This window comes from Tasmannia lanceolata, unplaced genomic scaffold (genome assembly GCF_043159265.1).
Source record: "Tasmannia lanceolata isolate RefF3 unplaced genomic scaffold, GAP_Taslan_0.1 ptg000013l, whole genome shotgun sequence".
Lineage (NCBI taxonomy): Eukaryota > Viridiplantae > Streptophyta > Magnoliopsida > Canellales > Winteraceae > Tasmannia > Tasmannia lanceolata.
In genome coordinates, this window is record NW_027518690.1 from 49,000,742 (window position 1) to 49,142,052 (window position 141,311).

At 38.7% G+C, this 141,311-nt stretch overlaps 11 protein-coding genes across 24 annotated transcripts; 3 read left to right on the top strand and 8 right to left on the bottom strand.

Annotated features, from left to right (window-relative positions):
• Positions 1 to 15,688: 15,688 nt before the first annotated feature.
• On the bottom strand, positions 15,689 to 18,551 carry LOC143890424 (CMP-sialic acid transporter 1-like). The gene is made up of 5 exons (XM_077395094.1): positions 18,356 to 18,551; positions 17,986 to 18,172; positions 17,476 to 17,553; positions 17,203 to 17,337; positions 15,689 to 16,154 (listed from the first exon to the last, which is right to left on the bottom strand). Exons 1-5 carry the CDS (start codon positions 18,529 to 18,531, stop codon positions 16,104 to 16,106), a joined length of 627 nt encoding a protein of 208 aa, XP_077251209.1. The 5' UTR covers positions 18,532 to 18,551; the 3' UTR covers positions 15,689 to 16,103.
• A 941-nt stretch (positions 18,552 to 19,492) lies between these two features.
• Positions 19,493 to 23,485, top strand: LOC143889313 (mitochondrial carrier protein MTM1-like). 2 transcript variants are annotated; one of them, XM_077393487.1, is made up of 6 exons: positions 19,493 to 20,721; positions 20,977 to 21,076; positions 22,016 to 22,107; positions 22,254 to 22,403; positions 22,636 to 22,694; positions 23,000 to 23,485. In XM_077393487.1, the coding sequence occupies exons 1-6, from the start codon at positions 20,455 to 20,457 to the stop codon at positions 23,130 to 23,132; spliced, it is 801 nt and encodes a 266-aa protein (XP_077249602.1). In that variant the 5' UTR covers positions 19,493 to 20,454; the 3' UTR covers positions 23,133 to 23,485. The 2 variants fall into 2 exon arrangements, with proteins under 2 accessions (XP_077249602.1, XP_077249603.1); XM_077393488.1 differs by lacking the exon at positions 19,493 to 20,721 and adding an exon at positions 20,860 to 20,878.
• A 3,005-nt stretch (positions 23,486 to 26,490) lies between these two features.
• Positions 26,491 to 27,713, bottom strand: LOC143890425 (arabinogalactan protein 41-like). The gene is made up of 2 exons (XM_077395095.1): positions 27,314 to 27,713; positions 26,491 to 26,784 (listed from the first exon to the last, which is right to left on the bottom strand). The coding sequence occupies exons 1-2, from the start codon at positions 27,429 to 27,431 to the stop codon at positions 26,678 to 26,680; spliced, it is 225 nt and encodes a 74-aa protein (XP_077251210.1). The 5' UTR covers positions 27,432 to 27,713; the 3' UTR covers positions 26,491 to 26,677.
• Positions 27,714 to 47,536: 19,823 nt separating this feature from the next.
• LOC143890426 (Nucleotide-sugar transporter family protein) lies at positions 47,537 to 60,923 on the bottom strand. Of its 5 annotated transcripts, XM_077395096.1 has the most exons (11): positions 60,419 to 60,923; positions 60,081 to 60,195; positions 55,937 to 56,048; positions 55,339 to 55,422; positions 54,992 to 55,206; positions 54,760 to 54,838; positions 50,204 to 50,373; positions 49,834 to 50,020; positions 49,324 to 49,401; positions 49,051 to 49,185; positions 47,537 to 48,002 (listed from the first exon to the last, which is right to left on the bottom strand). In XM_077395096.1, exons 3-11 carry the CDS (start codon positions 55,985 to 55,987, stop codon positions 47,952 to 47,954), a joined length of 1,050 nt encoding a protein of 349 aa, XP_077251211.1. In that variant the 5' UTR covers positions 55,988 to 56,048; positions 60,081 to 60,195; positions 60,419 to 60,923; the 3' UTR covers positions 47,537 to 47,951. The 5 variants fall into 5 exon arrangements, with proteins under 5 accessions (XP_077251211.1, XP_077251212.1, XP_077251214.1 ...); XM_077395097.1 differs by having other exon boundaries at positions 47,537 to 47,996; positions 60,081 to 60,923; XM_077395099.1 differs by lacking the exon at positions 55,937 to 56,048 and having other exon boundaries at positions 60,081 to 60,923.
• Positions 60,924 to 63,192: 2,269 nt separating this feature from the next.
• LOC143890428 (uncharacterized) lies at positions 63,193 to 67,502 on the top strand. 3 transcript variants are annotated; one of them, XM_077395103.1, is made up of 4 exons: positions 63,194 to 63,553; positions 63,702 to 65,591; positions 66,131 to 66,281; positions 67,158 to 67,502. In XM_077395103.1, exons 2-4 carry the CDS (start codon positions 63,704 to 63,706, stop codon positions 67,276 to 67,278), a joined length of 2,160 nt encoding a protein of 719 aa, XP_077251218.1. In that variant the 5' UTR covers positions 63,194 to 63,553; positions 63,702 to 63,703; the 3' UTR covers positions 67,279 to 67,502. The 3 variants fall into 3 exon arrangements, with proteins under 3 accessions (XP_077251219.1, XP_077251218.1, XP_077251216.1); XM_077395104.1 differs by having other exon boundaries at positions 63,193 to 65,591; positions 67,161 to 67,502; XM_077395101.1 differs by having other exon boundaries at positions 63,194 to 65,591.
• Positions 67,503 to 69,742: 2,240 nt separating this feature from the next.
• On the bottom strand, positions 69,743 to 75,014 carry LOC143890429 (uncharacterized). Its single transcript, XM_077395105.1, has 3 exons — positions 73,993 to 75,014; positions 71,439 to 72,594; positions 69,743 to 70,272 (listed from the first exon to the last, which is right to left on the bottom strand). Exons 1-3 carry the CDS (start codon positions 74,804 to 74,806, stop codon positions 70,086 to 70,088), a joined length of 2,157 nt encoding a protein of 718 aa, XP_077251220.1. The 5' UTR covers positions 74,807 to 75,014; the 3' UTR covers positions 69,743 to 70,085.
• Positions 75,015 to 80,389: 5,375 nt separating this feature from the next.
• PDV1 (plastid division1) lies at positions 80,390 to 85,543 on the bottom strand. The gene is made up of 2 exons (XM_077393490.1): positions 84,927 to 85,543; positions 80,390 to 81,344 (listed from the first exon to the last, which is right to left on the bottom strand). The coding sequence occupies exons 1-2, from the start codon at positions 85,146 to 85,148 to the stop codon at positions 80,850 to 80,852; spliced, it is 717 nt and encodes a 238-aa protein (XP_077249605.1). The 5' UTR covers positions 85,149 to 85,543; the 3' UTR covers positions 80,390 to 80,849.
• Positions 85,544 to 86,903: 1,360 nt separating this feature from the next.
• LOC143890430 (ubiquitin-conjugating enzyme E2-17 kDa-like) lies at positions 86,904 to 97,453 on the bottom strand. Of its 3 annotated transcripts, none has more exons than XM_077395106.1 (5): positions 97,298 to 97,453; positions 97,112 to 97,190; positions 91,577 to 91,704; positions 88,786 to 88,890; positions 86,904 to 87,323 (listed from the first exon to the last, which is right to left on the bottom strand). In XM_077395106.1, the coding sequence occupies exons 2-5, from the start codon at positions 97,179 to 97,181 to the stop codon at positions 87,180 to 87,182; spliced, it is 447 nt and encodes a 148-aa protein (XP_077251221.1). In that variant the 5' UTR covers positions 97,182 to 97,190; positions 97,298 to 97,453; the 3' UTR covers positions 86,904 to 87,179. The 3 variants fall into 3 exon arrangements, with proteins under 3 accessions (XP_077251221.1, XP_077251222.1, XP_077251223.1); XM_077395107.1 differs by having other exon boundaries at positions 97,294 to 97,412; XM_077395108.1 differs by lacking the exons at positions 97,112 to 97,190; positions 97,298 to 97,453 and adding an exon at positions 95,412 to 95,985.
• Positions 97,454 to 101,456: 4,003 nt separating this feature from the next.
• Positions 101,457 to 108,440, top strand: LOC143890431 (myosin heavy chain-like protein). Its single transcript, XM_077395109.1, has 6 exons — positions 101,457 to 101,601; positions 101,701 to 101,808; positions 102,255 to 102,511; positions 106,359 to 106,674; positions 107,674 to 107,732; positions 108,161 to 108,440. Exons 3-6 carry the CDS (start codon positions 102,280 to 102,282, stop codon positions 108,190 to 108,192), a joined length of 639 nt encoding a protein of 212 aa, XP_077251224.1. The 5' UTR covers positions 101,457 to 101,601; positions 101,701 to 101,808; positions 102,255 to 102,279; the 3' UTR covers positions 108,193 to 108,440.
• A 1,353-nt stretch (positions 108,441 to 109,793) lies between these two features.
• On the bottom strand, positions 109,794 to 115,344 carry LOC143890432 (Leucine-rich repeat protein kinase family protein). 3 transcript variants are annotated; one of them, XM_077395111.1, is made up of 3 exons: positions 113,430 to 115,344; positions 110,525 to 111,174; positions 109,794 to 110,143 (listed from the first exon to the last, which is right to left on the bottom strand). In XM_077395111.1, exons 1-2 carry the CDS (start codon positions 114,667 to 114,669, stop codon positions 110,540 to 110,542), a joined length of 1,875 nt encoding a protein of 624 aa, XP_077251226.1. In that variant the 5' UTR covers positions 114,670 to 115,344; the 3' UTR covers positions 109,794 to 110,143; positions 110,525 to 110,539. The 3 variants fall into 3 exon arrangements, 2 of the variants coding, with proteins under 2 accessions (XP_077251226.1, XP_077251225.1); XR_013255186.1 differs by lacking the exon at positions 109,794 to 110,143 and adding an exon at positions 110,166 to 110,354 and having other exon boundaries at positions 110,440 to 111,174; positions 113,430 to 115,342; XM_077395110.1 differs by lacking the exon at positions 109,794 to 110,143 and having other exon boundaries at positions 110,393 to 111,174; positions 113,430 to 115,342.
• A 2,626-nt stretch (positions 115,345 to 117,970) lies between these two features.
• Positions 117,971 to 127,786, bottom strand: LOC143890434 (putative proteasome inhibitor). Of its 3 annotated transcripts, none has more exons than XM_077395113.1 (10): positions 127,573 to 127,786; positions 126,768 to 126,954; positions 126,505 to 126,657; positions 123,232 to 123,324; positions 121,005 to 121,082; positions 120,871 to 120,914; positions 120,717 to 120,783; positions 120,515 to 120,592; positions 118,188 to 118,260; positions 117,971 to 118,080 (listed from the first exon to the last, which is right to left on the bottom strand). In XM_077395113.1, the coding sequence occupies exons 1-9, from the start codon at positions 127,739 to 127,741 to the stop codon at positions 118,191 to 118,193; spliced, it is 939 nt and encodes a 312-aa protein (XP_077251228.1). In that variant the 5' UTR covers positions 127,742 to 127,786; the 3' UTR covers positions 117,971 to 118,080; positions 118,188 to 118,190. The 3 variants fall into 3 exon arrangements, with proteins under 3 accessions (XP_077251228.1, XP_077251229.1, XP_077251227.1); XM_077395114.1 differs by having other exon boundaries at positions 117,971 to 118,123; XM_077395112.1 differs by having other exon boundaries at positions 117,971 to 118,260.
• Positions 127,787 to 141,311: the final 13,525 nt, after the last annotated feature.

Genomic DNA, 141,311 nt, shown 5'->3' on the forward strand with positions numbered 1-141,311 from the left:
TACACGTGGCCCGGATTTGGTGGGAGAATTGGTTCGGTACCGATAGTTCCCTTATATGAGTCTATTTTGAGCGGGTTTTGTACTTGGGGTTGGTGCGAGGGCCGGTACCGGGTATACCGATTTTATCCCTAACATACTGCCCTCTCCTTATCCCGTTATGCGGGTCGAGGAAGTAGTTAAGTCTATTAAGAGGTTATCCGGTACCGAACTAGTTGTCTGGTGATAATGAAGATGAAACACTTTTGGCGGGAATTTGGAGTTTAAATGTGTAATTGAAGTGTCCCATCGTTTGATGGGTCCCATGTTTCCAGGTTTTAGAAATCGCAGGATGTGGGAGAGATTTCTAAAACCTGGTTTTCTTACTTAAAATCCAAGAATGCTGCCAGGACAACATACCAACAGTTTGATCATGACCCTCTTTTACATTGTTTTCAAACTAAAAACCCGGATTCTAAAATCCGCATATCCAAGCGGCCCCTTTGGATACGCGGATTTTAGAATCCAGGTTTTTAATTTGAAAACAGTGTAAAAGTTTGGATACGCGAATTTTAGAATCCAGGTTTTTAATTTGAAAACAGTGTAAAAGAGGGTTAGAGACAAGAGAAGAAGAGGACCAGCCGCTGTTTTTGACTCATTTTTTACTTCTCTCCCTTCTTCCCATCAGCAAGAGAGTAGCAGATCCTCCCATATTTCCAGGTTTTAGAAATCATAAGATGTAGGAGAGATTTTTAAAACCTGATTTTCTTGCTTAAAATCCAAGAAACTTTGCCAGGACAGCATCGAGCAGCTTGATTCATACCCTCTTTTACACTGTTTTCAAACTAAAAACATGGATTCAAAAATCCACGTGTCCGGTTCTAGGTCATCTAACCTCCCCGGTTTTGTTTTCCAGTAGCACTAACGTGTCCGACCCACTCCGTGGAGCCCGCCTTTTGGAGATGCTGAAAACACGTCTACATAGGGAGAGGAGAAATCCACATATATAGCACAGTAACTATTCCTCCATTTCCGATGTAGGATCTTTCAATCCACCCCCCTTAGGGCCCAGCGTCCTCGCTGGCACATCGTACTAGATGGAAGGTCCCTAGTGTTTAAAGAGGGGAGATGATTTTTTCACCCTCGGTGGATCGTTACGATAGTACACCACAGTGTTTTACGTGAATTGTGAGCAGACTCTAATGCTTCTTGACCTAAAATCACGTTAAAGGAGTGTGTATCCATCCTACGGGGGGATGAAAAAATCATCTACCGTATAGAACTGTCTTAAGGTTATTAGTTACATCTCCTAAAATGCAGTCACCAGCCAATTAAAAAAGAAAAGACAGCAGGGTTTGTGAAAATATCAAAATAAAGTTGTGCTGATAACATTTCCCTAACCAAAATCTCCTTGAAACTTCTCTAGTTGGATATTTGGACAGAGGTTTGGTCGGCTGAAAATTCATTTTCTATTAAAAGATCTTTCGGAAACTTCTCCTTCTCGTCATGTGTTTCTTTTTTTATTATCTTTTGCACATGGAAGTCACATTTGTGTGACCCAACAGCTATAGATAGGGTCTTCATATGGATAAATTGGTCTTCATGAATTTAATTATTATGGTGCAGGCCACTTCCACATGGCAATGTAAACACTTGGATGATGATCTAGCCGTCCATTTTGAGATCCTTCATCATTGGTCACATTAAAAAAGGTCTTCTGCATGTGCGCGCACACTCATTTGTGGCCTAGATGGGACCGCGATGCTACAACGGACTATTTGAAAATATTTCGAATCCTAACTGCCACCCCGTGGTCTCAACGTTCTCTTTTAGGGCTAGCAACGGGGCAGGTCGGGGCCAGATGTTGGGTCCCCTACCCCTCCCCCTCTGCGGGGAATTTCCCCCCTCCCCTTCCCCTCCCCTCCCCGCGGGGAATGTCTAATCCCCTTCCCCTCCCCGCATCCTTCGGGGACAAAATCCTAGCCCCGCCCCGCCCCAACATCACCCCCTCTTTAGTCATTGATACACTAATGCTGGGTGTCCCTAATCAACTTGATGCAATTTCAATATATAAAAATGTTATAAACTAACAATCGATAGGCTAGCTATTAATTAAATTAGCAAGAGATTGGTATAAGGAGTTTGTCTTCTCTTCTTTATATATTGATTGAAATGCTGGGCAGCAACGAACGTTCAGATTTCACTTGTTTGCAGTGTTTTTTTACTTGAAAATTTAATAAGAGAGGGCAAATCCATATTCGGTATTTGTGTGTGGACGATGGATGGATGGACCCATTGGACCGACAATAGCTGTTGTTGGATGATGGGATTTCCGCACATTGCTAATTGGATTCGATCCAACTTCAATTTTAGATCAAGTGTTATCATAGCGTGCCACTTAGAGTACCCAACATCCAAACCCCATTTTGGATCATTAATTTTGGGAAATGTTATGAGCACTATTGTATTCTGATGATCGCACTCCTGACTTTATTAAAAGTAAGGTATGGCCCGCACCATAGGATGATCCAAACCGTCCATTAGATGGTGCACACCCTAAATAGGTTGCGCCCAAAAAATCATTTCCTTAGGTTGATCCTAACCCTCCGATCTGTAGAGGTACTGAATGATCCTATTCCTCTATAGATCGGAGGGTTAGGATCAACCTATGGAAATGATTTTTGGGGCACAACCTATTTAGGGTGTGCCCCATCTAATGGATGGTTTGGATCATTGTATGGTGCGGGCCATACCATACTTTTAATAATAAAATGCAATTTATTTTGGCTACCGATGTTGGCACTACGATTTTTTGATAATTGCATACACTCACTCACTCAGCTTGTCTTTATTATTTCAACATCTGTCAAAATGTTATTATAATTCCCAAAATGCTCTCAGAAGCTAATTAAAAGGAAAAGACAAGCTAAGTCTATGTTTGGGGGAATCTTGTAGCCGATCCACAGAGTTTCTAGCAGTTTTCCTAAAAAAAAACACTTTAAAATATACAAAAAAATGGCATTGATTAACAGGGCGAGGCGGGGCAGGTCGGAGAGGGGACAACTCCATCCCCTTCCCCTTCCCCTCCCCGCACCGGGGAATTTTTAAAATCCCCTTCCCCTCTCAAATCGGGGAATCCCCGCCCCAAACGGGGCGGGGCGGGGCGGATCCCCGCTTTTTCGGGTGAAATTGCCAGCCCTATTCTCTTTCAACGGTCTTCTATCATTAATACCACCCTCGTTTCCCTCTTCACCTCAAATTTAATTTCATTTCTCAGCACTGACTTATATTGCATGTCTGTCCTAATCACCCTACACGTGCCATTAATCTTGTGGGCCACAGCAAAACCTATGAGATTAAAAGACAAATGTGATGGGGTCCCACCCATGGGTTAAAATTTCGACCGAAATCAGAAATTTCGGATTTCAGCCAACCCCGAAACTGAAATCGGGTATACCCAAAACGTGATATCTGTAGGTTAATCTTGTATGTATGGGTAGTTATTATCTAGTTATTATGTAGAGGCTATGCGCTTTAGAGTTACGGGTTTAGTTATTGGTGATGTGTCTTGTAAGTGGGCAGATAGACTTGTGATGTGACATTCTCTCTTATTTGTATTTATGTGGTTGTAATTGAATGAAAGGAGGGGAAGAAAAGAATTCTGCAGCAAAGGAAACTTTGTAGGAGAGTCATGGTTCCTCTCAATTTGAGCTACTAGGAGGTCCGGTTGCCTCGAATCAACCTCTCTCCCCCATTTTTCAATCTTTACTTTTGTTGATTTGCGTTATGGCCGATTAGGCATGTAACAAAACGTTACACAATTTCGACCAAAATTTTGTCTGAAATGTCAGGAATTACATCATATTTCTGCTAAAATTACTGAAATTTTGGTAATTTTAGCCGAAATTTGGTATAAGATAAAATATTATATCTAATGGTTTCGTCAAATTTCTGCCGAAATTTCGGTTTCGGTGGAGATCAGAACCGAAATTTGAAACCATGGTCCCACCTGCTTCATCAATGGATTCAACTATCAAGGGCCAAAAAAATTTCTTTGAAAAGTGCCAATAAAAGTACTTTGTTAACATTCGCATAGCATCCCAATGCTGCCCACAACGGTGTCAACAGTCCAAACTTGGATCGGATTCAGCCATCTCCAAGTGACAATCCACAAATTCTGAAATTTGGACTCACAATTTCTAAACCATGGATTTTAAATGTGTTCGAGATTCATTTTAATTGGATCGGATCCCCAGGACCAAAGGTCCATCAACATCCTATCCTGGCGATGCACCTAAACTATTCACACATAATTAGAGGACTTTACTCCCAAGTGTGAATTGAATTGTTGGATATTTTCCTTTTGGGGTTGTTCTCCAGAAGCCATACAGGGGAAATTGAATGGGCTGGTTTCGGGCGATGCACCTATTCACGACGGAGGTGAAACCCACTCCTAAAATAGCCTGAATTGATAAGTTTAGTTTACAAATGCTTAGACTTTTTATTAGCATACTTGTGAAAGAACAAGCAGCATATTTATGCTAAGGCCTTGTCCGTTTTAGGCCCTATTTGTTTAGGGGACTCCACAATAGGTTGTCATAATCTAAAACAAACAGGACCTTAAGATTATGACAACCGATTGTGACTCAAAAACAAATTATAAAATGAACCAAGATTCATCAAGTATACGTGCTTCGTTGACGAAGGTTGATGGTCGTTAGACTTTTTTTTAGAAAATTGAAGGTTATAGTATCCCAAAAAACACGTGAAGCCCAAAAAACACAGCGGGGCCTACATTATTTGGGTGATCCAAACCAGTGGATGCAACCAACACAGACCAGTCTATCCTCCCGGCTAATATGGCATCACAAGAGTCTGGAAGTTTAAAGGTAGTCCAATGGGCGCGTACACACACACACCCAAAAAAAAAAAAAACTGATAAGAAATCTAATGAATAATTAAAATTGATTTTCCAGGGACCTATTGAACAACATACTTCCCTATAGTGCAGTAATAACAGGCCGCGGGTGATGGAGCTCTGTTTTTTTTTATGGGTAAGCTGGGGTTAGGCAAGACCCCTACCAGATTTATTAAATAGAAGAAAGATTACACATGAAGCTCGAAAGCAAACCCTCTACATGCAGAGCAAGAGATCCCAAAGAAGGGACCTAAACACCAACAAGAAACAAGCAAACCAGGGAGAAAAGAAAATGCCAACTAGCTACAAAAAGCTAGCACAAAAAACATCAGAACAACATTCTCCAGGGAGAAAAGTGCCAAAACCCAGAGGACAATAGCAGCCAAACAAAAGGCTCTCCATGAAACCAAATTTGGAGAAAGCAAGAGGACAGCAGCTCCAAACAGCCTCCCAAGTGGCCCAAGCAGCAGATGACAGCCACAAAACAAGCACCTCGAGACCCCCTGGAGGATTTACAAACTCCTCCCAAGGGAAACACAACAGATGGAGCTCTGTTATCTAAGATCACTTCCGGATCTAGGTCTTTTCCTAGTGAGTCCCGGTAAAGCCCCTAGACGGCGTATATTTTTGAAACGAGGCCCTCGGTAACGAGACATAAAGACTCCTTATTTTATTGAAATTTCATTTTACAGTCCACCAAGAACGTTTTATTAAACTCTTTGACCCCCGAATTTGGAGTATCCGACTTTCACGTGATTCACAGGGTTCAACAAGCAATCGATAGTTCACGATCAAAGGTGTAGTACTGCTTGTAGTAGCGGTCCTTATATATCGTATTAACAATCGAAATATAGTCGAAAGAAAAAATCTCTATTTGATGGGCGTTGTTCTTCAAAACTAATGGTTTCATTTTTGAAATTTTCTAATCGTTCCAAATTATTATAAGTAGCATTAATCAAATTCTCTTTTTCTCGTTCTATCTCAGAGTATCCATTCACTCTAAACTCATCTGCTTCCATTTCCAGTTTCCGTAAGCGAGCCCGGGCTTTTTCGAGCTGCTAGAGAAAACCGCTCCTCCCTTGATTTTTGATAGTCTTTTCCTATTTAGAAAATGGAGGGTTGGAGACATCTTCTAAAGTACATAACGTGTATCGTAGACGTGCATACTACAATAGGATTGCCAATGACCCTTGACGATTCAATGTATCAGAATGATCCGAAGATTAGAGGACAGGATTTGGACGTAGCAGCTGGATTCAACCGTGACCATTGGATCCATATCCCCAATGATTCGAAATTATTTCGTGACCCAGCCGTAGCCAAAAATTCTGATGGAACGTCCTAGATTCGAATGGTGTACCAATGAAGGAAAACGCCATTCATATTTTGTTCATTTGTCTATTGCCTATTCAATAGGGGCATTTTTGTAATATTCAAAATGCCCATTGTGTCCATGACATGCTCCTAATCTCTCTCCAGATTCTTCCCTCCCCTAATCCTAAGCACTAATTGCGTCCAAGACACTCCCATCGATGGTCCTAAATGGATCGTGACCCTGACTTAGATTTGGGTCTTTTTCCCTATTCCACGGAATATTTTTTTTTTCCATGGTTGCCAAACATGCCCTTGTAAACAAAGGCTGTGTTTAGAGATTCTCTGATTTTTCTTTGAGTTGCTGGGCTTTTGTTCAGAAGCTCCAAAGGGCTTTTGATTTTGTACATCCAAACGGTGGGATATCCATACTGTGGAAAGTAAATTTTTTAAGAAATATTTATTCCGGAAAAACAAAATAACTACATCCAAACATGCCCATAGTGATACCTAAACTTAGGGTTGAGAAGCCTTGATGGGTGATAGAAAGGAGATGCCCATTAGGTAGTTTAACCTTGTTTCCACAACTACTACCTTTCTGGCTTTCTTATTTCAATTAGGATTATGTTGGTTGTGGTGGGAAACTAAAACAAGAAAGGGTTAGTTCGGGTTGAGGAGCTTTGATGGGTGATAGAAAAGAGATCGATGTCCATTAGGTAGTTTAACCTTGTTTTCACAACCACTACCTTCCTTATTTTAATTAGGATTGTGTGGGTTGTTGTGGGAAACTAAAACGAGAAAGGGTCTTGTGTTTATGTTTTGGAAAACATTGGTATAGAGGTTCATTCACACCTACGACCTAGGTTTTAAATTTCAGTTTCGGAGGTAATTTCGGTCCTATCCAAAACTGAAATCGAACTCCTGAGATTTCGGCCGAAATTCAGTAACGGGTGCTCAAAATGTTGTTTTTTGGGCTGAAATTTCAGTCATTTCGGCTGAAAATCTGTAAAGGAATAAAAAATTAATATTTTATCTTAAATTTGGGCTGACATTTCTATAATTTCTACCGAAATTTGGTACGTTTCAGGAATTTCAGTTTCGGAACATTTTGGATTTCGGTCGAAATTTAAAACCTTGCCTACAATCAAGGGTGTGGACGGTGCAAGAACAAGGTGAGGAGAAAAAAAGAAAGGGAGAGAGAGAGGTAGAGCGTTATCTTGAGTTTCTCTTGGGTTGCTTCTCAATTATTTTGGGTTCTCACTGTACTGTCTTGGTTGAGAGGACAAAGGGAAAATTGTTGAGGTTTGCGAGTTCGCAAGTCTGAAGGTTAATCTCTTTTAAATATTTGTAATCTGTTTTCTCATAGTGGAAGATCGTGTTTTCGCTCGTAGATTTAATTGTGAAACAACCACTTTGGGAGTAATTGGTTGTTTTCACATGGTATAAAAGCAGTTGCCCTTGGTTCAAAACTCCTTGATTTTAAAATTCTACATGTAAAGGTCAACCCAAAAAAGATGAGCCACATGTGCCACGTGTAGGCCAACCTTAAAAAGAGGGGCCATGCGTGAGGGGGAGTGTTAAAAGTATAAAAGATTAAACAACACCATCCCCAGAGGCTTAAAGCTTTTGGAGTAAATGGTTGTTTCACATGGTAACAAAGCAGTTGCCATGGGTTCAATACTCCTTGATATTAAAAATTTACACGTAATTGCCAACCCAAAAGAGCGCTCACATGTGCCTCGTGTATGCCAACCCTAAAAAGAGGGGCCACATGAAGGGGTGTGTTAAAAGTATAGATGATTAAATAACACCAATGGGTGCGCCCTTTCACCCCTTTTTCTACAAGGGTGCCCGTGACTATAGAATTCCTCAGATTTTGACATAGCCGCATAAAATCTCGGTGTTTATCTTGTGGCATCAGATTTTGCTCCATGTGTTCTACAAGATCATTAGTCTTTGATCTCACATGCATGCTAATTGCATAACCCAAATTAAAAATGAAATTTACAAAATGGAAATGATATTCCCCCACCTCCAATTGTATAAAATCCCCCCTTTTAATGGTTTCTGTGAGAATGGTTCACTGCTTGAGGATAAACTCACCCCCTTAATTAACGTTTTAGTTTTCCTTTAAAACCTAACGTTAAGGGGGGGATTTTATCCGTCAGACGGGGGGGAATATCACTTCCCAATAGATTTTCTCTTATATGAATAAAATCAAAGTTACCTATCTTGTACAAGCTCCAAGGTGAGGTGACGTGACTGTGCACTTGCATGATGTCATAGAGGTGGGAGACAAAACAGTTGGCTGCTATAAATAGATAATAACCCCGGGATCCACTAGTATAGTTTTTGTGGGTCCCAGATTGTAGCAGCTAATGGATATGGAAGCTGAAATGCCCTATCTATCAGCTCTGCAGGCCACTAAATGGAGCTACCTCTTTATTCCTTTATTTAGAGGATAGATTTGGTCTAACCTCGGTCACCAGACTCACCACGGAGTTGATTGCACCAAGAAAAATAGAAAGCTTACAGTGGTCACTAAAACATCAGGCTTCTTTTCCTTTTGTTTTAATCTCAGCAATTCTCAATATTTAATTTGATATGGGCACCACTCACTTTGTTTTGAAAAATACGTTTGCAATTGGCTTGTTCTCAGCAGTTCTCAATAATATTTAAAGAGGACTGATGAGGAAATTATTCCCCTATTTAAATGGCCAAAATGTTTGTAAAAGAGATTTGCTAGGAAAACGGGAATCCGTTTAAGGCATCAACAATGGAGCCACATCCACTAAAAGACAAAAAGGAAGGATGTTCAAATCCCCATAATGGTCATGTCTATCCCCTTTTTATTTTCCAAACGGAATCCCGTTTTCAAAGTGTTTTGCTTTGTTAAAATGATTCTCCGGTGCAACTGAGGTTACGTCACCTCAAGCAGTAAGCCAACAAGCAGAGGCGGAGGCAGATATAGCATGAGGGGGGCCATGCCCCCACCCCATGACCAATGCTTAGCAAGTGTAAATTAGTCCGGCCCCCAAGTGTAAATTCCTGGCTCCGCCCCTGCCAACAAGAACGAGGTTGTTGGCCGTTCATTTTGCCGTGAAGAGTACGCAAATGTTTAACTTGTCCAAATTCATTTTGCCGTGAGGAGCAAGCCAATGTTTAAGTTGTCCAAATTACTATTAGGATGCTGACACATGAGCTCCTTCTCTTGATATCGGTACCCACCACCTACTTTTCTAGTTTAATTTCCTAATTGGGGATTTGCTAGCGTCCATAGCAGAAGGCCTTTCGCCGAGCATCTGTAGCATGAGAGAGCAGCCACGTATGCTCAGATTTTGTCTCATTCATTTAATGCATCTGAGGTGGCTGCTCTCTCATGCAACAGACGCTCCTCGAATTGCCTTCTGCGAAGGACGCTAGCAAAATCCTTTCCTAATTAGGCTACTAACAGCTTTTTTTATAATTATAACTACTAATGAGATAATAAGTTGAACGGAGATGACATGATCAGAGAATAGCAAATTGTGGCATCAATTACTTGAATGGCAAGAAAACAAAAAAGGAGCTTCTCGTAGATGATTAAACCCTCCAAGTCCTATGTTTAAAGAAGTGATTTCATATGTTGCGTCATTTACAAGATGGACCGAGGACTTTAGATCATGCTGAATCACGTAGCTTCTAATGTTAATTATCTTCTTTTGTCAAGAACTTGTTGAGCAGGTGTTTGCACCCCTTATTTTGGTATTTGCACCCTTCTGTTTGATATTAGCTTCCTCAGTCATAGCTCCCACTATTTAGAAAAAGAAAGAACAGAAGCAAAGACATATGATAAAAACAATATGCACTACCCAATACCCATTTACATTACTCATAAACTTTTACATAACAACCCAGACCATAGAACACAAGACAAAGAACAATGAAAATTTAAAACACAAATCATAATAAAAACACCCTACACCCTCACAGAAAAACACGACTTTTTTTAGCTCCTACAACACAAACATACATACATCTCTCAACCTAGCTAGAACAACTAAAATACTTATTGCATCTCTAGAAACAACATAAATACCTATTGAATTACAAAGCTTTCTAGTTTAACAGGAAGACCAGAGGAAAGCACCCATGGCGAATTTCCTCTTCTGTTCAACATCTCCAGTCACAGGTAGTCCATACTCGGTCAAAAGGCAATCGAGTTTCCATTCTGGCATGTTCTCGTAGTCTGATTTTGTGTATCTTGGGTAGTGTAAGGGCATCTGAAAGTACCCACACTTCTCCCTCATTCCATGATTTGGTAGAGTAGTGCCAGAGACTGAATCCATACTCTCTCTCTCTTTCTCTTTGTATCTGTTTTTTTGGTATTTAGAAGCAGATCTCTTGGGGTATTTATAGAGGGTTTTCTTGGGGGGCAAGGAGGAGAATAGTAGAAGAAAAGGTGGAGAATGTACTGGAAGTTTTGAACAGAGCATGGTCGAGAAAGGAATTTATTATTGGGAAAACGTCATGAGGTAAACGAATGGTCTCGAAAATATTATTAAATGACTTTTAATAGAAGAAGAACTGTTCATGGGATTATAAAAAGACTTTAGTGCCCTTCTTCCTATTTTTGTAGTAATCATTGGGAAATGATATTTGCACCCCCTTTGTTTTTGAGTTTGTTATTAGGAAAAAAAATAGGGGATTTTTTAAAAAGACAAAAAAAAAAAAAAAAAAAGGAAATTCAGTTGCACTTAATGAGATGTGGAACCAATCACGGGCCCTTTTACGGCTCTGTTTGCAAGGGCTCCCTTGCATCTATCATTGCTCCATTTGCAAATGTAATATTATAAATTTGAAAAAAAAAATATAGGTCTTTTATAGGTAATTTATCTGTAGTCAATACTCAACTAAATGAATTGACAGGGCATCTCGCAGATGGGCAGTGTTAAGGATTTGCTAAGGACTTTCGCAAAAAGGCATTTTCACTTCTGGTTGTTGCATGAGAGAGCAGCCACCATGGTTTTAAATTTCGACTGAAATCCGAAATTTCGGGTTTCGGTCAAGACCGAAACTGTAATTGGGTATACCCGAAACGTTACAAAATTTCGACCGAAATATTGTCCGAAATTAAGGTATTTCACCCAAACATCTCGATTTTTTCATTATTTAATATTTTCCTGAAATTTCGGCCGAAATTACCGAAATTTTGTATAAGAGAAAATACTATTTTAATTGATTTTGTCGGATTTCAGCCGAAATTTCAGTTTCGGTGAGAACCGAAACGCATTCTGAAACTAAAATTTGAAACCATGGCAGCCACACACACTCTCATGCAACAGCTAGCCCCGAAATGCCTTTCTGCATAAGTAAATAGCAAATCCCTATATGTTAAAAATCTAATAAATATTAATGGAATAATTTTACTTAGAACGGATGGTGTTAGAAGACGGTTGAGAGGGCATTTAGGTCATTTCATAAGCCCGAGCCCTTCGTCAGGTTTAAAAACCGGGGTAATTTCAATTTTTGGGATATTATCTTGAAGGCAAAAGATAATTAAAAGAAATTGAAATAGCAAAACCCGCCCGCCTGCAGTTGCGTTGGTTCATACACCGACTTTGTCTTTTAGTTACTTCCCTCTATTCTATTGTAGCCTTATTTCCTAACTTTTAATACTAGAGGTCCCACCATCCACCCACTTGGCAAGAGTTTCAAATGGTTTTAAAATAAGTAGTATAGTAACTAGACAAACATAGTAAAAAAACAAATGATTTTATCAATAGAAAGCCAGAGAAAAGAGCTTTCCACGAACGTGCTTTTCTTTGTGGGCTAAGATCTAGAGGTGCAACTTGGGTCGGACCCAACCTGAACCTGATGGGTTTAACCCGATTGTAGCTTGGGTTGTTTGGCCTTCCCTCGAGCCGGGTTGGGTTGGGTTAGAGTGGGAAAAGCTAACCCGATTGTAGCTTGGGTTGTTTTGGCCTTCCCTCTAACCAAACCTGACTCAACCCGAACCCAATATCCATTGTTTTTGTTGTTGCCCGAGGCCAACCCGACCCGATTTGAGAAATCAGTCTGGATGGGTGGGGTTAGGGTTGCAAGATTTAAAGGTGGTTTGGTTAGAGTTGACTCTTTTCAACCCAAGGTTCAGGTTGAGTCAGGTTAGGGTTGAGGTCTCAACCCAACCTAGGTCGGCATGAGTTACAGCCCTACTAAAATCTAGGGTTCTTTGGATGTCACCAAACTTGGTCCTTATTTACAAGTAATAAATTGATCTTATTTTCAAATAGGACACTAAGTCTATTTACGAGTAATAGTTCTTTGGATGTCACCAAACTTGGTCAGCCATTAACAATATCATTTCTAGAAATATTGTAACTGTTATATGCAAATGGTCATATTTAACTATGAAAGCATTTGCATATAACGTTATATTCAATTAGGGGTGATTATTTGGTTTTTGGTTACCAAATTTCGGTAACCGAAACCGAACCGAAATTATCCAAAACCGAACCGAATTGTGGGAGAAGAAGAGGGAAAAAAAATTAAAATCTCGGTTTGGATCGGAGGGCTAGGATCATCCGATCGAAACGATTTTTTGACTACAAGCTAATTAAGTTGTGATCAATCAAATGAACGGTTTCGATCATCCTACGAAGTGCACATATATCACACTTTTTTTGGAAAAAATGGTTTTCATTCATAATTTTGGTTATTTCGGTTATTCCGTTAACCGATTTTATTTTTTTTTAGAAAACCGACACCGAATAACTGAATTTCCAAAAAAAAAAAAAAAAAAAACTGAAACCGAACTGAAAAGAAAAAAACCGAACCGAACCGACCAATTCAGTTCGGTTCGGTTCGGTTCGGTTATTCGGTTTTAACCGAATAATGCTCACCCCTATATTCAATGGGAAATGATATGCCCACCCCCTTTTCTTCCCCAGGGCACCCCCTTTAGTTTATTTACGACTATCGTTTTGGCCTTTTTACATTAGAAGGGGGTGTCGCAGGGACGAAAATGGGGCGAATATATTCCCCAAGGCACCACCTTTAGTTTATTTACGACTACCCTTTTGGGTTTTTTACTAGGGGTGCAACTCAGGTTGGGTTTTGAAGAACCCTACCCTAGGGTTTTTTTTTTTTTTTTTTTTCTTTTCAGAAAGCCCACGATTCCCAAACCCGGCCCTAAGCGTGATAATTCTCGGGTCGAGTCGGGTTTTTTCACATTGACGCGTTGTTGAAAAAAAAAAAAAAAAAAATCTTCACACCAAAAATCTCTAAATTTATGTAATCAAGTGTATAAATTTAAGAAGGAAACTATATTTCCGCATCACAAACATGATTACCTCAATGAAAACAATTATATCAATATATTGAAAAATAATTTGCTATGTTAATCAAGATATAATTAAAAATGTCATAGTACACCTAAATAAGTCGGGTCGGGTTTTGGGTTGTTTTTCTTTAAACCTGACCCTACCCAAGATTGAGTCGGGTTTTTAAACTAAAACCCGACCCGACCCTACCTAATACCCATGATTTCTAAACCCGACACATGCTATTTTCGACTAAATAACATGCTTTTGTAAGATTAATTTATCATTATTTTTTTTTGGGTGAGATGTTTTTGGGGGCATGTATAAGAGTCGCCAATAAATTCGGTATCTAACGATCAGGTCTCGCATTAATCATTTACTTATATATGGTCAGAAATACATATGAAGCACTAGGCTAAGAAAACACAAATTATTATTCGTCACTCTCTTGCCTCTCACCCACTCGTTTCTCTATACTATGAATGACACGTGGCTCGCTACAAGTGACGGAGTGCACATATGATATATCCCTCTCATACGGTTGATCAGGATTTAATTTGATAAGGAATACTACCTATATCTGCGACCATGGTTTGATAATGGGGCGAACTTACGTTGTTTTACATTTTTCTAATCGGCAGCTAAAGAGCTTTTTTGGAATTGTAATAGCCATTGATAGCCTGTTAAGATGAGCTCGACCCATTATTAAAACATGGTCGTGGGGATATCAATCAAACAGAAAATGATGGCTTTATTACGGTTGGTGGGCCAGACTCACGTGAGGGATGAGATATTTTGTTTGTTCGTCTCCTTATCTTATCCACAATTTCTCTTGATAGAGAACTGCACGCCTAGCATATTGTGTTCGGGACCCTTGATCTTGTTGGCCACTGTGTGATCGGATGGTGCTCGTGAGCCCCAAGTCGAGTAGATCTTCCATCAATGTCCTAGAATTCTAATCGAACGGTTAGGATCATCAGTTCACAATGGCCCACCATATCAAGAAAGGAACTCTTCTATTCGCCACTTGTTGCAGTCGGTGGTTATCATTTTCTAAGGTAGTTGGTGACATAATTCTTTTTAGAGATATCCCTGAAGCCACAATAACTACACAACTAATCTCATATCCTAATCCTAACCCTAACCCTAGTTTATGTCCTTGTTCATAAATCTCTTCTTTATCTTGAAATTATCTTGTCCTTGGATAAGTTGTTCACCAATTCATGCAGTGCTTTTTTATGTGGTGAAAATAGAGATCATAAGAATCAAGAGCTTAAATTAATTAGTTTGGGACCATGTGGGCCCACATAGCATCCTAAATTGAGGGTTTATGTTAGGACCTTGGGCCCACATAACCCCGTGATTTGGTGGAGGCCTATGATTGTTAGAATATATCCGATGTAGTAAGATCTTGCGATTAGCCCCGACAAGTGTTTATATAGAACACTCGAAAGGGATAGACATAGAAAGAGATTACGATAATCATAAAAGGCCGTCAAGGACTTAATCTAACACAACTACCCCATTTATTGTAGTTCCCAAATATAACACCCTAATTATCCAAATTCTAACAATGAGGAAACCTATATAATCCTAGTCCTATCTATTATCTCGGCCTTATGCGGAAAACCGAGATTAAGATCTTTGGCGTTAGAAATCAAAGAGAAATTAACTTAGTTCTATTCTAACTTGGATAAACAGTAGAAGAGCATACCGGATGCCATAGCCTTAAAGTGGATGGATTCCAACCGATGCTCTCTCCAATCTTAGAATTCTCCTTGCTCCACGGTAGAACGGCGATGGGAGCCGGCCTCTCTCTCTCTCTCTCTCTCTCTCAACCAAATACTAGAAGCTTTTTAAAAGCTTTTGTTACCATTAGTACAATATTACACATTTAAGCCACATTGTATTTGGAGGCTGATATCCGCACTACCATATTTTGATAATGGCACTACTCACTTTGTTTTACACCAGTGTTTAAACAGTAAAAACAGAGATGTGGTGTAGAATGCGGCCGAAGAATACGTAGAACATGGCGGCAAAACACAAAACGCAGCCGGAGGAAAGGGGAGTCCACGATGACGCCGGGGAGTTTTAAAATTGTGTTTTACACCTCAATTATCTTTTCATGGCTTTACAACACCCAAGAATCCAAGATGCTATCAATATCCAATCAAAAACGTGACAAACAAATTTAGTGCTATTATTAAAAAGAGTTTTGATCAGCTTGGTAACGCAAACTTTAAAAAAAAGAAGAAGATGAGATTGTCCATTAACACAGAAGTTTTTAAAGTGATCATATACATTGGGAAATTAAGATTTATAAGGTTTTAAATAACCTGGGGCGCAAGGTCAATTATTAAAGTTAGTATGGCAGCTTGCCTCATGCTAGTCTTTGGAGAGATTTTTCTCTATGATAGCATCCTGCTCTTTGTAAGTACATAAGTTGACTACTCAGCTGAAGATGGACACCAGAAACCTAAATAAACCTCAAAGAGTTCATAAAATGCAGAGGATGTTCAAGTAAAGCAGTCAATCAACTACGGAATAGTTATACTTATCTTTCCTGTAACAACAATTAGGTTTGAGTAATGCTTTTACTGGTTCTGTATCTTCTCATTAAATACCATGTTTGTCCTTCTCTGTATCTATCCATTAAATGAGAAAAAATTATTAGTGTCATTTATTTTTGACCCAATCAAAGAAAGATTCACATCATTAAGGCAACACTGGATCCCAAATATAAACCCTAATCTCTAACTTATCAGCAACATGTATGGCTGCCAGATGAAAATGAGAACACTAAAATCCAAAGCAACGTTTTCACCACAACTTAGTCATCAACATATGCTCTCTCTTCCCTTTTTTCCTTACCCATTGAGACAAGGTGAGTACATCTAGCCCTCCCCTGACCCCGCAATGACAGGAGCCTCGTGCACTAGGATGCCCTTTATTGAGACAAGGTGAGTGCTCAGTGAAGAGGCATGGTATAAGAGTGGACATTCCAGAGCTTCCACTTTACAAGGCCATGCTCTCTTCACATTTTTTATTTTTCCTCACGCATTGAGACAATGTTTTTCCTTATTCATTGAGACAGGATGAGTGCTCAGTGAAGACACATGATATAAGAGTGGGTATTCAAGGGCTTCCACTTTACAAGGCCATGAACTCAAGGTGATGATGGCAAGGTTGGATGTGTAAAATCAATGAGACTCTATGATTGATTAGTAAAAACATGATCAAGTACTGAGAAAATTTAAACTAATGTTACAAAGTAGTTCAAGATGGTCAGTTTTCATCATGCATCTGTTCATGTTCAAAGGTTGTTAATTCAGACATTGAGAGTTTATAAGCATTTGAGCTAATCTTCCCCAATCAAGTTAAATAATAACATAAAGAGATAGTCGACTATGATAAGTATAAGAGAGATTTGAAGGGGAAAAGGAAAATTGAAATAATGTGTTAGCATTTCTACAAGCATTCTAATACGTAACAGTAGTCAGGAAACATACAAGATTGAGAAATCATGGTCATTTGGCATAACTCAAAAATGCAAGGGGAGTTAGCATCAAGCCCAGAAATATCAAGGACTTTTCCATAATTTCTCAAGTACTACATTTTACTCAGAAACTGAAATATTGTGAATGAACAAAAAAAATTGGCAAGACAACTTCAATTAGCAAAGTACTATCTCACATCAGGTCGTTCAACAGAAACTTCATTCAATGTCTGAGGGGCTGCTTTTAGTGTCAATGGCACATCTACAAGCATGCTAGCAGGGGCAAAGTACATGTGTAGGGACATCATGCAGATAATAATACCCAAGAAAAGCTGCGTGAACATACGAACAAAAAATATTACTAACCACCAAGTAAAAGAAGAGGTAAGCCATTAACTTTATAAAAGAGTGGGCAAAACTAGAGGCAACTAAGCTTATTGGAATATTCTAATTAAAGAGCAAAAAATTACCTGAACTGTAGGCTTGAAAGTGAAAAGGTAGACTGATAAAACCATTGTTAGCAGCATTGCCATTGATGTTGAATAAACCTGAAGAAAGCAATATTACTTACGATGAAAGGCTCTACCTAAATCCTATCATACACTAAAGACATCAGCAATAAATGATACCATGGAGTAACTCTGACGCCGCAATAAATGATAAGATTATGTTTTTACATTCTACAGTGCATCTTATTAATTAAATTTTAATTGATTTATTAGAACATAAGACTGGCAAGTTTAGAGGATCATTTCAATATATTTACACGCGGATATGAAGCTGATGCAAATTTTTACTACGTGAATGTAAGATGTAATAATGAACAACGGTATAACATATTTATAAGCATAGATATTTAGAGATCATTAGGTACTACTATGATTACGAGTAACACAGATAATAAACATGTTACAGACAAATACAGAGGCTACAAAAGTATAGTATAATCAAATATTACAATGAAGAGTTAAAGGATATACTTTCACAATATTGTCTGCATATTTAATCAACCATGACACCAACAACCCAGTAGATCCCAAGTTTAATACAGCCATCCATGTTGTGATACTGTAACCATCAAAAAGGCGTTGCCACCATGGTCCCTTTACAAACTCACTCCTAAAGTCATCCAAAATAAGCCGTGCCATGTTGAATATTGCACCAAACCTGCAAGCAAATTTATCAGAGAAAGAGACTAACAAATCTTAGTTAAAAACTCTTGATCAGCTCAATAAATGCTTAATAATATGAATCAAGGACAAGTTGCTTGTCATGCATAAGGAAAGAGAAAGTGTCCATCATATTCTAATTCAGTAATATTGGATTCTGTGGGCATTTAAGGAAACCTACGTGTACAATTGTAAATTCTGCCAATACAGAGTGTCATTATTCTTCTTCATAAGAAATTCTGTATAAACACCGGCAAGTGCTGACAAGCATGCGGAAAGGATTCCCAGCATATATCCTTGAATTGGTGCTGAGAAAAGGGAGTCACATGAAGCCTCCCCACAACCTTTCACCTGCATCAACAAAAAAATACAAGAGAAGCATTCTTATTATGATATACAGGGAGAATATTTTTGCTCGAGTATTTGAAGTAATAAGATAGTAGTCAGAGAAAATAGTTTTTTACTACTGAAAGAAATGTATTGAAAAAGGGGGCGAAACCACAATGACCGAGGTCAAAAACAGGAACAACACACGCGAAACCAAAAACAGAGAATAAGAGCTACAACTGCTACAACAAGATGTAAAGGTGGAAGAAAATCAAACAAGTCTAAATGATCCCGCTTAACTTCCTCAAGGGCCAGCCTATCAACATCACTATTGGATGCTCTCCTAGCATGCTGAAAAGTAATCTTGCGCCCTTTCACCTGCTCCCACACTTCTTCAATAGCGTTGGCAAATCTCTGAGGATGTGGCTGCCTATGATCCATCCATCTGATAACATTCAAGGAGTCACCTTCCACAATCAACCGGTCTAAGTCAACTCTCCTTGTAAAATGGCATTGACCTCTGCCTCATTTGAGTCCTTAATCCCATTTGGACCAAAAAACAACCACTTTGTTTGACCAAACTCATCTCTAAGGATCCCTCATATTCCTGTTGGATGCGGGTTACCTAAACTTGATCTGTCAAAGTTGAGTTTCAGCTTGCCTGAGTCTGGAGACATTCACTTTGTAGTAGAGACGTCAAGCCTCTCTGAACTCATACAAACCTCCCTCAAAAAATGACCCAAGGCAAAGCTAGAAACATACATAAAGCACCGAAGCGCATGCACCCATCTATAGTTCAAGTACGACACCTTTGAATATATGAATCAGGCCATGGAAGAGAAATAGAAGAAGAGAAGAAGAAGAATAGGAGAAGAAGAGAAGAGAAAGAGTGCATTTCTTACCTATTGACAAATGTATCACAATGGCCTAAGAGCTGGGGCTTGTATTGAGTATTCACCTTCTAGTGGCCAGTTTCATGAATCAATATTCTTTTTATCTCGACAAAATACATCTTATATTTTCTAGATAAGGTAACATCCGCGTTATAGTTGCACTAGTTGTTATAGGCATGGTTTTAAATTTCGGCCGAAATCCGAAATTTCAGATTTCAGTCAAGTCCGAAACCGAAATGCACCGAAAGCGAAATTTACCAAATTTCGGGAGTTTCGGCCGGAATTTCGAAAAAATGCCATTTTTAGTTTTTTACAGAATTTCCGCCGAAATTTTGGCCCAAAAAATCGAAATTTCGGTACTTTCTACTGAATTTCTGCCGACATTTTGGTTTCAGCGAGGACCGAAATTTGACCGAAATCGAAATTTAAAACCATGGTTATACGAGGCATATATCAGTTCCCAACTGTGCACTTGCAAAACATACCCTTTTGAAAATTCATTAATGACAATTTTCTGTAATTGATGGAAGGGAATATGCTTTTTTTTAATAACTGGAAATTAAGTAAAAATAGGAAGTGAATAACTTATGAAGAAAATGGCACAACAACCCAGGGAACAAGGAGCTTGTCAATTTACTGAAAATACCCTCTTTTGCAAAGGATTGGCCTAACCATTAGCGTACCTATTGATGTGATGGAAAAAGAGATCTAAATCTACACTAATATTTGGAACCTCTCTGAGTGGCTCTGCTAATCTCCATGGAGAGGACCCTTGCTCACCCATATAACAATGTTATGTGAATTCTCTTTGATGACCACCACTGGCATAGAATGGAATATACAAATACAGTTAGAGAAGCATGAACGTCCTCACCTCGTTCAAGTCTCTATTAGCAATAGGACCACAGAAAAGCATGCCCAAACCAAACCACCATTATGATCACAAAGAAGGCGCATGATCCCTGAACCCCTGGATTGTTAAGAGCACTCCCTGCTGGATTGTTTTCCTATCTAATATTCTACCGCCTTTTGCTCCGCCAGGCATACAATCCTTCAACTCATGGCAAAACATAAGTGTTTGGGAGGTAAAATCAAAGAAATAGTAAATCCCATATGTCCTCGCACTGATGGCATCCTTATCTTAGAAAATCCTATTCTTTCACTCCTTTTAGTCAACCCCCACGTGCTGGCGATAAGCGCTCATAGCAATCAACATATAGCCAAGAATACTCCACAGGACCATCTCCACATCGAATCCAAAACCAACGAAAGTACAACGTATTCTATACTGATCAGATCAAAGGGGAAACATCCTGCAACTGAACAAGTAGGTTCCTCCTTTGTACATTCATGTTAACGACTCAATTTCTTTGTAAAATCATGCTAATGTTAAGTTTTTATTTTCTCCCTAAATTTTCTCCAGTTTCGTTGCCTAGTTGACTTGGGCAATTGCCTACAGTCTCCTAAGCTAAATTACAACTATGGTATCTTGTTTTCTTCCCGTTATAATTTGTGCTATTTGGTTTCCAAATCAATGGCTAGTAATAGACCCTTAATTTATTGCATGTCTTGTCGAGAACAGGCATATAGAGAGTTTCAAATTGGAGCAAAGCCTCCAGGATTGTGGAAGACTCTACTTGGTGTCCTCTCATCTGTCAAGAGTACAAATGCTACTCAGAGCTGTATGTTATTTTCTAGTCATTTTTTTATAACTCATACGGTGCTCAAAAGTTTTATTCAGTTTCAGTTGCTTATTTCTGTTTGATTCTATGTTGCACCAATACGGGTACGAGTGTCGGAATCCGACACTTATTCCAACACGGGTAGTATCTAGTGTCGAATTCGGCGAACTTCAAAAAGAAAGATTTGTGGATTCGCCAAAATGTTTTAATTAATTCTGAAATTTTAATTATTGTAAATACTATATTAAAATTTTTAGTAGGTTGAGTTAATATATTTTTTATTTTCATATAAAAATATAAAAAACTTACTATTAGGGTGGATAAAAGTTAAAACATGCAGTACTTGTAAGGTTGTGGCGGCAGTATTCAGAGAAAAAAAAAACAATTAAAAGAGACCTAGAAGTGTCTCCATGAATCCCAAGGTATTGGAATTTGAGACGCGTCCGACACGGATACTTCACCCATTCAGAAGAATCCATGTAACATAGGGACTTTGATTCAATATCAGATGCTTAATTTCTGTCTACATAGTGTGGAAGCACACCCTTTCTCTAAACAAACTCTCTTCCGTACACACATAGATAGACTCACATCCATGTGTTGGGTGTGCATGCGCATCCATTAAATGGAGCATGTGATATGATAAGCATCCCGTCGTTACCCCAATTTGAATGACAGAACTAACTTGCATTATAATTGAATTCAGACACTATATTTCACTAGCTCTGTCTCTCTCTCTCTCCATTATTTTTTGTCATCAACTTGGCCTAGTTGATGAATTTATGCCCAATTCCTTTATAAACTTTGATACACCTATTTAAATGTGCTTTTGGCATTGAGAAAAGGACACCTGGTTTTGACCTTCAACAGATCAGTATAAACTTTCAGGCGAGCTTATGTGAAACATGTCATGACTTGCTTCTCTTTCACTGGAAACAGTACATTGCTATCGAATCCTATGGACGGGTGTTGGGGCACAACTTGCCCGTGATGTTCCTTTCTCTGCAATTTGCTGGTCAACCCTTGAGCCTGTGAGTTTTACTTCTCAATTTGCAGTGTAGCAACCAACTTCTACGCAAATGGCATGCACATGAATTGATTTTGTAATATGCACATTTCTGCAGCTTTTGCTAATTTATCATGTGTTATGACTTTTATACTTGCTGTTTTTATACAGATGAGGAGAAGATTACTTGGATGGGTTGGCGAGGAGGCGAATGCACCAAGTGTTCTTGGGGCAAATTTCTCCGCTGGTTTTGTTGCAGGAACCCTTGCTGCTGCAGCTACATGTCCTCTAGACGTGGCCAAAACTCGAAGACAAATAGAGGTTGGTTCTTAAATTTGACCATGCCAACCTAACCTTGGGCCGTGTAGGTTTTGCAATTTGTTTCATTGTCGAATTTTTACAAACAGATTCCTCTGTTACCAAGTCCAAATAACAAACATTGCTGTCTGAGAATTTGACCTTGTCTGTGAATCTGCTAATGGGCTAATGCTGAAACAAATGTTCAACTCTCTACCCTGTTCACTAATTGGGGAATCTGGCTATCGTTTTTCAGAAGGATCCAGTAAGGGCAGCCACAATGACGACTAGACAAACACTAACTGAAGTCTGGAGGTATTTTCCATCTTTATTTCTATGCCCATTTTTCATATGAAGATGTTGATGTTAGTAACCAGGACAAATTGGTGCACCACATCTGTGTTATACATGTATACATCTAATGTGTTACATAGTACATGCATATGTTCATGTTCATGTTCATGCTGCTTGTATAATCATTTCTGTTGGTGTCATCCTCTACCTATAGTAGCTCAAAAACCAATTTATTTATCTAATTATTGGGAGCAAGTAGAGGTCATCCATTAGTTGGAACTTGTTAGCTTTCATTGATTTGATGTCATATATAAATCTTGCAACAGGGATGGGGGGATGAAGGGGCTCTTTATGGGTGTTGGCCCGAGGGTTTGGCGTGCTGGCCCTTCAGTTGGTATTGTTGTTTCCTTTTATGAAGTTGTTAAATATGTTCTAAATCAAAGAGACACAAATCCATGAGGAGAGAACTTGTATTTTGGCTGTCCCATCACCCAATTATCTCCTTAGAGCTACACAGTGATGCCGTAAGCAAAAGACGCTCATTTTCTATGAACTCTACCTGGCATGAAGAAGGCGGCACAGATTTTGACTTGAATGCAACAAAGTGATATTAGATATTGGTCAGCCCCATTGTAAGGGCTGCTTTCGTGATCATTATTTGCAGCATAATTTTGGAGTAGTCTTTAGAGAAAAAATGGTTATTTATTTGTGTTGTATGTCAATCATAAAAGCCGTTTTGAAGGCCTAACATTTCTTTGGGCTCTCCGGGAGGTTTTGGGGCTTCATGGCTGAATTCAATCTCCCTTTTTGCACTCTTGTGTTTTGAGTCTCAATGTAAATGGAGGATGAACATTATGTTCTATCATTCACAAGGTTCTGGTACATCTAGCCTAGTAATTTGAAGTTTGAAATTACTGGAAGAGTAATGGTAATTTCTGTTGAAAGGAACCTTAATACATTGATAAGAAGAAATGGGGTTTGGGTTTTGATGAGTAGGATGTATGATACATTGATAGTGGGCAGGCAACTGTCCTGTGATGAGAGGTTTGATCTGTGTGTTGATCCAAGAGAGAAAACATTTCATGATAGCTAAAACGGGTGATGGCAATAGAGATAATAGAGAAGTGTTGGGTATTGAATGCAAGAAACTAGCATGGCTTTTGTAGTAATCCCAACCTGATTAAATGCCCCAAATGATGATGGAAATGGTGTTTTGATTCGCTTGACATCAATTAAAAATCCCAGCCTTCTAAGAGTAAGCACTTGAACCCTCACCAATATTCAACCTTTCAAGTAAATTTACCTTGCATACTGTATCAAAGGTATTTAATCAATAACGCAGTACGGGTAAATCTACCCAAAAATGTGTTAGAGCTAAAGGAATTGGTCCCTATAACCTGGGATTTGCTAGGGACGATCACGGAAGGCATTTGGCAGGTGGGCTGTTGCATGAGTAGCCACATAGGCTCAGATTTTGTCTTATTAATTAAATTCATCCTATGTGGCTGCTCTCTCATGCATTCTTATTAATTTAATTCATCCTATGTGCTGCATGACCTTCTGCGATGGTCCCTAGCAAATCCCTAGAAGTAAATATTCATGAAGGAAATAGAAACTGTTACAAAGCCTGTACGTTTATCTTGTAGAAATTGGTTCTCTCTACGGCATATCATTAGAGCATGTAGAAGAATACATTGAACAGCTATATTAGACAAAGACCCAATTTGTTGAAATCAATGGGGCCCACATCATTTCACGAGTGGGGCCGGGAGACCTCAATGTCTTAGACCTTCAACAGGAGTTGGTGGATTTCAAATTCCAAGACCGGGAGGAGAGCATGCCATTTCAACGCGTTTTTAACAGGGGCATTGGAAGCATCTGTACCTCAGATAAGCCGAAGCATTTGTACATTTAAAAAAAAAGGACTTTGAATTCAAGAAATGTGGACTTCCAAGAAAGAGAACAACGCCTTCTCTGTATTTGCGTATAAATATTGGTCCGTAGACAAATCAACAAATTAGGGTCAGAATATTCTACTTATTCTATGAAAATTCTGGCCACTCAGCTTTCTTAGAAATGTGGTGGTTGTGGAATTCTCCTAGCCGACAACGTACAAGAAAAATTGCACCCACTCCTAGGGGTGCCAACTTGGGTGGGTTCAACTCGATTTTGGCTTGGGTTGGGTTGGTATTTTCTTGGATTAGGTTGGGTTAGGGTTGAGGCCTTGGCAACCAACTAGACCCAACCTCCATCCTCTAATTTTTCATGATTTTCTTAGCTCTGTTCACTTGCGTTCCCAGGAAAGCAAATCCCTAGAAAACAGCTTATTTTTTTCCTGACAAGACCTTGATAAGAAAGAATTCTGGTGTTCACTTGCTTTCCAGGGAAAATATAATTACACATGTGGAATATTTGCAATAAAGCAAAAAATGACATGGTAAAGCCCATTTTCCCACCCTTTAGGGATTTCATTTCCTAATAAAAACACACGCAGATTTCGTTTCCCTGGAAAACTAGTGCAAAACGAAGGGCAAGCAGTTTCCCTGGAAACCTTTTCCAACGCAAGTGAATAGTCTAGGGAAACTTTTTCCTGCACAAATTCCCTGGATTTCTTTCCTAATGCCATGTCAAATTCCCGGGAAACATTTTCTTTTCCTTTCCCGGGAAAACGAACAGAGCTTAACATTATGTTTTTTTTTCCTTGTATTTACTGTTTGGCCCTAGATGAACCCGACTCAACCCAAACCCAACTGGACTCAACCTGAACCCGACCCGACCTATTTGGAGGCATGTTGAGTTAGGGTTGATCATCCTCAACCCAAGGCTCGGGTTGGGTTGGGTTGGGTTGGTGAAATCTATCTCGGGTTGAGGTAACACCAGCAACACATTTAAGAGGGAAAGGAGGGCTTTCCGTCTATCATGTTTGTGAGTGCGCGAGTCCATTTTCACATTTGGAAGTTAATCAAAACCCGAAAATGCAATACACTTAGTCTCAAATTCTAGGCGTGGGCGTATCAGTACTACCAATATGTCTTTCCCTCCTCTCTCCTCCCTCTCTAGATTGTCCACCTCAACTATTCCGAAAAGGGAAGTGATACACCCCCGACGTATAGAATCCCTCCTAATGTTAGTCGTTAAGTTTTAAAGGCAAAGAAAAACATTAAAGGCCGTGAATTATCCTGAAGCAGTGAACCATTATAACAGAAACCGTCACGGGGGGTTGATTTTATCCGTTTCAGTTGAGGAAATATCATTTCCCTTCCGACAAATAGGAGAAAATTTTCAAGTCTCAATGGTGCAAAGGGATTTAGGGTAAGGGCTGAACAAGAGAGGCAAAAGTTCTGTTCAAAAGGAAAAGCAGGGTGTAGCAGAAACATCATGATGTCCTTCCAACTTTATCAGAGGCCCAGAGGGTCCTTACATTATATCACGTCACCCACCATCCCCATGAAAAGAACGAAAAAAGATCCTCCCCAACACAGTAGTAGGCATTTGGGGAGGCAATACATTTTCCAAGGATGACCCGACACCCCCTTAATTCCCAAATTTTAAGCTAGTTTCTGCGTGCTATCTGTTTGGAAAAATCCAACTGGATTGAGATTTCACAAACAAATTGCGCCGAATCCTGTTGGATTGCACACAGACTAAGTACCCTGCTGTTCATTTAAGATTATGGCAACCGATGGTGAGCCCAAACCTGTCATTCGACTCAAAATCAAGATTAATTTTAGTCCAATAATAGGTTATGGACTTAACCAGTTGTCATAATCTTAAACGAACAGGGCTTAAGAGAGAGAAGAATAATAAGAGACAAATAAGGAAAAAGAAAAGAATCTGTAACCTCTCACAAAGCAAGCAAGTAGAACAGGTAAACTGAATCCCTGAGAACAGAAATTAGAGAAGGAAAGAAGAAATGAAAAAGAGAGAACCCCAAATCCCAAACCATCATCAGCAACCAAATCTCCCTACAGCCGAAAGTCCCCCCCACATGCCACTCAACCAAATCAAAAGAGCTTGTAAGAGGAGGAGGCATCCATGGGGTGGATGAGATATGTGAGAACCAGTGCTACCAGCATCAGCACGTAGGCAATTCCTTGGTCAATGGACGTTCCTGATAAATGCAAACAACAAATCAAGAAATAACCGTTATATAATCGCAAAAAACCCTGACATATAGACAAAGCAAGAAATAACCAAGGAAAACCAGCAAGCAATGTTGGATATAACGAAGAAAACTCGAAAAAACCTACGAACGAGGGAGTAAACGCAAATGCAGAATAAAAGAAAAAGAGACGGATTATCACATCAGGAATCTCACCGTCAAATCTTCAATACCACAACAAATTCCAATCGTAAATAAAAAAAAAGGAAAAAAAATCAGAGCAAATAGAGAGAAAGGAAAAGAAAACGAAATGAGAGATTAAAAGAGGGTCTATTCTCGGAAAAGTAAGCCTAAAGACGAAGATATGAAGAGAAAACTAGAAAAAAATGCAGATCTAACGGAGAGAACACAAAAACACACATCCACACAAAATTAAAAAGGAAAAAGAAAGAAAAACGCTACATCATCGGAAAACAAAAAAAACTGACAAATGCAGAACAAAAGAAAGAGAGGCAGATTATAAGATCAGGAAACTCACCGTCACTTGTCGGAGCCGGTGCAGGAGCATGAGTATTTGCCTGAACTTCCGGCAAGACGATGCTGAAAATGAGAGAAAGGATCGCGATCGCACCAAAAGAAACCCTAGAAACGGCCATTTTCTAATCGAAACCCTAACAGAGACACGAGATCAAAGACGTAAAAAATCCTGAATCTGAAAATCTTTGTATTTCTCTCTCCCTCTTCCCCGCCTCCTCTCTCTCTCTCTCTCTCTCTCTCTCTCTCTCTCTGTGATGAATCTGAAGAAAACACAGAGCATATGAAAATGGGGTCTCGCAGAGGTGCAGAAGAGAAAAAGAAGAAAAAAAAGCTCTCTCAATCAGAAACCCTAACAATCTCTCCACAGGACTAGTTCGATTAGGAACTCGGTTTTTATACGTGAGGATGATAAAACTGGAAAATAAATGGGCATCCGGTTATGTGGGACCCGCCCGTATTTTTCGCACCCATGTGACCGCCCGTTTCAGAGCCAGTCTGGCTTGTCAGGTTTTTCCAGCTGTTGCAACGCAGATTCTTACACGTGGCAATCATCCAATGGGCTATATAAATCATCCGTTTTTCATATATTTCTAGATTACTGAATTAGCCTTAGAATATTATGAAACTCCCGATGCTACCCTTCTTGTTCGTCGTTGGGAGAAATTTATGAAATTTTACATGGTGTAAGACCTTAAAGACCCTTATTTTTCAAAAGGTACTGTACGGGCCAATTTATTGAATGATCCAAACCGTCCATGTGATGGGCCAAAACGTAAATAGGTTTGTGACCAAAAAATCATTTCTATAGGATGATCCTAGCCTCCGATCTATAGAGGTTGCAGTTCCTCTATAGATCGAAGGCTAGGATCATCCAATGGTAATGATTTTTGGAGTCAAACCTATTTACATTGTGTTCTACCACATGGACGGTTTGGATCATCCTATGATGTGGTTCGTACATTACTCTTTTGAAAAAAGAAGGGACTACATAAAAACTCGGGAAATGATATTTCCCCTAACCCATCTTGTCTTTTAGTGTTTAAAGAGTTGAAAAAAAGGTTATTGCATTTCCCAATATGCACTCACTGAGCCAATTAAAGAATAAAAGACAGCAGGGTTTGTGAGAATATAAAAAAAACGTCGTGCTGATAACATTTCTCAAAGGGTCTTGAAACAAAGCACCGAGTAGATTGAGGGGCAAGACGATGATTTAAACGTAGAAGGGCATTTTCGGACTTCAGAATTTAGTACCCTTCTTCTTTTCCTTTTTGAGACTCTTCCATCATCGGTCACATTCAAAATGTCTTCTGCATGTGCGCGCACGCTCATTTGCGGCCTTAGATGGGACCACGATGCTACAACGGACTATTTGAAATATTTCGAATCCTAACCGCCACCCCGAGGTCTCAACGTTCTCTTTTAACGGTCTTCTATCATTAATACCACCCTCGTTTCCCTCGTCACCTCAAATTTAAGGGATTTTTACTGGTTAGTCCTGGTAAAATAATTGCTTATTAATCTCTAAGAAAAGCATATTATCTTTCTATCTTACTAATCCTGCTTTTAAAAAAGGAAAATGATATGGAGACCTAGAGTAAAACCTAAAACAGGACCCGCAATGAGAATATGCCATGTGTTCAAGAAAAAATTTACTTTTTTATGATTTCCCTAAACTCAAGGGATTGCTCACGTCACTAGTGATGTTGTGGCATGGAACAATCTATTCGGTCCCCATTTAGGTCCTACTCTCGGTTTCCCTAGCATTACTCTTTACCCCCAACCTATTGGATCGGTTTTGGTGTTTTTTTATTTCCCTTCCATTATTCAAGGAAAAAAACTAGGAAATAAGTAAAATATTATCTCTTCTAATATTCTCTTCGAAAATCTTGTGAAAGTTTTTAAAGTTGTTACTGTTTTAGAAGATAAGACATAAAAAAGGGAAATGTTATCAGCACTATCATATTTTGATGATCGCACTCCTTACTTTATTAAAAAGTACAGTATGGCCCACATCATAGGATGATCCAAACCGTCCATGAGATGGGCCACAGCCTAAACGGGTTGTGCCCCAAAAATCATTTCCATAGGTTTATTCTAACCCTCCAATCTATAGAAGGTTAGGATCAACCCTCTAAGATTTAGTCCCTCAATAGATCCGAGGGTAAGGATCAACCTATGGAAATGATTTTTGGGGCACAACTTATTTAGGCTGTGACCAGGGGCGATGCCAGAAATTTTGCACAAGGGGGGCAAAATTATAGTAATTTTTTATCTATCTTAAAATTAAGATAGAAAAAAATTTCTATCTTGCATAAGGGGGCAAAAATTATAGTAAATTTTGCACAAAAAAGGGAGATAAAAATGGCAAAATTTAAATTTTAAACTTATTTTCTATCTTAGGGACTATTGGAAAGGGGGGCGTAATTTTTAAAAAAGGGGGTAAGTAAAAAAAATATTAAAAAATAAAGGAATATTTTTTTTTTCCAAAAAATTAAGAGGGGCAATTGTCCCCCTTTCCTCTCATGTGCATCGCCCCTGGCTGTGACCCATCTAATTGACGGTTTGGATCATCCTATGGTGCGGCCATACCTTACTTTTTGATAAATTGAGGAGTTCGATCATCAAAATATGGTAGTGCTGATAACATTAACAAGAAAATAATCAAAATATTATCTCTTCCATCAGAGTTATTTTCTTGCAATCCAACCAAGACGAGAATTTGTTGGAAAAGTTAGAAATGAAAAATATTCCTAAAATTTCTTACTTTATTCTTACCATGTTTAATTTATTTTAGAGATATTTTTAATTTATTTAATTCCTAAAATAATTTTTTGTTGAAGGATTTTCGAAGGGAATATTGGAAGAGATAATATTTTGCTTATTTCCTAGTTTTTTTCCGAAAATAATGGAATGTAAATCAAAAGACGGTATAACAGATTAAATGGGTTGGGGGTTAATTTGCCATATTAGAATTCTTAATGGAGAAAATTGACGTAGTTGAGTTTTAGGGACCTTTTAGCAAATATTTTCTAAATGTAAGACTACTAAGATAATATGCTTTTCTGAGGGACTAATAAGCAATTATTTTGCCATCTAGGGGCTAATCAGCAAAAATCCCCAAATTTAATTACATTTCTCAGCACTAACTCATATTGCATGTCTGTCCCAATCACCCTACACGTGCCAATGATCCGAGCCATTAATCTTGTGAGCCAGAGCAAAACCTATGAGATTTAAAGACAAATGTGATGGGGTCCCACCCATGGTTTTAAATTTCGACCGAAATCCAAGCTTCGACTGAAATTTCAGGAAAATCATCCAAAAATCTCGATATTTAAATTATATAATATTTTCCTGAAATTTTGGTAATTTTGGCATAAGATAAAATATTATATTTAATGGTTTTATCAAATTTGGGCCGAAATTTCGGTTTAAGTGGGAATCAAAATGCATTCCGAAACCAAAATTTGAAACCATGGTCCCACCTGCTTCATCAATGGATACAACTATCAAGGGCCAAAAAAATTTCCTTGAAAAGTGCCGATAAAAGTACTTTGTTGCCATTCGCATAGCATCCCTATGCTGCCCCCAAAGGTGTCAACGGTCCAAACTTGGATCTGATTCAGCCATCTCCAAGTGACAATCCACATATTCTGAAATTTGTCTCATAATTTGCAGACCTTGGATTCTAAATGTGTTCGAGATTCATTTTAATTGGATCGGATCCCTAGGAGCCTAGGGTCCATTAACATCCTATCCTTTATTTTAATTGGACCTAAACTATCTCTAGTACAATAACAATGTCATTTATTTAAAAATTTAGGGTGTGTTCGGTAACCATTGTAGAAATTCTTTCACATAAGAAGCATAAATGGGATTATGAGAATCTTCCGAAGTGATATCCCACATCCTATGGAGACAAATAAATAGGAATTTAAAGAAACGGGCGTAGCTGCATGAATGTAGGCTCTAGGATTTCTCATTCACCGCAACTAATAATAAAGGCGGAGAATTGTTGCCGAACACAACTTTAATTCTTAAAGAAGGACATTTAATCATTTACACCTGCATTTTTATTTTCGAAATTTAGCTCTGTTTTGAAAGTTGTTGGTGCCCAAGATCCGATTGCACTTCGACACTCAAGTCAGAGATGGGCAACACAAATAATGGACAATGAGTAGGGGGAGGGCCAATCCAAGGTACCAGACAGATGAAGAGAAATTGGGTTCAATCCTTTGCTTGAGTGCGTAGATGCCCTTTTATAGGGGATGAGACCCACGACGTCCACAACATTAGTCGTGCCCTTGATTTTGGTCCACGTGGGACGTAATGGGCGGCGGTTACAATCGTGGGGCGCGATTTCCTAAAATCTTGGGCGGAGATGGAGGGTGGTAGCCTTGGTGTAAATCTTTGAATTCGTACAGGGCGTATTTGGCGTAACGGTCACCTGGACTAGTCGCTTGACGGCGGGATTTCCTCGATCGTGTCTGGTTTCTTGAGAGTCGATGCCGATGTTAGGGAGAGCAGCCTCGGTGATACACGTGGCCCGGATTTGGTGGGAGAATTGGTTCGGTACCGATAGTTCCCTTATATGAGTCTATTTTGAGCGGGTTTTGTACTTGGGGTTGGTGCGAGGGCCGGTACCGGGTATACCGATTTTATCCCTAACATACTGCCCTCTCCTTATCCCGTTATGCGGGTCGAGGAAGTAGTTAAGTCTATTAAGAGGTTATCCGGTACCGAACTAGTTGTCTGGTGATAATGAAGATGAAACACTTTTGGCGGGAATTTGGAGTTTAAATGTGTAATTGAAGTGTCCCATCGTTTGATGGGTCCCATGTTTCCAGGTTTTAGAAATCGCAGGATGTGGGAGAGATTTCTAAAACCTGGTTTTCTTACTTAAAATCCAAGAATGCTGCCAGGACAACATACCAACAGTTTGATCATGACCCTCTTTTACATTGTTTTCAAACTAAAAACCCGGATTCTAAAATCCGCATATCCAAGCGGCCCCTTTGGATACGCGGATTTTAGAATCCAGGTTTTTAATTTGAAAACAGTGTAAAAGTTTGGATACGCGAATTTTAGAATCCAGGTTTTTAATTTGAAAACAGTGTAAAAGAGGGTTAGAGACAAGAGAAGAAGAGGACCAGCCGCTGTTTTTGACTCATTTTTTACTTCTCTCCCTTCTTCCCATCAGCAAGAGAGTAGCAGATCCTCCCATATTTCCAGGTTTTAGAAATCATAAGATGTAGGAGAGATTTTTAAAACCTGATTTTCTTGCTTAAAATCCAAGAAACTTTGCCAGGACAGCATCGAGCAGCTTGATTCATACCCTCTTTTACACTGTTTTCAAACTAAAAACATGGATTCAAAAATCCACGTGTCCGGTTCTAGGTCATCTAACCTCCCCGGTTTTGTTTTCCAGTAGCACTAACGTGTCCGACCCACTCCGTGGAGCCCGCCTTTTGGAGATGCTGAAAACACGTCTACATAGGGAGAGGAGAAATCCACATATATAGCACAGTAACTATTCCTCCATTTCCGATGTAGGATCTTTCAATCCACCCCCCTTAGGGCCCAGCGTCCTCGCTGGCACATCGTACTAGATGGAAGGTCCCTAGTGTTTAAAGAGGGGAGATGATTTTTTCACCCTCGGTGGATCGTTACGATAGTACACCACAGTGTTTTACGTGAATTGTGAGCAGACTCTAATGCTTCTTGACCTAAAATCACGTTAAAGGAGTGTGTATCCATCCTACGGGGGGATGAAAAAATCATCTACCGTATAGAACTGTCTTAAGGTTATTAGTTACATCTCCTAAAATGCAGTCACCAGCCAATTAAAAAAGAAAAGACAGCAGGGTTTGTGAAAATATCAAAATAAAGTTGTGCTGATAACATTTCCCTAACCAAAATCTCCTTGAAACTTCTCTAGTTGGATATTTGGACAGAGGTTTGGTCGGCTGAAAATTCATTTTCTATTAAAAGATCTTTCGGAAACTTCTCCTTCTCGTCATGTGTTTCTTTTTTTATTATCTTTTGCACATGGAAGTCACATTTGTGTGACCCAACAGCTATAGATAGGGTCTTCATATGGATAAATTGGTCTTCATGAATTTAATTATTATGGTGCAGGCCACTTCCACATGGCAATGTAAACACTTGGATGATGATCTAGCCGTCCATTTTGAGATCCTTCATCATTGGTCACATTAAAAAAGGTCTTCTGCATGTGCGCGCACACTCATTTGTGGCCTAGATGGGACCGCGATGCTACAACGGACTATTTGAAAATATTTCGAATCCTAACTGCCACCCCGTGGTCTCAACGTTCTCTTTTAGGGCTAGCAACGGGGCAGGTCGGGGCCAGATGTTGGGTCCCCTACCCCTCCCCCTCTGCGGGGAATTTCCCCCCTCCCCTTCCCCTCCCCTCCCCGCGGGGAATGTCTAATCCCCTTCCCCTCCCCGCATCCTTCGGGGACAAAATCCTAGCCCCGCCCCGCCCCAACATCACCCCCTCTTTAGTCATTGATACACTAATGCTGGGTGTCCCTAATCAACTTGATGCAATTTCAATATATAAAAATGTTATAAACTAACAATCGATAGGCTAGCTATTAATTAAATTAGCAAGAGATTGGTATAAGGAGTTTGTCTTCTCTTCTTTATATATTGATTGAAATGCTGGGCAGCAACGAACGTTCAGATTTCACTTGTTTGCAGTGTTTTTTTACTTGAAAATTTAATAAGAGAGGGCAAATCCATATTCGGTATTTGTGTGTGGACGATGGATGGATGGACCCATTGGACCGACAATAGCTGTTGTTGGATGATGGGATTTCCGCACATTGCTAATTGGATTCGATCCAACTTCAATTTTAGATCAAGTGTTATCATAGCGTGCCACTTAGAGTACCCAACATCCAAACCCCATTTTGGATCATTAATTTTGGGAAATGTTATGAGCACTATTGTATTCTGATGATCGCACTCCTGACTTTATTAAAAGTAAGGTATGGCCCGCACCATAGGATGATCCAAACCGTCCATTAGATGGTGCACACCCTAAATAGGTTGCGCCCAAAAAATCATTTCCTTAGGTTGATCCTAACCCTCCGATCTGTAGAGGTACTGAATGATCCTATTCCTCTATAGATCGGAGGGTTAGGATCAACCTATGGAAATGATTTTTGGGGCACAACCTATTTAGGGTGTGCCCCATCTAATGGATGGTTTGGATCATTGTATGGTGCGGGCCATACCATACTTTTAATAATAAAATGCAATTTATTTTGGCTACCGATGTTGGCACTACGATTTTTTGATAATTGCATACACTCACTCACTCAGCTTGTCTTTATTATTTCAACATCTGTCAAAATGTTATTATAATTCCCAAAATGCTCTCAGAAGCTAATTAAAAGGAAAAGACAAGCTAAGTCTATGTTTGGGGGAATCTTGTAGCCGATCCACAGAGTTTCTAGCAGTTTTCCTAAAAAAAAACACTTTAAAATATACAAAAAAATGGCATTGATTAACAGGGCGAGGCGGGGCAGGTCGGAGAGGGGACAACTCCATCCCCTTCCCCTTCCCCTCCCCGCACCGGGGAATTTTTAAAATCCCCTTCCCCTCTCAAATCGGGGAATCCCCGCCCCAAACGGGGCGGGGCGGGGCGGATCCCCGCTTTTTCGGGTGAAATTGCCAGCCCTATTCTCTTTCAACGGTCTTCTATCATTAATACCACCCTCGTTTCCCTCTTCACCTCAAATTTAATTTCATTTCTCAGCACTGACTTATATTGCATGTCTGTCCTAATCACCCTACACGTGCCATTAATCTTGTGGGCCACAGCAAAACCTATGAGATTAAAAGACAAATGTGATGGGGTCCCACCCATGGGTTAAAATTTCGACCGAAATCAGAAATTTCGGATTTCAGCCAACCCCGAAACTGAAATCGGGTATACCCAAAACGTGATATCTGTAGGTTAATCTTGTATGTATGGGTAGTTATTATCTAGTTATTATGTAGAGGCTATGCGCTTTAGAGTTACGGGTTTAGTTATTGGTGATGTGTCTTGTAAGTGGGCAGATAGACTTGTGATGTGACATTCTCTCTTATTTGTATTTATGTGGTTGTAATTGAATGAAAGGAGGGGAAGAAAAGAATTCTGCAGCAAAGGAAACTTTGTAGGAGAGTCATGGTTCCTCTCAATTTGAGCTACTAGGAGGTCCGGTTGCCTCGAATCAACCTCTCTCCCCCATTTTTCAATCTTTACTTTTGTTGATTTGCGTTATGGCCGATTAGGCATGTAACAAAACGTTACACAATTTCGACCAAAATTTTGTCTGAAATGTCAGGAATTACATCATATTTCTGCTAAAATTACTGAAATTTTGGTAATTTTAGCCGAAATTTGGTATAAGATAAAATATTATATCTAATGGTTTCGTCAAATTTCTGCCGAAATTTCGGTTTCGGTGGAGATCAGAACCGAAATTTGAAACCATGGTCCCACCTGCTTCATCAATGGATTCAACTATCAAGGGCCAAAAAAATTTCTTTGAAAAGTGCCAATAAAAGTACTTTGTTAACATTCGCATAGCATCCCAATGCTGCCCACAACGGTGTCAACAGTCCAAACTTGGATCGGATTCAGCCATCTCCAAGTGACAATCCACAAATTCTGAAATTTGGACTCACAATTTCTAAACCATGGATTTTAAATGTGTTCGAGATTCATTTTAATTGGATCGGATCCCCAGGACCAAAGGTCCATCAACATCCTATCCTGGCGATGCACCTAAACTATTCACACATAATTAGAGGACTTTACTCCCAAGTGTGAATTGAATTGTTGGATATTTTCCTTTTGGGGTTGTTCTCCAGAAGCCATACAGGGGAAATTGAATGGGCTGGTTTCGGGCGATGCACCTATTCACGACGGAGGTGAAACCCACTCCTAAAATAGCCTGAATTGATAAGTTTAGTTTACAAATGCTTAGACTTTTTATTAGCATACTTGTGAAAGAACAAGCAGCATATTTATGCTAAGGCCTTGTCCGTTTTAGGCCCTATTTGTTTAGGGGACTCCACAATAGGTTGTCATAATCTAAAACAAACAGGACCTTAAGATTATGACAACCGATTGTGACTCAAAAACAAATTATAAAATGAACCAAGATTCATCAAGTATACGTGCTTCGTTGACGAAGGTTGATGGTCGTTAGACTTTTTTTTAGAAAATTGAAGGTTATAGTATCCCAAAAAACACGTGAAGCCCAAAAAACACAGCGGGGCCTACATTATTTGGGTGATCCAAACCAGTGGATGCAACCAACACAGACCAGTCTATCCTCCCGGCTAATATGGCATCACAAGAGTCTGGAAGTTTAAAGGTAGTCCAATGGGCGCGTACACACACACACCCAAAAAAAAAAAAAACTGATAAGAAATCTAATGAATAATTAAAATTGATTTTCCAGGGACCTATTGAACAACATACTTCCCTATAGTGCAGTAATAACAGGCCGCGGGTGATGGAGCTCTGTTTTTTTTTATGGGTAAGCTGGGGTTAGGCAAGACCCCTACCAGATTTATTAAATAGAAGAAAGATTACACATGAAGCTCGAAAGCAAACCCTCTACATGCAGAGCAAGAGATCCCAAAGAAGGGACCTAAACACCAACAAGAAACAAGCAAACCAGGGAGAAAAGAAAATGCCAACTAGCTACAAAAAGCTAGCACAAAAAACATCAGAACAACATTCTCCAGGGAGAAAAGTGCCAAAACCCAGAGGACAATAGCAGCCAAACAAAAGGCTCTCCATGAAACCAAATTTGGAGAAAGCAAGAGGACAGCAGCTCCAAACAGCCTCCCAAGTGGCCCAAGCAGCAGATGACAGCCACAAAACAAGCACCTCGAGACCCCCTGGAGGATTTACAAACTCCTCCCAAGGGAAACACAACAGATGGAGCTCTGTTATCTAAGATCACTTCCGGATCTAGGTCTTTTCCTAGTGAGTCCCGGTAAAGCCCCTAGACGGCGTATATTTTTGAAACGAGGCCCTCGGTAACGAGACATAAAGACTCCTTATTTTATTGAAATTTCATTTTACAGTCCACCAAGAACGTTTTATTAAACTCTTTGACCCCCGAATTTGGAGTATCCGACTTTCACGTGATTCACAGGGTTCAACAAGCAATCGATAGTTCACGATCAAAGGTGTAGTACTGCTTGTAGTAGCGGTCCTTATATATCGTATTAACAATCGAAATATAGTCGAAAGAAAAAATCTCTATTTGATGGGCGTTGTTCTTCAAAACTAATGGTTTCATTTTTGAAATTTTCTAATCGTTCCAAATTATTATAAGTAGCATTAATCAAATTCTCTTTTTCTCGTTCTATCTCAGAGTATCCATTCACTCTAAACTCATCTGCTTCCATTTCCAGTTTCCGTAAGCGAGCCCGGGCTTTTTCGAGCTGCTAGAGAAAACCGCTCCTCCCTTGATTTTTGATAGTCTTTTCCTATTTAGAAAATGGAGGGTTGGAGACATCTTCTAAAGTACATAACGTGTATCGTAGACGTGCATACTACAATAGGATTGCCAATGACCCTTGACGATTCAATGTATCAGAATGATCCGAAGATTAGAGGACAGGATTTGGACGTAGCAGCTGGATTCAACCGTGACCATTGGATCCATATCCCCAATGATTCGAAATTATTTCGTGACCCAGCCGTAGCCAAAAATTCTGATGGAACGTCCTAGATTCGAATGGTGTACCAATGAAGGAAAACGCCATTCATATTTTGTTCATTTGTCTATTGCCTATTCAATAGGGGCATTTTTGTAATATTCAAAATGCCCATTGTGTCCATGACATGCTCCTAATCTCTCTCCAGATTCTTCCCTCCCCTAATCCTAAGCACTAATTGCGTCCAAGACACTCCCATCGATGGTCCTAAATGGATCGTGACCCTGACTTAGATTTGGGTCTTTTTCCCTATTCCACGGAATATTTTTTTTTTCCATGGTTGCCAAACATGCCCTTGTAAACAAAGGCTGTGTTTAGAGATTCTCTGATTTTTCTTTGAGTTGCTGGGCTTTTGTTCAGAAGCTCCAAAGGGCTTTTGATTTTGTACATCCAAACGGTGGGATATCCATACTGTGGAAAGTAAATTTTTTAAGAAATATTTATTCCGGAAAAACAAAATAACTACATCCAAACATGCCCATAGTGATACCTAAACTTAGGGTTGAGAAGCCTTGATGGGTGATAGAAAGGAGATGCCCATTAGGTAGTTTAACCTTGTTTCCACAACTACTACCTTTCTGGCTTTCTTATTTCAATTAGGATTATGTTGGTTGTGGTGGGAAACTAAAACAAGAAAGGGTTAGTTCGGGTTGAGGAGCTTTGATGGGTGATAGAAAAGAGATCGATGTCCATTAGGTAGTTTAACCTTGTTTTCACAACCACTACCTTCCTTATTTTAATTAGGATTGTGTGGGTTGTTGTGGGAAACTAAAACGAGAAAGGGTCTTGTGTTTATGTTTTGGAAAACATTGGTATAGAGGTTCATTCACACCTACGACCTAGGTTTTAAATTTCAGTTTCGGAGGTAATTTCGGTCCTATCCAAAACTGAAATCGAACTCCTGAGATTTCGGCCGAAATTCAGTAACGGGTGCTCAAAATGTTGTTTTTTGGGCTGAAATTTCAGTCATTTCGGCTGAAAATCTGTAAAGGAATAAAAAATTAATATTTTATCTTAAATTTGGGCTGACATTTCTATAATTTCTACCGAAATTTGGTACGTTTCAGGAATTTCAGTTTCGGAACATTTTGGATTTCGGTCGAAATTTAAAACCTTGCCTACAATCAAGGGTGTGGACGGTGCAAGAACAAGGTGAGGAGAAAAAAAGAAAGGGAGAGAGAGAGGTAGAGCGTTATCTTGAGTTTCTCTTGGGTTGCTTCTCAATTATTTTGGGTTCTCACTGTACTGTCTTGGTTGAGAGGACAAAGGGAAAATTGTTGAGGTTTGCGAGTTCGCAAGTCTGAAGGTTAATCTCTTTTAAATATTTGTAATCTGTTTTCTCATAGTGGAAGATCGTGTTTTCGCTCGTAGATTTAATTGTGAAACAACCACTTTGGGAGTAATTGGTTGTTTTCACATGGTATAAAAGCAGTTGCCCTTGGTTCAAAACTCCTTGATTTTAAAATTCTACATGTAAAGGTCAACCCAAAAAAGATGAGCCACATGTGCCACGTGTAGGCCAACCTTAAAAAGAGGGGCCATGCGTGAGGGGGAGTGTTAAAAGTATAAAAGATTAAACAACACCATCCCCAGAGGCTTAAAGCTTTTGGAGTAAATGGTTGTTTCACATGGTAACAAAGCAGTTGCCATGGGTTCAATACTCCTTGATATTAAAAATTTACACGTAATTGCCAACCCAAAAGAGCGCTCACATGTGCCTCGTGTATGCCAACCCTAAAAAGAGGGGCCACATGAAGGGGTGTGTTAAAAGTATAGATGATTAAATAACACCAATGGGTGCGCCCTTTCACCCCTTTTTCTACAAGGGTGCCCGTGACTATAGAATTCCTCAGATTTTGACATAGCCGCATAAAATCTCGGTGTTTATCTTGTGGCATCAGATTTTGCTCCATGTGTTCTACAAGATCATTAGTCTTTGATCTCACATGCATGCTAATTGCATAACCCAAATTAAAAATGAAATTTACAAAATGGAAATGATATTCCCCCACCTCCAATTGTATAAAATCCCCCCTTTTAATGGTTTCTGTGAGAATGGTTCACTGCTTGAGGATAAACTCACCCCCTTAATTAACGTTTTAGTTTTCCTTTAAAACCTAACGTTAAGGGGGGGATTTTATCCGTCAGACGGGGGGGAATATCACTTCCCAATAGATTTTCTCTTATATGAATAAAATCAAAGTTACCTATCTTGTACAAGCTCCAAGGTGAGGTGACGTGACTGTGCACTTGCATGATGTCATAGAGGTGGGAGACAAAACAGTTGGCTGCTATAAATAGATAATAACCCCGGGATCCACTAGTATAGTTTTTGTGGGTCCCAGATTGTAGCAGCTAATGGATATGGAAGCTGAAATGCCCTATCTATCAGCTCTGCAGGCCACTAAATGGAGCTACCTCTTTATTCCTTTATTTAGAGGATAGATTTGGTCTAACCTCGGTCACCAGACTCACCACGGAGTTGATTGCACCAAGAAAAATAGAAAGCTTACAGTGGTCACTAAAACATCAGGCTTCTTTTCCTTTTGTTTTAATCTCAGCAATTCTCAATATTTAATTTGATATGGGCACCACTCACTTTGTTTTGAAAAATACGTTTGCAATTGGCTTGTTCTCAGCAGTTCTCAATAATATTTAAAGAGGACTGATGAGGAAATTATTCCCCTATTTAAATGGCCAAAATGTTTGTAAAAGAGATTTGCTAGGAAAACGGGAATCCGTTTAAGGCATCAACAATGGAGCCACATCCACTAAAAGACAAAAAGGAAGGATGTTCAAATCCCCATAATGGTCATGTCTATCCCCTTTTTATTTTCCAAACGGAATCCCGTTTTCAAAGTGTTTTGCTTTGTTAAAATGATTCTCCGGTGCAACTGAGGTTACGTCACCTCAAGCAGTAAGCCAACAAGCAGAGGCGGAGGCAGATATAGCATGAGGGGGGCCATGCCCCCACCCCATGACCAATGCTTAGCAAGTGTAAATTAGTCCGGCCCCCAAGTGTAAATTCCTGGCTCCGCCCCTGCCAACAAGAACGAGGTTGTTGGCCGTTCATTTTGCCGTGAAGAGTACGCAAATGTTTAACTTGTCCAAATTCATTTTGCCGTGAGGAGCAAGCCAATGTTTAAGTTGTCCAAATTACTATTAGGATGCTGACACATGAGCTCCTTCTCTTGATATCGGTACCCACCACCTACTTTTCTAGTTTAATTTCCTAATTGGGGATTTGCTAGCGTCCATAGCAGAAGGCCTTTCGCCGAGCATCTGTAGCATGAGAGAGCAGCCACGTATGCTCAGATTTTGTCTCATTCATTTAATGCATCTGAGGTGGCTGCTCTCTCATGCAACAGACGCTCCTCGAATTGCCTTCTGCGAAGGACGCTAGCAAAATCCTTTCCTAATTAGGCTACTAACAGCTTTTTTTATAATTATAACTACTAATGAGATAATAAGTTGAACGGAGATGACATGATCAGAGAATAGCAAATTGTGGCATCAATTACTTGAATGGCAAGAAAACAAAAAAGGAGCTTCTCGTAGATGATTAAACCCTCCAAGTCCTATGTTTAAAGAAGTGATTTCATATGTTGCGTCATTTACAAGATGGACCGAGGACTTTAGATCATGCTGAATCACGTAGCTTCTAATGTTAATTATCTTCTTTTGTCAAGAACTTGTTGAGCAGGTGTTTGCACCCCTTATTTTGGTATTTGCACCCTTCTGTTTGATATTAGCTTCCTCAGTCATAGCTCCCACTATTTAGAAAAAGAAAGAACAGAAGCAAAGACATATGATAAAAACAATATGCACTACCCAATACCCATTTACATTACTCATAAACTTTTACATAACAACCCAGACCATAGAACACAAGACAAAGAACAATGAAAATTTAAAACACAAATCATAATAAAAACACCCTACACCCTCACAGAAAAACACGACTTTTTTTAGCTCCTACAACACAAACATACATACATCTCTCAACCTAGCTAGAACAACTAAAATACTTATTGCATCTCTAGAAACAACATAAATACCTATTGAATTACAAAGCTTTCTAGTTTAACAGGAAGACCAGAGGAAAGCACCCATGGCGAATTTCCTCTTCTGTTCAACATCTCCAGTCACAGGTAGTCCATACTCGGTCAAAAGGCAATCGAGTTTCCATTCTGGCATGTTCTCGTAGTCTGATTTTGTGTATCTTGGGTAGTGTAAGGGCATCTGAAAGTACCCACACTTCTCCCTCATTCCATGATTTGGTAGAGTAGTGCCAGAGACTGAATCCATACTCTCTCTCTCTTTCTCTTTGTATCTGTTTTTTTGGTATTTAGAAGCAGATCTCTTGGGGTATTTATAGAGGGTTTTCTTGGGGGGCAAGGAGGAGAATAGTAGAAGAAAAGGTGGAGAATGTACTGGAAGTTTTGAACAGAGCATGGTCGAGAAAGGAATTTATTATTGGGAAAACGTCATGAGGTAAACGAATGGTCTCGAAAATATTATTAAATGACTTTTAATAGAAGAAGAACTGTTCATGGGATTATAAAAAGACTTTAGTGCCCTTCTTCCTATTTTTGTAGTAATCATTGGGAAATGATATTTGCACCCCCTTTGTTTTTGAGTTTGTTATTAGGAAAAAAAATAGGGGATTTTTTAAAAAGACAAAAAAAAAAAAAAAAAAAGGAAATTCAGTTGCACTTAATGAGATGTGGAACCAATCACGGGCCCTTTTACGGCTCTGTTTGCAAGGGCTCCCTTGCATCTATCATTGCTCCATTTGCAAATGTAATATTATAAATTTGAAAAAAAAAATATAGGTCTTTTATAGGTAATTTATCTGTAGTCAATACTCAACTAAATGAATTGACAGGGCATCTCGCAGATGGGCAGTGTTAAGGATTTGCTAAGGACTTTCGCAAAAAGGCATTTTCACTTCTGGTTGTTGCATGAGAGAGCAGCCACCATGGTTTTAAATTTCGACTGAAATCCGAAATTTCGGGTTTCGGTCAAGACCGAAACTGTAATTGGGTATACCCGAAACGTTACAAAATTTCGACCGAAATATTGTCCGAAATTAAGGTATTTCACCCAAACATCTCGATTTTTTCATTATTTAATATTTTCCTGAAATTTCGGCCGAAATTACCGAAATTTTGTATAAGAGAAAATACTATTTTAATTGATTTTGTCGGATTTCAGCCGAAATTTCAGTTTCGGTGAGAACCGAAACGCATTCTGAAACTAAAATTTGAAACCATGGCAGCCACACACACTCTCATGCAACAGCTAGCCCCGAAATGCCTTTCTGCATAAGTAAATAGCAAATCCCTATATGTTAAAAATCTAATAAATATTAATGGAATAATTTTACTTAGAACGGATGGTGTTAGAAGACGGTTGAGAGGGCATTTAGGTCATTTCATAAGCCCGAGCCCTTCGTCAGGTTTAAAAACCGGGGTAATTTCAATTTTTGGGATATTATCTTGAAGGCAAAAGATAATTAAAAGAAATTGAAATAGCAAAACCCGCCCGCCTGCAGTTGCGTTGGTTCATACACCGACTTTGTCTTTTAGTTACTTCCCTCTATTCTATTGTAGCCTTATTTCCTAACTTTTAATACTAGAGGTCCCACCATCCACCCACTTGGCAAGAGTTTCAAATGGTTTTAAAATAAGTAGTATAGTAACTAGACAAACATAGTAAAAAAACAAATGATTTTATCAATAGAAAGCCAGAGAAAAGAGCTTTCCACGAACGTGCTTTTCTTTGTGGGCTAAGATCTAGAGGTGCAACTTGGGTCGGACCCAACCTGAACCTGATGGGTTTAACCCGATTGTAGCTTGGGTTGTTTGGCCTTCCCTCGAGCCGGGTTGGGTTGGGTTAGAGTGGGAAAAGCTAACCCGATTGTAGCTTGGGTTGTTTTGGCCTTCCCTCTAACCAAACCTGACTCAACCCGAACCCAATATCCATTGTTTTTGTTGTTGCCCGAGGCCAACCCGACCCGATTTGAGAAATCAGTCTGGATGGGTGGGGTTAGGGTTGCAAGATTTAAAGGTGGTTTGGTTAGAGTTGACTCTTTTCAACCCAAGGTTCAGGTTGAGTCAGGTTAGGGTTGAGGTCTCAACCCAACCTAGGTCGGCATGAGTTACAGCCCTACTAAAATCTAGGGTTCTTTGGATGTCACCAAACTTGGTCCTTATTTACAAGTAATAAATTGATCTTATTTTCAAATAGGACACTAAGTCTATTTACGAGTAATAGTTCTTTGGATGTCACCAAACTTGGTCAGCCATTAACAATATCATTTCTAGAAATATTGTAACTGTTATATGCAAATGGTCATATTTAACTATGAAAGCATTTGCATATAACGTTATATTCAATTAGGGGTGATTATTTGGTTTTTGGTTACCAAATTTCGGTAACCGAAACCGAACCGAAATTATCCAAAACCGAACCGAATTGTGGGAGAAGAAGAGGGAAAAAAAATTAAAATCTCGGTTTGGATCGGAGGGCTAGGATCATCCGATCGAAACGATTTTTTGACTACAAGCTAATTAAGTTGTGATCAATCAAATGAACGGTTTCGATCATCCTACGAAGTGCACATATATCACACTTTTTTTGGAAAAAATGGTTTTCATTCATAATTTTGGTTATTTCGGTTATTCCGTTAACCGATTTTATTTTTTTTTAGAAAACCGACACCGAATAACTGAATTTCCAAAAAAAAAAAAAAAAAAAACTGAAACCGAACTGAAAAGAAAAAAACCGAACCGAACCGACCAATTCAGTTCGGTTCGGTTCGGTTCGGTTATTCGGTTTTAACCGAATAATGCTCACCCCTATATTCAATGGGAAATGATATGCCCACCCCCTTTTCTTCCCCAGGGCACCCCCTTTAGTTTATTTACGACTATCGTTTTGGCCTTTTTACATTAGAAGGGGGTGTCGCAGGGACGAAAATGGGGCGAATATATTCCCCAAGGCACCACCTTTAGTTTATTTACGACTACCCTTTTGGGTTTTTTACTAGGGGTGCAACTCAGGTTGGGTTTTGAAGAACCCTACCCTAGGGTTTTTTTTTTTTTTTTTTTTCTTTTCAGAAAGCCCACGATTCCCAAACCCGGCCCTAAGCGTGATAATTCTCGGGTCGAGTCGGGTTTTTTCACATTGACGCGTTGTTGAAAAAAAAAAAAAAAAAAATCTTCACACCAAAAATCTCTAAATTTATGTAATCAAGTGTATAAATTTAAGAAGGAAACTATATTTCCGCATCACAAACATGATTACCTCAATGAAAACAATTATATCAATATATTGAAAAATAATTTGCTATGTTAATCAAGATATAATTAAAAATGTCATAGTACACCTAAATAAGTCGGGTCGGGTTTTGGGTTGTTTTTCTTTAAACCTGACCCTACCCAAGATTGAGTCGGGTTTTTAAACTAAAACCCGACCCGACCCTACCTAATACCCATGATTTCTAAACCCGACACATGCTATTTTCGACTAAATAACATGCTTTTGTAAGATTAATTTATCATTATTTTTTTTTGGGTGAGATGTTTTTGGGGGCATGTATAAGAGTCGCCAATAAATTCGGTATCTAACGATCAGGTCTCGCATTAATCATTTACTTATATATGGTCAGAAATACATATGAAGCACTAGGCTAAGAAAACACAAATTATTATTCGTCACTCTCTTGCCTCTCACCCACTCGTTTCTCTATACTATGAATGACACGTGGCTCGCTACAAGTGACGGAGTGCACATATGATATATCCCTCTCATACGGTTGATCAGGATTTAATTTGATAAGGAATACTACCTATATCTGCGACCATGGTTTGATAATGGGGCGAACTTACGTTGTTTTACATTTTTCTAATCGGCAGCTAAAGAGCTTTTTTGGAATTGTAATAGCCATTGATAGCCTGTTAAGATGAGCTCGACCCATTATTAAAACATGGTCGTGGGGATATCAATCAAACAGAAAATGATGGCTTTATTACGGTTGGTGGGCCAGACTCACGTGAGGGATGAGATATTTTGTTTGTTCGTCTCCTTATCTTATCCACAATTTCTCTTGATAGAGAACTGCACGCCTAGCATATTGTGTTCGGGACCCTTGATCTTGTTGGCCACTGTGTGATCGGATGGTGCTCGTGAGCCCCAAGTCGAGTAGATCTTCCATCAATGTCCTAGAATTCTAATCGAACGGTTAGGATCATCAGTTCACAATGGCCCACCATATCAAGAAAGGAACTCTTCTATTCGCCACTTGTTGCAGTCGGTGGTTATCATTTTCTAAGGTAGTTGGTGACATAATTCTTTTTAGAGATATCCCTGAAGCCACAATAACTACACAACTAATCTCATATCCTAATCCTAACCCTAACCCTAGTTTATGTCCTTGTTCATAAATCTCTTCTTTATCTTGAAATTATCTTGTCCTTGGATAAGTTGTTCACCAATTCATGCAGTGCTTTTTTATGTGGTGAAAATAGAGATCATAAGAATCAAGAGCTTAAATTAATTAGTTTGGGACCATGTGGGCCCACATAGCATCCTAAATTGAGGGTTTATGTTAGGACCTTGGGCCCACATAACCCCGTGATTTGGTGGAGGCCTATGATTGTTAGAATATATCCGATGTAGTAAGATCTTGCGATTAGCCCCGACAAGTGTTTATATAGAACACTCGAAAGGGATAGACATAGAAAGAGATTACGATAATCATAAAAGGCCGTCAAGGACTTAATCTAACACAACTACCCCATTTATTGTAGTTCCCAAATATAACACCCTAATTATCCAAATTCTAACAATGAGGAAACCTATATAATCCTAGTCCTATCTATTATCTCGGCCTTATGCGGAAAACCGAGATTAAGATCTTTGGCGTTAGAAATCAAAGAGAAATTAACTTAGTTCTATTCTAACTTGGATAAACAGTAGAAGAGCATACCGGATGCCATAGCCTTAAAGTGGATGGATTCCAACCGATGCTCTCTCCAATCTTAGAATTCTCCTTGCTCCACGGTAGAACGGCGATGGGAGCCGGCCTCTCTCTCTCTCTCTCTCTCTCTCAACCAAATACTAGAAGCTTTTTAAAAGCTTTTGTTACCATTAGTACAATATTACACATTTAAGCCACATTGTATTTGGAGGCTGATATCCGCACTACCATATTTTGATAATGGCACTACTCACTTTGTTTTACACCAGTGTTTAAACAGTAAAAACAGAGATGTGGTGTAGAATGCGGCCGAAGAATACGTAGAACATGGCGGCAAAACACAAAACGCAGCCGGAGGAAAGGGGAGTCCACGATGACGCCGGGGAGTTTTAAAATTGTGTTTTACACCTCAATTATCTTTTCATGGCTTTACAACACCCAAGAATCCAAGATGCTATCAATATCCAATCAAAAACGTGACAAACAAATTTAGTGCTATTATTAAAAAGAGTTTTGATCAGCTTGGTAACGCAAACTTTAAAAAAAAGAAGAAGATGAGATTGTCCATTAACACAGAAGTTTTTAAAGTGATCATATACATTGGGAAATTAAGATTTATAAGGTTTTAAATAACCTGGGGCGCAAGGTCAATTATTAAAGTTAGTATGGCAGCTTGCCTCATGCTAGTCTTTGGAGAGATTTTTCTCTATGATAGCATCCTGCTCTTTGTAAGTACATAAGTTGACTACTCAGCTGAAGATGGACACCAGAAACCTAAATAAACCTCAAAGAGTTCATAAAATGCAGAGGATGTTCAAGTAAAGCAGTCAATCAACTACGGAATAGTTATACTTATCTTTCCTGTAACAACAATTAGGTTTGAGTAATGCTTTTACTGGTTCTGTATCTTCTCATTAAATACCATGTTTGTCCTTCTCTGTATCTATCCATTAAATGAGAAAAAATTATTAGTGTCATTTATTTTTGACCCAATCAAAGAAAGATTCACATCATTAAGGCAACACTGGATCCCAAATATAAACCCTAATCTCTAACTTATCAGCAACATGTATGGCTGCCAGATGAAAATGAGAACACTAAAATCCAAAGCAACGTTTTCACCACAACTTAGTCATCAACATATGCTCTCTCTTCCCTTTTTTCCTTACCCATTGAGACAAGGTGAGTACATCTAGCCCTCCCCTGACCCCGCAATGACAGGAGCCTCGTGCACTAGGATGCCCTTTATTGAGACAAGGTGAGTGCTCAGTGAAGAGGCATGGTATAAGAGTGGACATTCCAGAGCTTCCACTTTACAAGGCCATGCTCTCTTCACATTTTTTATTTTTCCTCACGCATTGAGACAATGTTTTTCCTTATTCATTGAGACAGGATGAGTGCTCAGTGAAGACACATGATATAAGAGTGGGTATTCAAGGGCTTCCACTTTACAAGGCCATGAACTCAAGGTGATGATGGCAAGGTTGGATGTGTAAAATCAATGAGACTCTATGATTGATTAGTAAAAACATGATCAAGTACTGAGAAAATTTAAACTAATGTTACAAAGTAGTTCAAGATGGTCAGTTTTCATCATGCATCTGTTCATGTTCAAAGGTTGTTAATTCAGACATTGAGAGTTTATAAGCATTTGAGCTAATCTTCCCCAATCAAGTTAAATAATAACATAAAGAGATAGTCGACTATGATAAGTATAAGAGAGATTTGAAGGGGAAAAGGAAAATTGAAATAATGTGTTAGCATTTCTACAAGCATTCTAATACGTAACAGTAGTCAGGAAACATACAAGATTGAGAAATCATGGTCATTTGGCATAACTCAAAAATGCAAGGGGAGTTAGCATCAAGCCCAGAAATATCAAGGACTTTTCCATAATTTCTCAAGTACTACATTTTACTCAGAAACTGAAATATTGTGAATGAACAAAAAAAATTGGCAAGACAACTTCAATTAGCAAAGTACTATCTCACATCAGGTCGTTCAACAGAAACTTCATTCAATGTCTGAGGGGCTGCTTTTAGTGTCAATGGCACATCTACAAGCATGCTAGCAGGGGCAAAGTACATGTGTAGGGACATCATGCAGATAATAATACCCAAGAAAAGCTGCGTGAACATACGAACAAAAAATATTACTAACCACCAAGTAAAAGAAGAGGTAAGCCATTAACTTTATAAAAGAGTGGGCAAAACTAGAGGCAACTAAGCTTATTGGAATATTCTAATTAAAGAGCAAAAAATTACCTGAACTGTAGGCTTGAAAGTGAAAAGGTAGACTGATAAAACCATTGTTAGCAGCATTGCCATTGATGTTGAATAAACCTGAAGAAAGCAATATTACTTACGATGAAAGGCTCTACCTAAATCCTATCATACACTAAAGACATCAGCAATAAATGATACCATGGAGTAACTCTGACGCCGCAATAAATGATAAGATTATGTTTTTACATTCTACAGTGCATCTTATTAATTAAATTTTAATTGATTTATTAGAACATAAGACTGGCAAGTTTAGAGGATCATTTCAATATATTTACACGCGGATATGAAGCTGATGCAAATTTTTACTACGTGAATGTAAGATGTAATAATGAACAACGGTATAACATATTTATAAGCATAGATATTTAGAGATCATTAGGTACTACTATGATTACGAGTAACACAGATAATAAACATGTTACAGACAAATACAGAGGCTACAAAAGTATAGTATAATCAAATATTACAATGAAGAGTTAAAGGATATACTTTCACAATATTGTCTGCATATTTAATCAACCATGACACCAACAACCCAGTAGATCCCAAGTTTAATACAGCCATCCATGTTGTGATACTGTAACCATCAAAAAGGCGTTGCCACCATGGTCCCTTTACAAACTCACTCCTAAAGTCATCCAAAATAAGCCGTGCCATGTTGAATATTGCACCAAACCTGCAAGCAAATTTATCAGAGAAAGAGACTAACAAATCTTAGTTAAAAACTCTTGATCAGCTCAATAAATGCTTAATAATATGAATCAAGGACAAGTTGCTTGTCATGCATAAGGAAAGAGAAAGTGTCCATCATATTCTAATTCAGTAATATTGGATTCTGTGGGCATTTAAGGAAACCTACGTGTACAATTGTAAATTCTGCCAATACAGAGTGTCATTATTCTTCTTCATAAGAAATTCTGTATAAACACCGGCAAGTGCTGACAAGCATGCGGAAAGGATTCCCAGCATATATCCTTGAATTGGTGCTGAGAAAAGGGAGTCACATGAAGCCTCCCCACAACCTTTCACCTGCATCAACAAAAAAATACAAGAGAAGCATTCTTATTATGATATACAGGGAGAATATTTTTGCTCGAGTATTTGAAGTAATAAGATAGTAGTCAGAGAAAATAGTTTTTTACTACTGAAAGAAATGTATTGAAAAAGGGGGCGAAACCACAATGACCGAGGTCAAAAACAGGAACAACACACGCGAAACCAAAAACAGAGAATAAGAGCTACAACTGCTACAACAAGATGTAAAGGTGGAAGAAAATCAAACAAGTCTAAATGATCCCGCTTAACTTCCTCAAGGGCCAGCCTATCAACATCACTATTGGATGCTCTCCTAGCATGCTGAAAAGTAATCTTGCGCCCTTTCACCTGCTCCCACACTTCTTCAATAGCGTTGGCAAATCTCTGAGGATGTGGCTGCCTATGATCCATCCATCTGATAACATTCAAGGAGTCACCTTCCACAATCAACCGGTCTAAGTCAACTCTCCTTGTAAAATGGCATTGACCTCTGCCTCATTTGAGTCCTTAATCCCATTTGGACCAAAAAACAACCACTTTGTTTGACCAAACTCATCTCTAAGGATCCCTCATATTCCTGTTGGATGCGGGTTACCTAAACTTGATCTGTCAAAGTTGAGTTTCAGCTTGCCTGAGTCTGGAGACATTCACTTTGTAGTAGAGACGTCAAGCCTCTCTGAACTCATACAAACCTCCCTCAAAAAATGACCCAAGGCAAAGCTAGAAACATACATAAAGCACCGAAGCGCATGCACCCATCTATAGTTCAAGTACGACACCTTTGAATATATGAATCAGGCCATGGAAGAGAAATAGAAGAAGAGAAGAAGAAGAATAGGAGAAGAAGAGAAGAGAAAGAGGAAGAAGAGATCTGGGGAAGAAATTCTCAATCAATCTTATTTCACCAAAAAGTATCAAAGTCCACTACAGCAGGCCTATATATAAGAGTGACAGATTATTTCAGGAAAAGTATTTGTTTAATACAAAATGGATCTGATCTATCAAGGAGTCGATAATCAGATAGTCCCTCGCTAAATCTGATTTCAATGGGTATTAGTTTCAAGACTTAATCTGCAAATGTGATATCATTGTATTGGGATGGGCACCTAAAACGAATGTGATGGCATCATGGAGAAAGCCAGTGGGTAGTGCATAAAAAGCCAGTGGGTAATGCTGTAAATCCCAATTTCAATGGGGGTTCCATTGGGAATTCGAGTAAAGCTGGAACTGGAGGGTGTTTAGGGATAAAAATGGCGAGGTTTAATACTCCTCTGACCTGGTTGATTTAGCGGATTCCAACCAAGCGGAAATCAGAGCACTTTTAACAGGGTTAAGAATTTTTTAGGATCGTTTCAGTGCCCCGCTTATCATTAAAGGTGATTCATCTAATGCAATCTCGTGGGCGGAGGATGGTAAGTGTCGGGCCTTCGCGTGTAGCATCTTGTATAGATGAGATTGTGGGCTGCAGTATGAATAGGGAGGTTTCTTTTTCTCGAATTCCTCGATCGACCAATAAGTTGGCCAATTTACTTGCTAAATCAGACCATACATATTGCCAACTTAGGGGCAACCTTTGTCCCCCTTGTAGTTTTCTTTCTTATCTAATATTGAAGAGAGTCAATACAAGGAGTATTGAAGCAACAATGTCGACATGTCACCAACAGTTTGGCCAGTGATGAGGTTTAGTATAAAATCTAAATTTAAATTAGTTAGTGCTAGAGGTGCTGGATTAGCTTGATAAGATTTAATTAAAATCAGTTTCTTTTTGGATTAGATGATGTCTTAGTTGTTAGAGAAGTTGATAGTGCAAATATCAATAGCTGCTAAAATTTATGCCGAGTTTAAGTGAAAAAACGGGCATAAAACAAATTATATGCCCAATTTAAGTGCAACGTCGAAAGAAATGGCGCCTTAATGAAAATGATGCTCGCATTAAAAGATATTTCCTTCTACCAATAGTTTCAGACATTGAGCTCATGCAATTAATTTTTATTTGCAAGAGCTTTCGTGGACTTGCTGCGATCAAACATAACCCTCACTATCGTTTATTAATATACAACTGAAAATTAATTATGCGATCAGAAGTAGCAAAGAATTGCTCATAAACATACTTATGGTTGGCGTAGAGAGAAAATGCAAATTTCAACACAAAGAATTGGATATTCATCTCTCACAGTTGGAAGCTTACTCGAACCATGCAGAAGGACCATATACTCACCATAACCACCATATTTATGTCAAGGACATCATCCAAAGTATTCCAGAGAAGATGATAGTTTACACCGCAATGGTAAAAGCAAGAGGCAGCACGGATGAGCTCCATGTGTGAGTCAGATGGATGGAGGGGAGATTTATATACAGGGAAGTGTCAGATATACAATATATGAACTGATTTTCAGCAAAATTATACACTAAATCATAAGATAGTTTGGTAGAAATAAAATATTTTAGATTAGATAAGACACTAAGTGACAAGATAGTTTGGTAGGATCAGACCTTTTTGCTTTGAGTAGAGATAGGGACCTGGGGCCAGATGGGTATTGCTTGGCCTTCTTCCAAAGTTGCTAGGATGCTGTAAAATCTGATGTCCAAAAAGTTCTTTAAGGCATTCTATGATGGCTTACAACTAGATATAGGCATGAAAACTACCTCAGTTTCTCTCATTTCTAAAGTTAAAGGGTAGTAAATATTGCGGACAATTCAGAAATCAGTTTGGTAGGGTGTCTTTACAAAGTTTTGGCTGAGGGGTTGAAGAAGGTTTTTGTTTTGATGGCTAGTGGTTGAAGAAGGTTCAACCTAAGATTATCTCAAGTAAATCAATCTGCCTTTATTCAGGATAGACAAATCCTTAACACTTTGATTGCCAATGAGACAGTGGACTACTCCTTCAAACAGTGGGCAGAGGCATTGTATACAAACTGGATATGGGACAAGTTTATGATCGAGTGGAATGGAAATATTTAGATTATCTAATGGGGCAAATGGGCTTTGGGGATAAGTGGCATGCTTAGATTAAGAGATGTGTATCCTCTGCTTGGTTATCCGTCCTACTTAACGGTTCGCCTAAGGGATTTTTTTAAATCCTCCGGAGGTTTGAGGCAGGGAGATCCCCTTCCCCCTTCTTATTCTTGATTATCGCAGGAACTCTCGGTAGAATGATTGATAAGGGGAGTAGTCATGGCTTAATTGAAGGTTTTAAGATAGGTCAACAAGGGTTGGAGATTTCCCACCTACAGTTTGCAGATGATACTTTGGTCTTCAATGTAGGTGAAGTTGATAAAATGTTGAAGCTAAAGGCCAATCTCTGATGTTATGAAGTGGTGACAGACTGAAGGACCAACTATCATAAGTCCAAACTCCTTGGTATTCACGTCACTCCTTGCTATTCACATCTCTGGTGATGAGATTAATGAGCTAGCGGGGTTGCTCAAGTGCTCAGAGGATCAGTACCCAACTTATCTAGGTCTACCGCTGTGAGTGAGAAGCCCTTGAAGAGGGGCTTGAGATCCAATTGTAGAAAAGGTGGAGAGACGATTGGACTCACGTAAACTAAACGGAATACGGTGTCGCTGGGAGGCAGAATGGAGAGACATCCTGAGACAAATAAAATTTCAACGAGGGGATCCGTTTCAAAATATATGCTGGAGACAAGATCAAGTATTGGTATGATAAGTGGCGTGAAGGAGCCTTTTTAACGGAGATGTTTCCCAAGAATTTCTTGGTTGGCTTGGATAAGGATATCTTAATAGTGGAGGGAGATAACCGTCAATGTCATCAGGTAGCTAGATGGGAGAAACCCCCACCCGTTGAGATTTGCACACTTGATTCATACGATCTACGATCGACTAGCGGGTTTTACCAATTCTTTTCAGCATGTTAGGAGATAAGCTAATAGTGATACCGACAGACTAGCTAGGATGGTAGTTGACAGAGAGAGATTGGAGATTTTTTATTTCCTCCCTTCTTGAGTGCCTTGTCACTCCAACTGACCACCTCAGACACGGTTTTTTCTACTTTTTATCTCTTAATAAAATCTTTTATCATTAAAAAAAACAAAAAAAGACTGTCAAGGTTTTTCTAAATTTTGGATGCGAGCATGTGTTTTGTATCCGTGGTTATATATTTTGTAAATTGAATTTATGAATTAATGAAGTGGAATTTTAAGAAATGAATGAGAGTTCAAGTCTTCAACATCTCTTCTTCTCTCCTTTGAGAAAATGATAAAAATCGATTACATACTACCTCCAAAAAGAATGAAATATGCATGGGATGAACTCAACTTTCATATTCAAATGCCCAAAAACTGTTTCATAATCACCTGGCTCATGGTTGTTCCAACAGCTAGAAGAACAATATGCCCTAAAAGTGTTTCATAATCACCTGGCTTGTGGTTGTTCCAACAGCTAGAAGAACAATTGCCATCCATTGCAGGTTCGACAGTTTCCTCCTCAAAAATAGCCTAAAACATCAAAAGGAAAATATCTGCTAATCGTGAACACCATGACTTCAGATTAGGATGGTTAAATCCATGAAAAAGCAAACAGCACAAACACTTAGTATTGAACTTAAAAATAAACTTAAATAGGACCATAAGCATTACATAAAGACGCACCTGAATAATATCGCTGTTGTGACAATCTTCAGATTACCCATTATCTGATACGTCGATGTATCAACATAAGTTAGGGTGGCGAATTGAACATTGTTGTGAATTAGGTATATGATGGAAGGAATGGGGAATAATCGCACGCTCTTCCAATCAGTAGTCATCCTTGGAGGAGATGAAGATTTCAACTCTCTCCAAAGAAGAATACAAGAAACCACAAGCTGTCGATTATACGCAAAAGAAGGAATATGAGAAGTCAGTTTACCAAAATTCCAAGCCATTTCTGATATTTGTTACATGTTATCTGTTTAAATTTCTAAGGCTGACAAAGAGAAACTCAGCATTCACAATACCTTAAAAAGTTCAGCAAGGAATGGAACAGTTGCATAGTCATATTTATATCCACCATTACTTTGTGACAGAGTAGTCAAAATTCCCTACCAATTAAAAGAAATGCATATGAATCAATGCGTGAATTACTGACATTAAGAAGGATTATCTGTAGCATTTCAAAATTCAAAATAAAAAACGCATATATCAGCATTTCAAAATTCAAGATCAAAAACTTTTTCGGCATCAAGTTGTTGGATCATTACAGAAGCAATCACAAGGAAAAGATCACTCAAGATCCTCGATAATTGCTTCACGGATAGGTAAAAATAGGTTTAATTCGAAGAAAGCGTTCCAAGGAGAGAAAGTCAACAGAAAACCAATCGAAAAGATACAAATATCATTTCACGCATTTCCATTTCCTCTCTCTCTCCATTTCAGCGAGCTTAAAACCCTAAAACCATAGGAAACGAAATGCAGGAGGCGAGAGCGATCTGAAGGGTGTTTGACAAAAGAAAAAAACAATTGCAGGAAATCAAATGGTAGGAATTAAAGATGGATGGTGAGATAGAAGATTTATTTACGAGAGAATTAGGGTTTTTTCGTGTTAGGAATTCTGACCTGGGAGCTGGTGAGAAGCGTGAGAAGCCCAGCTACGAAATACCACCGCATAGTCTCCTTAGTCCTAGCACGCAAACTCAGAGAGTTCAACACGAATGTATCTCCCTTTCATCTGTTCTATGCATACAAAGAGTCAAAGAGAATAATATGTTGCCGGCCACGGGAATTGATATCCCCGCTCCTCGACTCCACTTCATGAAATGAAATGTTTTTTTTTTTGTGTTTCGCAGGTTGCAACTCGGGTCGGGTTCAACCCGGGAAAAAAGTCAAGTCGGGTCGAAGTAGGGGTGTAAACGAGCCGAGCCGAGCCGAGCCGAGCCCGTTAATGTCAAAACTGGGCTCGGGCTCGAACTGGGCTCGAGCTCGAGCTCGGCTCGCGAGCTTAGGTTGATTTTAATTGAATTTTTAGCAAAAGCTCAATCTAATCCTTGAAAATTGATCCAACAGCAACTTGGGTTGAGCTTTTACCATTGTGGACCCCAATCCGGGAGAGAGGTGGGGGACGAGCCCTCAGCGGCCTCTTTGGATCATCCACGTGAAAGGAGAGCTCTACCGAGGAACTCTCGAAACGGATGCCACCCTCATAGCATAGCACGAGTGGCGATATAAAAGAGATACCTCTCGATTCGGGAACAAGTCCGGATTCGAAACGTACCTAAATAAACTCAGTCGCCATCCATGGTATACGGCCATGGATCCTCAAACAAAATATGCTCCGTATACCATGGATAACCAGAAATATATATGGGTTCGTGCCTGATTACGAATGGAGAAGGTCTGAGAGCACCCCCAATTCGTCCGAGTACAAGCACTTGGTCTCTTATGCCATTTATTATTAACCTCAAAGAGTTTCGGGCGAAAATCATATGAAATAGGAACAATTCTCAGGAATCATCTACCTAAGCATGCATTTCCTGAGGATAAAGAAATAAGCATACAAAATAAAATGAAAAATGTGTCACCTAAGCAAAGCTAGGTTATGAGTGACAAGCCTAATGGGTGTCTAAGTTCTGGTGGACATACACATGCAAGCTACAGCTAAAGGTATAGTATCAGTACAAGAAAGTAAGAAAACACATCAAAAGAAATACAATAACTACACAACAAATCCTAAAACTCTAAATTATTAGCCCGAGTCTTCGGATGGTCTGGTATTCATCCAAAGAAGCCTACGTATCCCCGCCTCCACGAGAATCAAGGCAACGTAGTTCTTCGCGCCTATTCTAAGCTAAGATGCCTAAGACACCTAGACCTCTATCCTAGACTCGATCTAAAAGACCGGACTAATTATTAAAGTTTATTGTACGATTATTTAAATTCCAGGACACCCTATATGCCCTAACTAAATGCAGATTAGCCCTAGGCTAATGCAAGTGGTTCCTACAACCTATGTGTAACTAGGCTGTGTTTCCTAAGGAAAACAAAGGGTGGACTAGCGTATCCTATTCTAGTCATCACTCGGCGATGTGGATCACCGACTGACCGGACGGAGGAGCTCCTATAACTCTAGGACAAACCCCTAACTCTAAAACAATCACAAATAAGCACACAACAAAACAAAGGTCAAACCCTAACTCTAAACTCTCTATCTAGGACAAAGTCCTAACTCTAAAGGAAGAGCTTTTCGAAATCAAATGCTGCTTATTCAAAAAGGTTTAAAACGCTATTTACAAAAGTTTGGCTGGACTTGGGATATAAATCCCAAGCTGCACTACGTACCTCGTGGAAGAGGATGCCAACGTAGTTCGAAATGCGAACTCTTCTAATTAAAACCTATCCAAAAGATTTAAGGTTTTTAATGTTTTCAAATGTTTTTGACATTTTTAAAGTTTTCCAATGTTTTTGAGTTTCGAATTTATGATGTTTTTGGATTTTTAAAATATTCCAATGCTTTTGGATTCTTAAATGCTTTCACCCTTCAAGGGAACACGCAAGCATAACCACAAACTAGGGCAAAGCCCTAAATCAAAAGGGGAAACCCCGAACAAAAACAAGCGTCTCAAAGAGATGAACCGCAACACGTAAAAAAGCGTCCCAAGAAGAGAGAAAACGATCCAAGATCCCAAGCAAGCAAAGCTCTAATAAGACTGAGTTAGTCTCTAATCAAAGTGAAGTAATCAAAAATTCTAAAGGAGAAACTCCTAACTAATAACACTAAAGAGGGGTACAAATGAGTCAATGACTCTCTAATAACGCTACCAAGACAAATACTCGCTCTAAAAGAGGAGGCCACTCTAACATGAGGCTAGGTAAGCCTCCTAAAGGGGAAACTCTCTATATGAGACAAGGCTTGTCTCTGAGACACAAATGACGTAAACATCTGATGAGACTGGGCAAGTCTCCTATATACAAAGGAGGGGTATGTTACTTGGACTGAGCAAGTCCCCTAAGGATGGGCTTGGGCTAGCGCCTTCATCGCCAACGCTTTGCAATGAAAGGAAAACTATATATCTATGGGTACTTGAAACAAGCAGGTTAATCTAAAAAAAAAAAAAAACTTTCTACTATAAGTAATATCATGAAGAAGAATTTCCTTTGAAGCAGAATTTTTTCATAAAAATGAAATATTAACACCTGAGCTATAAAGTAGAAGAGTGGATGTAATGCAATTTAAATAAAGGAGTAGAGAATGATATGAATAACTTCAAGTTTCTCTCACCCTACAGGTCTCATTTGACACTTTCAAAATATATAAACCTTAAAGAAGCATACATCTGTGAAGTGATTCTAATTATATTTTCCTCCATATTTTAAGGTGAATAGAACTGACTCTACAGCTAGATCAAATGCATGTTGGATGCTATATTATCTGATCCCAAGTAGTACCAATATTCAAAATCTAGGAGATACAATACATACCAACTATAATCATTGCCACACAAGTGAAATAAATCATTCAAAGCTAATAGTAGAACATGTACATGCTACTTTCTAGACCAAACGAAAAATAAATTCTATTCCCCCATACTAAAGCAATCCCTACCATGCCATGAATTCATCTTAATACATACCGGTAGGATAATAAGGAATAGTTCCGAAAATTAAAAATAAAATAAATAAAAAAACACACCAATTCCAAACATTGTAAATATTATTTATTCCAATGTCTACTCCAAGAATAACCTTAACTTCTAAAATTAAAGTAGCTATGAGTCAAAACCATATGAAACTTATCTTGTACAACATTTCGATACAAAAGCTCACATTATCAGAGAATTAGACCTTGCTTTTTCATTTAAATGGATGTTTACACATTCAAGACATTTATTTCTACTGATGTCAAGCTGCAACGATATGAGACTAATGATTGATTCTTTTAAGAAGTTCAAAGTCAGTTATTGAATCGACTACACTATTCATTCACTTATGAACTGCTCTCTTCTTATGACAATTCAAATCTTCCAAATTAGCACTTTCCAATTCCACAAATTATTTCAGACAATTATCACACCCCTTTCTTTTTCTAATTAGCTCTTTGGTTCACACCATCACATCCATTAAATTTATGCAATGTTTTCAATACCCAAAACGAATTACTTTCAATCATAATGATTTCACAGGAGGTCAATAATCCAAATCATCCAAGTGTCATGCTTTAATCGTCTACTGTACGATTTTAGATGACACAATTCACACCCATCTTCAATTGATCCTTAAGGGATGTTATCTATAACATAACTCATGGACAATATAACGCACATACACAGACATCCCTGATGGGAATTTTATCATATGCATTTAAACTTTTGTCACAAGACATTTAATGAGTATCTAGAGTATCATAAAAGAATCAACATGCAACCATGTCTGTGCTCTATTCGATTACAGAAGTATGGCACAACCAAAGACATTGCTTTGCCCTGTCACAAGTGCTCAACTTGTTTTATATCTCTCTAAAGAAAAAGATTTTCAGAACTCTCTTTATAAATTCCTGAAAGAGAGAAAAAAAAATCTAGGAACACTACACATCGATCTACAGTTGTAACATGCATCATGGAAATCACAGCAATATTTATGAGAAATAAGCCTTCAATCTACTCAAATACAAAAATTCACAACATAACCAAATTATTACCTGTCCACATCCAGTCTTTTAAATAAGCATCTCAAGAGTATAAATGAGTATTCGAGAGGAAGTACTTACCTAAACTTTGAATGAAGAAATTCTGAAAAGGCTTGTTCAATAACACCGAGAAACACACCAAATCTTCACAGATAAAAGATCAAACATGGAATTTCTAGAGTAACAAGATATCGATCTGCTAAATCCAAGATTCTTCAGGTTAGATCTGCAACATAGCCTTAATAAAAATGAGAAAATTCGGAATTTTCGAGCTTTGGAATTACGAATCTAGGATTTTAAGGTTTTGAATCAACAGATTTAAGGTATAGGTTCAAATGAAAGTGAAGAAAAGCAAGGATCTGATGTCTATTGAAAGAACGAATGATTTTCGAGAAGGATAATGGTGATCGGAGACCAACCGGAGCACCGATTGACTCGCCGGGGAAGAAGATAGCTTAGGGTTTGAGAAAAATCTCTCTCTCTGCAATTTCTCTTCCTCTGTTTCTCCCTCTTCGGTGTTAGGATTTCAACGGAGAATGAGGAAAATGGGCTCAACCAGCTTGATCTTGCAACCGGAGCTTGGATAAAGAAGAAAATCAACAGAAACTTGAGCTTGCCGGAAAACTAGTCGGATTTGGAATCGCAATGGCCGGAGCTAGGATTTCACAACTCAGATCTAAGATTTGGGGGTAGAAATAAAGCTTAGATGAAGTAGAAGATGATGAAGGAGATGATTGGAGGTAGGTATGGGTAAGATGTCCGACGGATTTGCCAGATTCCGACAAGAAATTCACCGGAAAAGACGATCGGTTGGATCTCTCCCTCTCTCTTTCTCTCTGTTTCAGCGAGAAATCTCAGATCCCCCTTCTTCTTCTTCTTTTCTCTTTTTCGTTGATTTTTGTTTATATATACTAAAAACTGGACTGCTGGGCACCCCCCAAATTAATGGGCGCACAATATGTACCAGGCGCGCGAAGTTGGCTCGGATTCGGACGGGCTAATTCACACTCTTGTTATGGCTTATGTGTAAAAATGATATTTTAACCCCCCTCCATTTCATCTGAACAGCCCTATCTACATACATATTTATGCATTATCTTTACTCACCGAGGGAGCGGCTCGGGCAAAGCAGATGGGATAGCATTCTATCTCTTCTTCATTGCACAATGGATTGATATTAATACACCCCTTGTTCATTTATATTACACTTCTTTCTCGACTCGTTGGCTTAACAAACTGGGTCGGGTTGATTACTTATTGAAAGGGGTGGAATAGAATCACTTCAAGTGAATCCATATTCAATTCAGCCCTCTACAACTACTCTGTTTTAAGAAAAAATACGTTATACTCTACAAGTAGGGTATCCAAGCTCAAGGGTGTATTCAAGAAAAAATTAAGCTACACTACTCTGTTTTAGATAAATCTGTTTTACAGTTCCCAAAAAGCTCCCAGAAGCCAATTAAAAAGGAAAAGACAAGATCAGTTTGTGCAATTATCAAACATGGCAGTGCCAATATCAGCAACCTAAAAATTATCCTAGGATAGAATAGCTTATCCAAGGATTGTATCTCCGTGAAGAAGTGCCACGTTTAATATGATAACTGTAATGCTGAGAGCCACGTCCTTGGAGCAGTCAATGTTTCAGGCGAGATGAGATTTGTCCGTGCCACGTGTCGGATGAATAATGCTCCGTACATTCACTAAAACCACTAACTTCGTGAAAACGTGGGGCCCTTGATATCTTAACTCGGACGTAAGTTGTCCGTTTTAACCGTTAAAAACCCCAAGTGATTATTAAAATATCAAATGTTGCCATTGTTGTGGGGAAATACCAAAGCATCCTTGAGCCTATTCAAATTTCATTTTACACCCTATCACAATAAGAATGTCTGTTATGTCCCCATACCATTTTGCAATGGGGTGAGGATTCCTCCGCAGCATGTTAGGCACCTTTTACCAATACCCGAAAAGCTCCAGAGCTGATGAAAAGTGTTAGGCAAGGCCCTTTAAACCTGTTCCATACCGGGCTGTGTCACACCCAGTCTCATATAGACCTGGCAAACGGGTGGGTCGGGCCGGGTCAACCCGCGGGTGGTGCGGCTGCGGGTCACACGGGTCAGAATTTTGGTGACCCGCATTTTTGCCGGTCAGAAATTTGGTGACCCGCGCGCCCGCGGGTGGGCTGGGTCAACCCGAGGGTCACCCGCAAATATAATATGGGATTGTAATTCCCTGATTTGACGTGATTTGACCGCACCCTAGTTTTTCCCGTAATTGTAGTAACTCTGCACACGTTTTCGTATTTTTCTCGTAATTTTATAACTTTATAACCATTTATCCGTAATTTTTCATTTAAAACTTTATAAACTCAGTTATTTTACTTTTCGTTTTGTAATGATTAGTTTTTTTTTACTTTTTTTACTTTTGCTAGAAACCTTCGCCTTTTTGCGCATCTTTGCACAGAGTATTACCACCTGTTAAAAAACAAAATAAACGAAATGTTATCAACACTACTGAGGGCACTCTTTTATTAAACGTATGGTATGGCCCACACCATCGGATGATCCAAACCGTCCATTAGATGGGCCATAGCCAAAATAGGTTATACTTCAATAAAGTGATTAGCACATTTAGCCCTGTTTGGATTGCCAAAAAAAAATCGTTAGAATTTTTTTCTTTCCACAATCTAGATGGAAATGATATAGTTACGGTTAACTTAGAGGGATATTATCATAAATCGAAGGCCCCTCTAAGTAAAAATTGAATAGGGTTGGTTAAACATATCTTTTTCATATGTTAAAAAAGTAAAAAAATTTAAAATTATTTTTTCTCCTCGAACTTTTCCATAAACAGGGAGGAGAAACCATTCCCTTTTTGTGAATTGGATTTCTATAAATCCTAAGATGGTATTTTAATAGTTTCTAAAGGCATCTCAGACATTTTAAAACTTTGGACGTTCTACTGACGTTGAGGGGCATTTGCGAAAATCTAACAAAAAACATGGGCAACTTCGCACGGAAATTCTCCCCCCACAAAAATAAGTTTGCCTTCAAGGACCCGTTCAACTATTTCCACGTGGCAAAGAAAAGCCGTTACACGTTCCCCACTCATTCTCTCTCTTCCTGTCGTGTTCCGTTATTTCTTCATCTTCCTCGTCAGCAATAACGGCGTTTGAAAACTCCGTTGAGAAGGGACGGTTAGCAGTTACATTTACCTGGAATTTAAAAAAAAAGGAATCTCCCGGAAGCTCTATTTCATGACCCCAAATAAAACGGACTTTTCAACGACCTCTCCTCACAACCAAACAAGCCTACAAGTGTTGGGTCAGATCCTCCAAATCGAGTTTTCCCAATCTGGGGTCCAACACAATCCCCTCGGAAACTCCGTTTCTGATCGGTTTCCCTGGTTTTTGGATTACTTTCAAGTCAGAATCATGGCCTTTTCTTCTTTGGTCGCTCTGTTAGATGATTTATGATGAATCCAAGCCTCTGAATTATCCATATCTGCAAGAATTTGGTGGTGATTTCTACTTTCTTTGATACTTAATTTCCAAGGTACTAATTGGTGAATTGGGTTTTCTTTGATACCCAATTTGGTGATGATTCATGCTTTATTGGATACTTGATTTCAAAAGTACTAATTGGGAATTAAGTTTTTTCTAATACCCAATTTGATTTGTGAATTCTGCGTTTTTCGGGGCAGTGATGGAACAATTCAGGCAAGTTGGAGAGGCTTTGGGGAGTTTGAAGGCTTTGATGGTGTTCAGAGACGAAATCCGAATCAATCCAAGGCAGTGCTCTTTGTTGGTAGAAGTATTCAATCTCGCATTCAAAGTGATCGCGGAGGAGATCAAACAGAATCTGAAATTTGATGAAAAGTTGACAAAATGGAAGGTTCTAGAACAGCCCCTGAAGGAACTCTACAGGATCTTCAGAGAAGGGGAGCAATACGTACAGCAGTGCTTAGAGACGAAAGATTGGTGGGTGAAAGCAATATCCCTTGCACAGAACACGGATTGTGTAGAACTCCATCTGCATAATCTGTTTTGGTGCATCCCGGTCGTGCTTGAGGCAATCGAGATTGCAGGAGAGATATCGGGGTGTGATCAAGATGAGATTCAGAAGAAAAGGCTCATGTTTTCGAAGAAATATGAGAAGGAATGGATGGATCCAAAGTTATTTCAACAAAAATTCGGGAAACAGTACTTGGTTTCTCAGGATATATGCAATAGAATTGAGACTGTTTGGAGGGAGGATAGATGGATGTTGTTAGAAATGATAAGCGAAAAGAGAAGCTTGGGATCCACGTTTCTGACAAAACAAGAACATCGGATCGCGGAGCTTTTGTTCAAGAATTTGGATGGATTGGAACCCTCAAAAGGGAAGTTGTTCTCGAGTTCAATTTTGGTGGGTTCAAATGATTATAAGGTGAGAAGACGAATAGGGAATGGAAGCCAATACAAGGAGATTCAATGGATGGGAGAGAGTTTTGCTCTCCGACATTTTTTCGGAGAGATTGAACCTCTGGTTCAAGAAATATCTCTTCTATCATCGCTCGCGCATCCTCATGTAATGAATTTCCAATGTGGGTTTTCGGACGAAGAGAAGAAAGAATGTTTCTTGGTTATGGAACTGATGAACAAGGATCTATGCAACTTCATTAAAGAAATCTGTTCGCCAAGGAAAAGGGTCCCCTTCTCTTTGCCTGTGGCAGTCGATATCATGCTCCAGATAGCGAGAGGAATGAGGTATTTGCATTCTCGCAAGATATATCATGGAGATTTGAACACTTCCAACATCCTTGTCAAAACAAGAAATTCCCCATATGGATACTTGTACGTAAAAGTTGCAGGTTTTGGTCTCTTGGACATCAAGAACTTCGCCCCACAAACCTCTACAAATCAAATGGCTATCTGGTATGCCCCAGAAGTGCTATCAGAGCAGGAACAGCAAGGGACTCCATCTAATTCAAAGTACACAGAGAAAGCAGATGTCTATAGCTTTGGAATGATTTGTTTTGAATTGTTGACGGGTAAAGTTCCCTTTGAAGAAGGTCATCTCCAGGGAGATATGATGAGCAGGAACATTAGGGCGGGCGAGAGGCCTCTGTTTCCATTTCCGACACCAAAGTACCTCACCAACTTAACAAAAAGATGCTGGCAAAATGACCCAGTTCAGCGCCCTAGTTTTTTATCTATCTGTAGGATCCTCCTTTACATGAAGCGATTTCTGGTTATAAACCCTGATCACAGCCAACCCCACCCACCAGTGCCGCTGATCGACTATTGTGATCTTGAAACAAGCCTTTCAAAGAAGTTCCCTGCATGGTCAGAAACTGTTTCGGCGGTGTCACAGATTCCATTTCAGATGTTTGCTTACAGAGTTATTGAGAAAAATAAAACTACTGTCAACCATAAGGAGAAGAGTTCTGAATCAGGGAGCGAGGGAGCATCAGTTTGTGGGGATGAGAATGCAGTTATACAAGATGATCCATTCCCTATAGCTCCTTCACGATCCCCGCCTCCAATTATTTCCGATTCTCACAAGAAGACATCAAAGAAGTCCACAGATGGAAAGGCCAACAAAAGTTCAGGTCACCTCCAATTCTCTATTAATTTTTATGCATTTTTTCTAGGATCTCTTCCCTGATCTGTTTCTTAAGCTCATGGGGTATATGGGTAGTTACTAGTCTGCGATAACAAGTCTATGAAATTTGTAATAGCTGCGACTGAAATATGATTCCAATTTCACAATACTACAAAACAAATTTCAGAACTTGGTTGAGAAATTGATAAAACTCGAGCAAAAAACTGATAACCTTGATGGAATAGTTGATAACCTTGATGGAATAGTCAACAACCCCAAGCACTTTCTCTATATATTCCAATGGCTCGCTATTAATTGTTTCTGCTGAATATTACACCAATAATTGGCATGAAATGTTGTCGATAATAACCTGTTTCAATGGTTCACAAATCATAAGAAACGTGATCTTTTAGATGACTATGCCAAAGTTGGATTTGATGACACCAACAATCTCCTTCAGCACTACAATTTGATAATAGATATAGAATCCTGCATATTTTTACCTACAAAGTAGTAACGTGATTCTCGTATGCATCTTTTTATCAGGAATCCAGAAGGGGAGAATTAGACCCCCTCAACTGACCGCATGCGGACGCAGTTTGCGGATGAGCTCCGAAAGCCACCTGCCACCTGCCATATTGAGTCCAGTTCCAAGCAGGAGGAAGGCATCTGGGCATGCCTCTGATTCTGAGATACCGTAATTCTTATCATTCCCCACATGTTTCTTGTTCTTCTACAGAAAATTCGATGCAATGTGGTTCTCAGATTTTGACCACGTATACTAAACATGTGTACCATGTATTTCTGAGAGAGTGACGTTTTTGTTGCTTAGTATAATCACTGTTGTATATCTCAAATTCCAATGAGGTAGGGAATACTGTAACTCACAAGTTTGGCTGCTTAAAACTCTGTTCTGTAATTGAAGCTTCTGTATGGATCTATGGATAGTAATTGGTGAGCCTAGACAAGTTTCTTTCCCAAGAACTCATGTGAGATAGCTTGGTTAGGAGCACAAATACCAACTTCATAGAATAATGTAGTTTCTAAGGCAGGGAAGAAGCCAGAATGTCAATATTCTATACTCACATCTCTTTATCTCTCAATTGGTATTGCCCAAGCCTAATACTGCAGAGGAAATTTAATATTGATATCTTCTTTAGACTCTTATTAAAAAGCATACATTAGTATGAAGAATCAATCTGAGCAACATTTGCAATGCCATGGTGTATTGGGTTTGTATCCAACTAGTCTCTGGTTTAGTTACTAATTAGTCTCTCCAGATTGCCTATAGTTTGTTGATATCTTCTTTGCATTTACTAGTAGAATTAGATTGTAGTAAGATGGTAACAACTAGATTGATATGTTCCAATTTCTGGGCATGCAAGTGGCACTAAAATGACTGACACAAAGGTGCATAGGGGTATCAGAATCAGTAACTATGAGTGACCTGACTAGCATCAAATAAGGAAAAATTTTCCACTGTTGTGCTAGCATAGAAATTAGCTTGTTATATGCATCGTTTTACTCTTTATTCTTAGAATAAGTACAATATCCTCTGAACTGTAATGTGCAGAAGAAAGGTGCAGCATAACCATCAATCAGTGTTTCAAAACGAAGATGCGGGTCAGAGCGCGGCCAAAGCAAATCATAGTCGACTCGGAACAACGCGGTTGAGACTTAGTTGGCGCTGCTGAGTACTCAGGTTGACGCGGTCATAACTAGGGAGAGTCAAATGAGTTTTGATTGACTTTGTAGGGCAAAATGTGGACTTGGACAAGAAAGCGGCCAAGGTAAAAGGGAGTCGACTCGGGAGAGTCCACGATGATGCAGAGTAGTTTTGAAACTATGCTATCAATTACCTTTCAGCAGGACCGTCGAAAGGCAAGATAATAAGATTACTGTACATATTGAAGGAATATATTATCAGGAGCATGCCAAATCTTCACTCATTTTTTAAAATTAGGTTACAGCAATCTGTTATTTGAGACTAAAACAACAAGACAGATTTCGAACAATAATATGCTACAATCCATGCACTACAGTCATCTTGACAACAGTAATAAGGACAAATAGGTCAGTTCCAACCAAGATATGATAAAATAGGAGTATAAAGAAAACTCATGCAATGTAAGATTGCCTAGCCAAAGATCAGGCCATCAACTAGCAAAATACCCAACTGCCAAAAAGACTCCCCCACATGCGATAGAAGAAATCCAAGACTGTAAATGTTTGACAAAAGCATACAAACTTTGTAACTTTAGCTCCTCTCGACTAGTATACCATTTCTCCTCCAACTGGATGCTTTCAAAGCTCATCTGCCTATGTTAGGGGTTAGACACATAAAGTAGGCTTCATTTTCTTGGTATATCAGTAGCTCCAATTTATTTTATTTTCTTGTTTGCCTTAGAAAAAAAATTGGTAGGTTTGATGAAACGTGCAGAATGCTTAGCTTCTGGAATTCAGAAAGAAAGAGGACGACTTTCCCTGCTCTTGAGGAGCATGAAAAGTTCGTCCTAATCAAAGAGGCATGTGAAAGAGATGAGATCTAACTATATGCAATTGGAGTCTTTCTCTTGATTGGATCCCACTTGAATGATTTTAAGTTAAGGGAAGCTAACAGTTCGAATTTGTGTTCAGATGAACTTATAGGAGTTGGCACTTCTCTCCTGAAAAAGAGGGTACTGCAAAATTGCTTTTGCTAAATTGCCTGGAGAAAACATCGATTTACTAGTGTTGTTATTCCTAATCACAGTGCCTGGTGTGGTTTAGTTTGGCAGCATCGTATGCCCCGCCATTTTATGCAAAAAAAAAAGGAGTAAATCATAGAGTTATGGATAAATAGTAGAGTTGAGGAAAATTGGCAAAAGTTTGGAGTAAGTGGAGGTAAAACAACAAAAGTTCAGGGTAAATCATATAGGGTTGGAGTGAATCTGAAACCGTGTTGGGGACTTGGGGTTTTGAGTGTAGATATTCAACTTTTTTTAATGGCGAGTTTAGATATTCAATTAAATTACAATAATGCTTAATCTAAGACCCCGTTACACAATACCCAGAGGAGGATTCCGCACTATGTCTTCTTTCCTTACTTTACTAAGTTGCTGTATTTAGTTTAGTAAAAAAAAAACTCAAGAAAAAAGGGCCACAATAAATTATTGCTTACGAAATGATAAAAGCACCCTTCATAGTAAATTCCTAAGGCCATGTCTGGGTGACAGGAAATTTTTTTCATAATAAATCGGCCTCAACAAGTAGAGATGAGGGCGAAATCGCTATAAATTAGGAAACAAAATCCAGGAAACTGTTTCCGGTGATGAGATGTGGCAAAAAATCAAGAAAATGTCTCATCACCGGAGACACTAGTTTTCTGGATTTTGTTTGAGACACCAATCATGAAAAAAAATTCATGGTAGCCAAACATGCCCTAAACCTCAACCGCCAATTAAGCAAGATGTCCACATTTAGGATCCTCACAAAGAAGCTAAGCCGTTGATTCTTGTAGGCCATTATCATATAGATGTCGTGCTCATTCAGCATGAGACCAAGATCACAATGGGTCACCTCATGTGGTCTACAAGATCAACAGTCTCAACTACAATTCATGTCCCCATGTCGAATCCAAAAATTAATAGATAGAATTGATCACGAGCTTTAGGATGGGACGCTTTTTCCTATTGGGTCAGTTTGGTTGCAGATAATTTCCTCGTAGAGTAGTGATAAATAGTGCTTGGTAGTCACATGAAGTATTTTCTTGGTGCAGTGGCATTACCAAAAATAAGGACGCAGGCAGAAGTAGTATCGCTACCAATAGAGAGAGAGAGAGGAGTGCCAAATCCCCAAGGCTCTACTAGCAAAAAAACATATCTTTTCTCAAGCAGTTTGGTGGGCAACAAAAGTCATGTCACATGGGCAAGAACGGGAGAGAAGGCTAGTAGTCTCCCAATAGTTTGAATCAAAACATGTAACCAAACACCACTAGTAGATGAGGTGGCATGACCTAAGTAACCAAAACACCTAGTAAACCCCAGAAATTGTGCGAGAGCATTTATGAAAAATCTTCACATTGCGGTGACAGAGAAATTTTTCACAACGGAGAGGGACACGTTCCTAATTATCTGCACCAGGCATGACTCAAAACTTCCAAAACCATCAAAACAAAAGAATCAGAAAGATATATCATATTATAAACACATCTGAGAAGCTAAGAAAGTTCAGCCTATATTGCATGTACACATTTACACAAAACACAAAAAGGAGACTGCAAACAAGTGCGGAAAAGAAAAAAGAGAACTTACCTAGTTTCAAAAAGCCACATGCTCACAAATGTTTCCCCTGCATCAGCCTAACTTATGCCTGCTTTTGATTCTATCTAGACTAGAAGCGAATGGCTCGTAAAGTAGTAGTATGATTGTATCAGCATGGGTGAAGGAAGGGAAGAAAGAGAACTTACAAAGTGTCAAAAAGCCACATGCTCACAAAGGATTCCCCTGCATCTCGTATTGTATCAACATGGGCGAAAGAAGGGATCTTCTTTGTTCTGATAAATCTCAAATAATTGCTTAGAGTAGCGAGTAGCCAGTTGATAGCAGTACTCTGGCCCGTTTGGTTCGTACTTCTCTAATTCTTGGACAGACTTCTTTAGCGGGCCCAATGGATCGTCGTCTGTAAGAAATTGTGCCACCCTAGAGCCCCTGAAACAAGAACAGATTCTCTGATTTATTGTCAAATTTGCATGAAAAGGAAACAGCAGAGAGAGAGAGAAGCATAATCACAAAAGGTCTGGATAATATGGTTAGGATAATATATAGTTAGGTGTATCATATGCATATATAATCATAAAGTTTATAAAGCATTAAGTAAAATGTTCAGAGCACTCTTGGAATGCCAGACTCTATCCTAACCAAGGTTTTAAATTTCAGTTTCGGAATGCGTTTCGGTCCTCACCGAAACCGAAATTTCAGCCGAAATTTCCTAAATTTCGCAGACGAAATCTTTCCAACGCCTATGTTATAGGGAACACATTTTCGACCAAAATTTCCGAAATTTTGGTAATTTCGGCTGAAATTTAGGGATAATATTAAATAATCATTTTTTTTTTGGAATTTTGGGTGAAACCCCTTAAATTTCGGAGGAAATTTCGGGATAAGCGAAATGAAATTTCGATCGAAATAAAATACAGTTTCGTATATAGTGCTTTACGATTTCACTCTCAACCGAAACCCGAAATTTCGGATTTCGGTCGAAATTTAAAACCTTGATCCTAACCCAGATCAGACAGTCTTCACAAAGCTTCATTAAATGGAAATCTCCCATTCCTGGGTGGAGAGTGGGGACTAATAGAGAGGAGGGTTATCATGCCAAAAGAAGCATCAATGAAGTGATCTAATCTTATGGCCTGATGGTTTTCAGTTTTCACCCTCATGATCACTGATGAGGAATGACACTGTATGAGATATAAAAGATTGTAATAACTGGATTTAAATAGCCTAACTGGATTTAATGATCTAAATAGCCTAACTAGATTTAATGATCTTCATTGGTTCGTAGATTATATCAAGACCTCTCAGGATGATAAAAGAAATGGAATTAACCATGATTGACCAGAGGGCTATCACAATCAATATAACCAAATGGATCACAATTCAGAAGGAAGCAAGAAGAATGGCACTGAACCAGAACTAAATAGGTATAGAATAAATGACAGGATAAAGGGGATTAGGCAACAATGAGACTTTATAGAGGAGTATGTCCGGTGTTTTTATGCCTCACAGATAATATAATCATTCAAAGACAATTTAATGTAAACCTATTTCTGCATGTAACAGCAAATGAAAGAGAAGAAGAGGGCAATTCATACTTGAGCGCATCAAACTTGTTAAATCCACGGTTGTTGATATGTAATGAACACTTGAATGATTTTTCCTCAGATGTCTGCTGCCGATAGAGAGCACAAACAGCCTTCATACAGAGCTCAGGATCCCTCGAAAATGAAGAAAGCAAGTCTGCCTCATATTCCCATTTTGAGGAATCTTTGTGCCCACGGATGCTTGCTAGAACTTGACCAAGATCAAAATCACCATCCAGTTCATTTTCAGAAGCATCAGCAGAACCACATTCACTTTTTGAACCACTAGACCCTTCTACAATAAATCCACCCAAACTTTCTCCTTCGCTCTCTGATTCAATGTCTTCTAGTTCATCCTCTGTACCATTTTCAATAGTAGTTTTTTCTTGAATATGATATGAAGTCCCAGTTGTCCCCAAAATCACACCCTCAGTCTTAGGCAACACATTTTCTCGTACTGAATGATCCAGAGGGGTTATTTTTGTCGCATACTTTAACGGTACCAATCGCCTCCTTGAAGGTGTTATGGATTCTTCAACATTGTCACCGATGGAAGCCACGGATGGAGAAACATGAGGCCAATTCAGTGGAGATTCTGCGGGTTGTAGAAATCTTTCAGTTAACCTCTCAAATTTCTTAAACTTGAGTTTTCCAATGGGGGTTTTAACATCATCATCATCATCATCCTCACTATCACTGGTAATTACTTTCGGGGCACTTAACCTCTCAAGTTTCTTAAACTTAAGTTTTCCAATGGGAGTTTTATCATCATCATCATCCTCCTCGCTATCACTGGTAATTACTTTCGAGGCACGTTTTCTTTTTGGTGTAGGATACAATGAGAAATTCTCCTCGCAGCTGCTAGAATTTTCATTCACTGCACCCGCAATTCTCTGGTCAGAATGATTTCTTTTTGAACTCTTCTTTGACGTAGGCATATTATTTTTTTCACCTTCATCGTCACTAATCATTATGACATCTCCACACATAGATTTTTCATCAATTATCATCGTTGGAGCCATTTTTCTGTTACAACTCCTTTCTTCATTGAACAACAACTGTTTTCTAACTTGCCTTTCATGGCCTTCATTGGTTACTAAAGAATCATCAATCTTCTCAGCTTTGGCATTTCCGAAAGATTTACACGGAGTGATGATACAAGGTGGGTCTGCCACGTAAGAAAAAAGAGATTAGTTAAAAAGCATTGATACTGAAAAAATTCCTTTCTTTCATGCAGAACATGGAATATGATATATTGATATTATGTATAATGGGAAAATTTGGGTTACCATGACTACGCGTCCATGTGTTATTTAAAATCTTATAAATGCAAATTTCCTTATATAGCTATTAAATACATTATAAGTGTAAATTTCTTGAGGAATGATAGACTGAAGGGCGCCCTTGCAAAAAAACAGTTACAAGGGCACTCCTATTGGTCATTGTCCAAAAATTGCATTTAATGATGTTATAATTTAGTATTGGTCAAGGTGATTTCCTGTTTTTCCATGCCCACTTTCTCGAGATGCACCAATGGGGGCGCCCTTGTAACTGGATGTTGCAAGGGCGCCCTTCAGTCTGTCACTGCCCAAATTTCTTTATACTTATTAAATTTTCTTTATAGCTACTAAACACCTTACACAAAAACAACTATATTGAAGGATTTCTACATTAGTATATACTATACACTACATTATAATGTGATTTAACTAGATGCAAATGCCATACATATGGCAATAAAATTTAGTAAAAAGAAGAAAATTTAGCTATAACCAAAAAAGAAAAGAAAAAGGGGCGGTCCAGTGCATGAGGCTCCCGCCATTGCGGGGTCTGGAAGAGCTAGATGTACGCAGCCTTACCCCTGCTTTGCAGAGAGGCCGTTTTCTTGGATTGACCAATGTCCTTGGATTTAGATTGTAGGATAGTGGGGTTTTGTATTTTTCTGTTATAGTTTAGCTTAGCTATAACAGAAAAATACAAAACCCAACTATCCTACAATCTAAATCCAAGGACATTGATCATACTTACACAAGAAACAAAAAAAAAAAGTGGTTACACGCATCAAGCATGCGATGTATATACCAAATTCATTTAATTGGTGAGCACATATAGCCCATTGCATTTGGTCCCACCATAATTGGATGATCCTAGAACCTTGGTCAATAAGCATATTTGGGAGATCGCCAAGCCAACCTAAATTGTTGATTTTTGTCAATGTTGATCTTTATGAACGAGGAGTGTATGGGGCATGGGACCATGAACATGTACGTCGCCTCATGGGGTCCCATCAAATCAATAGTCTCGATCATACACGTGTGAAATGTGGGACCTAAAGTTGATCATTACGAAAATACCTTAATAATGATTGTTTGGATAGTGAAAACTGTGAAATCATAAAGTTTTTTGTTCTTATTGTCTCAACTTTTACCCTACATAATTTTTGCATAAATCATGTTCACACATAGCAAGTGATGTTCTCTTGTCCCTATTTAAAAGGAACATTTCTCGACTGATGAAGGCATTGTAAGAAGAATAAAAAAAAAAGCACATGCAAGTTCTTTGATACCTTCTACATGCAGAACACCGCTTCCACTAACTGGAGAATGGCAAGCAGACCCAACATCAAAAGATACATGATTTATATCGTCACAATTCGAAATTTTCCCTTCTTTCCCCCTTACATCATTCGTTCCTTCTCGATTTTTACTTGTTTTACATGACCCCATCTTCCCTTTCTCTCCATAACAAACTTCATCCAACTGTTCCAACATCTCCTTGGGTTCCACTGCTATTTTTTCCCGTGACTCTACTCCTCTACCACGCAGAATCGAATTCTCTTCTTCCAATTGCAAAACCCGTGCTTCCAATTCTCCGCATCGCCTCTTGTAATCCTCAATCTCATTCACTACCCTTCTTTTGCTGCATTCCAAATCACTCTCCTTCTTAAGCTCCTCCTCCAAACCCTCTACCTTTTCTTGAGTAAGTTTCTCCCTATGATCTTCTTCCAAACAAGTAATATCCTCTTCCAACTTGCCACATCTTATCCTGTATTTCTCAACCTCTTCTTCTTCAACAGCAATCCTTTTCAAATCCCTAAAATCCTCTTCTGCTTTTCTTTTCCCCTCTTTCAATTCAACACACCTATTCCTATAAACTTCCAACTCTATTTCAAGATTTTCTCGTCCAGACAATTCTCTCCTCAACAATTCCTCCTTGATTTTGAGCTTTTCTTCTCGAAATCTCAAAATCTGTTCTGCCTTCTTAAAATCTTCAGGCCTGAAAGCGGATTTGAAGAAAGAAATCAGCTCTGAAATGCTGTAGTCTTTCTTCTCTTCCTCGGATAATCCATCACACATATCTGCTTGAAGATTGTCTTCCATCTCTCTCCTAAATTAGGGAAAAAACCCTAGTTATCTATGCATTTACGCCAAAACCTAGTACAGAAATGAAGAAGAAAGAGAAATGTTACGTCGGTACCAGAGGAAGTCGAAGCGACAGGACCCTAGCAAATTAGCAATTGCAAATCCCCTCTTCTCACCGGCAAGTTTGCAATGTAAGTTTCTTTACGAATGGAAATTACCAACCTTTCCCCATCATGATCTTGAATTCACCACATTATGTAGCGGCGGGTTATGTTACCGTCACACGCGATCATATGAGATGATAAGGGGGCACACTCACTTGGCATCAGGTTGGCATGGAGCGAGCGCTCAAACATGGACCCCACAGAAGTGATTTCATAAGGCTTTGTTCACTTGCATTCCCGGGAAAGCAAATCCCGGGAAAACAGCCTCTTTTTTCCTTGACAAGACGGAATTCTGGTGTTCACTTGCTTTCCTGAGAAAGTAACAAGCCGAGGTGGAAAATGTAAAATAATGACATGGAAATTGCCAAAAATAATGTGGAAATGTCTCTTTTCTCACAAGTGTGGGAAACCAAATCCCACTATTTTGGTCAGATTTGCTTTCCCGAGTAAACTAGTGAAAAAAGGTGGGCAAGCAGTTTCTCGGGAAACTTTTTCCTGCACAGTTCCTACGCACGTGAACGGGCGCGGGAAACCTTTTCCTACATAGTTTCCCTGGATTTCTTTTCCTAATGCCACGTCAGATTCTCAAGAAACCTTTTCTTTTCCTTTCCCGACCATGTCCTCTCCTCAAAGTCTAGTCTTATAAAAGTAGGCACGTTATAGTTAGGGGTGCAACTCAAGCCAGGTTGGGTAGGGTTGAGCATAACCCTAGCCATACCCGAAGACCCAAAACCACAATCCCAAAATATTATTTATTCCATTTAGTGGAATCCATTGTGGTTTTTGCAGCAGCTAATATGTGACAATGACAAATGGCACGAATGATTGATATAGGCATGCAACAGTACCATGCTCTTTCTAGGTATTAGCAATAGTATGTCCTTAGATTCCTTAGATTCTTTTCACAAAAGGCATTTCATGGCTGGTACATCGCATGTCTCCATTCAAGAGGTGGCTGGTCTGACATGCAATGGACCAGCCACGAAATGCCTTTTGTGATGGACGCTAGCAATTCCCTTCTTAAAAACAGGTAGGTACAAAACTTGGAGCACCAGAAACAATAAATTCGGGGCTTTGTCTTTCTTTTTTCTCTCAACTTTTCTTTTTGTGGATCCGTCCTTCAGTTTCACTAGATATCATAGTGGGAAAAAAAAAACCTAATAAAAGTCGCACTGACGGACAAAACAAAGCACAAACTGTTTATGTAAACCTTAATTGAAATTATCAAACAATTAGATGTGTCTATTTTTTCACTTCAATAGTAGCTGTGCTTTTTACACCATTGGTGACATGTGCTAACTTTCCTTATATTTTTCGCATAACAAATATAACCTAATATACTTATGCTTTGAAACATTATTCCTGTGTTTTTTTTTGGGTAATTTATGAACAAACCACGCTATATTTTTAAAATGATACATAAATGGCATTTTATTTGATTTCTCATTTGTCGCGGCCAAAATGCCCTCTTCTTCTCTCTTTTTATTTCCTTTTTTTTTTGGCTCCATCACGTCAAAGACTATCGATGCAACTTGAAAGAGGGAGAAGAAGAGGAGTATGAAAAAGAAGATAAGGAGGAGGAGGAGGAACAAAAAAGAAAAAAGAAAAACTAAAGTCAGAAAAATAGAAAAGATGAAGAAGGTAAAAAGAAGAATCGATGCCGAAAAAATGAAGGCGTTGAAAAATAAAAGGAAAAAAAAAAAAAGAGGAAGAAGAAGAAAAAGTTGGTGACGTGTTGGAAAAAGTCTAGGTCATGCCGGGGAAACTTTGGATCGACTATGAAAAGTTTAGGTCATTTCGACAAAAGTTCGAGGCATGTCAAAAAGATCAGGGCAAAGAACATTTGGGTCACGACTCGACACCAACTTTTCTCAACACAACCTCAATTGCCCTTCTTTTCCTATTTTTTTTCATATTTTCTCGTGTTTTACATTTTTTCCAATATCGATTCTTCTTTTTCCTTTTTCTCTGTCTTCATCTACCTATCTTCTTCTTCTCTCTTCCTCTCCCAAGTTGCAGCAATGGTTGTTGGTGGTGGCGGCAATGAAAAACCGAAAATATGAGAAGAAAAAGAGGAGAGCATTCTAGTCTCTTCATCGTACGACACAATTTTTCGGTGCAAACAATATACACTACCAACCCAACGATATTTCAGAGATATAAAGCAATTTCTATACAAATTTCCCTTTTTTATGATTATTATTTCATGCACAAGTATTGACCTCCGTGAGTAACCCTAACAAGCAAACAAACAAACTAAGTTGGTACCGCTGAGACAAGGCTCTATATTCCCTACATTTCAGTCTCTTAAAACCCGTCCTCTCCTCCCCTGTCTTCTCCTGAAATCTTCTCCAACGATCACCCCTTCGTCTCTATCACCAAAAACGTACAAAAAAACCGATCATGTTCGTAAACGCCGGCGTCATCATTGCCTTCTTGATCTGGCTTCCCTTCCCATGATCCAATGTATACCCCTGCCCCAAAAAAATCCTGATCATGGCCCCACGCTTACCAGCTGCCGCACTCAGAGCATGACACGTAGATAAACCTGGCAAACGGGTGGGCCGGGCTGGGTTTGACCCCACCCGTACGGTTCTGGTCAAACGGGACCTGGAAAAATTTACGGGTCACGAATCTTAGACCCGCACCCGGCTCGTACGGTCTGGGTCGACCCGCGGGTCACCCGTGTTTTCAGTAAATTTTTGTTTTTTCTGTTTTTTTGTTTTTGTTTTTATAGGTATTTGCTAGCCACCTTCTCCAAAGGCAACTTCTCGCCCATCCTTTGCAATTGTATGTGTTGAGAGATTTGTCGTATTAGATGTGGTGAAAAAAGCACGGAAATATTATTTCTTGAAAGGTGGCTAGCAGTAATAAGTACCGGAAGAAGCTAGCAATAATAATAATATAAGGTACCAAAGTTTTGAAGGAAAATTACGGAAAAAGTGCTGTAAAGTAGAAAAACTACGAAAAAAAGTACCGAAAGGTACCTTTATATGACAATTACGGAAAAAATTACGAAGAAGAGGTATAGAAATATGACAATTATGGAAAAACTACTTTGTTTCACCTCGCACCCGCGGGTCCACCCGGACCCGCTAGTTTTGACAGGCCGGGTTGACCCGCGGCTCAACTTAGAAACAGGTCACAAAATGTTGACCCGGGCCCGGAAATTACGGGCAGGCCAGGTCGACCTGCAGGTCCGGGTCAATTCTTGCCAGACCTCAACCTCGTCGGAAACAGCTCTGCCTGCAACACAGATGTCGTACTGTTGGACCCAAAATTTGCGAAGAAGAATGAGTCCTTACAACAACAAGAACAGGTGGTGGTTCTTGTTCTTCGAGTGATACTTGATCCCCAAGATAAGCATAAAGATACGAAGGACACAGAGATACAGATATTTATGTTAGTAGAAAATAAATGAGAGGATGGAGAGAGAGGGCTCTGACCTTATTCCAATAATAAAATCTATTTGTGTGAGAGTGGGACTTATTTTTAATGAATCAAATGAATCAACACACGTCTTTTGGCCTTCATGGCCTTTCACCTCATAGCCTTTCGTCATAGCTCTTCTCGTTCCTTTCACACCCCCTCACACCGTTGAATCTAACGGTCATATAACGGTTCATTCGGTTCCAAGATAGACGTCATGAGAAATCTGATTAGCTGGATTTTGAAAACCGTCCGATCTTCTCGATGAAGGTCACGGTGAAGAAGCCGATGCCGGATATTACAATGGCCTAGACGTGGTACCATTGGGTGTGAGCCGTGTCGAGGGCATTTAGCATGGTGAGGTTTTGGAGAAGAGGCCAATGTTGGTTGCTTGGATTTGGCTGGTCGGTAGATAAAGTTGGGCGTGTGTGGGGTGTTTTTGTAGTAGATTTTGGAGGGAAGTGAGGATAAATAAGAGGAGGTGTTTGTATCTAGGTGGGGATTGATGAGGAGGATAGTGGTATGTAGAAAGGGGATATTCGAGTTGAGGTCGAGTATTTTGAAGGTAATGAACTTTGGGTTGCTTTTCTTCAACATGACAGTTTCGATGGATGGCATGCAGGGCGATGCCAGAAATTTTGCACAAGGGGGGCAAAAATTATAGTAATTTTTTATCTATCTTAAAATTAAGATAGAAAAAATTTCTATCTGAAATTTCGAAAAGGGGGCAAAAATTATAGTAAATTTTGCACAAAAAAGGGAGAAAAAATGGTAAAATTAAAATTTTAAACTTATTTTCTATCTTAGGGATGATCGGAAAGGAGGGCATATTTTTTAAAAAAGGGGGTAAGTATAAAAAAATATTAAAAAATAAAGGTATATTTTTTTTTTCTAAAAACTTAAGGGGGGCAATTGTCCCCCTTTCCTCTCATGTGGCATCGCCCCTGATGGCATGTTGTCTTTGGATATTGGGTTTTGCTAACGAGTGACCTCTTTATGGATCATAATAGTCTTATATAATTATTACACTTGTGTTTTGGTGGAGCTCTACAGGGGCCCTTTGGCCGTGTATTTCCCAAGCTTCCTTGCCTTGCTCTTATGATCACTACACAGGCATTATTGATTTAGCCAAATGGGGGACAACACTAACGGTAGATCGAAAGTATGCCACCTTCGGTTGCACAATTTGAAGGGAACTGATATTGACACCTTTGTTTTGGTATAATCTATTGAAACATACACAAAATGATCTGATGAAACATACACAAAATGAATCATGAGCTATTTTTTGGTAATTGGCTGCAATTCGAAGGGAACTGATATTGACACTTCTGTATTGGCATAATCTATTGAAACATAAACAAAATGATCTAATGAAACATACACAGAATGAATCATGAGGTATCTTTTGGTAATTGGCCACACATTCTCAGTGAAGTATCAATGTATAAAACCACAACCATTCTCAATAGGAAGCGAGGATAGTAAGTTTAGCGGAACCATCCACAAAGTTTTTGTTGGGTATATGATATAACCCATGTATGTTCTAATATAAATGGACCGGTGTAGTGGGCCCACATGGGCTAGAGTCCATTAACCCGTCATTAACCCTAGTGTATCTCTATATATAGGGGCTGGGGGCAACAAACTTGGTATTCCAAATTAGATACCTTGGGTGTAATGCTTCAAGCAACCTCTTGCTTGACCTAATTACTCTAACAGTTTTTAGGGATTTGCTAGCGTCCATCGCAGAAGGCATTTCGTGGATGGTCTGTTGCATATGAGAGCAGCAATCTCGTGAATGGAGACAAAATCTGCTGAAAATTGAGCCTGTGTGGCTGCTCTCACATGCAACAGACCATCCGCGAAATGCCTTCTGCAAGGGACGCTAGCAAATCCCAAGTTTTTATATTCTGTTTAAATAATAAAGAACAAAACACAGTGCATGTTCCTAAAAGAATGTTGTTCCAGCTTACTTGAACATATATAGGAAATGTATCTCTCAAAGGGCTTCGAATACTTTTGAGTTATGTTTCCTGTGAATGAATCTCCTATCCTTGCTGCTTTAAACATTCCAAACTACTGAATTTCCACGTGGTTAGAACTTAGAAGAGAAGATAGGATATTCACAGCTACTTTCACATAAAAATACTTAGCAAAATCTTGATAATCATCCATTTCCTAAGCTCCAAACTGACACTTTTAAGTACCCATATCCAATGCAGTCACTGGTGTTGAAGCTTCAATCTAGAGCTCAAACCCTTGGCCCTTATCCGATCCAAACCCATCTTCAACAGGTTTAAATATGACCTATGATGGAGGAAAATTTGCAAAAAAAAGTTAAACACCATCCATTAACTGAAACTCTGTATCAATTTCTCACTACGTCCAATTCAAATATAGATCCAGAAGAGAGAGAAAAACCAACTGGGCAGACCAATATGCAGTCCAAGTAAGGCAGGTAAGTATCATCCCCTTCCATAGAAGACATCCAAAGGACTGTTTGATATGTGTTGGAGATAACCCATTTTCCCACCAGTGGAATTCAAAAGGGAATGATCTTTCCTTCCATGAGGAAGTCTAATTTGTCTAGACTGGTATAATTGAATAAAAGAAACCATGCTTGCTACAACCACAACAAATCTTGTCACTGTCCCAACAACATTCTGCAACTTCCAAGGATATGAGAAAATTTGAAGGCAGGAGTTGAGATAAGCCATAATCCCCCTTCTCTTTTTCTTTGTCGGAATGTTGCGTAGGGTACAATCAACCTTCTCTGGAAAATGATCATTTGCATCCTGATTCACGAGGTTGTTCTTGTTCCCAACAAATCTGAGCATATCTTGGATCACCTCCGGTGCTCTTCCAGGGTGTTCAGTCATCTTTTTTATGAGGAATAATCTACTTTCTTCCAGTTGAATAAGAGCTGCATGCTGTTCTGTTTGATGCCTTGACTGCAATCTCTGCACATAGTAAGCAGACACTCAAAATTGATATAACTAAACATCAGATTTGAGTGCATATCATATATACATACTGTGTGTATCTAAGGACTAGTTTGGGTGTTCAATCAAATTGGATAATGATTAAAATTCAATTCCAAGATTGAAATTACACACAAAATTTACCTAAAATTCTCTAAGATTGTACATCTAAACATGCCCTAGATGTATGAGTGCATTATATTAGGTGTAAATCATGTCTTAATCCTTACTGAAATTCACTTGTGCACAGAAGAAACGAATCAACAAACATGCATTCTTTTTTTGCATCTTTAGTTATAACTTTGCCACAGAAACTAGAAACAACAGATGTTCCTATTTTTGTTCTCTCCCTCTCTGCTATTTTCTGTTTATAGTACTGATAACCCAAAACACTAATCCCTCCCCCCTCCCCTCGGAAGGGGAGTTTGGTTATTTGGATATCCATGTAGGTGTGAGGCTACTTGCTTATCGCAGTCACAAGATTAGGACTACATAATCTGATGTCACCTTGTGATTGATTCAAAGTTTCAAACCAAGTATTAAACAAGAAAGGAAGCAAGTCAGCAAAATCAAGCTACATACCCTGATGCAATGTTCGATCTACTTGATCCTACTATTGTATTTTTTTATTTTTTTTTTGAATGATTCGAAAAGGAGACAAGTCATCAAAGTCAAGCTACATACCCTGACGCAATGTTCGATCTACTTGGTCTGATGAATGTTTTTTTTTTTTTTTGAATGATTCAATCCGATGATTGTTTAATGAGGTCCACCTGAAAAAATGCCTACAATGTGGTCTCGATTTCCAGATCCAGTCTTCTCAATAAAAGGAGATTGTTCTCGGGCCTTAATCAATAAATAGAGATAAAATACTTGCCTGAACATATTCAAGAAATGTGATAAAGAAATAATTCGGTGGACTACTACAGTCCACTTTCAGTTCCACCAACCACCTCTACTATAGCATTTTCACAGTAACTAAACCATGTTAGTATGGTACTACTTATTTATTTGAATGATAACTAAAACAAACTGGTGTTTTTCTTCACATTTCCATACTTTGCTAAGTTGAACTAAGTGGGATTTAGCATGTGTGTCGTCACTACTATTGCCTGTAATGCCCTATATTCAGAAGCTAAATTTATCAGTCTGCCTATCACACTGCACCTGCAATGAACCATAAACCGGTCCAAGAATGGGCACCCCAGGCGCCGGACTTTGTGAAATTTAACTTTGATGGTTCGAGTTTGGGTAACCCGGGCCCGGCCGGCATAGGAGGGGTCCTTAGGAATAGTGGAGGAGAGGTGTTGTGGTCTTTTGCAGACCCTATAGCCTTTGCCGATGCCACGGAGGCCGAAGTGAAAGCGGTCCATCAAGGGTCGAAGTTGTTAGTTAGAGACCGGGTGGATAAAGCAATTGTCAAAGGAGACTCTTCGAATGTCGTTAGGTGGCTCAAGAAAGCTCAAAACCCACCATGGCATTTTGATCACCTGTTCGATGAGATGTTTGATTGGATGGCACGATTCCCTTGGTCATTCCATCACATTCGGCGCTCTGCTAACCAAGTGGTTGACTGTCTTGCTGGGGAGGGAGTTTCAAAGGATGAGCTTGCACTCTTCGACTCTCTCCCCCCTTAGTCCTCTGATTTTCTATTGTCCTTTGCTTGATATTTGCCTTGTATCTTGACCATCTCGGTCTTCTTTTTCAATAAAATTGGCTATCATTTTTTTTTAAAAGTCCTTTATACAGCAGCTAAATTACTCACAGTGCTTGACCCAATAAAAGTAACCATGTTAATTAGGAGCTACCTAAGAACAGTCATGCAATCTGATGGCATCCACAAATTTATGGGAAGAATTAATTTTACACAGAATCGCGATCATTCAGAAACAACAAAAAAGTCTGTTCCTAGTAATTCGACTCAAAAATTTTCAAACTAAGAATAGTCATGCAATTTGATGGCATCCACAAATTTATGGGAAGAATTAATTTTACACTGAATCACGATCATTCAAAAACAACAAAAAAGGTCTGTTCCTTGTAATTCAAATCAAAATTATCATATTTGTTATGATTTGGTTCCTTGTAATTCTTCCCGGAGCTTAGTGTTACAAAGTGCTTACACTCCAAGAAAGGCCAAATGTATTTCTCGAGTAGTTGAACAGTATGTTGCTGTTCTGTCTTTTCATATAGAGAATCTCTAACCCATTGGCAGGGGAGCTGATTGGGATGCTACTTATAGATAATAATGAATAGGAAGGGTAAGGGGAACGCAAATCAGGCATGGAAGACACATTCCCCACTCAGTGTAAGTGGATGTTATGACATAAATGAAGAGATTTGGTTAACACTCACCTAAAAGGGTTGCCGTCATCACTCTTCAATTGTCTAAACAATCTGTAACCCTCTTTTCTATCAATAGAAACGAAATGGTGGGGATTTTTATTGAGGTCCCATCCAAGGTTTAAAATTTCGGTTTCGGTACCGGTTTTGGAGTTTGAAATTTTGAAATTTCGGTCGAAATCTGGTACAAAACCCGAAAGTAATATTTTATTCAATATTATATTTCGGTAATTTCGGCCGAAATTTCGGTGAAATATTAAAATAGTATTAAAAAAAAAGATTTTTTGGGTCAAATTTCGGGAAAACCAAAATTTCGACCGAAATTCAGAAATTTCAGTCGAAATAAATGACCGTTTCGGTTTTTATGGGTTTCAGTGTCGGTCTCCACCGAAATCCGAAATTTCGAAATCCGAAATTTCAGATTTCGGTCGAAATTTAAAACCATGGTCCCATCACACCATCATGATGTGTTTGGATGTACACCCAGATTACAATTTGGGTATACACCCAAAAATGTCTCTGTGAATCAACAGAAATGCATACTTACAGTTTCTCATTATACTCCTGGTCAATGATTCTTTTAGTTTTTTTGCTACGTACTGCCTATGTCAATGGTTCATGATTCTCAAATTTCAAACGTTTATTCAAATTCACTCAGATGAAACGCCAAAACATCAAGAAATGTTTCAGGAGTTAGGTTCAAAGTGCCCAACTTCGCATGAAATTCTACGGAGATCATCCTCAGTTATCTCTCCATCTAGATTTTGGACTCACAACAGAGCCAAAATATATATATATATATATATATATATATATATATATATATATATATATATATATATATATATATATATATTTGAGTCTTGGCAAAGACTGCATTGTGAATAAAATTGGTTACGTCTATTGTTCATAATCTAATGGAAAATTCATTGCCCATAATTAAAACCCTTTCTCCATAACTGCACTTCGATCAAAACAAGCATTAGAGTTGGACTAAATCAGCAGCAATAAGAAAGTTTTACAAACCCCATAAAAGCCCACAAATAAACAAGAAAAAGCAAGCCAGATCAACTTAAGTAGATATATAGCTTATAGAAGGACAAAGGAACAATTCACTATCCTTGGCAATATTGTGAGTGCTGAATGGAATTGCATTTTTCCAGAATAAAGTAATAAACCCATGAAAAAAAAATTTAAAAGTAAAAAAGAGAGACCAACCTGTAAGAAGAGGAGAAGGTTCTCTAGATCTTCCAGTCCATTACTAATGGCACTCAAGCTCCTCCTCTCAGCAAATGGGTCCTCTGCAAATCTACCATATTGATTATGTTGTGGGTAAAAACCCCCCAAACCAATGCACGTATGCTGGATTTCATCAGTAACTCTATCATGTAAGGCATATACCCTCTCAATGAGAATGTGTAGATTTTCCTCCATTTCCATCAGACAAATCTATCCATCAATAAAAACCCATTTAGAAATTATTCATCTCTTTTGACTGTTCCTTTACTAAGCAATGGCAATGGAGTGTGGAGGCCCTCTTGTTTACTAAGCTTTTCTCTGGCTGTGATACTAGTTGTAGAAATCATTAGGGTTTCTTCTCTTTTTGGTGAGATTGCTTGAAACGGAGGTTTTGTTTGGTGTACACGTTGTTAGCAAGTGAGGGATTTGCTTTTTTTCATGTCACGCGCACACCCAATTTCCAAACAAGCAGAAGCATCTCTCTTTTCTACCAATCTGAATCATCTGATAGATGTTATTGGGCCGTAACTGGGCCTCAAAGTCACGATGGATCAGCCTACGGCCCGGCCCACAGCTTATCTACAGGGGAGGCCTTAACTTGGATATCCAATGGCCTATGCAATTAAAATGTAGATTAGCGATTTTAGTTAAAATGTACATTAGCCATTGGATGTGGAGCATTGCTTGTATGGCATTCTTAACCTTACAATATCCTCGTGATTGAACAGCTAGGATCAACTGATCGTCATGTTTTTTTGGCAATTAAAGATCTAAGGTGAAGTCTCCAATTGATTAAAGCTGGGACCTCTCCAATTTCGAATCAGGGTATTAAATAGGGGTGCATCTCGGGTTGGGTTCAACCCGAAAAAAAAAGCCGGGTTGGGTTAAGTTCAGGTTCGGGTTGAGTTTTCCCAACGCGGATTTTAGAATCCAAGTTTTTAGTTTGAAAACAGTGTAAACGAGGGTTCATGATCAAGCTGCCGTATGTTGTCCTGACAGCGTTTATTGAATTTTGAGTGGGAAATTCAAGTTTTAAAAATTTCTCCTGTATCCTGAGATTTCTAAAACCTAGAAATATGGGAGGATCTGCTACTCTCTTGCTGACGGAAAGAAGGGCGAGAAGTAAAAAACGACAGTTGGTCTGCTTCTCTTGTCTCTTAGCTACAATTTTGAAGAAATCCCAGATTCCTAAATCCGCATATCCAAACAGCCCCTAAGTGTCTCCAAGTGGTGAGAGGTGTAGGGTGCGTGGGAGGAGGAGAGAGATTTGACAGGGAAGGACTAAAATTCCATGATAATGAGTCTCCAAGTGGTGTGAGGGTAGGGCGCGTGGGAGAAGGAGAGAGATTTGAGAGGAAAGACTGAGATGAGGGTAAAATGTGAATCTAGAGTTTTTTATTTCCTGATTTTTTAACCACTTTTCACCCATTTTATGTCCAAAACATAATTTACATCCAATTTCTAAACGAAAAACCACTGAAAAGCCATGGTTTGCTAATGCCTGTCTTTAAGGCAAGCAAGAATCCAATAAGATGGTTAACCATGTGGCAGATGGTCAATGGAGGGAGTTATCAGAAAAATATATAAATGAAACGGAACTTACTGAAAACATACATGAAAGCTTATTGTTGGCCACCACAATCTCACGCTTGCAGATAACAGATGGATTAGAACGTTGGAATAACAAAGGTTTTACGGCCTATAACTTTGGCTGTTGAGTATGAAGCATTGCCAATACATAGTTTTTTGGTGGGCCACATTCCACAAACAAAACTGCATCTTATATTGCCTGGTTTGCGAGATTTTTTTGGGCCATTGAAGATCATTAATAAGGTCAGATGGACCGTCAAGATCAAACACCTCGTAATGTTAAAATGAGATTGCACACCACTAAATCTTACAAGAGGGCTTCCGACAGAACTAGCCATTCAAGCTGAAAATACATTTTCCATCATGTAGTAGAAAGAATAAAAAGCAGTCATATCAGTAATAGCCAAAGTTTTTTCAGAGAGAGAGAAAAGTATAGCTTTTCCAACAGTCTAAAGATCAAATTTGCATACAAGCAATCAAATGCAACAATGAGTTTTTCTGGCGAGGGGGACACTTTAAGACCTTTTTCTCTTTGGTCTTCGTGGGCTGTGACTAATCACTTCTCATTCACACATATAATGGAAAGACCAAATCATAAAGAAAAAGGTGTTCTCCACGCACAAGCTAACACACATACAGTGGCTAACCCATAGCATACTTCTGGGTCCAGCTCCTCGCAGTTGTCTCGTACTTGCTCCGGTCCGTCTTGTACATGTGGGCAATCTCAGGCACCAAAGGATCATCCGGGTTTGGGTCCGTCAACAGAGAACAGATTGAGAGCAGTACCTGAAAATGCAAACAAAGCCCCTTCCAATAATCCGCTATTCATAAAAATAACCAGAATAAAGAAACACCCATTACCCAATTACAGGAAACAACAAACATAGCAGGAACTTTTAACCCTCCACATAGATATAAGGGTGGTGAAAATGACCCATAAAATCTAACGGACGAAGTGCAGCAGATATCCCAGACAAGATGGGAACCTTTCCCCACATTCAATTCTCCATTTAGTTGCCTCCCCTCGGTGGAAAGTTAAATGAGAAATGACAGATTGAATGGTCAAGATGAAACAGATGTCCTTCTTTTACCTTGCCACAGAGGGGAGTTGACCAAATGGAGCCTAATGGGCTGTTTGGATCTAAGGAGAATAATTCTCCTGGAAAGTGAATTTTCCAGAGTTCGGCAAACCAATTATCTTGGAATAGCTTTTCCAGAATCCAAAATTTTTAAAGTCACCATTCCTGCTGGACACTGGAATATTTTTTTTTTCAATGGATTTTTTCCCCCTTACATCCAAACAGGCCCTAAGAGAGCTGATAAGACACCGGCCATCTAAGGTAGGTCCCTAACACCTATCTCTATTAGACCATGTATCCAACACCACATTAATAACCACTTTGACAATAATATCCTCTGTTTCCTGGTAAAATGGCATACATGTACTTTAGTATACATGGCACTACTACAGTGGTTGTTGGGACTTGGGACAATCCAAAAACAAGTGCGTCTTCATATAATTTTCCATTCCTTGATAAAGGAAAAATGATGGCCAAGTTTGGAAAAAATATGAAGCTATGAAAGGCGTAGGAAGAGAACCCAAGAACTAGGAACCAACCAGTGTGACCTCGGAGCCACCCTAGGAATGGAGCGAGGAAACGGAGGGTAAGAAATTACTAAAAGACAAGGAAAAAATCAATCATATTTTGTGTGAAGTTTTTGTTTCCTTGCTTTTCAGGCTTTTCTTGCCCTCTCCTCACTCAGTACCTGTCGTGTCTAACCCTCTCCCACCCTTACTCACCATTGGGTAAAGCTAATATTCCAGGGGAAAAAATTCATGGTAGCCAAAAATGCCCTAAGAGTAAAAAGTGGGAGAAACCTGGGAGAATAAATGTACGAGTGTGAGCTTGGATCTAGTTGTTGCAAGAGCAAGTAAAAGAAGGTAGATTTGGGACAAGCGTAAAATATGGAGAGGATTGAGCTTTTCTTCTTTTTTCAAAAGAGGTAGGGTGATTTTAATGAATTTATCAGTACTGATACCGTTAATTGTAACAATCGGCTCCAAATTCATTCCATTTGCACCGATATCAAATTTTAACGAATTTATCAGTTTGATCCCATTAATTGTAACAGTCAGCCTCAAATTTGCTCCATTTTCACCAATACTTTAAATTGTTTCAACATGCTCCCCATACTTGGCAGATATAAACAGGATAATAGAGAACAGAGAAAGGCATAGAATGAGAACCTTGGAAATGGTTAACGCAGGGCTCCACTGCTCCTTTAAGATGTCAAGGCAAATGCTGCCATTGCTGTTGATGTTTGGATGGAAAACCTTTGTCCTGAATGCAACCTGCACGATCAATCAATAACACGCAAAGAATCAGATTACTGAGAAACTAAAGAACTGCATCATACATCACAGAATCAGAATAATGAGGAATAACTGAAGTGTCCTGCATTACATCACACATAACCACTATCTTCTCTCTTTTTTTTGAAAATACAAATAACGACAATCTTTAAAGGTTGGTTTTTAGTCCTAATGAATTCCGTGATCATGCTTAAGAAAATGACAGTTTTGAGACTGCAAATTCCCCATGCATTTTCATTAAATAAAAGAGTTAAGTCTATATTTGTAAAAGTTATCAACGACTTGCAATATCAAATACGCATCACTAGCATTGCCCAATTTTTTGTATTTTATGTTTTATGCAATGCATGCTCCTGTGGAAGGCACCAAACTTAGGCCAAACAGTTGAAAATGTGATTTCGAGGAGCTTTTCTTCTTGTCACATTTTCTTTTGATACATACCGCACACGGGATTCCTTTGCAAGCCTAACCAATATCAAAATTGAGAAACATAGGTACCCAATGAGCTGACTTCCACAGAAGTGAGCTCCATAGATGATAGAACTCAATGTTTCTAGGCAGGGTAGTCAGCATTGAAGGATAGAAAAGCTGAAAGAGCTGCTTAATCAAGAGAGTCAAACCAAGACTACATCACACCAACGCAACAGTTTTGCAACTGCAACTAAACTAGCATACTGGCAATTTTCTTCAAATCAAATGTAAAAGAAGAGTACATTAGTAAATAATCATGATGGCCGATTAAAAACTCATTTTCAGGGTATGGCTTGAGCGAGAACCAAAACTGGATTGTTGTGGGATATGATTCAGTCTTGAGTGAAAAATTCGGGACTCATTCCCCAATTATATATAGTCATGATAACCTTCATATACCATATATTTATAATTTTGTGATGAATATTTAGTATTATTAGCTGCCATTGACTAGTCGTATACAGTATTAAATGGAGGTAAGTGTTAATTATTTGGAGATACAACTTAAGTTTGTCAAGTCAAGAGCCAATGTAATTTCTCGGGTAATTTCAACTTTAAAAAAAATTATCAATAGCATACATCCATGGATTCAGTTCCAAATCCATGGTCGAAGATGTTCTCGTATTACTTAAAGAAATAAAACCAAGAAAAAAAAACACGTCAAACATAGTAGAGTAACAAAATACAAATCGTCTACTACTGGTCAACATCATGTATGCATCAAACTTGTGCAGATCAGCGCACCTATGGCTTTCTCACATATTATCAAAAACAGATGAAAAAACAGTAAAAAAATGTTAAAAAAAAGTAACAAATTAGTAGTCTATTACTAACAAACATTGTACAGGCATGAATCTTGTGGCAATGCACTAATGATTCTCTCACATATAATAAGAAAAATTAAAAAGAAACAAAAACATTAACGGTGGTGATAAGAACAACAAAAGCATTAAAAAAGAGTAGTCTACTACTAATGAACTCATGGATGCATGAATATTGTGCCTTAAGATTTTGGTGGCCCCATGGAACAGAGAGGGAATGATCCATTGAATAAAAGTGGAATAGGGATAGCAATCTAAGCCACTTCGAGGGATTTAGGTTCAATATAAAAGCCAAGCTAGAGAGGCCATCAGTTCAGTTGGTCAAAGATGGCACAACTTTTTTCACTATCAACCGTAGGCTGCTTGCAAAAGGAACAACTGCTCCTTTCATTTTCCACCAAAACAAAGAAAACCAATATTATAGGCAATCATAGATTCAAATTAATTGAAAGAGTCTTGACTGTGACTTGTTAACCCAAAAGCATTGAACAAATAAAAGAAAAGGCACGTCAGATAAAAGCATGGAATCGGTAAGCCACCAGTTTGTGCAATCATAGATTCAAATTAATTGAAAGAGTCTTGACTGTGACTTGTTAACCCAAAAGCAAGACTTTTGAACAAATAAAAGAAAAGGCACGTCAAATAAAAGAATGGAATCGGTAAGCCACCAATTTGTTCTGGTATTTTGTGATAGGAAAGCTGGGATTGAACCAAGAACCACATGGATACAACATAAAGCACCTTCAAACTGAGATACAAGCTTGAACTGGAATTGTTTTGCAATCATCATAGGTTGGTACCACCTTAGAATGAGGTTATGAGGTTGTACGAATCAACTATAAAGCTCAAATAAAAGAATGGAGGGGAGGGCACCAAAATAGATTGGTGGCAATGCCAGCTTCCCAAAAGGCTAAGAGAATATGCATTTACAAAGGTTGATACCTAGTAGCGCCATTGCCTTTATAAATTTTGAGCATTCATATGCAACACAACATCTACCAAGAACCTTTTTGTTCCGAGTAAAGTTCTGATGTTGACTTCTCCGCTGCCCTAGAAATTGGCATAGAATTTAACAAAACCAACTTATTAACTAAATCAGCAAAGGCTCAAGAATCAGCTAGATTTGTTCATTTACTACCGATTCTCTGCCATCATCTGCGGATGTTGAAGTCATCAATTTATAAGAGCAGAACAACACTACAGCCAATTAAACTAGGTTGTTTTTTTTTTCCTTGAATAACACAATTAAACTAGCTTCAAAGATGAAGGAAAAAACAAAAAATATTCAGAATTGCAGAGATATTCCAGCCTAATCAAATGAGACTAATATAGATTACTGAATTATACTAAAAGCGATTAGACCGATATGATACCTTAGGCGGTTTAAATGGGTAGTCTGGAGGGAAATGAATTGTGACTAGGAAGACACCCCCTGCATAAGGACTGTCTGGGGGACCCATAATAGTTGCTTGCCAGTGAAACATGTCTTCGGCTACAGGGCCTGTAAATTCAAAATAGTGCTGGATAAAGAAATGAAGGAAGAAAGGATCGAGAATAATGTAGGAAATTTTATTTCAAAGTTTTTAGTGTAAAACAAAAACGACTATTGAAAAGTTTGTGAAGCCTGGTATAACTATATAATTTTAAGCTTCCAATAAAGTAGTAAGAACATCTGAAAATAAACAGTACCAGGATAGAAAGGGTGATTGCGGTGAAACTAACTACAAGGTCATGAATGTGTTATTCACCACAAGAAAATGTCAATCAGCAATTCATACTTCAGCCCATATTCTTTAACAGGATAACAATGTCAAAATATCTTGCAGGAATATAAAGCCCTTAAATTCAATGGAAATAAAGGTCACAACAAACCAAAACTACTTCAATGATTCAACATATTGTATTGTTTGAAACTTGAAAGAAACAAATGCAGTCAACAAATAAAATAAGCCTCCAAACCCCACTACACCAAACATTTTGCTTAAAATTTACAAAATAAAAAGTCAGACTAATAAAAAAACATGAGAATGAAGACAGCTGCAGTGAAATTAAATAAACCATATTTTCAAGAAAGCACTAATGACAAATTAACTCAATCAAAGAAGTTGGGTCAATACAAGATATTGCCACATAAATTTGCAAACTCAGGGCAAGCTAATCTGACATGGGGGAAGACTTATGCGAACAAAGTAAAAACCCATAATCATAGTTGTCAACCCGTGACTCGACTTGCGACTCGACTTCTTAATTTTATGACTCATGACTCGTAAGAGTTTTTAAAAAGAGTAGAAATGTAGTTGAAAAAAATATCATTATATCTCAAAAGATGAAACACGTAAAAAAAAATATAACCCAATTGCACACAGATAAAGCACTAAGCCAAAAATATCCATCTATCTATCCATCCATATGTCATTCACCTTTTCCCCAGAGAGTATTTTCCCCTACATCATGTTTTGATCTTTTGATGGGGTGGGGTGGAGCCCATATTCTGTACCCAAGAATAGCATGGGTAGGGTCCACTATTTTACCTTTGATCCGATGAGCCCATCAACTCTATCCAAACCCATGCATACACCGTAGGACCAACTTTTTTTTTTTTTGAATGGTTTGGACTAATTATTTTACACCTCATGCTCTGATGGGGTGGGGTCCAATATTTAATGACCATGCCTAGGATTGGTGGGGCCCACTGTCTCTACCCAAACTAATGCAGAAAGTGGGGCCACCATTTTACCCCTAATGTTATTGACAAGGTGGTGTCCACAGTCCCTACCCAAACCTATGCATTTGACTGGAGTCTGCCATTTTACATCTCATGTTTTGATGGCGTGGGGCCCACCATTTTACTAGTAGATAACTACATGCTTGTAACTTACAAAAATAATTAAGTTTTAAGTTCCTACTTCCAAGTTTTCAACCATCAAAGCAAGAAAGCCCAGCCCAACGACTCGATTCGACTCGTAAGAGTCATAGTTTTTTTACTCGACTCGGAGCAACTCGTAAGAGTTTTCAACAGAGGCGACTCGCATGGGCGACTCGACTCGACTCAAGAGTTGACCCATACGACTCGTAAGAGTTTGACAACTATGCCCATAATCTAGCAAATATTATTTCAGAGAAGAAAAGGGATGATTAAAACTCAAAAGTGGAGACCCAAGGAGACTGAACATCATGTTAATGTCTATACTCTATAGTGACCCTTATAAGAACAAAACAGACAAAAAATTGGCAAATGGGTTGTTATTATTTATTAAGATCTTTTTGTTAGGGGTTTTATTTAATTTTAGGTAATTCTGAGTAGGTTTTAGTGGGCACTACGAAAGGAAAATATCAATAGTGGAGGATGAAACAATTTGGAATGTTAGCAAGGCTTGAAACAAATGTCTGTAGGTTTTATCAATAAATTAATATCACTTTAGAGTTTTGAAAGATCAGTGAGTTATTGTTTTAAATGTTAACTACGTGCTCTGTTAGAAATTAGAAAATCAAAGAGAAAACTAGACCAAACCGATCGAGATAACATACAACAAAGAAATCAGAAGCAACACGCAACCCTAATCCACAAAAGGAAGTGGGTCCGAACAACAAGAGAATCTCTGGTCAATAAATTAATATCACTTTAGAGTTTTGAAAGTTCAGTGAGTTATTGTTTTGAATGTTAACTACGCGCTCTATTAGAAATTAGAAAATCAAAGAGAAAACTAGACCGAACCGATCAAGATAACATACAACAAAGAAATCAGAAACAAAATACAACCCTAATCCACAAAAGGAAGTGGGCCCAAACAACCGCGGGCTCATGCATCTGCTTCCCCATTAAAAAATAATAGGCATGCTGGATACAAATCGTCTTCCCCTCTATGCGGTCCATCACTTCTTCGCATCAGCAAATATCCAAGGGATGCTTTTCCTCTCATGCAACCACCGAATAACACTAAGAGGACCCCACAACGATCAGCGAACTAAGGAAATCTTTCTCAATAAAAAGGGTGCGCAAGGACTTCTATCTCATTGGAGTCCTTCACACCAATATGGGACCTGAGTTTTCCCACCCAACTGCGCTATAGTGACCTCTGAGAATCATACCAATCCCAACAAAACTAGGATTCCCATGCCAGACCCATCAAATTCCAACTTAAGGAAGGCGACCACTGTGGTGAGGGATAATCAAGAGAGGACAAAATATCCTAAAATACACCCAGGCCGATCCAAAGCGCTGCCTTAGACACGCAACTGAACTCCTTAGCAGGGGTGATGCCAGAAATTTTGCACAAGGGGGCAAAAATTAAAGTAATTTTTTTTCTCCAAACAAATGAAAGCAATATTATAGTTTCTCCAAACAAATGAAAACAATATCGAGGGTAGTCCAAGACGCACCCTCGATAACGCAAGATTCCTTTCTCTTACATCCGACCGGACCCACTACGCCAGCCAATGGGAGGAGTCCTCTCTCTTCAAGCGCACCATACCATATGCGCTTCAAGCCTACAATCTTTACTTGGGAAGGGAAAAAGATGGTAGGAGCATTTAATTGGTTTTGGGATGGAGGAGGATTTACTTGGGAAGGGAAAAAGATATTTTTTAGAAGGAAGGGATATAAAAATGATAAAATTAAAATTTTAAACTTACTTTCTATCTTAGGGATGATTGAAAAGGGGGGCATATTTTTTTTTAAAACGGGTAAGTATAAAAAAATATTAAAAAATAAAGGAATATTTTTTTCCCAAAAAATTAAGGGGGGGCAATTGTCCCCCCTTCCTTTCAAGTGCCATCGCCCCTGCTCCTTAGTACCCATGTACCAATGCACAAAAGAAGAAATGATCTCCTGAAGAACCACATGCATCAGCCTTGAGACACCTATAAATACTCTATAATTTCTCTACTTCAATATTGACCACAGCGAAGCCATCAAGGAAATGATACCATAGATTTTTGCCTCACGGGGAACATTATGTGAATACCCAACTCTCAAATAAATCAATAAAGCCTAGGACACACCCAATTCACCTCAAATAAGGGCAAAATAAACCCCCATAATACTATCTACTATCCACACTCTAATACCAAATAATGCAGAACAAATCTATGATTGATGCTCTAATACTAGATAATTTAGAATCTACGATTGATGCAATGTTACCAAATAGTGTAGAGCAAATGATGGTCGTAACTCAGAGAAAGATGGCATGAAGAGTCGAGTGTTACCGAGGTTACAAACACCTTGGATTCCTCCCCGAGTCCACTGAGAATAAGCAGCACTTTATCAGGATCAGATATGGGCTTTTGTATAGCAGCCAGTTGATCGCATAGAGCCTTGAATCGATTGAGGTAGTCAGAACTGATGACGATCCAATCTTGCAGGCTTCCACTTCCAATCTTTCTGCATTTCTCGAGCTTGTTGAACGAAGAGTTATCATGAAGGGCATTCCAGATCTGATGTGCATGAGTCAGATCTATAACCTGAGCCAGAATTTTTTAGGCCATTGAAGGGACATGGTGGAGTTCATCCAACTGACCAGCAGCTGATCTTTGCAGAGCCACTCTTCATGTGCTATTGAAACCTTGACAAATCCATCGGCCTACTTTGACGGGAAATCGAAGCTGGAGCACTCTATTGCCTTTTTTGGAGCAGCAGTGGTTCCATCAAGAAAGCCAAGCAGTTGTTGCCCTTATAGTGGAGGGAACCAGAGGAAGCTGGACGTCCCAGAGAATGAAAGGTAACCTCATAGAAGGTCTTTGCATGGTATGCCTTCCTGGCTCGTATGATTGTGTTGCCTTCCTGGCTCCCGGTATTCCCATATCGGGAGCAGGGACCAAGACGAAGCGTAGTACCATATCCGAACCTACCTCTCGCTAGTCTTACTGATTTTTCCGACTTGGTGGTGGAAAGGGGAAGAAAGCATGATTGCAGACTACACTAAAGTTCAGATAAACTCATTAGCGGGAAGAACAACGACTAGCAATACGAGGAGGCGATTTAGCAAGAAAGGCAAACCTTCGCTATTGACCCGATCGACTTGTTTTCACTCGAAAAAACAATGACGTGATAGCAAACAATGATGAAATTTTTACTAAAACTATGAATCAAGAGTCCATGGGTAGCTCTCGATTTCAAATATCCACAATAGAACTAGAATCAAATATAAATAATAAATTAGTGATAGCAAAAGAAATCTAGATTGCACAACATAATTTTTCTGGAGTCCGTGTAAGAAATATGCTTTTACCATTCTTAAAGGAAAGGAATGATTCCTAAACCACAAGGAAGACACCCCTTTGAAGTTGCTCCATCAGAAATGCCATGTAAGCACTTAAAACAAACTAATAGGCAACCAAAAGCAGAAGATGCAAAAACCTTCCTCTCAAAAGGCCAACACACCACATGTCCATAACTAGGGCATACTTACATTCCTTTAAAATCCTTTTATCTTATCATCTTACATAGAAAAATTTTGAATATAATCATCAGCCATGTGAACTCGAAAAAAACGATAACAGAAATTCGCAAACCATCAACAATGATTGTGAATTTTACACTGCAGTTAGATCAATATAAAAGCAAGAAGAAAATTACAGATACATCATAATTACAAAAATAATTACACAGAAATACACAACATATTGAGAAAAAAATTACAGATCGAGGCTCCAAACAGACATAGAATCAAGAAAACCGTGAAATCGAGGGGAAATGGAGATGATTCACTGGCCGTTTGGGTGCATGGATTTTACAAGCTAAAACCTGGATTTTATAAGCTATAACGTAGATTTATAACCTGAAACCTAGACTTTACAATCCTGAACATGTACAATCCATGTTTTAGCTTATAAAATCCAAATTTTACGATCCTAGATTATAAAATCCTTGTATCCAAACGCAGTTTTAGGGTTCTGAAAAAAGATACCTGCGCTGCAAGAAGTGGGAGGATCTTTCTGGAGATCCTTGAGCTCTTTCAAGATCCTCTTGGAAGCCATGGCGAAACCCTATATCGTAAGGAGAAGGATAAAAAAAAAGTCTGAGAGGAAACCCTAACCCTAGCAGGAGAGAAATGAAAAGTAGGAGAAAGAGGAAAAATAAGAAACGCACTTACAATATTAGAAATTCGATTCTCCTCTCTGTCTCTCTCTCTCTGTCTCTCTGAATGGGATCGGCGAGAAACAGAGAAAAGGAACCAGGAAAAATGAGTTTTTATAGAAAGGGAATCGTATTCTAATTGCTGATAATAGATTATAACGTGAGGCAGGGTTCATGACTTTTTAATTGGGTGATGGTAGACCGTAGACCACTAGGTATGCCGTATGCGCATGTCGCACCTCGCGTACTTTAGATAAAGTTTTGAATCGTGATATCTGTGTTTTTGGCGTGTAGTGACGGGTGTTTGCTAAGATACGCCTAGTGCGTATTTTGAGGGAGAATAACGTGTGAGAAAGGTTGAGGGCCTTGACCCTTCTGCCCTTAGCTGGTGCACTTTTCACCGACAGACGCCGAATTTGAATTCCGCTACGTGTTTTTTAAGCACGAGGAATCGTGGAAGAGAAATTCCGGAGAATAGAAAACAGGCAATGAAGTATCCGTGTTACCGTGTATGAATGGCTTTTCTGCCAGATGCACGTATTTTCTTTTTCCAAGGAAAAAATATGGAGTTTTTATATGGTGTAAGGCCTTATGGTGCCGTATTTTCAAAAAGTACGGTAAGGACCGTTCTATAGGAAGATCTAAAGTCCTAAACTTTCCATGTGATGGGCCACAACGTAAATTGGTTGTGCCTAAAATATCATTTCCATAAGATGATCCCAACCATCTGATCTAGAAACTGCATATTATGGAAAACTCTATAGATCGGAGGGTTAGGATCAACCTATGGAAATGATTTTTGGGGCACAACCTATTTCCGTTATGTGCCATCACAAGGATAGTTTGGATCATCCTACGATGTGGTATGTAGAGTACTTTTTGAAAAATACGGGTCTATAAGGGCTAACACCATATAAAATCTCAAATATGAATATGTAAAAGGCCGAGTGGGGGCTACTTTCTCAATGATCCAAACCATTCATAGATTTTCCCAAGTCTTTCTATGGATGGATGGAGCGAAAATTACCTACGATTGAAGAATCGAACGCTCCAGAACAAGATTAGAAGAGTGATTCCGCTTCATTCCCAAAAACAACAGTGTGGAACCAAACGGGCAACCCTCGCCATTGTTGGTGCAAAAATCATATGCTCTACTTTTATGAGGAAATATCATTCGATCGATTGTTTTCTCATGCCTGTCCAAATTAATAAAAATGTGTCTCAAATTCAAGTAATGTTGGAACCGTGATCACATTATTGTTATTTCCAATGCCTCGTAAACAAGAACTTAATAATTTGTTTTAGGCCATGTTTGGCAGCTAGGATTTTTTTTTTCCCATGATAAACAGTGTCTCCAAGTGGTGAGGGAGGCGGGAGGGCAACGGGAGAAGGGGAGATATTTGAGAGGGCACGTTGCAGATGAGAATGAGAAGTGGCTAAAAATCAAGAAAAAGTTGATCTAATGCGGGTGGAGTTTTTTGTTTATTGGTACTTCTTAACACTCGGAGACACTAGTTTCCTGATTTTTAGCTACTTCACCTGCCCTACCCCTCATCCCATTTGGAGACACTGATTTATCATGGAAAAAAAAAATCCTCACTTCTAGACATGAAAAGAAATTCACTCAAAGGCATGATTAGAGAATCCCTTCTTGCCATGATTTGTGTACACGGAGTGTCGGACAAAGCAAACTTTCAAAGTTTATAAACAGGGACACGGCTAAAATAGAAAGTTAATATAATCATGATTTGTGGACACAAATTCATGTGTTGAGTTTCAACACGGATACGGAGGTAATCTGACATGGAAACCCCTAAAAATCTTGAAATAGTAGCACGATCATACACACACATACACAAAGTTATTCACACTTCTAGCAATATACTTAAAAGTGTCTAAAGGAGTGTTGACACTGTTGGACACGGGACACGACACCACACGTGCGTCAACAATAAATTTGAAGTGTCAGCCAAATCATAGCCTTCTTGGAAGGAAGGTCTATTGATATCTTGGGTTTGCATTCACTGTTCACAATTCGAATCACATGGAGATAATATAAATGGAAGAAGAGATTATGTTACAAAACTACTCCTATATAAAGAAAGGGTGACGATAAATTCTCACCCCTTTTAACATGAATTGTGGCAGACTTTAGCTCTTTTTGAGGTCAATTAACGTTAAAAGGGATGTGATTTATCCTTCAGCGGGTGCGAATTTATCATCGCCCTAAAAAATGATAGAAGTTATATGTTGATGTGTAGAGTCTGTTCTTCTGGATGCGGTCATCTATACAGACTTCTCCCACAAACTTTTTTATTACAGTTACTTCCAGCAATAATTTCCAATTTGAATTTGAATAAAACATGTCATAACTACTAGACACTTGCCATTTGAATTTTGAACAAAACCCATCACAATTGCTTCAACTTCTCCTTTGGATTCTGAATAAAACTTGACATAACTGTAACCTCTGATTTGAATAAGAATTTCTAAACCTCACCAGCTCTGAAAATAACCACAAGCATTAATATGCTACAGACCTTATGGATAACATTTATTCAGCTACATAAAGCTTTCTTAGCCGCATGAATTTCAAAAATGGGTGTAAAGTCGAAACAGCTACTATTCTTCACATTTTTTAAATCATCTGCAGACAAAAAACATAGAAGTGCTCTGGAAAAGGGTTAAAGAACACACCCTTCAACCCTTTAAAAAAGGGCTTAAAATTTGTTTTACGCCCATTTTATGTCAAAAGAAACAGAGCCCGATGTAATATGTGCTCCATCATATAAGAACCCGTGACTACATGGGTAAAGCAAAAACAACACATGGGTCATACTGAATGAATAAAATTGCATTAATTACGAAAGAGATGGAATTGTAGGATCATTTTTTTAGTGCCACTAGGGAATATGGGGCTGATGCTGGCCTAAGTGGGGGCCTGCTTAATGTATACACTAGGTGCAAGTGCAACCCGACCTGTTACGGGACATGTTCAAAGAGCCTATCCTAACAGGTTCCATTGCATACTACCAATTAATTTTTCATGGTTGCCAAACATGCCTTGAATGATCCAAACAATTAAATTGTTGTGTCCTGATTTATATAGGCCCATACGTAGGGCTACTGGGATGATTTTGGGGCATGTCCGACCTAGATTGGGGCCCAAGAGATTTTCGATGGTGTAAGCCCTTATAGTCTCGTATTTTTCAAAAAGTGCTGTACGAACCACATCATAGTATAATCCAAACCGTCCATTTGATGGAACACAACATAAATAGAATGTGCTCCAAAAATCATTTCCATAAGATGATCCTAGCCCTCCTCTCATTTCTTACTCTCCGTTAGGTTATTTAATCCTCTCACTTCCTTACCTTTCACCTGCTTGAAAAGTTTTCTGTCATTTACTAGTTTTTTCTTCCCTTTTTTTTTTTTTTTTTGGTAGGTGTTTTTTCTTCCTTGTTACAGCATTATCACACCACTTTAAAGTCTGCCACATAATTCTAGGGGTGTGCATTAATCGCTTAAAACCGAAATAACGGACTGAACCGAATTCGGTCGGTTATTTCTGTTCGGTTAGCAAGTGTAACGGTTCGGTTTCGGGTATGTTTCATTTCAAAGTTCGGATATCGGTTTCGGTTTCGGTTTTTAGCTAAAGATTATTCGGTTTGACCGAAAATCAAATAATGAGAATAGGCTGGGATTATTGGGAATAAGCAAAATACTCGAGACCCTAGGCACGCAGGCTTTTTTCTTATTGGGAAGAAGCAAAACACTCACGACCCTAGGCATTTTTAAATGTTGTCCTCCACTGACACACGCCTGATACATTTCTTCATAAAGTAGCTTAACTTGTTGAGAAAGGCGTAGCACACATCCTCATTAATTGCGATCTCACTCAGTTATGCCCCCCCCTATTTTTCTAAATCCACCCCATTTTGTATCAGAGATGACATGGCCCATTGATTGCTGTTGGGGAAGTGATAAATTCAGCACCTTTTTTATTGGGGATAAGGGAAATGACATACTCAATTTATTCACCCCCTTTTTTAAACTTGGGACATCTGTAAAGAGTAAAAGAAACGAAAGGGGGTTGTCCTGTGTAATAAAAAGGGGGTGATTAACTTAAAACTTAAAACTTAAAACTTAAGTTAAATCTTAGGGTTTTCTTTTCATTTTAATAAAGGGCAGAGAGAGAGAGAGAGAGAGAGAGCTAGGTTTTGCTCCTATCTCTGCCATTACTCGCTGCTCCTCCTCTGACCTCTCAATTCCGGCCAGCTGCTCCTCCTCTGACCTCTCAATTCCGGCCACCTCCTAGCGGTAAGAGAAAGACCTTTTTTCATGGCATATTAGGGTTCCTATATTTTGTAGCTAAACTTGATTTTTTTTCTTATTTGATCTTTCTTATTTCTTTTGTAGGTTGTGATTCCTGTTGTTGGTTTGTTCTTTCTCTCAACTCTAAAGCTTTAAAAGAAGGAGGGTCTGTTCATTATCCACAACCACCTCTCAACGCCTAAGCTTTTGCAGGTTGGTTCTGATTCCTGTAGTTGGTTCTTGCTTCTAGGTTTAATATAAAACTTATCTTGTTTTAAAAGAATGAACCATTATTCGGTTGTAGCCGAGCAACCCGAATCATTTTTCGGTTTTGGTTCGATTCGGTTATTGTATAATTTGGTTGCGGTTTCGGTTACGATATTTGGGTAACCGAAATTTTGCGGTTCGGTTAGTTTTGGTAAAATCGGTTCGGTTTTAATCGAATGAACAGCCCTACATAATTCACATTAAAGGGGTGCGAATTATCCTATAGGGAGTTCGAATTTATCGCCCACCTTTGCTTAATCTTCAATTTAGGCTGGATTTTTTGGGAATACACGAGAATGACTCACCATCTATTTGAGAAAATGGTTCTAGGGTTCGTCTTTTCAACAGTCTCGATAATCAGTATTAACACGCTCTCTTTTTCATCGGGATAGATTAGAAAACAAACCCTAGGGCGTGATGGATCGATTCAAGTCTGTGAGAAGGGTTCAAATCCAGAATCCGAGCAGAGAGGACGATGAAGACGAGAAAAGGATCCGATTAAAAGCTTCGAACAATAACGTGACGGATGATCAAGGGCCTTTCATGGGGGTGAAGGTCCGAAGAAGAGCTTCTCTTCACAGAGATTTCAAAGGGGATTATCTCAATGTTTCTTCCGATCCTTATCTCATTAAGATCTTGGAAAAGCAAGGTATTCCTTCCAAAAGTTAAATTCATATTTTTTTAAAAATTTAATTTGGGAATGAATTGATTTTTAAAAAAAAAATTAATTTACTTTTGTTCCCGCTCCTTCTAGTAAAGTTTTATCTTATGCAAAATTAGGCATCTAAACATGCCCAACTGCAAAAGGATGTTCATATGTTATGATTAAATCGCATAAATCAAATGCTTTGCTCTTACAATAGGTAATGTGTTACGACATTTGGATCATGTGTTACTCCTTAAATTGGCCAACTAGTAGATTCTTAATGTGGTTCTCATTATGAATGTGTGCCTTGATTTCTCATTTCTACCAAAAATGACTATAGAAGTGTGTTGTGCAAGGTCGATAAGGAAAAGAGTTTTTTTTTTTGGAATGGTAAAAGAAGCTTCATTGATAAAACCGAGACCGAGGACATGGAGGAGGTGAATTTAGTCTTGTGTATTTTCTTAATGGTTCTCAATATCGGTGAACGATACCCCAAAAGGCTTTTTCAAAATATTTAGGACCTTCACCAAGTTAATCCATTGTGGCCAATTTCTATTCACCATTATTGCTGGAGCTTTGAGCCAGATGATTGATAAAGCTCCTGGCGGTGGGCTTATTCAGGGTTTCGTATTGAGACCCCTCGGCTGTGGAAATCGCACATTTGCAGTACCTAGATTGAACTTTTCCATCTTGTAAGGCTAGTGAGGAGGTGATGAACCTAAAGGTTGTGATGTGAAATCACACATTTGCAGCACTCAGATGATACTCTTCTACTTTGCGAGGCTAGTGAAGAGAAGGTGATGAACCTTAAGGCGGTGCTGTGTGGTTATGAAGTGATAATTAGTCAAAGAGTCAACTTCTCCAAGTAATCTGTTATGGGGGTGTGGTTGGATAGGAGGGGGTTGGACGACTTTGCTCTCATCCTAGCTTGTAGGCATGCAGCTATTCCTAACTTGTACTTGGGCTTTCCATTGTGCATAGGGTGATCTCATAAGAGTGTGTGGGATCCAATGATCGAGCGAGTGGAGAGGAAGTGATCTCCTTGGAAAAAGTTGCACTTTTCTTTGGGGGTCATATCCCTCTTATTAAGTGTGTGGTTGCCGGTATGCAGTCTACTTTATGTCCCTCTTTCAATGACTTATTAGTGTGAGAGATTGGAGATTGGAAGGCTGCATAAGAATTTTCTATAGAATAATCAATAATGAGGAACCAGAAAATATCATTTAGTTAGCTGGGGTGGTCCGTAAGCCAAAGATGGTGAGCGACTTGGCATTTAGAAGCCTTAGAGTGATGAACTCAGCTATTCTGAGAAAGAGATTGTTGTGCTTTGGTGAGGAGCATTCTCATTTGTGGAAGGATGTGGTCGTGAAATATGTGATCGAGTGGAGAGCTTTTCCTTTTGGCCATCGTAACTCGGGAGTCACAAATTGGTTCATGGGCATATTCTTGTTGGCCTGGAGAGGTAGGTGTCTTTGGCATTTGGCCTTGGTTGCAATGTTTTGGCTGGCATGTAAGGAGAGGAATAGGAAGATCTTTAATGCTCCGTCTGGTTGCCGGAATTTTTTTGGTTCTTGGGACTTTTGTGGAATTTTCGCAGGAAACCCACGTTTGGTTGCTGGGCCCAAAATAATCCCAGGAACCAAAATAACCCCGCACGAAACCCTACCCTGGAAAAAAAAAATACTCCCAGGAACCAAAAATAAGCTTGCAAAAGAATTTTGTTCTTCCCAACAGTTCAAGCAACCAAACAAAGCATTTTTTTCCCACCATAGTCCGGTCAACCAAACATGGGATTTTTATTTTACCGGGATACTTCCAGGGAGTCTTTTTTTCCACCAATCTCCCAAGGAGTTTTTTGTTCCACAACAATCCCAAGAACCAAAAAAATTCCGGCAACCAAACGGAGTTTGGATCTTCGAGATCGGCTTGTGCCATTTGTCATGCTATCTTCTCTACGGCCAGATATCGGTGGGGTTAAGAGAGTGTAGTGGTGTATTAGAGTCTTCTCTCATGTTTGCTTGGTATGTTATTCTCGAGTTACACATTGTCGAATCATCCATCTCCTCGTCGGTCTTCGCCTCCCCTGGGGTTTCTTCCTGAGCATATTGATGAGATGATTGGTTCATGGGCCCTCTTGGCTCCGAGAGGTAGGTGTCTTTGGCAGCTGGTCTTGGTTGCAATGTTGTGGTGGGTATGGAATGAGAAGAATAGGAGGATCATTAAGGGATCTTTGAGATCGACACATGCTATTTGTCACATTATTTTCCTATGGTTAGATGGTGGTGAGGTTAGACGAATTTAGTGGTGTATCAGAGTCTTCTCTCATGTTTGATTGGGATAGTTGTGTGAGTTACACATCATCAGATAGTCCATCTTCTCCTCAATGATCATTTGCCATAGATGATCTCTCTCAACACCGAATCTCCAGATTTACTTACCAAGAAGGGTGTTATTTATCAATCTCAACCTCCTGATGCCAAGACCACCATGCTTAGGACAACACACCTTGTCCCAATTAATTGGGTGATATTTCCTGCAATCTACATATCGTTCCATTGGAAGTTTCTCTAAATAAGCTCACTTCTATCATCAACATTGCACGAACAAAAAAAATGGACATAAAATCAATTGTGAGATCGAATAGAACAACTTTCACGAGACTTATTTGCCCGCCTAGTGAGCGAAGTCATTTTTTTCCAATTGATCAATTTTCTCTGCACCCTCTCGAGTACAAAGTCCGACAAGCTTATAGGGGATCTCCCCACACACACCAGAAGCCCTAGATACGAAGTTATAATCGTTCCACTCCATTGTCCAATCATCCTAGCAAACTCGTAACTCCTCCCCATCCAAGCGAACACCCATCACAATTGATTTGGAAAAAAATTTATCCTTTGACCAAAAATGGCCTCATAGCATTCACAAAACCATTTCATCACTACTAAAGACTAGGGTGTCATCAACACACTACAGATGAGTAATTTCCACCTCCGATTGACCAATCTTAAAGCCTTCAATCAAACCACAATGACGATCCTTGTCGAACATCCTATTCATGGCCTCAACCATAATTGAAAAGAAAAAAGGGGTTAATTGGTCACCTCGGCAATGGTCTCTAGTCATCTTAAAGAAGTCACTTAAAGATCCATTAACCAAAACTGAGCACCAATTCGAAGAAACACAATTTCTTATCAAACCTCTCCATCTATTGCCAAAACCCATTTTTGCCCATCAAAAGGTCAATGCATTGTCATTCATCCATATCGTAAGCTTTTTCCATATCAACTTTACAAATGATTCCATGCCTCCTATTCATATAGTAGAAATCAATAAGGACTCCATCCAAAATTTGTCTTTCCCTGAGTAAACTCACTTCAAGTGTTGTTAATGATCTCTCCCATCAGACCATGCAATCTATCAGCTAGCACTTTTGCCAAGATCTTTTTAATGCTTCCCACCAAGCTAATAAGTCGAAAGTCAGGCAAACTTTCCACCCTATAATTTTTTGGAATGAGAAATGAAAGCAGTCCGAGTCTCCTTTTCTAATTTTGTCCTCTGAAGAAGTCATCAAAGACAGCCATTAAATCACCTTTAATACTATCATAGAATTAATGAAAAAAAAATGCGTTGGAAAAGCCATAATGTCTCGGAGCTTTGTCACCCTTCAAGGAAAAAGCAACCTTTGCACCTTATCTTTACTAAAAACACTCTCCAAGTTGTTCCTGTAAGTACAATCCAACTGACTGAATTCAAGATTCTTAAGAAGCGGGAAAAAGTACCTAAACATTGCATGTATAAAGAAGTACCTTCTTCTTTTGGGCTTATATACCTTCATCTTCTACTTCTACAGGTGACCGGCAAGTTCTGTTTGCGGATAAAATCCTGAAGTTCACTGGATCGGGGAAGATGAAGCGACGTACTCTCTTAATTACAGATTTTGCTATTTATATTATAGACCCAGAAACTAATGCACTTAAACGGAGAATAGCACTTGCCGCGGTTGATAAGTTGTGTTTGAGTGAACTGAGTGATAATTTCTTTGCAATTATTGTTCCGACTGAGTACGACTGCCTTATGGCCAGCACCAGGAAAACAGAGATTGTTACTGTACTAGCAGAAGCTACAAAGAGCGCATCTGGTGAACTCGAGGTTGCTTTCTCCAACAGGTACATGTCCCTGTTAATGTCACTATTTGCTTCATGTCTCTAAACTTATCGTAAATGATGTGTCATTTTGTGATAAATCTATAAAATATAAAAGGTTCATTAAATATAATTCTAAGTTATATTGTGTATAATTGATTTTCAGAGGAAAGGGTTTATCAAAGTCTTTCAAAAGAGAGCTAAATTTGGAGGCTAAGCAGCTGGGGGTGAATCTCTCCTTCCTCGGAAGCTTAAGAGATCTCGCTTAAAATAAGAAATGCCACCTTTCATGGCCAATAAATGATTTTCGGGACGCGTTCCTCCCCCAGCCGACTTAATTTTTTTCTTAGATTTGGAGATATAAATCTATATATAATATAAAAAGTTCATTAAATATAATTCTAAGTTATATTGTGTATAATTGAAGATAAGGTTTTAGCTATTACATCTGTCTATTTAGTGTCGAATGTGAAAAAATCATTAAGTATAAATCTAAGAATTCTAAAGTCTAAAGTGTGCAAATCCAAAACCCTTGGATTACAGACCCTTAAGTAATCATTCTTAAGATGCAATCGCCACAAATGCTGTTTTTTCCCGAAGCCTATCTTTTTATTTTCAAAATTAGCCCGTCTGTTATCTTTCAAAAAAAAAATAAAAATTCACCCGTCTTTTAGATTTCAAATTTCCAACCTTCTTTAAGTACTTAGATTGCAAATCAGGAATCTTGTTTTTACCATTTTCGTTTTTTTAATGGTACCATTTTGGTTCCATATGATCTTGTGCATCACAGATTTGATGCATGTCTTTTTTCTAGTTATACTAAAATAGAACGTAGCTGCATCCCTCTCGAGTGAGATAATTTCTTCTTTATTTCTCATTGTAGTTAAAATTAATGGATGACATATGAGCTAAATGTTTCATCAATAAAACCTCACCCTCTTCTACTGACTATCAGTGTCAAGTGTCTAGGATACTTTGATCTCCTTTTATTTATAAGGATCACAATTTTGCGAAATTATACAGGTTTGAATACAATGCTGCTGCTGCAATGGTCAAGGAAGTTCAGTTTGAGGAAGTTGAAGGTCCATTCATCTTACCTTTCTTTTACCATTCTTATTTCTCAAGAAATTTGTCGGCCATGGTTAAAAAAAACAGAACAAAAAAATTTGTGGAAATTTGTGGATGATTCATGGGTCCATTATGAATGGGCCATGGTAAAAAAAGAACAGAACAAAAAAATCACAGAATTGGATCATACACAGCATGTTCAAATGGAAGGGTAAAATTAAAATGGGCAACGGTACAACTTCAATGGGCGTAAAGATGAACAGTCAGATCAATTCAACTTTTATATCGCAGCCCATTGGATGAATTATCGGTCTTATCAGTCTAGGTGGAGATTGAGGCTGTATATTCATAATACAACACTGCAAGATGAAAAAGGGTCCTTTTTTTAAATTTCATTGATAAATATTTGTGAAGTTTAACATTTTAATATTATTGAACGCAGGAGGCGTTAAAACGAGGATCGTGAACAAGTGAATTCACAGCAGGGTTTGAGCTGGAGTTGTGATTTTGAGTTTTGCACCGTCTAATTTCTTTGTATGTTGATTGTTTGTGGTATATTCTTTCAGGGTCTCATTTCCCCAAAACGTAATCTTTCTTTTCAGTTCCTTTTTTCTCTTTCAAATGTACCAATTTACAAGACCTGGACACATTGCTGGAATGTTTTTCAAGGCCATGTACTTAACACTTGTCTTCTCTTTCAAATGTACCAATGGGTTTTACAAGACCTGGACGCATTGCTACTGATATGCACAATACAAGAAGCCCTCATTTACACTAGAATTTGAACAAGGGATCCTGATTGTGGGGTTTCAGTCTTCTTTTGGGGTTGGATATGTCTACCAATAGATAAGACACAGCATTTGGTATGTCTACTATTCATTGTGATCACATTTATACATTGATCTGTATATCACCCTTAACAATGAACCAAAAATAATCTGTTTGTCCCATCATATGTGAACAATGTAACAAAACTGGTGGTCTAACCTCCATCGCATCGGATCTCCCTATGGGTAAACATCAACCATTTAGGCCCTGTTTGTTTTGGATTTTGAGAACCGATTGTGAGTCCAAAACTGATTATTGGGCGCAAAATTAAACGTAAATTCGAGTTCAATAATCTTTTTTGGACTCACATGGTTTTCAAAATCCAAAAACAGATGGGGCCTAAACGTAAATTTGAGTCCAATAATCATTTTTGGACTCACATGGTTCTCTCAAAATCCAAAAACAGATGGACCTAAATGTAAATTTTAGTCCAATAATCATTTTTGGACTCACAATTTGTTATCAAAATCTAAAACAAACTGGGCCTTACTTCTGAGTCCAATAATCATTTTTGGACTCACGTGGTTCTCAAAATCCAAAAGCAAATGGGGCCTAAACGTAAATTTGAGCCAGATAATCATTTTTGGACTCACAATTCGTTATCAAAATCCAATTTGAGTCCTGAACGTAAATTTGAGTCAAATTATCATTTTTGGACTCACAATGCGTTATCAAAATCCAATTCGAGTCCAATAGCCTTGGTGCAACGGTAAAGTTGCTCCATTGTGACCTGCTGGTCACGGAATCAGCCCCCTCTGTACACTAGGGCGTACATCTAGCCCTCCCTCGGCCCTGCAATGGTGGGAGCCTCGGGCACTGGGCTGCCCTTTTTTTTAATTCGTTATCAAAATCCAAAATGAACAGGGCGTTACTGAGATTGTAAAAAAAAAAAAAACGGTTACATGGCAGAAGCCACCCACTAAAAGCCCAGTATTGTGGGGGTCTGATAGGGAGCTTTTTAGGGCCCTGGTCTATCCGTGGTGGGCCTAGCACATCCAAGCCTTGGTGCCATTGATCATTATGTCTTCAGCAAGTCCCAAACTCTGTGGCCATAATGATCAATGTTAAAACTATTGAGTCTCTTTAGGGCACATTTGTTTTCCTGGATTATTAGCTTACACAAAGGTGAGGAAGGGTGGAAGAGGGATTTGTTTTCTTGTAATATGAGAGGGACTAATGAGTAGAGGATAAGAAAAGGCTGAAGATCCAGGAAACAAAAAACTCTGCTTAAAATCCAGGAAATCCAAATATATTGAAAAAAAGGCTGTGAAAACTAAAGATGCAGTAAACCATACTTCCATTTCTTTCATGTATGGTAGATATGTTGTGAATAAAAACCACATCAGTTTTTTTACAAATTTGTTCTGAATTCTGACCTTTGTAACTATGCCCAAGAGTATCCCAACGGCCTGTTTTCTCTCTGGGTTGAACAATTTGTTTTTCCCAGAATTCTACTTCAAAGACGCATGTAGAGATCCCTCTCCAACATTCAACAGAAAACATAGGTTCAGAAGAGGCACAATTCTACTCTAGAGTGAATACGCGAGGATATTTCATTTTTTTTTCCCTCTTCCCAATCTTTCTTTCTTGTACCATCCTTGTAAACACAAGAGAGAGAATGAGAGAACATATCATTGCATTATTTCAAATCATTCACGGACAAATCGGTACATAGTAAAATCATACTCGCCGCAAAGAAAAAGAAAAGAAAAGATGAAAAGAACCCAAACACAGAAAACATACATATACACAAGAGTTTTTATATGATGGCAGACCGGGTAATCTACAAAGGCTAGGTGGCAAACCACCTAGCCCTTGATTTTTGATCGGGTCAAAACACCTTTTTTGAGTGTTTTGACCAGATCAAAAATCAAGGGCTAGGTGGTTTGCCGCCTAGCCCTTGCTATTTTGACGGCCGGGCATCATATAAATTCTCTACACACAACATATAAATCACACCAGAGTAATTGTGGCTTACTGTGGAAGTGGGGAATCAATCACTTGCCTGAACTGGAGGTGTTTGGCCACTTGATTCTGCTTCAGATGAAGTACGATTTCCAGTCTCAACCCGCCTCACTTCCTCAATCATCTTCACAACCTCTTCTATTTTCGGCCTCTGCTCCGGCATTCTCACAACACACGCCATCGCTATCTGCAGCATTTCGACCATCTCTTCCTCAATGTTGGGATATCTCATCAGCTCAATATCAAACACTTCTGCTGTCCACTCCTCACGGACTATGGACTGAACCCAACGGACCAAGTGCACCACTTCTTTGCCTCCCAATGCATCTAAGGGAGACTTTCCTGTGAGAAGCTCAAGAAGCAACACCCCAAAACTGTAGACATCTGATGGCTGTGATGATTTCCGTGTGTCGATCACCTCTGGAGCCCGGTATCCGTGTGTCCGAGACAGGGGTATTGTTGTGTTCATCAAGGTTGTTAGGCCGAGATCTGATACACAACCATAGTGTTGGGCATTGAGGAAGATGTTGGAAGATTTGATATTCCCGTGGATGAGTTTTCCTGCATTCTCTGTGTGGATGCGTGCAATGCCTCTTGCAGTTCCCACAGCGATCCTCAGCCTGGTGTCCCAATCTAGAGGAGTCCTATGCTCACCTCTTTTTCCTGCAAGATTAAGAATGTTAAGCAATGTATCAAGGTATGAAATAATCATTGAACACACACACATACATATACATATATAAACACGTGTGTGGGTGTATGATTGGATGTTGATAGTGTTGGAATATGAATATGTGAGATCTCACATAGATACTACCATTGGATTGATTAGGTGGTATATGAGGTAGGTAGGCTAGATTAGGCAACTACTTTAGATTAGGATTATCTTTTCACCATTCTTATTTCTCTAATTATCTCCTCTTTTTTTTTTGAGAAAGATACCATTGATTCATTCTCTAATTATCTCCTAACGGATCTATCTAAGCATTGATTATAGTTAATTGTATTCATCCAAGATTAATATTCCAACTCCTACTCAGATAGCATCTTGAGTATTGTAACAGGAGTTAAAAGCTAATTAAAAGTGTAAATCAGAGTAGTGCCATTATCATAATATTGCAGATATTAGCTGTTTTCAAAATATTACATATATTGGTGCGACCAATTTTTTATTATACGACAAACTCACCTTGTTTTACATTTCTTTGATTGACTGTTGTGAGCTTTTTTGGAATTGTAAGACACATGTAAGTTCGTCCCATTATCAAAACATGGTTGAGTAGGAAGAAGACTGATATCCTCTTCAGTACCATAAAAGAGGACTGATCTTGGACTTAACGCAGATAACCACATAGAAGATGTTAATTCTATACTGCATGTTTCATATTTATCAGCGATCCATGTGAATGAAATTAATGATATTTGTAACAATAGAAGGCCATACACCAGGGGCGGAGCCAGGAATTTACACTTGGGAGAGGTGGCGGGGCGGGGGGTAAACTAATTTACACTTGCCTGCATTGGTCATAGGGGGACTGTGGCCTCTAAACTAGCTATGCATGCATGTACGGCCATGCACCATAGAAAGGATTTTGCAAGTCATTTGGGGGAGGGGGGGCATGGCCCTCCTCATGCTACATGTGCCTCCGACCTTGCCATACACCAATTGAGATGAGTAATCCCGATGCTTCTTATTAGATATGATCAAGATATTAAGGTGTTAGTCATGATAATCCTCTTTGACCATTAATGATAAGTTTGGTCTTATAATCAATGATTGTCCAAGTGAAAAAATGTAAGACTAAAATGAGCTACCGTTGATTATGCGCCCATAAAGGTCTAGATTGAAGAAGAGGTTGAAATTACCATGGATAACAATGATCTGAAAGTGATTATAGAGCTAAACGGGTACTTAGTACACCTAATTAATTGGACATGGATGGATTAGTGTATGTCAACCACATTAGGTTACGGTGCTTATCTAATAAAGCTAACCTAATTTGATAAGGCTTAGAGAGCTCATCTGTCAACGACAGGCAGATTAACACGAGGCCTCTACTTATATGGCATTGTCCCTCCTATCATCGATCGACTAAGGAAGATCTAGCCCCATTGCAAGATCAATTCAATCAGAGAGATGTAATGGAAGATCCAAAGCCTTGATTTATCATCAAAACATACGATGACTGAAAGAGGTGAGTTTTTGTGAATCTGATTTTGGTTTTGTATTCTAGATTAACTATATAGTTTTGATAACAAAATAATGCGTAGATATATCTAATAAATAAACTGTGGTTATAGATGTGAGAATATAAAGTGCCAGACCATTAATCAGTTCAACATAAGATATTTGATCAAGTTCTTAGATGTTCAACAAACAACAAGATGCTTTTGGTCATTTCCTTGTAATTCAAGAACAGCTACCTTTCATTCAACAAGAACAACTATCAGGAAACTAAAAGCTTGTAACAAAAAAATATCAGTTAAAAGTTAAAAATTCAACAGTAAATGCAAGCACCAAAAAACCAAGGGATCAAGTAACAACACCTGAGAGCTATAGTATTAATACAGACATTCAAGGGTTAAAACCCAAGGCCTTGTTTGTTTTGGATTTTGAGTACCGATTGCGAGTACAAAAGTAACAAAACTGATTATGGGACTCAAAATTACATTGAGGCCCTCTTTGTTTTGGATTTCGAAGATCGATTGTGAGTCCAAAACTTATTCTTGGCCTCAAAATTAAACCCAAATTTGAGATTAAGCCCAAATTTGAGTGCAATAATCAGTTTTGGACACACAATGGATTCTCAAAATTCAACAAGAACAGCAAATTAGAGCAAAATCCTAACTTTTCATTTAAAAAAGAACAGAGCTACCAAAACAGTTAAGAAAACAGAACAACGTAAGGAGTATCATACCATGTAACAAGGAGAAGACGCTCCCCTGGCTGTAGTAATCATAGACCATGAGCTTCTCATCCTTGGAATAGTAATACGCTCTCATCTCAACCACATTCTCATGCCTAATTCTTCCCACCATCTCCATTTGCTGCTCAAACTCCCTCTTCCCCACACCCACCTCTTTCAATCTCTTCACCACTACTGTAGTCCCATCCTCCAGAACCGCCTTATACGCTGTCCCAAACGTCCCCTTCCCAAGCACCTCAGCTGAAGCCCTCAACAAATCCTCCAAATCAAATGCATATCGACACCCCTCAAAAAACACAATCCTATTATTCTCCTCATCCCTCCCCGCCCCCACTTTCTCCGGCGATCTCTCGCCCTTCTGCAACTTACCAGAAACCCCATTTTTATCTCTCCTTTTCGACCAACAAACAAGCAGCAGAATCGCGGAAATAACAAAAATTACAGCGCAACCTCCTACAATAATTCCCAATATCGCCGATTGGGCGAGCTTTCGAGTCTTTCTCGAGGTTGACAATGGCGAAGGTGAATTAGGGTTAACAGGGGAATGTGGTGGCGAAGAACCGTCTAAAAAGGAGAGATTTTGGTTACCGGAAAAAGATGAATTTGGAAACCTCCGGAGAGATTCCGGCACTGTTCCGGTGAGATTGTTGTTAGCTAGGTTAAGTTGCTTTAAATTAGGGAGTTTGAGATCGGGGATTTTGCCTGAAAAAGAGTTTTGAGCGAGATTCAAAGACGTGAGTTGAGTTAGATCTGAGATCGATGAAGGAATGTTGCCATTAAAGGCATTGAAAGATACATCAAGAACGGAGAGATTTTTCCATACAGAGAAATCTGAAGGCAAAGGACCGGAAAAGTTGTTGAATTGGAGATAGAGAAGAGTTAGGGTTTTGAGTTGAGAAAAGTCCCAAGGGAAAGGGCCAGTTAGACCGTTGGATCTGAGGCTCAAGATCTGAAGAGCAGATAGACGGCTGATAGTGTTTGGAGGGATCTGACCGTTCAATCTGACTCCAGGTAAACGAACGGCTATGATTCGAGTATGATCAGAGTTACAGGTCACTCCGGTCCAGTTTTGACAAACAGGAGAGTCCGAATTCCAGTTCAGATAGCGTCCGTGAGGGAGATTTTCTACAAAATCGAGCAAAGCTCGTTTATCTTGGACCGGATCCGAGATCGAAGGTGTGAAAAGAGATCCGAGCAAGAAAATGGCAGCGAAAAAGACTGAAATATCCATTTTTCTTTGGATCTGCTTATTTTCTCTGAAAATCACAGGGAAAATTGCGTTTTTTTTAATATTTCGTCGTTTCTGTGAGATCAAGATCCATTTTCTCTGAAAGATACTGTAAAAATTATCATTTTCTAGACAGCACTGGTTCAAAAACGAGGCATTGCTGAAATTATCTGCTAAATATCAATCCGTTTCGGTAAAGAAGAGTGATTTCTCGCTTTGAATTTGAAATGAGTAACATATCGAGAAATTTTCTTCTGTGTTTTTCTTCTTTTCTTTTACTTTTTCTGATTTCGGAATCTAACTATTTTTGAAGAACAGCAAAGCTCACCTGATTTTGTAGATTTCAAGAAATAAGCTATTTTTTTCTTCCAGCTTCGTCAAAGATCGAGCTCCAGTACTAAAAAAAAAAAGAAAGAAGAAAAAGAACAAGGATCGCAAATCCCGAAGCCTCTTCGAATTTTTTTTTCCCGATTCCAGATCGTTAAAGAATAATCAGAAAAACAGAATGCATTTCCTTTTAATTGGAATCGTAACGTATTTGATTATTTATCTGACAAGTTTTTGCTTGGAAGAAAAGGATTCGAATTCAGGAAAGACTCATTCATAAGATAATTTTAGATGAGAATTCAAAGGAAAATTAGTTTTCTGCAGAAGCAAAGTCTGCAGTTGCATGTGAGAAAGGAGTGAAAATATGGAAAGAAACCTGGAAGTGGAATCCCTGCATTTCCGCCATTAAAAGCTTTTCTTCAACTGCTACCAAACCACTCCCATATGGCCTTTTAACGACAGGTTAAAACGGTAGGCAGTGTCCAAAGGGCCCGAAATCTCTCTCCTAATTATATTAGGGCGATGATATTTTCACCCCTCCAGTACGCATTCGCCCCCCTTTTAACGTGATTTGACAAGTTAAAGTTGCCCACTGTTCACGTTACAAGGGGGCGAATGCGTACTGCAGAGGGGTGAAAATATCATCTCCCTTATATTGGACACAGAAGCATGTATTTTCTTGAACATAAAGTCGTTTATACTCGAAGACTAACAAAAGGGTGGAAATATAAAAATACCAAATGCTTGGAATTTTAAAATTTTTTCGGGAACCTAAGAGAGTTGATTTTTTTCGCCTCTCTGTAGGATAATGCGCTACCCTTGAAATGTGGGCAGACTTTAACGATTTCTGACGTCAAATCACGTTACAGGGGAGGGCATTATCTTACTTGGGGCGAAAAAATCATCGCCGATGCAACGAAGTAAAACAACACGAGCAAGCGTGGGGAGAGTCTGGGTGGTCGACCACTCCCAACGCGCCACGGATCCGGTCAAATTATTGATGACGAACGTGGGGTGTAGCCGTGTAGGGAGTGGGATATACCGGCAGATAGCAGTAGGGTCCACTTGATACAGGCAATTGATACCGTCGGTCGCGGATATTTAGCGAGAAATCTCCTGGATTTCGTTTGGACATATTTGTCTGTGGTTAAGCTACGGAATAATCCTGTGCGAGTCTTGTCGTCCGCCGGAAAATGTCAAATCAATAGGTTCCCCTCGTGGGCCCCATAATAATCGGGAAGTAAGTACTGTCTAAGTAGTGGCGGCAAAATGGACAATTAAAAGATCAAGAGTCCAAATGAACGGTGAAGATTTTCCAACTAAGCGGCTATAATAAAATGAAACTCCACCTTTTAATCTATAAAATCATGGATCATATAATAATGCATTTTTTCAACTATGAGAGTGGGCCAACCAACCAATTGATTTCAATGACAGGATTATCTGAGCAGCTGCTTCAAAAACTCATGTGGCCCACATTCTGGGGTGATCCAAAGCATTCATTTGAAAGGCCCTTCCATGGATAGGGTGTGTACCAAAAATCAGCCCTATAGAATCATCTTAACACAATCAAAGGTGGAGGGAAAAATGGACAGACACTGTTTCTCACAATTTTTTCCCTCCACAAATGACAGGGTTAGAATGATCCTAAAGGGTTGATTTTTGATACACGCCCTATCCATGAAAGGGCCTTCCAAATGAATGCTTTGGATCACCTCAAAAATGTAGGGCCACATGAGCTTTTAAAGGAGCTGCTATCTGAGCAGCTGCGTATGAACACTTCTCTCATAAATAAATATAATAGGTTGGGCCTTACAAATTCACAATGGCAAGGAGTTATTCGCATTGATTGATTTTAGATTGAACTCATTGTATTATTATTATTATTATACTTATTATTGATGGTTTTTAAAACGTGGACACATCATGGTCCGCCCTGGAAGGAGGACTTGGATCGATTGGTAGTATGTTGGTGGGCCCAAATCGGATTGGGGCTGTTGATTTGATGTGCCATCGTAGGACAGCCTAATGGGTCTAGGTGTGGTGCTGGAGATCTCATTTGTAAGATTGAGAAGTGCAAAAATAAACAGCTTAAATGCACATTAGAGATGTATTTCTCATTGTGTTTGATCCATGGTCTAAGATCATTCGATGAAGAGTGGGATCAAGGGCAATAGGCCGGAGTTATGATGGCCAATAATAATTATGCAACCGATCTCCTCAAAGATTAAAAATAGACTAACAACATACGGAAAATGCCGAGCAAAGACAGACCTAGGGGAGTGATAAATCGACTCCCCATGTGTCTTTCTCTCTCCTCTAGGTTAGAGAGAGAAAGAGGAGAGAGATAGACATATGGGGGGTCGATTTATCCAAATGGGGAGTCGATTTATCACTGCCCTAGAACTATTATTAAATCAAGAAAGTCCACATATCATTTAACATACTTACTGTCAATGTCAAGAGTGGTTATTTTTTTCTAGTTTTTGGTATTTGAGCTTGGTCCTCGGTTTCTTGTAACTCTCAAATTCCAAGTGCTGCGTTCAGGTGTGGAGAGGTCTTTTTCTCATGGTCAAAGGTTCCCGAGCTTGTTGTTCTGATTTAGGCAGAAGTAGGATTCTGTCACAATCATCTCTTGTATTACCTTGCACTTAGGGCCCAGAAAACTGTCCACATTCTTCATAAATTTTCAATTTGTTACCGATTTCGTGTAGCTTCCAATCCTTCTTGATATGGACCACCTGTGTTGAATGGAAGATAATATTTGTTTACGGGGATTTGCTAGGCAATTTCTGGGAAAGCCAAAAAGACAAAAACTGCTACAGAGTGAGTCTTTGCAGCTGTTCTCTCCTGCAAAAGTAAGCTGCATAATGGCTTTCGGCGAAATTGCCTAGCAAATCCCTTCTTTTGTTCTGTTTCTTTGGACTTGAAATTAAAATAAATGGGGGTCCCAGGCTTGCAATCATCTAAAACCACCTAAGCCAAAGAAGATCATACATACAAAAACAGTACCCACATGAGCTGGACCCATATTATGTTAAGCCCCCAAAAACACCAGCCAAGTTTACCACTTTTATGTTGTGATATCTACAAAACGAACTCTTATCAAACATTCGAGAGGGAAAAACAGCTGCAAAATAAAGAGTTTTAAGAGGAGAAATATCTACAGAGAAGACTCCTCAGAGATGGCATACTTGCTATATATAGTCCGGTTCCTGAAAGTGCTGGACATCAGGAGGGAAACCGCCACTGGGCCGTCGTGGATTCCTACAACATAATTTGAGAAAAAAAATAGATAAAAAATTAGAAGGTGTAGGAACAGCCACAACTGCATCAACAGAAAGAAGAAACGGTTGCTCTTAGCAATCGCAATCCAAGTAATGAAAATGCCATCAATACTGAAGCAATAGGCAATATTTTTAGAGGCCTGGTTTCAACTGAGGCAGAAAGGGTGGACATAGTTCTTTCTTGCCCAATACATCTTTTAAATAATTCAGATACTGGAAAGAGAAAAACCATAAAATACCAACTGATGCAATGAGTTTGCCAGATCATAGAATGAGTCCCAGTAACTAAGGGCGTGTTCGGCAAGGCTTCTCATTCTCGCCCAATTAAACAGGTGAGAAACGGATTGATGAGAATCTTAGAAACGACTATTAGTCGCTCCAAAGAATCCTTGCTTTAGCCAAAAAAGAAGGCAAAAGTTTACAAACGGGCTTAGTGGCCGGATTGCCGAACACGACTTTATGAGATACTTTTGCGCTTTCACATTCTCAACGCCTAAAAAAGAGGAGAATGCGGTTATTTAATGACACACCTTAAGCTTTTCAATAATTCGAGGAAAAAAAATATAACACCCAAACTATGCAAGGAATTCCTCTGATTGTAGCATGAGTTTTGATAAGATCCTGATGTTGACATTTATGAAACAAGCACCAGAGAGCTGAAACAAACTAAACCCAACAATAAAATTTGAAAAAGCCCAAGTACCACATGTGGATAAATAATAACCATTAAAGTATCATATAGGCAAATGATATAAGGAGGACCCAAAACCAGGAAACGCATCAGAGGCACCCTCTGGTGGTGCTGCTGTGCAGCAGAGTGCTGTCCATTCAAAAACCCAAAAAAAATAAAAATAAATGCGAACAGCCGACCAAAGAGTCCTCATATAGCATTCCCCTACCACACACTGATGGGTGTATAAAGAAGAATGATGTGTCCACTCTGACAAGCAAGACTTCTATTTAGAGAAAGTCCACAATCCCCATGGCAATAGGCAAAAAAAAAAAATATTTGGTAGAGGAATTATATGCGAGGACTTGATTAAGGTTAGGCTTTTGGTTGCTGAACCAGAGTAGAGGGAATGATTGGCAGTAATGGCCACTTGGGGCCTAATTACTTTAGGTGGAGCTTGGAATTTGTTTTGACTTTTGAGGAAAGTGGGTGAAGATGGCTTATTTCGGAAGAACCAATTTTTTGACTTGGTCGAAAGTTTTGCCATGTGCCTGTGGAAGGCATTTTGGGAAACTGATTGGTCTGAAAGCCGCCTGCCCAGATTGAGGGGACTGACTGGCCCCATCTGATTCTGAAGGGATGACTGAGAATAGAGAGTCAAGCTGTGGAACATGGGTCTGTGATTTCGGAAGGAGGGGAAGGGTGGGGGTTTTAACTTAAAAGCAGTTAATCCTTGTGAATTTGCTCTATCCAGCTGGGCCTGGCTATTTGGTCTCGATCCTGCTAAAGGAGGAGAGGATCAGTCGATTGTCGATCCAATAGCACCAGATGAGGGGCCACAGTTGGGAACGATGCTTGGTGGCAGAGTACCATGGAGCCACTGATAAAGTAACAGGCAGCGCAGCAATAGGCAAAAAGGGACAGCTGACAGAATATACTTCATATATCATTCTTCTACCACATAATTGGTTCATTTATAAAGAAGAATTCTATGTCCACTCTGACAAGTAAGACTCTCTTCTTGGTCACAGCCCACAATCCCAGGGGCATGTCTGGGGAGTGATTGGATCCACTGATCTGGTAAGCCACCACCAGACAGTATGGGAGAAGACCAATCCAATGCCATATAGGTGATCCTAATGCCTTGATTCCAAAGGGGCTCTTAATCTTGATACCCTAAAATATCTTTGCTTGTTGATATTATCACGCCCATGAACGTGGGTCATGAACGCGGACCATGAACAAGAAAAAAAATTGTTCGTAGAGCGAGCATAGAATTTCTCAGTTACAAAAAGAGACATTTCAATAAATTTTTTTTGGTGGGTAAGCTGGGATCGAACCTCCTCAAGGTTGAGATACAAAGCCTCAACTAGCAACAGGTCCAACCCAAGTGATATTTCAATAATTAGAAATACATTTTTTGATAGAAAAGCATCAAGAAAACAATGACCACATGAGCATAACTAATAACTACATAACTACAAGGGAACCTTAATGCTAATACAATATCTTCAATAAAGAGCAAAGCGGTTACAATTTTGTAGAATGTAGACCAGAGTCACACCTGACAATGCGGGTAGGCTCAAAACCAGGCACGCCAGGAGGGCCATATGGATCAAAGTGAGTGCCTGGAGGTACACCCCTGTTTTCACCAACCATTCCAAAATTAAAACCTGCAGTTGGTGATCACTTTGCAAATGGAACCAAACAAACAAAGTGGACCTCTTTCCTTTTTTTAGAGTGATAATGTACAACAGTTTACTCACGGAATTCTGCCAGGGAATCCAGGCTGTCCTCCACCCATCCCACCAAACCAGCGTGGATCATTAGGTCCTATGTCCACCAAAAGAAGAATTTAAGTAAAATGAGAATTTAAAGAACTTTTTCAACAGGTGGGTAAATAAAGTAAAGCATCCATACCTACAACCATGCTCCCATCATTGATGCCCCCGAAAGACGGGTGCCTATGGAAAGATGATAATGATTCAAATTAAAAGTTTTGGGAATCAAGGGGAGACCAGACGATAAAAACAGAATTAGAGATGAGGAAATACCTCGTAGGATAAAAACCAGCACCAGGCCCTGGGTAGAGGTCACCCATTCCAACAGGAGGAATAGGAGGATAGATGATACTGGAAAGCACACAAAACAGTAATAGAAGCATTCGCTATTCTATAAAGTCTAATTCAGCATATGATTGCAAAAATTAAAATGTCCAATTAAGTACAAATGCATAAGCTCCTAAACCTTTTAATTCCTTCTGATCTTATTGGCTGCCATGTTCTAATTGAGTATCATGCTCTAATTTCCAAAAGATTACAGACACAATAGATCCATGGAGAGAGGAGCAGTCTCTGGAAGGGGATGAGACGGGTTAGGCAAACAGACAGATGGAGAATGCTGGTCATTTGAAACCACAAATTCGAGGGTGGTGAGGAGAAGGGGTAAGAGAAGGAGAGGGGGTGGCTGCTCTTCTTCCCACGGTAAGCTAACTGTAGCAACAGGCGGTAGAGCGATGCCTGTGAGCTGGAAGATGAATGTTCTTTCAATAGCAAAGACAAACAGGAAAGATTTCAGTTGGTGAAAAGGCGTCGATGTGCCTTGAGCAAGGAAAGGGGTACATATGCTCCTACTGGGAAAGTTCTGCAAGAAGTGTCAGGGGGTGTACTTTTACTGAAAGCACTGAGGTCCAACCAGACAGAAAGATTTGTGGGCTGGGTTAGAGGATGTTAGAAGTTGATGGAATTACCTGTGTTGCCATAGCGGAGATGATAATATTGTCCTTCTCATCCATGACAGAAGTGAAGAATATCTTTTCAAGGAGAAAGATACACATGAAAGATTTCAGTCAGCAAAAAGGGGTCGGTGTGCCTTGAGCAAGGAGGGGGTTACAAATGCTCCTACTAGAAAGTTCAGCTAGAAGCGAAGAGGAAGACTTTTACTCAAAGTACAGACATCCAAGGAGACAGAAAGATTTGTGGGCTGAGTTAGAGGATGTTAGAAGTTGATGGAATTACCTGTGTTGCCTTGGCGGAGATTATAATATTGTCCTCTTTATCCAAGACAGCAGTTGACGATATAGAACCATAGCCGGAGATTTCCAAGTTCATCAACAGAAATGGGATGGTTGATCTCCCATTAGTAGGAGTTCTTTGTACATGGCTTACAATCATGCTGATCTGGATATTCAAAGACATGTCGTTGGTAAGTTGCAAACTTAACGAAGGTGTGTAATTGGTGGGTAGAGAAAGAAGCGATTGGTTGGAAAGGCTTCAAATTCATGAAAACGCTTGGGTAGCTTAAGAAACAGATCAAGGACCGGAAGATTAACTCTCTTGGCTCAGTGGGCAGTAGAAAGAAGGCTATTTTGCAAGACACTGAATTTCTATAGATAAGGCGGAATAAGTTAGAGCTCTTTCCACAGAAAAATGCTGGGAAAGATATCCTCCTAGTGCACAATAACTCACCCTAGTTGCTCGATCAGACAACTCAGTCTAGTTGATGGATCAGACAATTTACTAAGGGTGTAACTCGGGTCGGGTTGAGGCCAACCCGACCCGACCCAAGGAACCTTTTTTCCAACCCGACCCGACCTGAGGGGACCTTTTTTCCAACCCTAACCCGACCCAACCCGAGTTCAACCCGACCCAACCTGAGTTTTTAAGCTTAAAAAAATTGATTAAAATGTTGGGTTTCAATCGGGTCGGGTTGCCCAAACCCTGAACCCGACCCGACCCGATTTCCAACTCGGGTTGGGAAAACTCGACCCAAACTCAACCCGACCCGACCCGATTTTTTGGGGTTGAACCCGACCCGAGTTGCACCCCTACAATTTACCGAATCAACTGTGAGTAAACTGTTTCAAGAAAACTTGGTCAAGTCTTTCTCCAACAAACTAGTCGATTAAGTCAATGCAGCGGATTTGTTGGGTCTATAAGCTATGCACACATCAAGCAATTGGTGTAGAAACGCTTTCTTAAGATTATAGAAGTTGGAAAACAGAGCTCCACATAGTGTAGGAAAATTAAAAAAAAAACAAACATCATTCTCAAGTAATATGCAAAGTTTGAAACTCTAAATAGCCATTCTCAAGTAATATGCAAAGTCTGATACTCTAAATAGCGAAGAAAAGGCAGTTTGCATCATATAATCGATAATGGTAAATGATACAAATTATGCTTTTTTGCAAATAAAGAGACCCATAAGTAAGATATAGGTATCATGATGCTAAATAAGAATATAAAATATCAATGACACAAATTATATTTTTGCAAATAATACCCCGAAGAATATGGTTCAGGCTCAGTGTCAAAGCCCACAGCCAATTGCTCTTCAGTCAGTTCAGTCATCTCATCTCTTGGAATCGTTTCTGACCTGCCAAAATAGTATTAAGAGTAGAATTTAGGTGAGGTTGTTTAGAATGGAGGTAGGCAGATCAAGCAAATGAGAAGGCCAATTAGTGTAGACTTTGTAATGCCGACAATAACAAAAGCCGCACATCAAAGGTTTGCCTTCAACCTCAGATACAATCATACAAGAAGTCAACATGGAACCTCTAAAATCTATAGGAGACACCTAAGGCGGTAGGACGCCAAATAAGGGCTATATCCATTAAATATTCTGGTTCTTTCTTATCGATGCAAATCATGTTGTCCTTCAACCAACTATAAGATCAGTTTAGTTTGTTGAAGGCTCAATACAAAAGTTATCTTTCAACAAAACTTGCTACCTTTAAAAAACACCAGTTATCTTTCTATTTATCATCATAACCAACTAAAATATGCTTTGCCTCAATATCAAACTCGATGCACAGATATTAAAGAACATATGCACAGTGAACCCCCAGGTTAGATATCTAGCACATGACCAAAAACTTCTTTTTCTTGATTTGATCAATAAATATTTTTAGGTGGAAATAATACTAATAAACAAACATGAAGTTACACTGATGATATAATAGGCTTTAGCCATACAATTCTCCATACACTCCACCCAACATTTCGAATAGCATTTCTCCTTGTAACATCCTATTTCATGTGTGAATATCCATTTACCATATCATAGGTTTCTAACATACACTCTATCCACAATTGCATTTGGCATTCCCTTTTACACCATACCATTTTTTGTCTCTAAAAGATGCCAATTTTCAATATTGGATATTCCATCTTGTATTAAGTCTGTACGAAATAATACCTGCCTTTGATTTAAATCAGAATCTAGGAGGCCGTTAAACGCACGACACATTTTCCCTACAAGCAGACATCAAGATACTAGTCTTTCCATAGTTTTTGACATTGTAAAATCCGTTGAGATTCAGAACATAGTTAAAAAAAGGTCAACTGAAAACATGCCAAGATCCGCGATAGACAACTTGGAGAAGTTGAATAAGATAGTAAATTTAACAAGGACATAATAAAAAATAGGACATAATATATAAATTTCAGAAAAAAAAATGGAAAGGTAACGAGAAGAAATTATATAATGAGAATAAGAAAATTCTTTTCCTTTTTATTGATTGATAACAAAGGCGTCTAAAAAACCATTAAAAAATACAAAGGCGTCTAAAATAAAAGCAATTACGAGAGAGGGAAACCGTGCCCAATAGCCAAAGCCAACCTAGAAAGTTCAATCTAGCTATGAGTTGGCCAATACACAGGCTTCTACTAGAATATGGGAAAAAAGAAGTATGAAACTCATTATTCAAATCAAGGGTTTCGTCAATAAGATGAGAAAATCTCCACAAATCAAAGCACCAAACCCATTTGCCTTGTAAGGCAAAGATCATCACTTTATGGCTTTGGACGCCAAGCGCACCCACTTCGGTTTGGTCTTGATATTGGATTACAAGACCAAATATTTGAACATCGACTTTGGTCCAAACTTCGGTCCTCACGTAAGTGGAATAACTCCGTGAAAGTTTATGCAAGTCCATAAAAATCTTGTAAAAATCATGAAGTATATGGAAGTCCAAGAAAACAGTGAAAAATAAAGATAAGACTTTAGGAAATTCTAAAATAAGCACAGATACACACTTAGGAACCATCACATAAGCAAGACAATTATCTATAATGATTTAATAAGGTCAAATAACTAGTGACATATGTTTTCGCGCATGTATGGAACAACAAGGTTCATTCTAGACACATATATTCATATGTTTTGAAAACTGATTATCATGTTTTTTTAATAGTTATCATGTTAAGACATAACTGATTATCATGTTATTTCTTTTACTTTTCAACTTACTCGTCTTATTAATGGAGTGAGCAATAATATTTTCTAGATATATGGGGTTCTTTTGTTATGTGGGTGCACTAAGGAATCAAACCTCAGAATTCGATTCATACTTTGAACTTTGGTCCCCAACAAAACGAACACATGTCGGCCGAAATCATCACATGTCAATGAAGTTTAAGGAGAGAGTAGCTGATTTCCATGTCAGCTTCCAGCGTGTGAAAAGATCGGTGAATAGTGATGCGGATAGACTTGCTGAGCGGGTGTAGGCAAGGCTGCATTGGATATTTTTTATTATTTGCCACCTTGATAGCCATTGTTCTTTCTTTTCTGTTATCTTTTTTTCCTCTATAGCTCCAACCATCTCGGTCGTTGTCCTCCTCTCTTTTTCTCTAATAAAATTTTCTTTGCCATTAAAAGAAACGGATCCTTAACGTTTAATTCTCAGTCCAATAATTAGCTTTGAAAGTTGTTCATCTATTCGGCTCGATTGCGGATGGACCATGGCTGAAAAATTCTCCTTGTTAGACAATCCTAGCACCCAAACTTGTGGCATATAAATGGATGAAAATGAAGAGATTGTAACTTTAAAAAACAAGACAACCAACATCCTTGAGTTTTCTATTTTAGGGAGATATTTGAAAAATAAGAATAAAAAGCACCTTTAGCTTAAAAGCAAGATAAGCACCATCCTTAACTTTTCTATTTTAAGTAGATTTTTGAAAATAACGTATGGTAGGGATTATTATTGAGATTATTATTGAAAAATAAGAATAAGCAGCATACTTATCTTATTCAAGAAATGATGGGGATTTTTCTTAAAAAATTGAAATGTTGTCATTTACAAATCCTAATTATAAGAAATATAAGAGACTCTGTATCTACATAAGATAGAATAGATATTATAGGATAGAATGTGAAATGTCCATGAGTTTTCTCTGTACCATGAGCTTTATAATAAATGTGAATGATTTTTTAAATTAAAAGCAATTTGAATTTAAATTTGTGTAATCTTTTGACTTTAACCCCCCCCCTCCAAAATTAAATAAATCAATCCTGGAGCAAATTTCTGGCTCCGTCCTTGGCTCAAATCGTATCCACGTATTAAAACTCTGAATTGAGTAGCATAACTGTGCCTATAGATATCATTCAAAAAAAAAAAAAAAAAATTATGCCTATACTTGACAAGCAATATCTTGGGTACTCTTTCGGCATGGTTACTCACAAGTGAAATGGTCATTATTAGGTGAATATATCAGAAACACCAGTTACAACAATACCAACACTAATATCTAGAACAGTAATTTTTCACAGTACCTGGAAGTTGTATTAAGTTTCTCGACCTTTGGCGTACGCTCTAATTTGGCAAGAATTCCAAAATTCAAACAGTCGACAAGACCCTTAAAATTCTTATACATGTCCACATAATTAGTCGAGCTGCCACTGTCATTCGACACATAATCATTCACGCTGCAAGAAAGCATCCAATAATTTATTTATTTTAAAAAAAAAACCCACTAACATACGCTGAAGACTTAAAATTTTGAAATTTTCATATGAATTCAGAGCAAATCCATTACTTAATTTGCAGGTTAATTGGTTCCTTTTGCTCATCACCAGAAGGCAGCACATCGATAAGGATATCGTCTCCCATCACCAAACACTTCATTAAAACTGATTTCTTCAATCCATTATCTGTCTTTGTGTATACAAATCCATAACAGTCATCAAGGTCATTCCAGCCCTCAATACCAACTTCTTCTTGCCCTATAAAGGAAAAAAGAAATTGAAAAAAAATTCAAATTCTGAAACAAAAAGATAATAAAAGATGGGCAATGGTAAATTCACACCCCATGTAGGATAATTCACACCGGCAGACTTTAATGCTTTTTAACGTCAATTCACGTTAAAGGGGTGCGAATTTATCATTGCCCTAAAAGATTTCAAAAAATATAAATATGATATCAGAAAAGAAAAAGCTCCCAAAAAATCCAGAAGCAAAAAACAGACTCCTACAAAAATCTTAAAAAAAACATCGGAAAATCGACAGTGACAGACAAGTTAAAAAAAAAAGAAATTAAAAAAAGACTTTCTCTACAAAATCTTGTAAACCCTACGGCCCTGTTTGGATTGCAGGAATTTTCTGGTAAAGTTCGGAAAATAATTTTTTTTTCCAGAATTTCTTGATTTTTCATTGTTTGATTACATATGAACAGATGTAATTTAAACAACCACAGTTCAATGTTTATCTAGAGAGTCCTTCAATTTCTAATATGACATGACCATGTCATTTCGCTCAGACAAAAAATCCTAGGAAAAAATTTCCGCAGGGAATATTTTTCCTGCAATCCAAACATGGAAAAGATAAAATCAAGGAAAGGATACCTGAAGAAGATAAAGCGTTATCGGAAAAAGCCAGATTTCCGACTGCGGTGGGAATATAGCCGGCGGCAAGAAAAGAAGCGTGAGTGGCAAAAGCGATTTCGTCGTGAGGGTTTCGGAAAGAAGGGCGAGATGCCCTAATCACTGCCATTACTGAATTTTCTGTAGCCATAGGAGAGCATGTATGCGAGATAGCTCCTTCTGAGTTCTGAACCCTTAAATTAACCGACTCGGCGAGAATCACAGTGCGATGCCACGTGGACAAGAGTCATCGGAGAATCTCTCTCTTGTCTTGTGGTTGATATTACCGAAACTACCCATCAGATTTCCAAAATGACTGAAAGAGACCTTTCCCCCGCGGGTCAAAAGGGTGCAACTTGCTCAGGGCTCAACACGATTTTGGCTCGGTTTAGGTTGGGTTACGATTCGGAAAAGCCAACCCAATTTAATTTCACGCTGCGTTAGGGTTGAGGCCTTAGGGTTGAGGCCTTGGGCAACCCCCCCCCCCCCCCCCCCCCCCCAACCTCCACCTTCTATATGTGCTTCCGCCGCTGCCCAAGTCCTTATAAGCCCATCCACATCTAATCACTTTTCCGACAACTATTAGAACTTTTTGAGTGAATTTCACCATCGAAGTTACACCAGGGTTACTACTGAGATATTTCGTGAGGGATTTTTTTTCCATCCTTGAGGGCACACAGGTGTTATCATGCACAGGCTCTAATACCACTTGTTGGGACCCGGGTAGAACTCACCCTTAAAAGCTACATGTTAAGGATGGGGTGTCTAAGTCCTTACAAAGTTATAAGCCCATCCACATCTAGTCACTTTTCCAATGTGGGATCTTTGCTTTTGTGTGGAACCCTCAATAAATTTTTTGGCTGCACTTCATCACAACGGAGGAGGAAGATACTCTTTCTAGAAAAAAAACTATAGTAAAAATTTCTTATATCACTACCAAAATTGTGGAGGCAAAGAGGGCCACAAGAGAGAGGGAGAAAGGGAGAGAGAGTGCAGATTGTGGTTTATCTATTATAATCCAATGTATTATTTTCTTTCTCATAGTGAACATTGTGTACTCGCCTCTAGACCTAAGCATGTTGGCCTAAAATTCCGGTGTACATTTTTTTTTTTGATGGGTAAGTTGATGTTAGGCAAGACCCCTACTAGATAACATATATAATGAAAACAGATTACATCTAAGGGGGCTCAAAAGCCAACAAAGAGGGAACAAGCTCCCATTTACAGCTCAAACACCCAAAATAGGCAAAGTACGTTGGAAAAAAGAAAGAAAGAAAAGAAAACTACAGGCGAGGGTATAGAGTCCCATTAGAATCATCTACAATGATGGCCAACAAATCTATAGGGAGGTCAACAACAGGGAGGTCAACCACGGGGATATCCGCTCCCTCAATGCAGCAAGTGGGTTTAGAGAGAAAATCAGCAGCAGTGTTAGCTTCCCTCCACACATGGGATAACTTCCAATTCGTCAGACATAAAAGAGCATCCCGAATATCAGCAAGAACCGGTGTACATATTTTGGCTTGTCTGTTTCTACTATGCCATTTATTTGTGTACAATTGTATCATATTTTAGCCCGCAAATTTCTCAACAATAACAAATTCCAAGATTATAGCAACACATAACAAATTATGACGACAAAATTTACAAAATTCAACTTACAGATACCACCCTCAAATGAAGATTCCTCTTCAAATCTTCCATCAGTACTGTGCACACAAAGGACTTCTTTTTGAACCACATCACATCTGTTTAACCAGTATATAATGTAGCGGCGGTCAAACTACATAATCTTTACTAATTTTGAAAAATTATACGACGAACAGCCATATGAACACGTAAAGGTGGTACGATAAACGTACCACCCTTGATATTTGATCCAACAGTTTTGAGGAGCTGCTGTTGGATCAAATATCAAGGATGGGATGATGAGTCCGTGTCCATAGGCCCTTCATCATATAATTTCTTCTTATTTTCATAATAATTTAATTTTTTGAATGGTTAAATTACTTAAAATATATGAGATAGGCACCCCCTTCTTTTGATAATGCGACAATCTCTCCGAAACACTTTTAGTCTTTTATGACCAAGGTTTTAATTTTGGTTTTGGGGGTAATTCCGCTCCTCACAAAAACCAAAATTTTAGCCGAAATTCGGTAAAGGCGCTCTAAATGTTAGGTTTTTTTTGGGCTGAAATTTCGGTAATTTTGGCTGAAATTCTGTGAAGGAATAAAAACTTAATATTTTATCAAAAAATTCACCCAAATTTCGGCAATTTCAGTTTTGGAACGTTTCGGTTTAGGTCCTCATCGAAATCAATCTCGGATTTCGGCCGAAATTTAAAACCTTGTTTAGCTTTTTCAGATTGTTACACCCTTAAAGGCTTTCACATCTTACTAGAGAAGTGTTGTCCTGTTCAAGTTATGCTAAGGGCATTCACAACCTTAGAACGGCAAATTGCTAGTTAAAGCAAAAGGGACCCGTGGCTTCTAGTGTTTTTGGTTTTTGGTTTGGAGACAGTAGATCCGGGAATAGGGATCTCGTCTAACCTCGGACTCCGCTCATCCCATAAAAAGGGATGTGCCAAATAAGCACCTAGTTGGAGAGAGAGAGAGAGAGAGAGAGAGAGAGAGAGAGAGAGAGCATGGAACAGTAAGCCTAATCACTTGCATTTGGTAATGAACAATCTAAATATAATGTGACCTGCAACAATTTGTTTTGGCTTCTCACCTCTCTATACACAGACAAACTCCAAACTAGACCACTCTAGTCTCCACATTCGTTTTTCTGGTCACCCTTATATAGCAAAAGACCACTGCAAAAGTGGCAGTCGCCAACCCGCCGAGGATCACCCCTCCTCCGGCAATTGACTTATCAATTGAATGATGATGCCCGCCGAGTCTTCTGATCTCCGGCGCTTCTGCAATTTCCGACTCCCGATTAGTCCTCGCACTCGAAGTGGGCGGGTCAGAGACATCAAGCCCTATGGTCTTGACTGTGGTCTGAACCATCAATTTGGGTTGGTGAGCCATGGCTAGGGAGGTGAAAACATGAGCCAAAATCAAGCAAAAGAGAAGAAACCGAGCCATTAGGCTATATGGGTATTGAGGATGGTTTGGTTTTGATTTTGGGAGCTAGAGAGAATTGAAGACTGAAAACTAGAGAGAGTATCCTAGGATATCATATATATATATATATATATATATATATATATATATATATATATATAGGGGTCGGATAATTTGGAGTGTTGATTACTTTTGCAGTTTTGATTTGTAGCGTTTCTTTTATCATTAAAGCCTAATGACAAGGCCAGACACTCTGGTAGGTAGAAGCTTCCCTCTGTTTGGGGGAGTTGGTCTCAGGGACATGGTTTTAGTTTTTATGTTTTTTAATCAGGTGAAAAAAGAAATTAGATTATAAACTGACAAAATACCAACTGGGTTTTACCGATTTACTATTTCTTCTAATTTTACACTTCAAAATATTTTAACCAAGACAGTAATAAGGGCCACCTTATCTACGAGATCAAGATAAACGATTGCACTTACACATACATTTCTTTGTGTGGGGCACCAAAATTTATAATATAGGATATACTGGATACATGCTAAGAGTGAGTCCATCTTCTAATGAAGGACATATTAAAAGATGATCCTTTCTTGTAGTGAATCTTATTAGAATATATCAGACTCGATCTAGAAAGATCTGATGGTTGGATTATTAGGGTGGTAGATCAGGCAACTTAGAAGTTATTTTATAGTTATGTTCTGAATTTCAAATGTAGGTAGTTTTAAGAGTTTTGAATAGATAGTTTTGCACATGTATTTCATATCTTTTATGTAAAAGCCTATAAATCGACTGCAAAGGCATTGACGGATTCTCCTCAAAAGTTTCCTATTATAAACTCCTTTTTCATGTTGTCAGGTCAGGTCAATCGGACTGTGCAGTAGCACACAACAATCAACCTTGTGCGGACAACCGATCTAGTAGTCTGTCATCCCCCTGGCCTTGATCAATCCCCACTTACTTCATCTATTGATTTCTTCAAAAAAGTCTTGCCTCTTAATGAGACGATAATGGCATTCATACACAACCAACTTTGAACAAAGGTACAAAACTTGAATAATGAAGACTTAGCATATTTAGGAACTATAACATTTGTAAGGACCGGTTGACACGGTCATGACTCTGGAGAGTCAAAGGTGTTAATTAATTGATTGACATTGTAAGGACAGTGTCCTGGCCAAGAACCTTGACCAAGGTAAAAAGGAGTAGACTTGGGGAGTCATTGATGACACAGGGAGTTTTGAATCTATGCATCATACTCCCAAGGTATCAAGAGAAAGTTAGAAGCTTTCCTTCTCCATATAATACATTAACATGTACATTTGCAATGGTCTCCTGTGCATGAGAAGTTTAATGTAATAAGCATCACAGTTGCAAATAATAAAGCATATTTCATGACATACAAGGAAAAACACATTAAAATCTTCTACCTGCTTTTGAAATAGTAATATTCATAGCAGGTTCGCTTTTATAAATACATGTTTCAATTAAGACAAAAAACAGTTTAATTTAAAAGAGAGGTTTCAACCCAGCTTTAATTACTTTACACACACACAGAGAGAGAGAGAGAGAGAGAGAGAGAGAGAGAGAGAGAGAGAGAGAGAGAGAGAGAGAGAGAGAGAGAGAGAGAGAGAGAGAGAGAGAGACTTTATCTATGCTTAAAACTATGAATATATTCTAAGATATTCAGTATTCTAAAAGGAACAATATATTTTTTCATAAAATTTCTATTTTTTTTTCAAAATTAATTAGATTTTCTCTTTAAAATAAAAGTACTTAATTACTTTTAATTTCTGTTTGATTCTTAATTAGTAAGGATTTGTTTTTCTAAGTTGTGTTTCACCTAAACAAAAATGGTTTTAAACTGACATAACCAAAACTAAACACACACACGGTAAGCACCTTTTACAGTTTAGCCAACAGCAGAAAGCAGAACAAAAAATTATCTACATAATTGTCTGTTGATTTGCAATCCGCGATGTAACCATTCTAGACATCCAAACATCCACAAGGGCGCAGAGCTTGATCCCAATGTCAATTTACAAAAGAAAAGTCATTAAGGTAGATTGTTAATTAATGTTAAGTAGGTGAGGTGCATATTTGCCTATCTGTTCAATCATGCTGTATTTTGTTTAGAGTCATGGATAGAATGGGGTACCCAACTCATGGTCATTATTTATTAGGTTGATTATTCCTTAAGGAAAAATAATTATCGATTTTTGGAAGCATCTATCTGTGTCTTTCATTAAAACTAGAAAAGAAATCATGAATAAATGAGTACGAGACAGAAACATAATAAAAGAAAATAGGTGGTGCCCCAAATATCATTTTCATAGGTTGATCCTAACCCTCCGATCTATAGAGGGTTAGGATCAACCCTCTAATATTCAGTCCCTCTATTTAGGCTGTGGCCCGTCTAATGGACGGTTTGGATCATCCTATGGTGCGAGCCACATCGTACTTTTCAATAATGTGAGGAGTACGATCATCAAAATACAGTAGTGGTGATATCATTTCCCTAGTTATGTAACTTACACCAGCCATAAGACACGTTTAAGACAAAGATAACAATTAGTTATCTGCGTGAATGTTATTAAGTTCTTTCCAACTAAAGGGCAGGGAGACGAAAAAGATAAGGACACAATCTTTTCCTAGGTGGAAGAGATGGAAGAGAAATATAATAATTGAGGAATTCTAGACTGAAGGGAGCCCTTGCAAAAAAGAGGTAAAAGGGCTCACCTGTTGGCTACACGTCACCATTGTGCATTAATAACGGTTGAAAAGTCAAACATGACGGTGATGTGCAGCCAATGGGGGAGCCCTTTCACCTCTTTTTTGCAAGGGCTCCCTTCGTTTAGACTTACTCATAATAAAAAGATTAGAGACAATATAACTTCTATATAGTATTTTTTTTTGTAACTAAATTTTTTTAGCTACTCCTGAAAGTTGATGAATAATAGGAACCAAAACAAATAGAGGGATTTTTCCATCCTTGAGTGCACACAGGTGTTATCATGCCCCGGCTCTAATATCACTTGTTGGGATCCGGGTAGAACTCACCCTTAAAAGCTAGCTGTTAAAGGGTGCTTTTGCGTGGAACCCCAATAGAATTTTTGGCGGCACTTCGTCACAACGGAGGAGAATCAGACTCTTTCTAGAAAAAAGTATAGTAAAAACTCCTTATATCACAACCAAAATCATGGAGGCTAAGAGGGCCACATGAAAGGGGAAGAGAGAGGTAGCAGTTTGTGGTTTATCCCATTATAATCCATGTATTATTTCCTTTCCCATAGTAAACATCGTGTTCTTGCCCCTAGACTTAAGCATGTTGGCTGAACCACATAAAATTTCAGTGTACATCTTCTGGCTTGTCTTCTGGCTTGTCTATTTTCTACTATGCCACTTATTTGTGTATGATGGGATCATATTTTGCCCCGCAAATTTCTCAACAACAACAAATTCCAAGCATTTGTGAACACATAACAACTTATTACCACAAAATTTACAAAATTCAACTGACAAATACCTCCTTCAAATGACGATTCCTCTTCAAATCTTCGATCACAGTACTGTGCACACAAAGAACTTCTTTTTGAACTGATTCCTCTTCAAATCTTCAATCAGCATTGTGCACACAAAGGACTTCTTTTTGAAGCACATCGCGTCTGTTTAACTAGTATATGATGTAGCGTCAGTCAAACTACATAATCTCTACTTATTTTCGAGAAATTATATGATGAAGGGCCATATGAACACGAAAAGGTGGTACGATAAAGTTACCACCCTTAATATTTGATCCAACAGTTTGGAGGAGCTGCTGTTGGATCAAATATCAAGGATGGGATGATGAATCATAAGGCCCTTCATCATATAATTTCTTCTTATTTTAATGATTAAATTACTTAAAATATATGAGATAGGCACCCCCTTCTTTTGATAATGCCACTAATATCTCCGAAACACTTTTGTGACTCGATAATAGCTTTTTCAGATTGTTACATCCTTAGTAGTTAGTACTAGAGAAGTGTTATCCTGTTCAAGTTGTGCTAAGGCCTAAGGGCACTCACAAGTATGGTTTTAAATTTCGACCGAAATCCGAAATTTCAGAATTTTGGTTGAAATTTTGGTTTTTCCGAAATTTGACCCAAAATATCTGTTTTTTTTTAAAAAAATTAATTTAATATTTCACCGAAACTTCGGCCGAAATTTAATATTGAATAAAATATTGATTTCGACTTTTGTACCAGATTTCGACTGAAATTTTGAAATTTCAGGGTCCGAAACCGAAATTTTGAACCTTGCTCACAAGTCACAACCTTACAACGCCGAATTGGTAGTTAAAGCAAAACAGGGGACCCGTGGCTTCTTCTCATTGGCTGCCTCCAGAGGGCTTCCTGGTTATATGGTTTGGAGACGGTAGATCCGTAGGGATCTCGTCTAACCTCGGACTCCGCTCATCCAAAAAAAAGGGATGCGCCAAATCAAGCACTTAGTTGGAGAGAGAGAGAGAGAGAGAGAGAGAGAGAGAGAGAGAGAGAGACTAATCACTTGGATTTGGTAATGCACAACCCAAGAACAATTTAATTAATATAATGTGACCTGCAACACTTTATCTTTCACACTCTATACACAGACAAACTCCAAACTAGACCACCGTGGTCTCCACATTCCTTTTTCTGGTCACCCTTATATAGCAAAAGACCACTGCAAAAGTAGCGATCGCAAACCCGCCGAGGATCACCCCTCCGCCAGCAATTGACTTATCACTTGAGTGATGATGCCCGCCGAGTCGTCGGATCTCCGGCGCTTCCGCGATTTCCGACTCCTGATTGTTCCGCGCGCTCGAAGCATGTGGGTCTGTGACATTAAGCGCCATGGTCTCGACTGTGGTCTGAACCATCAATTTGGGTTGGTTAGCCATCGCTAGGGACGTGAAGATACCGGCCAAAATCAAGCAAAAGAGAAGAAACCGAGCCATTGTGCTATATGGGTATTGAGATGATTTGGTTTTGATTTGGAAGCTAGAGAGAATTCGAGGACAGAAAACTAGAGAGAATTGAAGAGAGAGTATCCTAGGATCTCATATATATATAGGGGTAGGATAAGTTGGAGTCTTTGCCCCTTTTGCAGTTTTGATTAATAGGGTTTCTTTTCTCATTAAAGCCTAAAGACAAGGAGGTAGATAGAAGCTTCCTTCTGCTTGGGACAGTGGGTCTCGCGTACACTGTTTTAGTTTTTCATTTTTTTTTAGGACCAATTACCAATGGGGGACAAATATTAGGCAGAATTATCAACTGGACCCAGGCTTTTCAGAAATTACCAATGGGGGACAAAATCTGTCTTGTCAGTAAAAGCTGGACGAAAATACCCTTTCGCATATAAAACATGTTTTGACTTTGAAAGGGGGTTTTCAAGTCTCTACGATTGGGGTTATTAGGTATCAAAATGGGGTTACCAATTTCAGAATGGGCTTATCAAGTCCCTTGAAAACCCCTTTCCAAAACTCTAGTGCCCTTTGCCAATTTTTAGGGACTTGATATGCCCATTCGGAAATTGGTAACCCCATTTTGATACTTGATAATCCCAATCCTAGAGATTTGAAAACCACATTCCAAAACTCCAGTACCCTCGGCCAATTTTCAAGGACTTGGTAAGCCCATTCAGAAATTGGTAACCCCATTTTTATACTAGATAACCCCAATCTCAGAGACTTGAAACCCCCTTCCAAAACTCTAGTATCCTTGGCCAATTTTCAAGGACTTGATCACCCCATTCGGAAATTAGTAACCCCATTTTTTATACTAGATAACCCCATTCCTAAAGACTTGAAAACTCTCTTCCAAAACTCCAGAACTCTCGGCCAATTTTCAGGGACTTGATAAGCCCATTCTGAAATTGGTAACCCCATTTTGATACCTAATAACCCCAATCGTAGAGACTTGAAAACCCCCTTTCAAAGTCAAAACGTGTTTTATATGCCAGAGGGTATTTTCGTCCAGCTTTTACTGACAAGACAGATTTTGTCCCACATTGGTAATTTCTGAAAAGCCTAGGTCCAGTTGATAATTCTGCCTAATGTTTGTCCCCCATTGGTAATTGGTACTTTTTTTAATCAGGTGATAAAGAAATTATATTATAAAATGATAAAATACCAACTGGGTTAGTTCTTCTGATTTTACCCTTTACAATAAGGAAAATTGCCAATGGGAGACACCAAAATACAAGAATTGTGAACGGGGGACACACTTTCGAAAAATTGTTAAAGAGGGTTGATAACTCCCTTTTGAGAGTTTGGTAACCCCATTTGGAGGGTTGATAACCCCCTTTTAGAGGGTTGATAACCCCCATTTCGTCACTCTCTAACAATTTTACAAAAGTGTGTCCTCCGTTCACAATTCTTGAATTTTGGTGTCCCCATTGGCAATTTTTCCTAACAATAATAAGGGCCGCCTCATTTACAAGATCAAAATAAACGATTGCATTTACACATACATGTCTTTGTGTGGGGCACCAAAATTTATCACCCAGGATAGATGCTAATAGTGAGTCTATCTTCAACGACATATTAATAGGTGATCCTTTCTTATAGTGAGTCCTATTAAAATATATCAAATCGGATCTAGAAAGATCTGACCGTTTGATTATTAGGGTGGTAGATTAGACAGCCTAGTTCTTATTTTAAAGTCAATTTTAGTTATGTTTTGAATTTCAAATATGAGAGAATTCCTACACACTTGTGTAGGTAAGTTACCTACACACTACCTTAAAATACAGTGGGGGCCCACCTTGTTTGGGTGATCCAAACCATTCATTTGAATGGTCCTCACATAGATAGGGCGTCCACAAAAAATCAGATCCATAGGATCATCCTAACCATTCAAACTATGGAGGCAAAAAATGGACTAATTTGTGAATGTTTATACACGTCCATTTTACCTCCGCAAATCGTAGGGTTGGGATGATCCTATGGATCTGATTTTTTTGTGGACACCCTATCTATGTGAGGACCATTCAAATGAATTGTTTGGATCACCCAAACAATGTGGGCCCCCACTGTATTTTAAGCTAGTGTGTAGGTAACTTACCTACACAAGTGTGTAGGAAATGTTCTCTCATATAGGTAGTTTTAGTAGTTTTGAATAGTTAGTTTTGCACTTGTATTTCATATATTTTATGTAAAAGCCTCTATATATAGACCACAAAGGCATTAACGGATTGTCCTCAAAATTTTCCTGTTTTTATGAACTTCTTTTTGTTAAGATTTGTCAGATCAGACCGTTGGATCATCTTGGAGGTAGATTGGGTAAGTTGGCTAAATGAGGAAACTAGATAAATTAGGCGAGTGGATAAGAACAAGCAAGAAACAAAAATTAGGAAAGTAGATTTGATTAGGGATTATTTCCTTCTAGAATTATCTTGATTCCATTCCATGTTTATCATGTAAGTTCTCTATATAAGCACACATTGATCCTCTTGTAAATGCATCCAAGTTTAGTGAAATCTCTAGAATTTATCACTTTTTCATGGTATCAGGCCGGGTTGATCAATTGGACTGTCCAGTAACACAACACAATCAACCTTGCGGACGACCGATCTAGTAGTCTGTCGTCTGCCTAGCCTTAATCAATCCCCAATTTCTTCATCTTTTGATTTCTTCAAAAAAGTATTGCCTCTTAATGAGACCATAATGGCATTTATTCACACCCAACTTTGAACTTAGGTACAAAACCTGAATACACTAGAAGACATAGCATATTTAGGAACTATAACACTTGTAAGGACCGGTTGACACGGCCATAACTCTGGAGAGTAAAAGGTGTTGATTAATTGGGTAAGAACTTGACCGAGGTAAAACCGAGGTAAAAAGGAGTCGACTTGGGCGAGTCATTGATGACACAGGAGTTTTGAATCTATGCATCTAACTTCCAAGAGAAAGTTAGAAGCTTCTCTTCTCCATATAATACATTAACATGTACATTTGCAATGGTCTCCTATGCCTGAGAAGTTTAATGTAATAAGCTAGATGGCTGCAAATAGTAAAGCATATTTCTGATATACAAGAAAAATCACATTATAATCTTCTACCTGGTTTTGAAATACTAATATTCATCCCAGGTTCTCTTTTATAAAGACATTGTGTCGCAACCATGAGGTTGAGGTTTCATTCCCAGATTACTTCACAAAAAAAAGAAAAAAAAGAAAAATAGAAATACTTTATCCATGCTTAAAACCATGAATATATTCCATGATATTCTAAAAAGAACAATATATTTTTTCATAAAATTTCTATTTTTTTCAAAATTAGATTTCTCTTCAAAATAAAAGTACTTAATTACTTTTAATTTCTGTTTGATTCTTAATTAGTAAAGAATTTTTTCACCTAAAAAGAAATGGTTTTGAACTGACAAAACCAAAACTTTACACGCACTAGCACACGGTAAGCACCTTTTCCAGTTTAGCCAACAGCTGAAAGCGGAACAAAAATTTATCTACATAATTGTCTGTTGATGGGCAATCCACGATGTAACCATTCTAGACATCCCAAACATCGACAAGGGCACAGCGCTTGATCCCATGTCAATTTATAAAAGACAAATCATTAAGGTAAATTGTTAATTAATGTTAAGTAGGTGAGGAGCATATTTGCCTATCTGTTTAATCATGCTGTATTTGGTTTAGGAGAAATTAAAAACTCTTGGTTTAGAGTCATGGATAGAATGGGGTACCTAACATTGATTGTGTGGTGTATTGAGACATGGTTGCAGGGATATTGATTCTTTAACCAATTCTTGGGACAGGCTTTGTCAGTCATGCTCAATGTATAGGATAGGAAACAATATTGGTTTAAATCAGACTTAACAATATTACCTAGTATTTACTACTATTTGACTACATTGGCTCTAGATTCTTAGATCATCCTTCCTAATTATGGTCATTATTTATTTAAGTTGATTATTCTTTTCAGAAACATAATTATCAATTTTTAGAAGCATCTATCTGTATCTTTCATTAAAAACTAGAAAATAAACCATGAATAAATGAGTAGGAGACACAAATATAATAAGGAAATTGCTAGCGTCCATGGCAAAAGGCATTTCGCGGCTGGTCTGCCGCATGTCAGACCACCTACCTCGTGAATGGAGACAAATGCAACAGACCAACTGTGAAATGCCTTTCGCGATGGACCCTAGCAAATCCCATATAATAAAAGAAAATTAGTTCGTCGCACATCAAATAGTAGGAAAATTTCGAGGATATTTATATAACTTACACCAGCCACAAGACACAACAAAGATAACAATTTAATGATCTGCTCGAGTGTTATTAAGTTCTTTGCAACTAAAGGGCAGGGAGAGGAAAAAGATAAGGACACATTCTTTTTCTAGATGGAAGAGATGGAAGAAAGATATAATAAAACGATTAGACACATTATGCCTTCTATATAATTTTTGTTTTTTATAAAGTAAATTTTTTTAGTAAATTCTGAAAGTTGATGAATAGTAGGAAGTGAAACAGAGAGAGGTTAGATCATAGGATGTTTTCAACTTTGAGCCATCTAGAATCCATCAGACTAGTTCATTCTTAGTTTAAATTTCATAGTTAAGAGACCTTGAAGCATGAGAAAAATGAAAGCAAGTGTTGGGTCATCTATTGGGTAAGGCCTTTTGAGAGAGGTTTTATACTTTCACTAATGACAACTACAGAGGTTTTATTTAGAAATTTTTTCATTGGTGACAAAAAAACCCTCTTTAAATTAAGAGGCAGAGGAGATTGTTATAGACTACATGGCATGCAAAGAACAAATGGCTTAAAGACATGTTAAAAGGATGCCTTTATTATTAATGGGCTTGGGTCATCTCATGAGGATGGGACTAGGGGATTAGACTGGACTTAGAAAGGCCAAACCCTATCACACAGGTTCACGTGGTGTTGTTTCTACTGAAACTCTGCCTTTAGCTGTCCATTAAGGCTTTAGCTGTCCATTAAGAGATTGACTAGCAAAAGAATCTCATTCTAATGAATGAGAAGGGCCACTTGTCATTGTCCGCATGGCATTTGTGCTTGGTAGTCGGCACGGTGGACCATCGATCCAATATGGGGGTGGTAATACTTCGAGTTTAATAGTTAAAAAAAAAAAAGTAATAAAAAAATGGTCAAATACAGTAAAATACAAAAAAATTAAAAAAACGCATTTACTGCATTTAAAATTTTGTTAGTTACAAAATATAGCTGGAGTAAAGTTGGAGAGTTAGACAAAAAAGAGTTTAAAAAAATACTTTAAAACTTGTTTTAAACATTTCCCTAAGGCCATGTTTGGATGTAGAGGTGGACATGGTTCGGTTCGGTTTTGGGGTATATAATCAGTTCCCAGAACCAAACCATATATAATCAGTTCCCAGAAATTGGAACAAGAACTGGACCATTTATCTCCGGAACCGAACTTGATCGGTTCGGTTCTGGGTTTACCCTACCTTTGACCAAATGGAGATATTTTGCCTTATCTTATATTTTTCCTAATCTTCTCAATAGAGAAAATTTTCGTGTGGTTTTCTACTCCATGAACTACAAACAATTATATTGGTTTTCTATCAAATATTCATCATTGCGTCCACATCAAATTGTGAAGAGTTTGAAAAGGAAAAATATTTCTA

What these genes read in the sequence shown, in the direction of transcription:
- LOC143890424 (XM_077395094.1), bottom strand. Translation starts at nt 18,531, where the DNA reads ATGCAGGTGAAAGGTTGTGGGGAGGCTTCATGTGACTCCCTTTTCTCA. An exon ending in CAGAATTTACAATTGTACAC is followed by an intron (nt 18,173 to 18,355) that starts GTAGGTTTCCTT and finishes ATTTGCTTGCAG; the next exon opens with GTTTGGTGCAATATTCAACA. An exon ending in TTTCTGTTGAACGACCTGAT is followed by an intron (nt 16,155 to 17,202) that starts GTGAGATAGTAC and finishes TTTAATGGATAG; the next exon opens with ATACAGAGAAGGACAAACAT.
- LOC143889313 (XM_077393487.1), top strand. Translation starts at nt 20,455, where the DNA reads ATGGCAAAACATAAGTGTTTGGGAGGTAAAATCAAAGAAATAGTAAAT. An exon ending in GCTGGTCAACCCTTGAGCCT is followed by an intron (nt 22,108 to 22,253) that starts GTGAGTTTTACT and finishes GTTTTTATACAG; the next exon opens with ATGAGGAGAAGATTACTTGG. An exon ending in ACACTAACTGAAGTCTGGAG is followed by an intron (nt 22,695 to 22,999) that starts GTATTTTCCATC and finishes ATCTTGCAACAG; the next exon opens with GGATGGGGGGATGAAGGGGC.
- LOC143890425 (XM_077395095.1), bottom strand. Translation starts at nt 27,431, where the DNA reads ATGGCCGTTTCTAGGGTTTCTTTTGGTGCGATCGCGATCCTTTCTCTC. An exon ending in ACCGGCTCCGACAAGTGACG is followed by an intron (nt 26,785 to 27,313) that starts GTGAGTTTCCTG and finishes TGCATTTATCAG; the next exon opens with GAACGTCCATTGACCAAGGA.
- LOC143890426 (XM_077395096.1), bottom strand. Translation starts at nt 55,987, where the DNA reads ATGCGGTGGTATTTCGTAGCTGGGCTTCTCACGCTTCTCACCAGCTCC. An exon ending in ACAACAGCGATATTATTCAG is followed by an intron (nt 54,839 to 54,991) that starts GTGCGTCTTTAT and finishes TTGATGTTTTAG; the next exon opens with GCTATTTTTGAGGAGGAAAC. An exon ending in CAGAATTTACAATTGTACAC is followed by an intron (nt 50,021 to 50,203) that starts GTAGGTTTCCTT and finishes ATTTGCTTGCAG; the next exon opens with GTTTGGTGCAATATTCAACA.
- LOC143890428 (XM_077395101.1), top strand. Translation starts at nt 63,704, where the DNA reads ATGGAACAATTCAGGCAAGTTGGAGAGGCTTTGGGGAGTTTGAAGGCT. An exon ending in AAAGGCCAACAAAAGTTCAG is followed by an intron (nt 65,592 to 66,130) that starts GTCACCTCCAAT and finishes TCTTTTTATCAG; the next exon opens with GAATCCAGAAGGGGAGAATT. An exon ending in GCCTCTGATTCTGAGATACC is followed by an intron (nt 66,282 to 67,157) that starts GTAATTCTTATC and finishes TGTAATGTGCAG; the next exon opens with AAGAAAGGTGCAGCATAACC.
- LOC143890429 (XM_077395105.1), bottom strand. Translation starts at nt 74,806, where the DNA reads ATGGAAGACAATCTTCAAGCAGATATGTGTGATGGATTATCCGAGGAA. An exon ending in CGGTGTTCTGCATGTAGAAG is followed by an intron (nt 72,595 to 73,992) that starts GTATCAAAGAAC and finishes CTTACGTGGCAG; the next exon opens with ACCCACCTTGTATCATCACT. An exon ending in AACAAGTTTGATGCGCTCAA is followed by an intron (nt 70,273 to 71,438) that starts GTATGAATTGCC and finishes TTCTTGTTTCAG; the next exon opens with GGGCTCTAGGGTGGCACAAT.
- PDV1 (XM_077393490.1), bottom strand. Translation starts at nt 85,148, where the DNA reads ATGGAAATGGAGGAAAATCTACACATTCTCATTGAGAGGGTATATGCC. An exon ending in ACCTTCTCCTCTTCTTACAG is followed by an intron (nt 81,345 to 84,926) that starts GTTGGTCTCTCT and finishes TACTATGTGCAG; the next exon opens with AGATTGCAGTCAAGGCATCA.
- LOC143890430 (XM_077395106.1), bottom strand. Translation starts at nt 97,181, where the DNA reads ATGGCTTCCAAGAGGATCTTGAAAGAGCTCAAGGATCTCCAGAAAGAT. An exon ending in TCCCACTTCTTGCAGCGCAG is followed by an intron (nt 91,705 to 97,111) that starts GTATCTTTTTTC and finishes TTGAATTTACAG; the next exon opens with GCCCTGTAGCCGAAGACATG. An exon ending in ACCCATTTAAACCGCCTAAG is followed by an intron (nt 88,891 to 91,576) that starts GTATCATATCGG and finishes TTGATCGTGCAG; the next exon opens with GTTGCATTCAGGACAAAGGT.
- LOC143890431 (XM_077395109.1), top strand. Translation starts at nt 102,280, where the DNA reads ATGGATCGATTCAAGTCTGTGAGAAGGGTTCAAATCCAGAATCCGAGC. An exon ending in TAAGATCTTGGAAAAGCAAG is followed by an intron (nt 102,512 to 106,358) that starts GTATTCCTTCCA and finishes CTACTTCTACAG; the next exon opens with GTGACCGGCAAGTTCTGTTT. An exon ending in GAGGTTGCTTTCTCCAACAG is followed by an intron (nt 106,675 to 107,673) that starts GTACATGTCCCT and finishes GAAATTATACAG; the next exon opens with GTTTGAATACAATGCTGCTG.
- LOC143890432 (XM_077395111.1), bottom strand. Translation starts at nt 114,669, where the DNA reads ATGGATATTTCAGTCTTTTTCGCTGCCATTTTCTTGCTCGGATCTCTT. An exon ending in CGTCTTCTCCTTGTTACATG is followed by an intron (nt 111,175 to 113,429) that starts GTATGATACTCC and finishes TTAATCTTGCAG; the next exon opens with GAAAAAGAGGTGAGCATAGG.
- LOC143890434 (XM_077395113.1), bottom strand. Translation starts at nt 127,741, where the DNA reads ATGGCTACAGAAAATTCAGTAATGGCAGTGATTAGGGCATCTCGCCCT. An exon ending in AAACTTAATACAACTTCCAG is followed by an intron (nt 123,325 to 126,504) that starts GTACTGTGAAAA and finishes CTATTTTGGCAG; the next exon opens with GTCAGAAACGATTCCAAGAG. An exon ending in CCTGAACCATATTCTTCGGG is followed by an intron (nt 121,083 to 123,231) that starts GTATTATTTGCA and finishes TGTGCTTTCCAG; the next exon opens with TATCATCTATCCTCCTATTC.